This window comes from Petromyzon marinus, chromosome 38 (genome assembly GCF_048934315.1).
Source record: "Petromyzon marinus isolate PM22_M1 ecotype Great Lakes invasive population chromosome 38, UKy_Petmar_22M1.pri1.0, whole genome shotgun sequence".
Classification (NCBI taxonomy): Eukaryota; Metazoa; Chordata; class Hyperoartia; order Petromyzontiformes; family Petromyzontidae; genus Petromyzon; species Petromyzon marinus.
Genome location: NC_133704.1, coordinates 8382735 through 8521120, shown reverse-complemented (window position 1 = coordinate 8521120; position 138386 = coordinate 8382735). Strand labels below are relative to the sequence as shown.

At 48.5% G+C, this 138386-nt stretch overlaps 4 protein-coding genes and 1 long non-coding RNA gene across 6 annotated transcripts; 2 read left to right on the top strand and 3 right to left on the bottom strand.

Annotated features, from left to right (window-relative positions):
* Positions 1-31759: 31759 nt before the first annotated feature.
* On the bottom strand, positions 31760-63847 carry LOC116950165 (lysophospholipase D GDPD1-like). Its single transcript, XM_032967709.2, has 10 exons — positions 63705-63847; positions 57433-57475; positions 52351-52486; positions 47635-47680; positions 42786-42907; positions 41819-41908; positions 40744-40877; positions 36041-36100; positions 35643-35694; positions 31760-34395 (listed from the first exon to the last, which is right to left on the bottom strand). The coding sequence occupies exons 1-10, from the start codon at positions 63838-63840 to the stop codon at positions 34264-34266; spliced, it is 951 nt and encodes a 316-aa protein (XP_032823600.1). The 5' UTR covers positions 63841-63847; the 3' UTR covers positions 31760-34263.
* Positions 63848-76567: 12720 nt separating this feature from the next.
* On the top strand, positions 76568-88178 carry LOC116950166 (C5a anaphylatoxin chemotactic receptor 1-like). The gene is made up of 2 exons (XM_032967710.2): positions 76568-76971; positions 80570-88178. Exon 2 carries the CDS (start codon positions 80579-80581, stop codon positions 81704-81706), a length of 1128 nt encoding a protein of 375 aa, XP_032823601.2. The 5' UTR covers positions 76568-76971; positions 80570-80578; the 3' UTR covers positions 81707-88178.
* Positions 85428-93776, bottom strand: LOC142930378 (uncharacterized). The gene is made up of 2 exons (XR_012946340.1): positions 89593-93776; positions 85428-87217 (listed from the first exon to the last, which is right to left on the bottom strand). It is a non-coding gene; the product is annotated as an uncharacterized LOC142930378 (long non-coding RNA).
* A 5543-nt stretch (positions 93777-99319) lies between these two features.
* Positions 99320-117704, top strand: VMP1 (vacuole membrane protein 1). Its single transcript, XM_032967712.2, has 12 exons — positions 99320-99597; positions 103949-104087; positions 105209-105350; positions 106038-106128; positions 107034-107144; positions 107561-107728; positions 108816-108950; positions 110587-110667; positions 110837-110953; positions 112178-112239; positions 112827-112929; positions 113701-117704. Exons 2-12 carry the CDS (start codon positions 104003-104005, stop codon positions 113842-113844), a joined length of 1239 nt encoding a protein of 412 aa, XP_032823603.2. The 5' UTR covers positions 99320-99597; positions 103949-104002; the 3' UTR covers positions 113845-117704.
* Positions 117705-122775: 5071 nt separating this feature from the next.
* On the bottom strand, positions 122776-137970 carry LOC116950168 (14-3-3 protein epsilon-like). 2 transcript variants are annotated; one of them, XM_032967713.2, is made up of 6 exons: positions 137738-137970; positions 129293-129492; positions 128706-128812; positions 127998-128204; positions 126152-126288; positions 122776-124961 (listed from the first exon to the last, which is right to left on the bottom strand). In XM_032967713.2, exons 1-6 carry the CDS (start codon positions 137799-137801, stop codon positions 124900-124902), a joined length of 777 nt encoding a protein of 258 aa, XP_032823604.1. In that variant the 5' UTR covers positions 137802-137970; the 3' UTR covers positions 122776-124899. The 2 variants fall into 2 exon arrangements, with proteins under 2 accessions (XP_032823604.1, XP_075928737.1); XM_076072622.1 differs by having other exon boundaries at positions 124919-125582.
* Between the last annotated feature and the right edge of the window lie 416 nt (positions 137971-138386).

Here is a 138386-nt window from a genome sequence, read left to right as displayed (position 1 = left end):
GGGGAAACCAACCGCAGATCGGAGGGGATAACCCTGAAAAAATCCCGTGGCCAGGTTGACGTGCGGAGGCATTTGTGTGAATGTATCTTTTTTACTGCCCTTGTAGTGCACTTATACTGTATTTGACGCAACGCTTACAAGTCAACAGGGGGAAGTTGACGGTTGACGCACTCCTTCTGTAGGGAATTGGGTTTTCTTGAAGTCACTAAATGTGGGTTTTTTTAGAGTTGCAGTTTTTTTTCAGTTTTCCGGCCTTCCAGTTTCAAACGCACTTAAAACTCAATTGAAGTTTAGTTTAACACGTAGCTCTTTCGCGACCAATATCATCCGTAGTACAGGTTTTTTTGGGGGGTTGTATTGCGTAAATATATAAATGTATCGTAAAACCCGCCACACCCGCCACACTCGCCACATCCAATTAGTAACGGTTGTCACGTAAACAAAACGTGCCAATTCGTTACAAGTACAGCACACCGGTGTGTTGGAGCGCAAAGCCACAACATTTACAATCTGAGTACGACGTTTCGCCAGTAATTACAACTAGCTTGATCAGCCGACGGCCAGATTTATGGATAAATACTCCTGTTTCATTCGTTAAATAGAGGGGTAGATGTGATGACATCACTTGTGAGCCCTTCTTGAGCGAGGTGCCAGGTGCACTTTGAGGCCACGCGAAGTGTCGAAGGCTGGCTGACAGGACGTCACGGGACAGACCCAGGTGACTGAGATGACTGATACCAGCTTTACCCCCTGCTGTGCCAACTTGCTGGATTTTATCCACCCGGCGCTCCACTCGTTGTTGTGAGTGTCACTCCTTTGCCCTCCGACTGCCTCCAACTGCCCAGTTAGCGTCCTTTACGAGCCTCCTCCAGAGAAGCCAATCTTGACACCGCTGGTACCAGTCTTTGGCAAGTCCACTCATTTCCATATCCTCCCACACCAGTACAATTCTTCTCCAGCCCATGTCGTGCCCGTTTAGCCCCCTCTATGCGGGCCATACAGAAGCTGCTTGGGCATGCGGTGGCTGGACATGCGGGCTATATGACCCAGCCAACGCAGCCATGCCTGCCGGAGGAGCTCACTGATGGGAATGTGTCCAGATCTTTCAAGGATTTGTGAGCTCCTCACACAATCCAGCCTGGTTAAACCCAGGATGGATCGTAGGCATGCCAACCTGAATGTTTTTTAACCAGCGCAGATGTTCCATTAGAGGGGTCCACGTTTCACAAGCATAGAGAAGGGAAGGCATGACTGTGGCCGAGAAGACCCGAAGTTTCGTGCGAAGCGACATACCAGGTAGCTTCCACACAGCGTTATGCAGCCGATGCAAATATGCCGCCCGACTGTTTCGGTGTGAGACCTCTGCTGTCAAACCGGAGCTGGTCACTCACACACACATAAGTACACATGCGCACGCAAAAACATGTTTTTGTTAACACTGAGTTTAACATGTTTCATTGTAATTAGTGTAGTGTTGTAAGGACGAGCAGACTTCTTATGGAGGCACACTCTGTTTATTGTATTATTTCCTTATACAATGCTTAACACACACAGAGAGATATTCGGTCCCCTCACCCGATACCCTAGGGAGGTACAGCCTCCGGACTTGGCGGGACTCACACGTCTACCGCTATCCTAGTCCTCCGGCTAGGACCTAGGGGAGGCTATCTGACCCACCGCTGGCCCGGTGGGTCCTGACCACTGGGTATGCCGAGCCTTAGCCCTTAGAAGGGCTGAAAGGCTGGTCCAGGGTCCTAGCTAGGCTTCAGCCCAGTCTTCTGTCTTCGTGCAGGGAGAGAACTCCCCGAGGTCCGTTGGGTCACCCGTCTTATACCTCTTCGTGGCCAGGTAGAACCAATCATACATTCCCACGTGGAACCGTCTGATTGGTTCGCACCAAACCCTGGCCACGATCCGTTTCACCTCGACTGACCCCAACCGTTGTACCCAGGGGTAATGCTGCACCGCCCTGGTGGCAACGCGGGTTACGCAACAGCGCGTAGTTAACACCTCTACATTAGTATACTTGTTTAATTGATTGAGCAATTTGCTTTGTCTTCTTGGTTCTTTCGGTAAAGTTATGTAGAAGGGAAATAATACAATAATAAAAATAAAACATAATAAAATAAAATAATTACGACGTTTCGGCCACAACACAAGCAGCCGTCTTCAGGTGAAGAAACAGAACTGTCGGGAAGACCGTTCCAATGAACACTGCCAAGTTTGGCAGCGTCTTTTAAGCTGGGTGGGAGGAGCAGAGCGCCTTGACAAAGGAGTTTACATATCAACAGAAGAATGTGATGTATAGTGACTTATTGCTAGTAGGTCAGCTGATTGGATAGTATATTGAGTTTATTGATAATATTGATGTAGTTTATATATATTTTTTATCAGTTTACTATATGGAATTCATTATATAGTGTAGTGTATACCCAGTTACTTAATGTTAATAGCTCAACTTATTGGAGAATATATTGAGTACATTGATTATATTGATGTAGTTTTTATTTAGTTCTTTCACGTCGGTTTATTGTATGATAGGTGGATAGTTACAGTTCTTTAGCATCAATATACTAAATGCCTCTGTTGATATGTAAACTCTGACTTTAACATAGCCACTTCCGTGACCAGTTACATGCTAAATCCTCACATTAACATCATGCTAATCTCCCAGTTACATGCTAATTTCTCACTTTAACATCCTGCTAATCTCTTAGTACCTTTCAGTGTAATGTTTAATATAATTTCCCAGTTACATGCTAATTTCTGACTTTAACATCCTGCTAATCTATCACATTAACTTAGCTACTTCAATGCTAATTTCGTCTGTTGATATGTAAACTCCTTTGTCAAGGCGCTCTGCTCCTCCCACCCCGCTTAAAAGACGCTGCCAAGCTTAGCAGTGTTCATTGGAGCGGTCTTCCCGACAGTTCTGTTTCTTCACCTGAAGACGGCTGCTTGTGTTGTGGTCGAAACCTCGTGATAATTTGATTGTTTTATTTTTATTATTTTATTATTTCCCTTCTACGTGACTTTACCGAAAGAACCAAGAAGATGAATCCATGCAGTCACGAAAGCTTTAAATCAAAATTTAATCTGCTTTGTACTCGTTAGTTATTTCGGTAAAGTCACGTAGGTAGAAAAATAAAATAAAATAAAAAAGCAATTTATCACCACGTTTCGATCGCAACACAAGCGATCGAAACGTCGTGATATATTGTTTATTTTATTTTTCTAGCTACACTGTACGTGACTTTACCGAAATAACCAAAGAGTAACGATTCCTACAGCCACGAAAGCTTCAAATCAAAATCTGTTTTGTGTGTATAGTGTTCTTTTTTGTTTGGGTGTGGTTTTCATCGAAGCCCTCTTGGGTTTCCCACCTTACCTTGGGGTTCATTATTTGCACTTTTTTGTCTTTCACTTGTCTCTTTTGTGCGAATAATACAAATCGAAAAGTCAGCGGAGGAGGCGTTGGTTCATGTGCACGTCACACATACGCACTACCCCACAATGCCCTGCGAGTCGAGTCGGCGGGGTGTGTGAAATGTGGGATGAATTATTGAATGCCTGCACTACGTGGGGATGGATGAATGAATGCCTGCACTACGTGGGGATGGATGAATGAATGCTTGTACTACGTGGGCATGGATGAATGAATGCCTGCACTACGTGGGGATGGCTGAATGAATGCCTGCACTACGTGGGGATGGATTAATGAATGTCTGCACTACGTGGGTATGAATGAATGAATGCCTGCACTACGTGGGGATGGATGAATGAATGCCTGCACTACGTGGGGATGGATGAATGAATTCATGCACTGCACGGAGATGGATGAATGAATGCCTGCACTACGTGGGGATGGATGAATGAATTCCTGCACTGCACAGAGATGGATGAATGAATGCCTGCACTACGTGAGGATGGATGAATGAATTCCTGCACTGCACGGAGATCGATGAATGAATTCCTGCACTGCACGGAGATGGATGAATGAATTCCTGCACTGCACGGAGATGGATGAATGAATTCCTGCACTGCATTGGGATGGATGAATGAATTCCTGCACTGCATGGGGATGGATGAATGAATTCCTGCACTGCACGGAGATGGATGAATGAATTCCTGCACTGCACAGGGATGGATTAACGAATGAATTCCTGCACGGGGATGAATGAATGAATGCCTGCACAGAGTGCCCCATTGATAAAACGGATCCCCGAAGCATGATGAAAGTCGCGCTGCTCGGCCAGCGTGAGAACCCGGCTCACGTCCGTGCGTCTCGGATTTAGTGCCGCGCCAATGCCTCATCATCATTTATACTGGTGGAATGCGATGAGCTGTAAAGCAATATTTTCACGGATGTCCAGTAAGGGGGGGCGGGTAAGAACGTTACAACAACAAAAAAAAACAATGCAAAAAACACGACAGTAGTAAACAGTATAAGAACGTATATTCTTTGGATCTTTCGGTAAAGCCACGTAGATAGAAAAATATAAAAAATCACGACTTTTCGATCGCAACACAAGCAATCGTCATTAGGTGAAAAAATATACGGTATATTTTTCCTGCGTCAGCAGCTTCTATCTACGTGGCTTTACCGACAGACCCAAAGAATATGAATTCCTGCAGTCACGAAAGCTTTAAGTCAAGTATTAGAAATGTAAACAAATCACCCAGATACAAATAAAATAAAAGTAAACCATGCTTACTAGGCAAAGCCCACTGAGGTGTTAACTTATTTTTCAGAAGGAACCTGGCCACAAATGATAGGTCTTCAAAGTGGTTTATCATGTGGACATTTACAGCAGCAAAATCATCTCAGTCATCTCAAAGCGTGTTTATAAATGTGGAGGGAAAAAAAATCGGAGTACCCGGATTAAAAAAAAAACAATCCACGCGACCGCGGGGAGAGAGAGAGAGACATTCAAACTCCAAATATACAGCAGCAGGCGTCAGGGTCGGGATCGAAACCCCCGCAACCCTTCATAGCTGGTGCGGAGGATAACATCTCAGAGCCACCGAGTTGAACTGAAGGCTCGAGGTCAATCTGCATCAATGCGGATTGGTCACTAGAGGGCGCTCTCTGTCTCGCTGACCCCTTCGATGGCAGGGACATTGAATCAGAAATAGCTCGGGCTCTGTAGGAACTACAGCCAAGAACCCTTGGAGCATAAACAATGACTAGCCCCAGCCGCGTACCCAATGCACCAAGCCACCAGTGCGCCCAGCCGCGTACTCACCTATCAACTCACAGACACACCCAGCCTCATCACCAGATTCCAACCCATCCACATTAGACACGTGCAGTACCCATTTTCAACTCCACCATACTCACCAAACTCCATATGCACTTACTGACAAAAGACAAAGATCCCCCGTGTAGCCTTAACAGACTGTTGGGGCAAGTGCCGTTAGCGAGTAGCGCCTATGAAGGCCGGCACGCACACGAGGGGGTGGGTGGCCAGCACCACGCCCGGCGCCTTTGTTTCCCCAGTGGCGATGTTTACACTCCGCACCAGATAATAATTTGAGGCTGAGTCGACCTAGGGGAGGCCCATGACGGGTTCAACCTTTCTTGCTGTAGTTTTCACACCTGATGATGATTGCTTGTGCTGCAGTCGAAACGTCGTGCGAATTGTATTGTTGAATATTTTTATTATTTAATTGTTTCCCTTTTACGTGGTGACTTTACCGAAAGAACCAAGAATATGAATTTCTGCAGTCACAAAAGCTTTAAATAAAAATTTAAGTAGAACGCGTTGTCTATATTTATTGAAAGTTGCGCATTTTGATGTGACGTCACATTTCTCAACCCCCCCCCCCTCGTCACACATCGTCACAAATGTCTGACCCCCCCCCCGCCCCTAGGTGCGTGACGTCATTTATGTACGGCCCCGAACACACATGGGGCAGGTTTCTTAAATGTCCTTGCGTCCGTCCATCGAGCCAGCCGGGACAAATGGATACCTCCACAGGCTGTCGACCGGTAGGTTTGGCGCGGTAGGGTAAAGAGTGGGGTAGCGCCCACCTCTTCCCACGCGTCTGGCCAACGTGAAAGAGTGGAAACCAAACACCTCCTCGAGAACCTCCCAAAGGTCGGAGGCACCTTCATCCAGCAGTGGAGCGAGCAAAGCCGTTGCAGGGCTGTGCCTCTATCTACCCACGAGGGGGGGCTTGATGGGGCTTACCGTAGGTGGCGTACGCCGGTAGCAACAGAGCTCACCCACACCGAGACGACACTCACCACAGCTCACCAACACCGATACTAAATTCACCACAGCTCACCAACGTCAGTTCCCGCTTCTGTGTGGAGTCTGGGCGAGGCTAACACCACAATAAAATAATTTAAAGATATGTTTATTGATTTAAATTGTATTTCTCAATGCGTTTTTTTGTTGCTTCAATCAACTTGATTTGAAGCTTTCGTGACTGCAGGAATATCGCTATATACCTTCGTGACTTTACCGAAATAACCAAAGAGTATTCAATCAACTTGTCGGCCCGAACGCGCGACTCTTGTTGGAACTTTGTTGTGAGTCAGCGATGGTCCTACGTGAGTCCGTGGCTCTCTGCGTGAGGCTCGAATCGGTCGAGAGCGGCACGATCTTTTTCATCGGCCGCGTAACGCTGTGTGGACGCTACCCGGTCTGTCGCTCAGCTGCCGGGTCTTCTCGGCCACGGTCATGCCGTCTCCTCTCTCTGCTTGCGAAACGTGGAGCCTTTTAAACGAACGCATGCGCTGCCTACGATCCATCATGGGTTTCGCCAGACCGGATTGTGTGAGGAACACACCTATCCTTGAAAGGCATAGACACGTGTCCCATCTGTGAGCTACACCGGCAGGTTAGGTGAGGTTGCTTTGGCTGTGTGATGTAACCCGCATGCCCAGCCAACGCATATCCAAGTAGCTTTTGTTTGGCCGGATAGAGGGGGCTAAACGGGCGCGGCACGGGGGTAGAGAGATGGAGTGATGTGGTACAGACGGATGTGGAGCTGATCGGACAAGCAGATGACCGGTACCAGCTGTGTCAAGATCGGACTCTGTGGAGGCGTCTCGTGAAGGACGCTACGGGGCATTTAAAGGCAGCCACCCTCCAACAACAACGGAGGGCGGAGAAGTGGAGAAGCGGAGCGCCGGGCAGATAAAACGCAGCGAGCTGGCACCGTAAGGAGAGCACAGCTGGTGTGCCAGTCACCTCAAGTCAACCCATAGCACATGGGTCTGTCCTGTGACCTCGTGTTGGCGAGCCTTCGACACTTCACGTAGCGTCAAAGTGCACCTAGCCTGGCACGAGCGCCGTGGTGGAGTCCCCTCCACTTAGTGTCGAATGGCAGGCTGTTGTCTCTATGCAAGTGTGTGGGTCTCCTTTGTGAGTGTATCGGGGGTCTCCATGCGCGTCTGTGCAGGTCTGTGTCTCTTTGTGTCGTTCTGCGTATCTCTTGGTAACTCTGCGCGTCTCCGCGTAATTCGTTGGTGCTTGTGGACCTCTGTGCAATTCTGTGGATCTTTGTTCAAGTCTCTGGGTCGCTTTGTAAATCTATTTTTTCTATATATACAGTACAAATAAAACACGTTCGCACGGGTTTTATATTTTTCACGACGCACATTTTTGCTGTTATATTACAACCCTAGGATGGAATGCGCATTATAAATTAGATTTATTATAATAAAACGCAGGCTCCCGTTGGTGGCTCGACTTCACAGCTAGTTCCGTTTCTAGTCGTAAGGGATTTGCTTGTGAACGGTGATTTGCTTGTGAACGGGGATTTGCATTCATAGCGGATTTAAATGCCTCAGCATCTCCAAAGCGCCTTACATCACAGCTCGGCTAATCCATGAACCCTGTGGCAGTCCAGCCTAGGGGACCCCGAGTGTCATCCGTGGCTACGTCGCATCGACCTGGCACCTGGAACATGACTGCAAATATATACGGCGCACCGGCAGGGGGACGGAATTGCCGTTTAGTTAAAAAATATATATAGAAAATAACATCGACGGATATGATCAAGTCGTTTTCGAATAATTCCGCAGGATTTTTTGAACGTGGCTGTGAAGCAGACATCGCGTGCGCTTCGCGAACGCACCCTGCAATATTAACCAGGTCGGCACGTTGGTTTCGAGCCGAAAACATCTGGCGACAAGCGACAAACGCCTTTAAGGAGCTGCAATAAAGTCTGAGGGCTGTGGGTGGGTATGACCGCAAGCAATGCACCCGTGGGGCGATTGAGAAACACCACACAGCAACACACGAGCGGTTGAACGAGAGCGTTGAATAATTAACAAAAACAGGTCCCTGCAGGGTGGGCTGGTAGGAACATTGGAATTTTGCGCAATTTTATTACACCCAACAGCACGAGATTTCACTTCGTTAAAGTATTGAAAGGGGACGGACGGACGGACACATTAATCTATTGCAGGCTGGTACACTCAGTTTACAACTTCGTTCCTACCAGTAAAAATTGCCACTAACATCAACGTTATTACGCGTCGTTTGTCACCTGTCAAAGTACGCTCAGCACACGTTTGCGTAAAACAAACGCAGCGCGAATTGCAAAATGAAAGGTAAACAATTCGAGGAATATACATCGCCGTCCCTAGCTGACGCTTGCAAGCCGCTAAGATTGCGTGTGCGAGCACGGAATCAGCTCACGGCTCAGCGAGCGCGGGTTGCCACCACTGGAGCTACGACGACAACACAAAATCTGGGACAGAGCATGGGCAGACAAAATATCTCGCAACAACAGACGGTCGAGCTACTTGCTAATGCACTGCCTCGAGTGGTGTATTATTTGCTGTTATTGTCACCACGCGACTGACAAATTGCCGGGGACTTCTCATGTCCTGCCGAAGACTCGCTCATTTGCCGGAGTTGAGCCGCCGAAATAAGGGGACGACCCAGCCGGGGTTGGAAACCGGGACAGGTGGCAACGTGGACCGCTGCACGTGCAACGGTCACGATCAAAAACGAAGCGTGCCTGGTCACCTGCCGGTGCGTCGCGAGTCGCGGGCAGGGCCTCAATCTACATCGTGCAATGGGGGGGGGGGGGGGGGGGTGGGGGGCGGTGTCGCTCAGAGGGGCCCTGGACTCTCCGCCAGCAACTGGTAGTGCCCTCGGGGCGGGCCGCGCGATCGGTGGCCCCCAACCCCCAAACTCCAAAGGAAAATCGAGGCTGAGTTTTTTTTTGGTAAACTGGAAAACCCTTTGCTCCCATATTTTCCGTTTAATGTTTTTTTAAGCGTATTCTTAAAAAAAAAAAGCAGAGGCAGAGTTATTCGGTTTGGCTGTCCGTCCGACCAATAAATGATCAGAAATGTTGAGAAATGAATTATAATTCATATGCCCTCTGTATGCGCCCCGGGAATTGAAATAATGACATCTTCGTTATATTATTTGTCGTTTAAAAAAAAAAATTGTATTGTTTCCCCTTGAATGTGTCGCCCCGTTTAACTCAGGCTGTCGACACAGGGCATCGACAGCCTTGTGCTGTCCCACGCCGAGCGCAGGCTGAGATCTTAAAATCATCGAGGGACGGCGGTGGCAGCTGCGGAGACAACAGAGCCGGGCGCTTCCTGGGGTGGAGGGGAGGCGGCACCACGACTCGGCAAGTTCCGCACTGGCGTGAGTCACGGGCGAAGCGTGCGGGCGCTGAACAACTCGGCGCCCTCCACCACGTGGCACGCGGGAGTTCTGTAAATGAAGCCTCGTGTTGACCAGCAGGGTGCTTACAACATCACGACATCACATCACGCACGCGCGCGCACACGCACGCACGCGTGCGCTAGACAAAGACCCAACGCCGTAGAGCCTGAACAGACCTCTTTTGGGGCATGCAGTGGCGTCGTGAACGACATCGTCGGCTCAATTCGCGGAAGCCATGTGTCACTGCTCTGATTAAATTAAAATTTAAACGTGGAACGTAAATGAAAGCATTTTCATCATCGTTAGACCTCCTTTGCCGGTACCAAAACGTAATAATAGGGTTTTTCCCCTTTTTCTGGCAACAAAACTGAAACCTTTTTTTACGAGGATTCATGTCTGCATTAACCACAATACTTGCAGTCAAAATGCAAACAAAAAACATACTATGATAATATATGCATTGTCCTTGAAACTTATTGGTCCACACCGAGGGACGGCTTTCTTTTGAGCCTCGACCCAATTGGTGCTCGACCAGATGATGCCAAAAGGTCGAGGCTCAAGAGAAAGCCGTCCCTTGATGTGGACCAATCAGTTTCAAGGACAATGCATATATTATCATAGTATGTTTTTTGTTTGCATTTTGACTGCAGGTATTGTGGTTAATGCAGACATGAATCCTCGTAAAAAGGTTTCAGTTTTGTTGCCAGAAAAAAATGGGAAAAACCCTATTATTGAAAGCATTTTCGTGAACATTTCTTTAAACCACGTTTTAACTTGCGCGTTTTGTTCTTTTCACACTGTTGGTAGAAACACATCTCACGGTGATTGTCAAGGGGGCCACAACTCGTAGATTTGGCCACCGGAGACATGGGGGCCAGGCTCCCACTGCCCCCACACTCGTTACGATACTGGGGGAAAGCGCTCTTAGAGACCACCTATGAAGGCAAACGCAGCACACGATGGGGTGGGTGGCCAGCACCACGCCCGGCTGCCTTTGTGTACGCACTGCATCAGGTTTTTCATTTGAAGCTGAGCCGACCTAGTGGAGGCCCAGAACCGTTGCAGATAATCGTCACTGGCGTTGGCCGCGAGGGGAAATCGAACTCGGCTCTCCGCGTTCGTAGCGCAGCGCGCTAACCCCTACGCTACCGCTGCTCACACACGATCGCGCACATAACAAAAAACAAAGATCCCCCGTACAGCCTGTAACAGGCTGTTGGGGGAAAGTGCTGTTGGCGAGTAGCACCTATGGAGGCCAGCACGGCACACGAGGGGGTGGCCCACGTGCACATGGCCACTGAGATTTACAAAGGACACGCAGCACGTGCCTCACGCTCACGTGCTGCGGTTTCTAAACCCGGGGTCTGCGCACATCCTCCACGCTCCACCACGCTCAGGAATTCTTCTATGTCGAGCGCAGCGGCCACGACGAACCATCCATCGTTATCCTCCAGCTCCCTCCATGCCACACCAAGATTCATCCTCCTCTTACTCCATCCGCGATTCCATCCACCTACCACGGTTCATCCAGCTCTCTAACTACCCATGGTCTCTCACGCTCCCTCGACCACAATCCATCCATCCTCACCCCACCACTATCCCCCTTCTCACTCCACCAGCCTCTTCCATCCACCGCGGTTATTCATCATCATTCCACCCACAGTCCATCCTCCTCCTCCATCCACCAACATCCATTAACTAACATCATCCCACCTGTACCACAGTGCTACACCCCCATCTCCATCACGATCGTCCATCCACCTCCTCACTCCACCACGTCCATCATCCTCCCTTTTCATTCCACCACGACCCTCCTCCTCCTCCCTGCTCCCTCCTCCTCACTCCACCACGTCCATCATCCTCCCTCGTACTAAGCCACTGCCTCTAAGTGCGGATCTCTGTGCTCAAACGAGCAAACTAGGTTCGGCTCTCGTACGTTCTTTGTGGAAATCCACATTTCTATGGCAGGGGGGAAGGGGGGGGTGGTGACCACTGCCAGAGGAACAAGCTCCGTAACCTTCCCACAAGTTGGTACTCTTTTGATTTAAAGCTTTCGTGACTGCAGTAATTCATATTCTTAGTTTTTTCGGTAAAGTCACGTTGAAGAGAAACAACAAAATAACAAAATATATATATATTTTGTTGTTTCTCTTCAACGTGACTTTACCGAAAAAACTAAGAATAAGTTGGTACTCGTTTCGAGGATCGCCGCCTTATTGTGGTGGAGAGGTTCGCGTATTCCAGTGATCCCGAGAGCGAAGCCGTCAGGGGGCCTCGTGCTCCCGGGAGGGTCACCCATGGCGTCAAAGGTCAAAGGGGGAGGTTCCGGACTAAAAGCGATCCAATAAGTCCTCAACGGCAGAGCAGGCAGGGGCCGTGGGTCTCGACGGCTGTGAAGGCGGACGAAGGCCGCAGCGGGAAAAGTGGCTCCGGTTGTCACGGCTCGCCATGCCACTGGGCCCAGCCACTAATCCATCAAGATCGTGCGGATCCCACCCGGATCCTGCTCGCACACCGCGGTCCCCGGGTAAATCAACTCCACACGCACGGTTTTCGTCAGGTTATGAAAAGTCCTGCAGCGATGGACGATTGGCAAAGGGGGCAGGGCTGTGAACCTGGACGCCCCCGGTCAAGACTCTGCATGCAGGCGGTGGATGTGTGATGGTCGTTGGACACCAGCACGGGGACAGGAGGTGTCTTTCGCCAGGAACATCCGCGGCTGAGCAGTCCTCTTTAGGATTCCCTCTGCTCACTCTCAAATGGGGGAAGGGGCTATAAAAGGTGACCTCAACAGAGGCTCTCCCACATTTCCTGGCTGACAACCCGCACCCAGCAGGGTCACCATTCTTGTGGTCGAACAACAGCAAAACGGACGAAAAGAAACGAAAATAAAGATAAATTTTTCCACCTGGAATGTAAGAACACTCATGGGCAACATCAAGAGTGATCGCCCCGACCGAAGAACGGCCATCGTGTCCAGAGAGTTAGCGAGGCACAACATTGACATCGCTGATCTCAGTGGACACGGCTTCCCGGAGAGGGGCAACTGAGGGAAGCAAGAGGGTATTAAACTTTCTTCTGGAAGGGGAAGCTGGACAGTGGACCTCGGATCCACGGAGTCGACTTCTCAGTCAAAAATAAGATTGCCGATGCGCTACCGGAATTCCCCACAGGCATCAACGATAGGCTGATGGCCCTCCGCCTCAGCCAAAACCAACGCGCAACCGTAATTAGCGCCTGTGTCCCGACCCTCGACACGGATAATGGCATCAAAGAGCAGGTTCTACTCCGGTCTCGATGACGCCCTCACCGCCATCCCGAGGAGCGACAGGGTCACACTCCTGGGCGACTTCAATGCCCGGGCTGGACGTGACCACAGCGTCTGGAGCGGAACCATTGGCAAGGACGGGGTGGGAAAAATCAACACCAACGGCCTCCTCCTCCTGACCAAGTGCGCCCATCACGGCCTGGTCACAACAGACGCAGTCTTTCGCCAGAAAGGCCAACAAAAAAACTGACGCAAGCACCCCAGGTCCAAGCACTGGCACCTCCTGGACTCCGTCATCGTCCGTGGCAGTGATCTGAGAGACATTCTCTTTACAATGGCAATGAAGGGATCCGATGACTGCTGGACCGACCACCGTCTCGTGCGCTCCACGATGGTTATTCACCTGGCGCTGAGACGCTGGAAGACCGGCCAGAGAAAGTTGAATCTATCAGCACTAAAGGCCCCGGCAAAGCAACGGGAGCTTCAAGCACCAACTCCACACCGCATTGGAAAATCTTCCGCCACCAGAGGCCACCACCATCCACGCACAATGGGACCAGCTCAAAACCACTGTACCGCACTCTTGTGCCTAGACCATCGGCTATGAACCACGAAGACAAGGGGACTGGTTTGACGCGAATGACAAACAGATTCCGCGACCTTCATGAGCGCAAGCGTGCTGCCTTCCTTGCCTGCCAAAACCACAAGAGGACACGGCGCAGGACCGCAGCGTACTAACAACTGAAGGCCGAAAGACAACGGCAGATCCGCGCCATGAAGAACAGCTGATAGAGGGATATGCCGACCAGCACGACATGTGGAACTTATTCCAGGCAACAAGGACAATCTTTGGACCTCGGTCTTCAGGTCAACACCTCATGAGGTCACATGATGGATCCCAGTTCCTGATGGACGACAATGCCATTCGTCAACGCTGGGAAGAGCATTTTGCACAGCTCCTGAACAGGGAATCCACCGTGGCGGATTGAAACCCTCGAAGTTATGCGGCAACACCCCATAGACCACCGCGTCGGCGAGCCACCGCTTATCGGTGAGCTGAGGCGCGCCATCAAGAAGATGAAGTCCAACAGAGCGTGTGGTCTGGATGGCATCCCAGATGAGGTCTTCCAAGTTGGCAGCCATCCTGCTCACTTCAAGGTTCCACAAAGCCGATCCTCCGGAACAGGCATAGAGAAGACCTCCCCGACGACCTCAAGGATGCGACCGTAGTAACAATCTTCAAGAAGGGGGACAAGTCTTGCTGTGGAAACTACAGGGGGACCTCCCTCTTGTCCATAGCAAAGAAAGATCCTGGCCCGCATCCTGCTCATTCGCATCAGTCCTGCTGCCAAGAAGGTCCTGCCAGAAACACAGTGCGGATTCCGACCATCCTGGCGCACTGCAGATACGGTCTTCGCTGCCCGACAGATTCAAGGACAGTGTCGAGAGCAGCCTCAATAACTCTTCTTGGCATTCATCGATCTAACCAAGGCATTTGACTCCCTCAACCGGGAAGCCCTTTGGATTATCCTCCACCGTCTTGGAAGTTTTGTCACGATTGTGCGGCTCCTGCACGATGACACGACTCACACCGTGCCGAGGTTGGGGGATCTGTAACGGATGCCTTTCAGATCCGAATGGGTGTCAGTCAGGGTTGTGTGATCGCCCCCCACGCCCCTACCTTATTCACCATCTATATGGCCACAGTCACTCTCCTTGTCGACGGTCGCCTTCCGTCTCGCGTCAGCATCCGGTACCGTCTAGACGGGAACCTCTTCAACCTCAGACGTATTCGGGCAAAGAAGAAGCTGACCACACAGAATATCCACGACCTGCAGTTTGCGGATGACTGCCGCGTGGTGGCTCACTCTGCGCGGGACGTCCAGGTGACCCTCGACGCATTCAGCTCCGCATGTAGGAGATTTGGCTTAACCTTGAATATCCCCAAAACCAAGGTCTTCCACCAACTGCCGTCCAACCAGCCAAACATCCCCCCCTGATTATCTATGTCGATGGAGAGGCACTTTAACACGTGGAGTATTTCCCTCTCCTCGGTAGTCATCTCTCCAAAACGGCCAACGCCGACGGGGGAATCCAACACAGAGTCCGGTGCACCAGCGCCGCCTTCTACAAACTGCGCCAGCGCCGTCTTCAATAAAAAACGACCTACGCAGGACAGCAAAGCTCCTAGTTTACCAGGCCGTTGTCATCCCAAGGCTCCTCTACAGCAGCGAAACGTGGACAACCTCTTCAGGCGCCACGTCGCTGCGCTCGAGGGCTTCCGTCAGCGCTGCGTCCGCCAAGTCCAGGGGATCGAGCGGGAAGATGGCTGCACCAACGCGAAGTGTCCACCTACAAGCCGACACCACCGGCATTGAAGCGACGCTTCTAAAAAAAACCCAACTCCGGTGGACCGGCCGCTGCATCCGCTTGCCTGAGAATCGCCTTCCCCACCAGAGCCTTTTCTCCCAGCTCTCCAATGGTCAGCGGACGAGGGGAGGACAAAGGAAGCGGTTCCCGACGACGCCCACGACGACTCCTTTCAAGGACTGCAAGGGGGTGCTGGGTTTGGCAATCTGGTTGTAAATGTTGTGGGAAGTGTCCGTAATGCTCCCGAGCAGCTGTGGAGCAGCTGTTCTACTCATGTTCCGTTTATTTGATTACTCATGCACCGTTTAGTAAGCGTGTTATTTTTATAACAAATGAATCATACATACTTTATTCCGCGCTGTCAATGCAATGCTGGATGATGAAGATCACAGCATGCCGTGCCAGTGGGAGATGGGGGGAGGGATGTTTGACCATACTTCACTATGGTGGTTAGTGCGTGTTCGCGCTGGGGGAGATAGGGCCAGGAAAATGTTTGAATATCAGTCGCCACTGATCTTATTCGCACCGTACGTAGGCAACCGTGTGGAGAAAAGACACCTAAAACTTAAACGCAAAAAGCGGTTCTAAAAAGATACAAAAAAACGGGCCCACGTGTGATGTGGAGTGATAGATTCGTTGATGGTCACATAATTAATCCACTCATTTGTGTAGTTTGTGTGTGTTTTTTTTTGTGGAGAGCGGTAGTGTAGCGGTTAGCGCACTGCGCCACGAACACAGCGTCTCCGAGTTCGATTCCCGCTCACGGTCAACACCAGTGACGCTTATCTGAATCGGTCCTGGGCCTCACCTAGGTCGACTCAGTCTCAAATTTTTATCAGGTACAGAGTGTAAACATCGCCACTGGGGCGACAAAGGCGGCCTGGACGTGGTGCTGGCCACCCACCCCCTCGTGTGCTGTGCCGGCCTTCATAGGTGCTACTCGCTAACAGCACTTGCCCCAACAGTCTGTTAAAGCTATATGGGGGATCTTTGTCTTTTGTCAGTCGGTGCATATGGAGTTTGGTGAGTGGGGGGAGTTGTAATATGGGTACTGCACGTGTCTGATGTGGATGGGTTGGAATCTGGGGGTGTGGCTGGGTGTGTCTGTGAGCTGATAGGCGAGTATGTGGCTGGGCGTACTGGTGGCTTGGTGCATTGGGATACTCGCTAACAACCGTCTGTTCATGCTATACGAGGGATCTTTGCCTTTTTTTTACACCTTTCTACACCAAGATTATTCCCGGCGCGCTATTGGCATCGCGAGAGGAATAATCCATTCGGAAATGATCTCACCCGAGCCGTTTGCACTGGGACATTTTCGCGGATGCTCAAATCTGAACCGGGGGGCGGGCGGGGGCGGGCGGGGTCGGAAAAAAACGCAACAAGAAGAGACAACTTCTTGTTTCTCGAAATCGGTGAAAGCAACTCGATAGTTCCAAGAGCCCGCAATGCGCGTGAGTGAACACAGGACGCTGGGTTCCCTTTGAATAAATAACTGCCCCGAAGCCAGTCGTTTTTAAAGCGCCGCATGGGGCTTCAGAGACTCACGTAGCCGACCCGGCTCTAAAAGAAAACTTTTCAAGTGGCCGTTAAAAAATATAATTATAAATAAAAAAAATTCCCTTACTCCGCGCTTCTACGACGCGATTGGTGTTTGTGTGTCGCCTGAAAACCAAACCAATAATTTGAATTTCCAAAACTGGAATTGAGACACTTTAAGTGAACAAAAAATGAAGTCAACATAGAGCAGCTACTCAAGTGTGTAGCGGCGATATTATGGGCTCAGCCTGTTCACCAATGACTGTACAAAAGCAGCATAATAAACTGTTAACTTTTTATATTCTTAGCTCTTTCGGTAAAATCACGTTGAAGGGAAACAATAAAGTAATAAAATATATAAAACAATAAAAAAATTCTCACGACGTTTCGACCATAACACAAACGGTCGTCATCAGGTGTGAAAACCAACGGCAAGAAACATTTGAAAGAACCTGCGGTTCGCATTTATTTATTTTAAAACGGTGGTCGTGTTTATTTATTTATTTTAAACGTTAGCATCACGGGCAGCGATTTGGCAGTTTGTTTGGAAGGACGAGTCCATCTATGTTCTGAAAAGAGGAGGGGGGAGACGAAAAATTAAAGTATGCTGTCTGAAAGCCACCGTAAGCGTGAACAATCAATTAAGACCTGAAATGGTTTATCAAATCCTTCCAATGATTGCTAAGCCAGAATCCATCTTCTCGGTTGAAATTGTCTCTGTGCTTGTATATGTGGATAGCCTCATGAACGAATCTCTCACGGTAGCCAGATGGCTTACAAAGAACCTCTGTCTTGGAGAAGTCAATGTCATGTGAGCCTACTGAATTATAACAATAATCTGCCACCGCCGAGGTGTTGGTCCTACCGTGTTTAAGGTCTGCTTTGTGTTCACGAATGCGGTCCGAGACATGTCGTTTGGTTTCTCCAATGTAACTACTACCACAGAGGCAACTTAGTTTGTAGACACCAGGGTACTGTATGTCCGGAATCACATCTTTTACAGACGGAACCAGATCACGGATTTTATGTAATGTGTTTTTATTGTTTAATATATATTTTATTATTTTATTGTTTCCCTTCAACGTGACTTTACCGAAAGAGCTAAGAATATGACTTACTGCAGTCACGAAAGCTTTAAATCAAAATGTTAACTTTTTTTTTTTACCAGGTAGGGCCCACTGAGCTATGTAGCTCTTTTTCAGAAATGACCCGGCCACAAATGATAGCGCAACGAAGTGGCTTAACGCAAAATATTGATGTGCCTGTTGTGCACACAGCCACTGTTGGACCGTGCCGAGTCCACCAGCTGGCTCCGCTTGGAAACCCGGTTTAATTGCGGGCGGCTGAACCCCATGCAGACTCGAAATTAGAATGTCAGCCGTAGGAGGGGTTTTATTCGTGTTAGATCGCGTGAATATAAATGTGTCGTTAAATCCGCCACCACCCGACACAGCCAATTAGTTAAGGGTTGTCACTTAAACGAAACGTGTCAATTCTTGACTAGTACAGCACACCGTTGTGTTTACCCCACACAGATCTGGCTGCCGCCTGATGATGCTGGTTGTAATTATTGGCGAAACGTCGTACTCAGATTGTAAACGTTGTGGGTTTACTCTACAACACACTGGTGTGCTGTACTAGTAACGAATTGGCATGTTCTGTTTACGTGACACATCTTACTAATTGTCTGTGTCGGATGGTGGCGAGATTAACGACACATTTACGCGATCTAACCCCCAAAAAAACCCCTCTATTATGGACACTATTGGCCGTGAAAGCCCTCTCTACCGCGTGTTAAAATAATGCCATCCGTGGCGGCTGGCTCAGCGCTCCGTCTTCTGAGCCACGTGGGCCACCTCCAAGCGATGATCCAATCTCGGTTATCTGTGTTTCGCATTCCAGTGAGTAGCCCGGTGAGAGGGCCTGCAAACACGGAAACTGGCACCGCGGTGGTCGCCAAGGTTAGACCGGGTCGCCAAACACGGGCCCCATTACCCGACCCACGGTCCTCACACGGACGTGATCTTCCAGGAAGCTGCTGCGCCCGAAACCGCATCCGTGCAAGCCATGGGCAGTCGATGCGGACACCTGATGCGCAAATGGAGAATTTAAAAAAAACTTTTGATTTAAAGCTTTCGTGACTGCAGTAATTCATATTCTTAGCTCTTTTGGTAAAGTCACGTTGAAGGGAAACAATAAAATAATAAAATATATATAAAACAATAAAAAATTCTCACGACGTTTCGACCATAATACAAACGGTCATCATCAGGTGTGTCGGTTGACATTAATTTATTTATTATTAAACGATGCATTTATTTATAAAAGGAAGTTTATTTATAAAGAAATAAATGCGTCGTTTGGAAATAAATAAATAACTGTGCGCAAACCGGCACACCTGATGGCGGCCGTTTGTGTTATGGTCGAAACGTCGTGAGAACTTTTTTATTGTTTTATATATATTTTATTATTTTATTGTTTCCCTTCAACGTGACTTTACCGAAAGAGCTAAGGATATTAAAAAAACTCTCCAGTCCTCTGCCACTGTGGTCACCCAGAACAGACCGTAACAGTGGACAGCGACGCAACGCAATGCCCCGATTCCACAAACACGAATGAGGCATCACGGCAATACGCTCCGCTGCTCTCGATGCGGCTCTCTCTGGCTCGGCCACCTGAATGTGAAATTGTAGTTGTCTCTGTCCGCGTCTACATCATAAACCATGTGCAAGAAGACGAAGAAGGCCGCTCACGCAGCCCAACTCAAATCATTTGGCGGCAGCTGTTTGCAAGCACGGCACGTTGAACTTCTTCCGCGCCGTGCGTAGCCAACGGTGCTAGTCGGAGCTGACATTCACCGGTTCGGCCGCGTGTATATTGACTGGCTCTGGCTTCAATCCCTGGATTGTGGTGGCCACGGTGACGTGATGGGTGCACGGGAGCGACGAGACGGGGGGGGGGGGGGGGGGAGACGGCTTGAGAGACGACATCAGAACAGCCGCGACATGCCCTCGCCCAGGACAAATAATAACAACAACAATAATTAATTATTGACATGTATTTGTAAGGCGCCTTCCACTCATGTCTCAAGCCGCGTTAGTTGTCGACTTTACTCGTCGGCCCAATGGAGAAAATGTAAAAATAATTTAAAAATAATTTAGAAAATATATAAACTCTGGCTCGAACTCGCTCCAGCCGGTCCGAACTTGAGCTTTCTTTGTTCCACTGCACGTCCCTACTTCCTCTCAGTCAACAAAACAGCACCTGTGTGTTTCTTTCTCTTGCACTTTAACAGCACCACCATCATCACCATCATCATCATCACCACCACCATCACCACCATCACCACCATCACCATCACCACCATCACCACCATCACCACCACCATCATCATCACCATCACCACCACCATCATAATCACTACCACCATCACCACCATCACCACCACCACCACCATCACCACCACCATCACCAACATCACCACCACCATCATCATCGCCACCACCACCATCATCACCATCATCACCACCATCATCATCACCACCACCACCATCATCACCACCACCACCACCACCATCATCACCACCACCACCACCATCATCATCATCACCACCATCATCATCACTACCACCATCATCATCACCACCACCGCCACCACCACCATCACCACCACCACCACCATCATCACCACCACCATCATCATCACTACCACCATCATCACCACCACCACCATCATCACCACCACCACCAACCACCGCCACTGTCTTCTTTATCCATGCCGCGTCTCCGCCCACACAGCACACCCCCAAGGTGCCACCGACGCCCATTCTCCCAGAACGTCCTTCATCGAGATTCCATCTCCCCACACTCGCACACCCGCACACGTGCGCGCGCGTCATCCTTTTTCTCGATCGTTCTCAGTGGGACGTCTCTCCTCCTGGAACCGGCACAAGAACCTTATCGGCCTTCTGTCTCTCCACGCACCCAACCTCGCCCCCCTCCCCCCCCCCCCCCGTTTGTCACGGGGCGCCCACATCTCAAGCTCTTTGAGAATATTGGTACATATACGGGGTGCTTCAAAACAATACTCTTTGGTTCTTTCGGTAAAGTCACGTAGAACCAAAGAGTATGGATTCCTGCAGCCACGAAAGCTTCAAATCAAGACTTCAAAACAATGTTAACGTTTCTGAGAATTGGCAACAACAACCACGTGACACGTGCTGCTGTCTCCGGGCTCTGGAGATCACCTGGAGAAGATTCCAGGCCACGTGTTGACATCGATGGCGAACGAGTGGGAGATTTTTCGACTTTTTGTAAGCTATTAGCAATCACATTTGTTATCATGTTCTTTGTCCATTAAAAACGATAGTCCCATATAAGCGTTAACAATTTTTGAAGCACCCTGTATATAAAGAACACGATCGAATCTTTTGTTTCGCATAGCCGATGATGTAGACGCAGAGGAATAATTTTACTGGTAGGAACGAAGTTGTAAACTGAGTGTACCAGCCTGCAATAGATAAACTGAGTGTACCAGCCTGCAATAGTGTGTCCGTCCGTCCGTCCCCTTTCAATACTTTAACGAAGTGGAATCTCGTGCTGTTGGGTGTAAAAAAAAATCAGCAATAGACAGCGCAGAGACTTGATATGTCTTATTGCACCCAACATTTGGAAGTCACATTATCTCATTTGCGAACTTCGCTTTTGGGGATGTGGCAAATGCACACACAGCCCACAGCCGAACACCATTTGCGAGGCGAAGTTCGAAGGCACCGTGACGTTACTTTGCCAATGTTCCTACCAGCCCACCCTGCAGGGACCTGTTAATTTCACATTCGGGTGGGTCAACCGCGTCAGTAGTGTATCATCGCTGTGATGTCTACTTACGTATTTGTGGATCGGGGCATTGCGTCGTTGCACGTTGTACGGTCTTGTTCTGGATGGCCACAGCCGCACACCGCGGGAGAGTCCAACATTGTCCATTTGCCCATCAGGGTATCCGCATCTGCCACAGTATGAGCAGTAGATGCGCTTTAGGGTGGACCATGAGCTTCGTGGAAGATCAAACCCCAGGGGATCTTCTGCGTTGGGTCTTTCACCATGTGAAAGACCCAATCGAGTAAGCCTGCATTTAAATACGCGAATATCACGATCGTTGTTTGGTTAAAAGACAACGTTACACATGTGACTATCACTGCTGTGCATCTTCAAGCCTAGATCATCGGCTAGCCTTAACAGACTGCAGGGGGCAAGTGCTGTTAGCGAATAGCACCTATGAAGGCCGGCACGGCACACGAAGGGGCTGGGTGGCCAGCACCGCGCCCGGCCGCCTTTGTCTCCCTAGTCGCGATGTTTACACATCGCACCAGGCTACTCATTTGAGGCTGAGTCGACCTAGGAGAGACCCAGGACCGGGTCTAATATCCGCCACTGTTTATTGGTCGTGAGCGCGAGTCGAACTTGGTTTCGCCGTGTTTTCGTAACCATTGCGCAAGCGCTTCCCACCATCTCACAGACACAACAGCCTTCGCCATTCGCCACCTAGGGGCGGTGATATCACCACGGCGCTTGTGCCAGGCTAGGTGCACGTTAAGGCCACGTGAAGTGTCGAACGCCCGCTGGCAGGAGGTCACGGGGCAGACCCAGCAGGTGCCACGGGTCGACTCACTGAGATGACTGGCTGATGCACCACCTGTGCCCCCTACTGTGCCAACCTGCTGTGCTTTAGCCACCCGGCGCTCCGCTCGTTGTTGCGAGCATCGCTCCTCCGCCCTCCGTTGTTTTTGCTGGAGGGCGACTGCCCAGTAGCCTCCTTCACGAGCCTCCTCCACAGAGGCCGATCTTGACACCGCTGGTACCAGTGATCGGCAAGTCCACTCAGCTCCACGTCATCCTGTACCATATCACTCCATCTCTTCTTCAGCCCGTGCCGCGCCCGTTATTTTCCGTCGATCCGGCCGAACAAAACTGTTAAGGCATGCGGTGGCTGGGCATGCGTGCTACATGACCCAGCCAACGCAGCCTTGCCTGCTGGAGGAGCTCACCGATGGGGCTTTGTCCAGATCTTTCAAGGATTTGTGAGCTCCTCACACAATCCAGCCTGGCTAAACCCACGACCGCAGCCGGGCATCGATCAGCCTTCCATTGTATCTGTACCCGATGGAGATTCCTCTGGTACAGCCATGGAAGGTTTCTCGAACTACGTGGTCGAAAACTATGTTAAATAACCTGGGAGCCAGAATACATCCCTGTCGCACCCCAAGGTGAAGAGGGAATGGCTCCGACTCCCGGCCACGCAGCTTTACCCGGGCCTGCCCACCATCATGAAGGTCCTTAATGCTCGTGAGCAGTCAGGGACTCCTAACTTACGAAGGAAAACACAGAGCCCAGGCCTATTGATGGTATAATAGGCTTTGATCAGGTCAATTAAGCAGAGATTTAGGTACTGCTTAAATTCCCTACATTTCTGCTGTAGCAAATAGACAAAAAATATGGCATCTGTGCAGAACCGCCATGGCCTGAAACCGCATTGGGTCTCTGCAAGCCTCTCCTCAGCGTGCCTGGCAAGGCGATGTTGAATAAATATAATCCTTGCCAGGACCTTTCCCGACACACTGAGGAGGGAGATGCCCCCCTAGTTGTTACAGTCTGTGCATTCCCCCTTCTCAAAGAGGGGGACCACCAGGGCATCCTTCCAATCCTGCAGAACCCCTCAGCATTTCCCTTGGGATATCATCTCTGCCCGGCACTTTTCCTGGTCTCAGATTCTGGATCGCCTTCCGTACTTCCTCAACAGATGGTACTTGAGCCAGCCACTGGCTCAAGTGACACACACAGACACACACACACTCGTACAAACTCCCACTCGCACGCATGGACTAGGACGGAGGTCATCATTGGCACAAAGCCAGAGCAACTTAGTTACCCTGGGGCCGCTATATCATCCACCCACGTCTCTGGGCTTCGTGTACGAGGCAAAATTGTGACCGTAATTATCCAGCCAGAGGCAACGCCCAGCTCTCTACCCCCCCCCCACCCCCCCCCCCCCCCCCACTGGATTCACGAGGGCTTGATGGGAAGAATTCAGTGGAACATCTGACCCAGCCGCTGGCAGATCCAGAGCGGAAGCATGAAGCGCACACAGCCAACACCACGGATACATTTCTGTTTGCGTTCCGTGGTCGACACATTTTCCGGACAAATTATGTTATATATATTTTTTATGGATGTTGAATTCGCTCGCAACGTTTGGTTCTGACCACGAGTTTGAAATCGTCAAATTGTTCCAAAGAATTCCACTGTGGTCGGGCTCCTCTCCAATGTGTTTATTTTTCTTCTGCTTGTGCCTCGTTGTCGTTTGGCACCATGTCCGACGTTTCGCTCCACGTGCTGGGAGCTTCTTCACCGTGCCCAACAAGCGTCCGATGAGCCGTGCGCATGTACGCACAACAAAGAGAGGCGTTCAGGGCAAAGTGCTGTTGGCGAGCCGCATCTATGAACTGCCTGCACTACACACGAGGGAGTGGGTGGCCAACACCACGCCCGGCCGCCTTTTTATTATCGATGTTTACACCCTGCAGCAGGTCTCCATTTCAGACGGAGTCAACCTAGGGGATGCCCACGACCGGTTAAAATAATAGTCACCGGTGTTGGTGGCCGTGAGCCCGGAAACGAACTCCGGTTTCGCTGGGTTCGTAGCGCAGCGCGCAAACAGCTCCACTACCATGAGCCACGCACGCACGCGGCTATAAATCACGCACACACGTAAACACGCGTGCCAACTTGGCAGCAGCAGCAAGCAGCTTCGCTTGCACTTAACGACTGTTTCTACAAGCGCAGACTGCCGCAGGACAGAGTTTCCCTCCCCCACCCCTCCCCAACCTCTTACGAAGTCTTGCAAAACAGAGGGCCTGCAGATCGATAGAGAGAGAGAGAGAACAGAACGTGCAGCACGCGGAGTTATTCCGCCTCGGGAGATGCACGGACGCGGTGGCCTGGAGGCTCCGGTTCGCAGCAAACTCCACCCGCGGCTTCTCCGCACCGAGGGGCTTGCGAGCAGCGGGCGGTTTGCCTGGCGGATAACGGGGGAGGCACTTCACGCGTATGGAACGTGCGTTGAACTTCTTTCGCGCCGTACGTAGTCCCAACCGTGCTAATCGGAGGCGCGGGAGGGGGGGGGTCACCAAATATAAGCACACACAAAGCCGTTCTAAAGAAATGAGGTTTCAATCTAGGTGATTTAAAAGTGCGTAGCGCCAAAGGCGTCCTAATATTGGAAGGAAGAGGGTTCCAGACGGCCGCAGAGGTGCATTTAAACATAATTGCTCGCCACTGATGTTAGCCGGAGGCAAGAATTGAACTCGGCATCCACATGCCCGGCTGCCTTTGTCTCTCCAATGGCGATCTTTAAACATTTTTTGGGTTAGATAACGTAAATATTGTGTCGTTAAACCCACCACCATTCGACACAGCCAATTAGTAAGGTTTGTCACGTAAAAAGAACGTGCCAATTCGTTACTAGTACAGCTGGAGAGTTAATCCACAACATTTACGATCCAGATTTACCCCACACAAATCTGGCTGACACGTAGAAGGGACTTTACCGAAAGAACCAAGAATACGAATCCCTGCAGTCACGAAAGCTTTAAAGCAAGACACATTGTATATTTACGCGATCTAACCCAACACAACAAAAAAAACCTGTATTATGGATGATATTTGTTTGCGAATGCCTACTACGTGCTAAATCAACCTCATACATGGTGCATGCCATTGGTACGTGTGAGCCCACTAAAGGCCCGCTACATTCATTCCAATGTTTAAAACAAAAAATGCCATGTCTCCCCAAATGTTGTTTTCATATACAACCCACCAAAGGTCTCCGTGGCATTGGTCAACACGAGACACACTTCCGACCGGTTTCGACACTCACGTCTCCCGTGCAGCTGCAGTGTGATGGCACGCATGGAGCAATTCCGGCGAACTCCCAGAAGTTTATGGGCAAAGATCCCTTCCTTGAATAAAATTGAACCCATAAATCTCTACAATTCGCAATAAATCACACGGGTGGTGATGGTGGGGAACTGCTCTAAATAGTCTATGTTTTCTTGTTCTTGTTTTTGTTTTTTTGTTTGTTGCGGTTGCACAAGATTCAAGAGCCAAATGGCTCACAGGGCTATACCAAATAAATGAAAAAAATGAAACAGTACGGAACAGGGTACTGAGAAGTACTGTTCAACTGCAGCTGCCATCGCTGTTATCACCGCTAAAACACGCGGTTGACTGGGTAGGGAAGTAAGTGAACAGTGGATGCGCCTGACCCACGGCGCACAGTCATTGTGCGTGCTTCTGCGAACGCAATCACAGCAACTTCCCCCACCCAGCTCTTCCTCCTCCGCCGTTGTTTTTTAAAAAACACAGGGAAAAAAAACCTCCCACTCACAGAAGAGCAGTGGGGATATCGAAGCGCATCAGCGCCATTCATTCGCGATCGGGCCCACGACGTTGCGGCAAACCGCTGTAGTCTGCGCGCCCCGTCGACGTGGGAACACGGCAAAAACAAAACAACAACAACAAAGATATAGAAATAGGTTTCACCCTTTTAACTGGCACAAAAACTGACACCTTTATTCAAGGCATCATGTTTGCAATAACCACAACACAAGCAGTCAAAATGCAAACAAAAAGACAACTCTGATAATAATATGCACTGTCCTTGAATTTGATTGGTCCACACCCGAGACGGCTTTTCTTAGAGCCTAGTCTCCACTGGTGTTGGACCAGAAGACGACAAAAGGCGTACAACTCAAAAACAGCGCACCATCAGAGTATTGAGGGCTCGGGGTGAGCATTTACATTATGAGACCTCCTTTGCCAGTAACAAGATATCGAAATAGGTTTTACCCTTTTAACAGATCCCCCTCGTCGTAGGCGGGCGGGCAGAGACCTCGACATTGGCATCTCGGCTCCTTCTTCTCAGGCACTGCGCTTCTTTAACCTTGACCGCAGCCTTGCGAGACCCTCCCTTTGATCGTTCTCGAGCGTTAAAAAAAACAACCGGTCTCATGTTTAATAAACACGCGTGGGGTTTGAGTAAACAAAGTAAGTTTTCCTCGCGTGCCCGTGCGTCACATTTGCGTTATCCGACGATTTAGCTTCTTAAACAACCTGTCTCGCACCCCCAGGTGAAGAAGCGCTGCTCTCTCGGGCACGGCGAGTCAATTCTTCCGCGAAAATCGCTCTGCGTAGACATTCTTTGGGGGTAACGCCTCGGTCAGATGATTTCCAAATGGACTATTCCTCTCGTCATGCACAAGAGCGCGCCGGGAATAACCTTGGTTTATAAAGACGTCAAAACACACGAAAAAAGACAAAGATCCCCCCCATATAGTCTTAACAGACTGTTGGGGCAAGTGCTGTTAACGAGCACCTATTAAGTCCGGTACGGCACACGAGGGGGTGGGTGCCTTTGTCTCCCCAGTGGCGATGTTTACGCACCGCACCAGGTACTAATTTGAGGCTGAGCCGACCTAGGGGAGGCCCAAGACCAGTTCAGATAATCGTCACTGTTGTTGGCTGTGAGCGGGAATAGAACTTGGGTCCTCGGGTTCATAGCGCAGCGCGCTAACCGCTACACTACCGCTCCCCACACACATATACAGTGAGGGAAAAAAGTATTTGATCCTCTGCTGATTTTGTACGTTTGCCCACTGACAAAGAAATGATCAGTCTATAATTTTAATGGTAGGTTTATTTGAACAGTGAGAGACAGAATAACAACAACAAAATCCAGAAAAAACGCATGTCAAAAATGTTATAAATTGATTGCATTTTAATGAGGGAAATAAGTATTTGACCCCTCTGCAAAACATGACTTAGTACTTAGTGGCAAACCCCTTGTTGGCAATCACAGAGGTCAGACGTTTCTTGTAGTTGGCCACCAGGTTTGCACACATCTCAGGAGGGATTTTGTCCCACTCCTCTTTGCAGATCTTCTCCAAGTCATTAAGGTTTCGAGGCTGACGTTTGGTAACTCGAACCTTCAGCTCCCTCCACAGATTTGCGATGGGATTAAGGTCTGGAGACTGGCTAGGCCACTCCAGGACCTTAATGTGCTTCTTCTTGATCCACTCCTTTGTTGCCTTGGCCGTGTGTTTTGGGTCATTGTCATGCTGGAATACCCATCCACGACCCATTTTCAATGCCCTGGCTGAGGGAAGGAGGTTCTCACCCAAGATTTGACGGTACATGGCCCCGTCCATCGTCCCTTTGATGCGGTGAAGTTGTCCTGTCCCCTTAGCAGAAAAACACCCCCAAAGCATGTTTCCACCTCCATGTTTGACGGTGGGGATGGTGTTCTTGGGGTCATAGGCAGCATTCCTCCTCCTCCAAACACGGCGAGTTGAGTTGATGCCAAAGAGCTCCATTTTGGTCTCATCTGACCACAACACTTTCACCCAGTTGTCCTCTGAATCATTCAGATGTTCATTGGCAAACTTCAGACGGGCATGTATATGTGCTTTCTTGAGCAGGGGGACCTTGCAGGCGCTGCAGGATTTCAGTCCTTCACGGCATAGTGTGTTACTAATTGTTTTCTTGGTGACTATGGTCCCAGCTGCCTTGAGATCATTGACAAGATCCTCCCGTGTAGTTCTCGGGCTGATTCCTCACCGTTCTCATGATCATTGCAATTCCACGAGGTGAGATCTTGCATGGAGCCCCAGGCCGAGGGAGATTGACAGTTCTTTTGTGTTTCTTCTATTTGCGAATAATCGCACCAACTGTTGTCACCTTCTCACCAAGCTGCTTGGCAATGGTCTTGTAGCCCATTCCAGCCTTGTGTAGGTCTATAATCTTGTCCCTGACATCCTTGGAGAGCTCTTTGGTCTTGGCCATGGTGGAGAGTTTGGAATCTGATTGATTGCTTCTGTAGACAGGTGTCTTTTATACAGGTAACAAGCTGAGATTAAGAGCACTCACTTTAAGAGTGTGCTCCTAATCTCAGCTCGTTACCTGTATAAAAGACACCTGGGAGCCAGAAATCTTTCTGATTGAGAGGGGGTCAAATACTTATTTCCCTCATTAAAATGCAAATCAATTTATAACATTTTTGACATGCGTTTTTCTGGATTTTGTTGTTGTTATTCTGTCTCTCACTGTTCAAATAAACCTACCATTAAAATTATAGACTGATCATTTCTTTGTCAGTGGGCAAACGTACAAATCAGCAGGGGATCAAATACTTTTTTCCCTCACTGTACACACACAAACCACACATTTGAGTGGAGGAATTCTGTGACCATCACCGAATCGATGACTCTTCGTATAACTTCGAATCACGCGTGTGCCCATTTTAAAATCTAGATCTACCTTGAATTGCCTCGTGTTCAAGTTGGTTGTTCTTCGTCCCCACCTCAGATTAGCGCTGCTGGCTACGTACGGTGTGAAAGAAGTTCAACGTGCCGTCCAGGTTTTTTGGTTTGTGCCCGATGCCGACAGCTTCGGGGAGTAGCGCGGCGGGTACCGCCCCGTCGAGAACGCAGTGGGGTCCACTGTGTGATTCGGCTGGTCACAGTCCCTGCACGGTGTGGGGCAGGGGGGGGGGGGGTCATCTCTAATGTCCCACGTGTGGATAGAGGTGCGTGCAGTAGCAGCAGCGGCGGCGGCGGCGAACGGTCGCTTTTTCTGTCACGGTTTATGGAGGAGCCACCACCACCACCGTTTTCTTGGCAGGACAAATCCATGCGGAGCAGTGGGTGGGTGTGCCCTCGACGAGGCTTGGAATTCGGAACGTCGGCACGACTCCACGGTGTGACTTACGCGGCGTGGGGAGGAAACTCCATCCAGTGTTGTATTGATTAACACTGGATGAATCATTGTCACCGTTTACATATGAACGCTCCCCTGGTGCAGTACCGTGCTCGTTTCTTTAGAAATGCTTTTTGTGTTTAGTTTGTTGTCCTTACCCGGCACCTCCGATTGGCACGGTTGGCCACGTACGGTGCGAAATAAGTTCTACATACATACACATATTGTACATAGATACAACGGAATAATAAGACTAATGATGCAGACGTTTGACAAGGCGTTGGAACGAGCCGCTTTATTCTAGCGCAACCAGCCTCTGAGCTGTACAAAAGGACATTTAGAAAGGACAGAAGCCCCAACGATTGCTTTGTGTTAAACGAGTGAGAAGAAGCCCGTCACGTTTTCAACGATGATAATTTCAGCGATGGGCTCAATGTCACCAAGTATTTAATATAATGAAAAGCGTAAATACAGGCTGTTAAAATTTCCAAACACCAAAACAGACACACATTTACAAGGCATCATTGTTCTACACTAGGGACACGTACTCGTGCTAAAATTTAAATTTGCAAACATATGCTCTAATAATAATAATAGTTTCCTTTAAGGGCTCTTGCCCTCCACATTTAGAATCAACGTGCGCTTAGAGTATTTGGCTGCTGTAAAATAATGTTCACGTGATAAGCCACTTCTCGTTAAGTTATCGCGTGTGGCCAGGTCGCTTCTAAAAAAACAGTTATATAGCTGTGGGCCTTATCTGGTCAAATAAAAAAATTGAGTTCAGTTTTATTTGTGGGTATCTCTGCTCCTGCACATATCTGTCTGCTGTGTGATGTTGAAATGCGGATGCCATAAGGAGCGATGCTATTATAATTAGTTGATCAGATTAAAAAAACAGCACCGGGCCCAAAAAACTCAATAATCGTATCAAAAGGTCACATTTTTATGGAATTCTGACCCTGTTCACACAAACTACACATCACAAACTTTCAGACGACTCATCATTGACTTAACACGGGTGGGGAGGTCTAAGATTAATTACCTGGACAAACATACGAAAACACACATTAGCCACGTATATAATTGACAAAGCACACCTTATGCAACGCACAGCTCTGATATAGGCAGCACACGCTTACATTACACTGGTTGGGGGGGGGGGGCAAAGGTAAACTTCTGATACAAGACCACGACGCCAGATATAAGCACACATGGCCTAGCTCAGAAGGGGTGTGCTTATATCCAGGTTCTGCTGTACAGTATTGCGATGATCCGCTGTAGTGTCCTGTTACACGGTAAATTCATTACTGTGGTACTGATCACGTCACGAAAATGTTTTTTTTAAAGTGACTAGCCGACGAGAGAGGTCAAACTGACGCCACACTCTATTGAGCCATCAGGGAGGCGCTCATCCCTCGTTCACAGCTCCGAGCCAGTGGTGTCAATTCCACATTCCTATGGTGGGGACGAGTATAAATCCATAGGATGATCACTGTTGAACTCCACCCCCACAGAGTGGTAAGGAATTGTAATCGACCCCGGCGTTACGATGGGCCGAGTAAATCTGCCAGCATGAACTGAACGTGCGACCTTCTGACTTGAGCCACCTGGCCGGGTGAACGGATTCTGAGGTCACTACCGAGACAGAAGCAACTGGGGAAAAGAATAATGGGTGACAATAAGGCGGAGGGGGGGTGCTTTGGCCAACAGTGGGAAGTTACAGGCATAGAGCAGCAGGAGCAGCACATAGCCTCTTGGTTCTGTACAAAATAAAGGTCCCCAAATAATAAACACACCCCTCTCATGTACTGACACCACCTCACGTGTACTGAAACCACCTCACGTGTACTGACACCACCTCATGTGTACTGACACCACCTCACGTGTACTGACACCACCTCACGTGTACCGACACCACGTCTCGTGTACTGACACCACCTCACGTGTACTGACACCACCTCACGTGTACTGACACCACCTCACGTGTACTGTTAACACCTCACGTGTACTGACAACACCTCACGTGTACTGACAACACCTCACGTGTACTGACAACACCTCACGTGTACTGACAACACCTCACGTGTACTGACAACACCTCACGTGTACTGACACCACTTCACGTGTATTGACAACACCTCTGGTTTACTGACACCACCTCTGGTTTACTGACACCACGTCTGGTTTACTGACACCACGTCTGGTTTACTGACAACACCTCACGTGTACTGACAACACCGCTCGTGTACTGACACCACCTCTTAAGCGCGAGTTCCACTGCAACCATACCAATGTGGGATGCTATGAGCATGAATGTCGCAATATAAAATTAAAGTATAATGAAATTAACCCTGCAACACGGCGACACATTCCAAAGACAATTAGAGCAATACGTTATTCATTTTTTAATTAAACCACAAACGTAAAACACAAACGCGCGTTTGTAAACTATCTTGAAGTTATCATAAGTATGGTTACCAACCGCCCGAACGAAGGTTAAGGGGACATGTTGCATGTCCAAAACGTTTACGTGTTTCTGCGCTATAAAACACCAACATTTCGTTACTATGCGATCTGTGCAAGCTATTGAGTGAGCGCCGCGCACGTGTATATTCGTAATGACATCTCTATTGTGCAAAATAGTTCACTTAAAGGAATTCTGAGCAAATCTACGCGATGTGAAATGTACTGTTATTTTGTTGTTGTTGTTGTTGTTCAAGCAAACAGGCGAGCAACGTAAATCCTTCAGCTGGTTAGAAACAAAAAAATGTCACCCAAAATCCTTCTGGGGGTAAATAAAAAAAACATTAAAAACATGTTTTGTAAAAAAAAGTCAGTTTTCATTTTCGCTCAAAAACCTCGCAGCAGGTAAACGCGTTGCATCGAATCGCGGGCGAGCAGACACTCAACTGCCCCTCACTCAAGCATCTCATGAAACACGGCAGATACAATTCTAGATGTCTTATACTTCGTCACATCCAAATACATTACTTTGACAAGTGGCATTATACCCGTCCCACATGCACCGCACATTTCACAACCGCCATTCCATTCCGTGAAGCAGAATTGCAACATTGGGGCTGTTGAATAGTACGAATAAAATTCGTTAAAAAATACTTTCGTTGGTTGTTTTTGTGTTGCGTGGTTTTCTCCACCCCCCTCCCCCCCTTCCTGTAATGCGACAGTTTTGATGCAAACAAGGAATCATGCCTGCATTAACCATTGTGTTTAATGCAGGCATGATTCCTTGTAAAAGGTTTCAGTTTGGTGTTTTACCATCTTAACACCTGTTTTGTTGCCAGAAAAAAGGGGAAAACCTATTCTTATATTTTGGTACTGGCAAAGGAGGTCCCATGACAATACAAACAAGACAGGTGAAAACGAGGCAGGAAAGGTCAATCGGAAGCAACAACCGACTCATAACAACTCATCAGGTTTTGATTAAGGACTCGTTAAATGCCCAGCGCCACCCACGGTTACAAAAAAAAGGCGGTTCGGACCCACGGCCGAGACAAACGCAGTGCTAACGAGCTGGACGCACGAATAAATAACGAGCGTGAAGCAACACACGGTGCAAACGTCACGACGGACGGCCGCGACGGGAGAGCAGCATGGGCCACCGGAACACCAGCGGTCACGGACGCTCGGGCACCTGGGCTTAGTTTCACCTGGGTCTTGCTTAGTTTCACCTGGGTCTACAGGCTCTCTGACGTGTTCTCCGGGTTGTTCCGCGTTTTATATTCTTAGCTCTTTCGGTAAAGTCACGTTGAAACGTCGTGAGAATTTTTTATTGTTTTATATATATTTTATTATTTTATTGTTTCCCTTCAACGTGACTTTACCGAAAGAGCTAAGAATATGAATTACTGCAGTCACGAAAGCTTTAAATCAAAATTTGTTCCGCGTTTTGTTCGGCGCACTGTGCGCTGTCCGACGTTCCGTTCCGCGTGGAACGCAATGTTGGACATCGTGCAGAACGACGCGCGGATCGATCCGGAAAACGCATCGGAGGGATATCAGCTGGGTCTGTTTGGGTCGGCGAGCCGGAAGGTATTTCTACATCCCAGCACGCCACATCCAAAACACCTCTTGCTATGGCTGTGGTTACTATGAGTCACGTTGCCACCACCTCCACCGGTCTACCAGCGACACAAAAAATATCGAGTGAGAAATTAAGCTCTGCGTGAGACTGTGGGCCTCTGAGGAAGCACACAAGGGGGTCTCTTATACGTGTGTTTATGGGTCTCAATGAGTCTGTGTGTCTCTATGTCGGTCTACGGCAAGCCTACAATATCTCTCCGTGAGGCCAGAGACCCGGGAAAAAATATTTCTGCACCCGGCACACCACATTGACCATTACGACGACTCACTGCGGCCGTGGCTCCTGGCAGTCACGTGTCACCCACTCCAATCTTAACCAAGCAACCGAGAACATTATTCAGTGAACAGGAACAACAACAAGAACATGAATTAAGCCCTACTATGTAATAACCACCCCCCACCCCCCTGCCACCTACCCCCTCCCCCTTTTGACACCGGTCAACCTGTGGAGCTGGGGGTCCAACCGGGTGTTGCGGGAAGGCGGGGGGGGCAGGGAGGGCGCGAGGCTGCCCCCCCCTCGCCCCCACTTAATCACTTGCAGTACTCGGGATGCTGCTCCAGGAAGTGCTTGAGTTTGGTGGGGAAGTCCGTCATGACCCCCGTGGCGCCCAGGCGGAATGCTCGCTCAATGTCCTCGTCGTCGTTGAGGACCCAGAGGTACACCTAGCGGGGCGGTAGCGGGAGTTACGTACGCGTGAAAAGTACGTACGTTGAACTTCTTTCGCGCCGTACATTGCCAACCGCGCTAATCGGAGGTGCGGGGGGAAGGACAACAAACTACACACAAAAAGCAGCTTTAAGGAAATGAGTTTTCAACCTAGATTTGAAAGTGCGTAGCTCCAGTGGCTTCCTAATGATGGAAGGGAAGAGCGTTCCAGACGGCCGCGGGAGCGCATCTAAAAGTGCTGCGGATGGGATGACCGTCTTTGTTCGATGGCTGGCCAAAAAGCCGCTGCTGCGAGGATGACCGGAGTTCACGTGGCAGTTTATGCTCCTCGGCGAGATCGGCAAGTTATTGCGGTTCGTTTGTAGCCAGCTCTTTGTGTGTATTCAGTGCCACGTTACGATGTATTCGTTCGGCAACCGGTAGCCAATGCAGCTTCAGCGAGCACTGGATGGACATGGTCGGACCTTGGAGTACCCGTCACGACACATGCCAAAGAAATTTGCACACGCCGACGCTTAAAGAAAAAAAAAGTTAAAAACGTGGTTTCCCCAACGACCGACGGCAGCGCCAGGTTTGCTGTGGCACCGTGACGCTGCTGTAACGCTTCGCGGCAACGGAAGCATCGCAGAAGCGATCAGCGGCCATCGTGTCACCCGCTCCGTGAAACATCGCCGTGTTGCGGTCATCGCCGTTCGTTTCATGTCTCGAAAAAACGTTTCGTTTTCTGACGGTGCTCGTCAAATAATGACGATCGAATTAACAAATAAAACTGGTTTCATCATCACCGCCACGTTTGTTTTAGCCGAGAGAGCCTCACCGAGTCTCATGATTCTTTAACAGGAGGCCCCTGCCAGGTTTTCGCAGGCAGGGTTGGGCACGATTGCTGTGTATAATCCCATTCGAGTGATTTCCGGGCGACTTTTCCAATCTGGAACCATGACGCCGGCACGCAACAGCCTACTCTTGAGAATTACGTCACGCGATCTTTAACGTCCACTGCGAAGCAGGCAGCGCACTATTACCCAGGGGAGGCCGCTGGATTCGAACCACGAACCTCTGCAACGACAAGTGGCGCTTGTCGTTCCACGGGGGGGGGGGGGGGGGCAGGGGGGCCTTAATCCAGCAGTGGCAACAAAACGTGGGGGGGGGAGGGCTTTGCAGCACAGCTAGAAACACCTGCGGAGCAGTTAAAGCGATTCTCGCGTTGGGCTGTGGGCTTCCTGCAAGCGATCGCTGACCTCACCTGTATACCCCTGCGCTCCAGGTGTTTGAACAGAGTCTTGCTCATCAGTATCCTGCAACGGAAAAGCAAGCACACGAGCGACCGAGCGAGCGGGCGGTGAGAGCGAGCAGTGAGAGACGAGTCGCCACCAGGCCTCTCGTGCGCGCCGCCAACCAACCCCTTAATGTCTCCCGCCAACACGATTGCATCTCCCCACGCGTCTTCCGTGGCCGAGCGAGCGCGTAACACGGGAATATTTTCACGTGCCGCCCGTCGGCGGGTTGGGCTGGACGGCACGACGTTGCTCCGCGTTTGTCGGCGAAGGCTGGAGACGTGGCGGTTCATGCCGATGGGCCGGGGGTCGCTGGCCGTGCGGTGTAAAGGTTGCGGGCGAGCACGTGCCCGGTGACAAGACTCACCGGTCCGCGAGCCTCAGCACCCAGCGGTAGAGTTTGGACGTCGACTTTTCGTCGGCAATTCTGCGGCACAGCAACAGGGGGCGGGGGACGGCACGCTCATCGTCATCAAAGCGCGGTCGATAATTACGTGGGCAGATTACATATAGCATACATATAGATACAAAACGGTATTTGCCCCGTTATTCTCCGGTTTTCTCCTCCCCGTTTAGAATCAACAACGCGCGTTTAGAGTATTCGGCTGCTGTAAATTTCCACATGGCAAGCCAACTTCGTTGAGCTATCACTTGCGGCCCAGGTCGCTTCTGAAAAGGAGCTACGAAGCTCAGTGGGGGCCCTTACCTGGTAAAATAAAAAAGCAATGGTTTAGGTTAGTTAAACACCTGCTAGAGGAGAGTAGCTCTCTCCCGAGCTCCAGCTGAGTGGAGGCTCTTCGGTCAGCCGGGGCGTGGGCACGAGATCGCGGGGCGGCACCTTTAGCTTTATTCACGATATAGTGAATAAAAAATGTAATCTTTTATTCCGTCCTGGAAGAATTCGATGAGCTCTGGAGCTCTTTTTCACAGATGTCCAGTAGGGGCATGGGGTCAGCGATTTGCATTAACAAACAATACAAAAAGACGGTGTGAGTGCCATACAGAGGAGAGGTAAAGAGTGTCGCAATACATAAATATACAGTTCTGCCGATTTGTCAACACCAAATGCATGCTTGGGACAAGGCAGCAAAATAACAACAACAGTCCTAGACCACACTAACCACACAGTCCTATACCACACCAAGACAACAACACAGACCCAGACCACACCAAGACAACAACAACACAGACCCAGACCACACCAAGACAACAACAACAACAACAAAGACCCAGACCACACCAAGACAACAACAACACAGACCCAGACCACACCAAGACAACAACAACACAGACCCAGATCACACCAAGACAACAACAACACAGACCCAGACCACACCAAGACAACAACAACACAGACCCAGACCACACCAAGACAACAACACAGACCCAGACCACACCAAGACAATAACAACACAGACCCAGACCACACCAAGACAACAACAACACAGACTCAGACCACACCAAAAAGAACAACACAGACCCAGACCACACCAAGACAACAACAACACAGACCCAGACCACACCAAGACAACAACAACACAGACCCAGATCACACCAAGACAATAACAACACAGACCCAGACCACACCAAGACAATAACAATCACACAGTCCTACAGTGAGGGAAAAAAGTATTTGATCCCCTGCTGATTTTGTACGTTTGCACACTGACAAAGAAATGGTCAGTCTATAATTTTAATGGTAGGTTTATTTGAACAGTGAGAGACAGAATAACAACAAAAAATCCAGAAAAACGCATGCAAAAATTGTATCAATTGATTTGCATTTTAATGAGGGAAATAAGTATTTGACCCCCTCTCAATCAGAAAGATTTCTGGCTCCCAGGTGTCTTTTATACAGGTAACGAGCTGAGATTAGGAGCACACTCTTAAAGGGAGTACTCCTAATCTCAGCTTGTTACCTGTATGAAAGACACCTGTCCACAGAAGCAATCAATCAATCAGATTCCAAACTCTTCACCATGGCCAAGACCAAAGAGCTCTCCAAGGATGTCAGGGACAAGATTGTAGACCTACACAAGGCTGGAATGGGCTACAGTGAGGGAAAAAAGTATTTGATCCCCTGCTGATTTTGTACGTTTGCCCACTGACAAAGAAATGATCAGTCTATAATTTTAATGGTAGGTTTATTTGAACAGTGAGAGACAGAATAACGACAAAAAAATCCAGAAAAACGCATGTCAAAATTGTTATAAATTGATTTGCATTTTAATGAGGGAAATAAGTATTTGACCCCCTCTCAATCAGAAAGATTTCTGGCTCCCAGGTGTCTTTTATACAGGTAACGAGCTGAGATTAGGAGCACACTCTTAAAGGGAGTCCTCCTAATCTCAGCTTGTTACCTGTATAAAAGACACCTGCTCACAGAAGCAATCAATCAATCAGATTCCAAACTCTCCACCATGGCCAAGACCAAAGAGCTCTCCAAGGATGTCAGGGACAAGATTGTAAACCTACACAAGGCTGGAATGGGCCACAAGACCATTGCCATGCAGCTTGGTGAGAAGGTGACGACAGTTGGTGCGATTATTCGCAAATGGAAGAAACACAAAAGAACTGTCCATCTCCCTCGGCCTGGGGCTCCATGCAAGATCTCACCTCGTGGAGTTGCAATGATCATGAGAACGGTGAGGAATCAGCCCAGAACTACACGGGAGGATCTTGTCAATGATCTCAAGGCAGCTGGGACCATAGTCACCAAGAAAACAATTGGTAACACACTACGCCGTGAAGGACTGAAATCCTGCAGCGCCCGTAAGGTCCCCCCTGCTCAAGAAAGCACATATACATGCCCATCTGAAGTTTGCCAATGAACATCTGAATGATTCAGAGGACAACTGGGTGAAAGTGTTGTGGTCAGATGAAACCAAAATGGAGCTCTTTGGCATCAACTCAACTCGTCGTGTTTGGAGGAGGAGGAATGCTGCCTATGCCCCAAGAACACCATCCCCACCCTCAAACATGGGAGGTGGAAACATTATGCTTTGGGGGTGTTTTTCTGCTTAGGGGACCTGACAACTTCACCGCATCAAAAGGACGATGGACGGGGCCATGTACCGTCAAATCTTGGGTGAGAACCTCCTTCCCTCAGCCAGGGCATTGAAAATGGGTCGTGGATGGGTATTCCAGCATGACAATGACCCTAAACACACGGCCAAGGCAACAAAGGAGTGGCTCAAGAAGAAGCACATTAAGGTCCTGGAGTGGCCTAGCCAGTCTCCAGACCTTAATCCCATAGAAAATCTGTGGAGGGAGCTGAAGGTTCGAGTTACCAAACGTCAGCCTCGAAACCTTAATGATTTGGAGAAGATCTGCAAAGAGGAATGGGACAAAATCCCTCCTGAAATGTGTGCAACCTAGTGGCCAACTACAAGAAACGTCTGACCTCTGTGATTGCCAACAAGGGTTTTGCCACCAAGTACTAAGTCATGTTTTGCAGAGGGGTCAAATACTTATTTCCCTCATTAAATTGCGAATCAATTTATAACATTTTTGAAATGCGTTTTTCTGTATTTTGTTGTTGTTATTCTGTCTCTCACTGTTCAAATAAACCTACCATTAAAATTATATAGACTGATAATTTATTTGTCAGTGGGCAAACGTACAAAATCAGCAGGGGATCAAATACTCTTTTCCCTCACTGTATACCACACCAAGACAACAACAACAACAACACAGACCCATACCACACCAAGACAACAACAACAACCACCGTGCCTCGATTACAAAATCTTCCTGCTGGACGACTGCATGCGACTGCTGCCGCCACTGCGCCCTTTCCCATGGCAGCGGCAACTCGTGACGCAACGCCGGGCGAGCTGCAGCGACAGCGCCGCTTGCGTAATGCTCCACGACTCCGCGCCACGCACGCGGTGGCAACTCGCGCTTACCGACAATTATATAACGCAAAGTGGAGAGTTGCATAACCCCCTGCAGACGTGACCACATCTTCAGATGCCGTTTGCCGTTGGCAGGGTGGCGGCAGAAGCGGCGATTTGAGGAACGGGGCAATTTACTGGGCATTGGTGAAAAAGAGCTTTGTGGCTCATCGGATTCTTAACAGTCTAAATAAAGATTCTGATTCCGATCCGTTTCACGGGAGAGAAACAGGCAGTCACTCACAGAAATAGGAAAATACGGCACAAGCAGATCCCCACGTGCTTACAGAGTAAAGTTACCTCGACTCAAATGGAGGCCCATGCAACACGGATCACTTAACCTCCCCGTAAGGCAGCAATCTCAAGACGCTGCGCAGAAACCGTGGGTGTATTTATTAACATAGGCATAAGGAAGGGGAGAGATCTCTACGCGAGTCTAAGAGTCTCCGTACGAGCCCGCGGGTATATATGCGAGTCCTGTGGCTCAATACAAACTGGATTCACGTAGGTAAGTCAATGCGATTCCATTCCAAGAAAAATACCAAGGCTTGATTGACAATGCCAGAGGCTTTGTTTTAAGTCGGTGAATAGAGGGAGCCGTCATGTAGGTGCGGTGTCTGAGACCAATAAACAAACAACACTGGATCACTCTGAGCTCAAAGGGTATTCCATTTGCCTTATTCTCAACGTGCCTTTTCATCAGACATCACCGGGCTAGTACTGCTGCGATGCTCGCGAGCCGAATGGATCTCCCCTTCTCTGTCTCCACGGTGGACGAGCTATGTCGCCGATTCGGAAGTCAGATTTTTTAAGTGCGGAACAACATGGCACATTGCCGACCCCCGTTCGCGACCTCGCCGACCCCCGCTCGCGACCTCGCCGACCCCCGCTCGCGACCTCGTCAACCCCCGTTCGCGACCTCGCCGACCCCCGCTCGCGACCTCGCCGACCCCCGCTCGCGACCTCGCCGACCCCCGTTCACCTCGCCGACCCCCGCTCGCGACCTCGCCGACCCCCGCTCGCGACCTCGCCGACCCCTGTTCACCTCGCCGACCCCCGCTCGCGACCTCGCCGACCCCCGCTCGCGACCTCGCCGACCCCCGCTCGCGACCTCGCCGACCCCCGCTCGCGACCTCGCCGACCCCCGCTCGCGACGCGCAATTTCCCGTCGCACCTGAGCACCATGGAGGGCATGGGGATCTCCAGGAAGCCCTCGGACAGCGGCACAAAGGGCAGCAGCCCCGTGTAGAAGAGCAGCAGCAGCACGACCACGCGCTTCATGCTGAAGAGGATGCCCACGTCCGGGTTCTGCGGCAGCGACAACCACAACGACGCGATTAACGCTGACTGGAGGCGCCCAATCTCGTGGAATCTCGGAAGCTTAGCAGGGGCGAGCCTGCTCAGCGATCGGATTGGAGACAGCCGGGGAATGTGGGAATGCGATGACGATGGCGGCGATACAACCAAATAGCGGCAGCTACATCGCGACGTCTCGCAATGGCAATTCCACTGGCTGTCATTCCCTTCACTTTTCAGCTTTTGTTCTCTCTGCTTTGTCAGTGTCCATATGACGAATCAGAATGAGCTATGCTGCGTAGATGTGACCCAAATGAAGAAAATAGTCAAGCTGTGGCCAAGAGGCAGCCGAAGGGACCTCAAGGAATAGTTCTGCGCGATCAACTTCCAGATGCCGTTTGTGACACTGATGAGCAATAACTAGGTGGTAAATGTGGGCATTTTTTTTTTTATGTGGCCAGGTGGATGAGAACCAGAACGTTGATCCAGAAGGGCTGAGCTCCTGCGTTCGAATGTGGCCACACACCCACGGTTAATCCGGCTACTCGAGTGTGGCGAGTTAATGGTTCTCAGGCCAGCCACGACTGACTGCGCAGAAAAGAAAACGCAATCAAATTTGGTTCTGTGTTGAATTTTGGCCAATTTGCAGCTCCGAGAATAACAAAAAATGCGGGATTGAGTGCCATGCCACTTTCGTATTGGACAGCGAGCGTAAAAGCAGCGCCCCCTACTATAAGGACCAGAGGTCACTTGGAGGGAGAACTCAAGCAGTAGCTCCGTGATATCCACATCCAAGGGCTGTGCCCGAGTTGTACTACACCGCGAGACACCTGGATGGATACTTTGTCGTGACGCCAATCGTGCGATCGGGATGAAACCGGCGAACACAACCGCGCACGGGACAACGGGCAGCATGGCCGCCGGGGGTCGCAGGGTCAGAGGGCAGGCCGCACCGCTTTGTGGCACTTCCTGATGACGACGTCGCTCGCGTTGCCCCACACGGTGAGGGACTCGCGACTGTGCGTCCTGATCAGCTCCGACACCTGCCAAGAAATGAAACCGTCGCGTTAATTTTAAACGTGTATTATTATTCTTCATTTGTGGGGGGGGGGGTTTGTCTATGACCATAGTGACAGTTGTTATGGGCTAGAAACGGCAGGGCTATGCGGTTGAATAGCAGACAGAAAGAATAATTGACCATTGTCCTGTACTTCTACGTTCGCCGAAACTATGCTTCCGCGCATTCAATGAACCGCAATGAGCAATGGTCAGAAAGCCATACTAGGGCCATACATTTTATACGCCCTGCAAAAAGCGTTTATTGCATATCATTGTACAACTATAATAAATAATCTATGCCTCCAGTTTCCTGGCTGGATGCTGGCCGAGTTCCTCTCCACCACCCCAACAATAAGGCGCTACCTCGCCGTTGCCACCGAAAATAGCTGGGCAACTGGCTACACGGGATTTTCTGTGTAACAAATACAAGAATTAATCCATTGCTTCACCTGGCGCGCCGGGAGGTTGAACTGGCGACCTCTGGATTGTAGGTCCAGTGGACGAACCAAATGCACCTTGGCGCGCATCCTCGCGTCGCATGAAGCTTTGCTTATAAAGCCATCGACTGTTAATGAGCAAACGGGGCTTCATTTCAGCCGGGTCTGTCTGGGTTGCCGACCGGGAAAATATTCCCACACCTGGAACACCCACAACATCCAGTACACTTCTTGCCATGGCTGTGGCTACTAGTTGCCTGTCAGCTCCTGCTGCCGCAAGATCGAACCGGCGACCTCTGGGCTGCAAGGGCAGTCGGTGTGTTGACCACGAGACAGCCGTGGAAAGCATCCTCCCCCCCGCCCGCCCGTGTGATTGCGAGCGGCTTGAGCGACGGCCGGAGTGGTGGAGGGGGGTTCTGCTCACCTTGTCTATGAGTTTGTCGTCATCCACTTTAATGTCCACGTTGATGACGGTGTCGGGAAAGGCCTCAAACACCTCCCGAAGGCGCGGGATGCGCGTGTCTCCTGTCCCCACGCAGCAGCACTCTGCCGGCACACAGCGAGAACACACACACGCGCGCACACACACGCGGGCACACACACGCAAGCGCACACACACGCGCGCACACACAAGCGCGCACAGACGCGCAAGCGCACACACGCAAGCGCACACACACACGCGCAAGCGCACACACACGCGGGCACACACGCGAGATTAAATTAATGAATCGCAATGAAGATGCCGACCAAGGTAGTCGAGTAAGATTATTGGAGACGATTCAGTGCGCACTACCTGCCACAACACATAGTTTATAATCACGGTCACGGAGAAAAGCGTAAGAAAAATGCAAACGAATAATAATGTACTTATTTTATGATGATGATAAGAGAGGGATGCAATGATCGACGTCATATGATTTGCATTAGAGACAAAATGAGGAACACGTGGATTATGTTTGAATGTGGAACTTCTTTCGAGCAGTATGTAGCCAACCGCGCGAATCAGAGGGAAGATTTTGTGCAGCAGGGGCTGGGTGGATCGTTACATCGCAAGGTCGCAAGAGACTGCGGTGGGTTGGGCCGGCCATGGCTTACAATGATGGCTAGAGTCAGGGAGTTGACCAGAGGGTGGGTGAGGGGTGGGACATTAGCCCTCACCAGCCCTGATGAACCCGACGTGGAATAGTGAACAAAGCTTTTGGGTAGAGGAGTGACATCGGGTGTGCTGAGCGGAGGGTCGGCGGGGGGGGGGAGGAGGGTCGGTGTGAAACGTAGGGATTAGAGGAGGGCGTGGGTATGTGCGTTGAACATCGTATGTAGCCAACCATGCTAATCAGAGGTACAAAAGTGGACGGGGATGTGACTGGCGTGATGAGTGGGAGGGCGATGGGGGGGTGATTGGAGAGCTCTGCGAGGGTCGCAGGGAGGGAGGGGGGGTAACAATCGAGCCCTGCAGCGTTTTGACGAATTCCCGCAACTCGACCTCCGGGGGTTCCATCTAGATATGAATTTTGTCCTTCGTGTCGTTTGCACGGCTTCGTTGGCACCGCGCGTCCCACGAGCACCGGAATCAAACCGCAATCAAACGGGGCAGAGTTAAATCAAAACTGGGGAGATGTTTCAGGTCCCCTAGGTGTCCTTCCTTCGGTGGGTAATCAAGGCGGCGAACCAAGGGTGGTGAAATCTGAGGTGCCCCCCTGGACCGCCTTGAATGCATTTTTTTTTTTATCCGAGGTGGCAAAATTAGGAGGAGAAAAATACTTCCCAATGTATAATTATAATTTACAGACCTTTTATCTACCCACTGCTGTATGAAGGCCTCCGCCGGCTGCCCGTCACCTCTCACCACCCCGCAAAGTCATCCTTCCACCCAAGCCCTTTCGCACAAAACGACTGAGCCCCCCCCACTCCATCCCCCACCCCCCCACACACCCTCCCCACCAGCACCCCCCATCGCTCCAGCTCCTCGGCGGAGACCCTCACGGACGCGTCCCTTTGCTACAAATTCAGTACGTGTGTTGTGCAAGTCGTCTCGTCGGTTTTCTCCCGAGTGCGGCAAAATCATCTGAGCGGCTCCTGCCGCTCTCTGCTGAAGCTTCCCCTCCGCATGACAGACGCGCTATTGCATGTCGGCCAGGGTGAGCACGCCCGCTACGATGACAGCACGACAGCCGACACCTGTAATGCCGGCACTTTATTTGTAATGTCCCCTGACAAGCTCGAGTGCGGGAAGCCAGACGGGTCGTTGCATCATCGCGATACCATGAGAGACGGTGACGATCTGGTGAAGGACTTCATCCAGCAGTGGATGGATCGTTGTTGACGGTGATGAAGGTGGTGATGATGGCGATTCACTAAGAGGTATGTGGGTTGTGGTGATGTATTTGGTTAGCGCACTGCGCTACGAACCCGGAAACCTGACTTTTATTCCTGGCCACGGCTAAATATCAGTGGCGAATGACACCTGTATCTGAATCAGTCTGGCTGCTCTCCACCGATTTTCACCATCCCATGGTGACCAGCATGGTGAAGTATTATCAAACTACCCCAACATGGCATTGACAATGGGCAGTGCAGAACATGTCTTTTTTACGATAGTAATTCAATACGAAACGACCAAAACAGCAGCTGCCGGCATGATTCACACGCGTTGACGGTTCTCCTCCGCTGGCCCCACAGTCTGGAACTCGCTGACCCCCCCCCACCAACCCCCAGTGATCCATGCTGTCGACTCCCTGCCCCCTGTTCAAGTCCAGGCCCAAGACCTTTCCCAATTAACCTCTGCTTACAGCTGCCTGCCCCACACTCTCTCTCTCGCTGTCTATACCAGGGGGTCGGCAACCAAAATAACAAGAGGAGCCATTTTTTGTGTTCGAATTCAGTATAAAAAAAACTGGGCAGATACTTCAAGAGCCGCCAATGCACGTGAATACGAGACGGTGGTCCTTAATAAACAGCCCCTAAAGAGCAGTATGCGGCTCCGGAGCTGCATGTTACCGACCTTCTGGACTATACCATAAACGAACCCCCACCGTTATCCATGCACCGTCTCGAGACGCGGTCGCACGCTATATATATAAAGGACTATAAATACATGTAAATACGAACTGCGTTGCATCGTTGAGCGCTAACGAACAGCGCGGGAGCCGGCCGCTCTCTTTCCAAGGTCGCGCAGTATAAACGGCTGCACGAGCCGAAAATAAGCAGGCGGCCTGTGCGTTCGCGCAAGTCCAATAACGACAACGACGATCTCGGTCTCCGCGTAAGGGTCATCGTGGCTGTGCCGCACCGCTGAGCTGTGTGGCTCTTTTTCAGAAGCGACCTGGCCACATAATGGAAGCTCACCGAAGTGGCTCGTCATCATCGCGTGGGAAATTTATCGCGGCAGCCAAAAACTCTAAAACCGCACGCCGATTCTAAACGCGGGGGAAAAAAGCGGAGGACCAGGAAAAAAATCCGCGCGACTGTGGGGAGGCATATCAGGCGAGGGGAATGACATCTCGTCACCGTGGACCGTTCGCAGGGGGGGGGTTTGCTATCACGGTGCTGCCCTTCGGTTCTCTTCGTGCGGTGGCGGCTTCCTCCCGAGTTCACGCGGAGCGAAACGTCGGACGTCACGTAGGGCAACACGAGAGACAGCAACGGCGATTCCAACGAATCACGTCTGTTTAAGTTCCTCCGCCGCTGAACTCTGCGTGGCACCGAGGGGCTGTGTCGATTTCCGGAAAGATGAATGAAACGCGCGCAAGCACAAGTGCGTAATTGTGGATTGCTGTTTTTAAATAGCTCTGTGCCAATCGACCGCTGAAGGAAAGGCCTCTCCCTTACTGGTTGCCGGTCCTGGGGATTGTTTACCACACTCCGTCCACGGTTATCAGTTTGGGATGGTGGCGAAGGAGGGGAAGTCCAGGACCGGTTTCGATATCAACCGATGTTAGCCACGGCTGGGAATCGAACTCAGGTTGACAGGTTCGTAGCACGGTTCGCTAACCACTGCACCACCCCAGGAACCCCCCCATCCCTCACTTAACACACCAATACACAAAAGACAAAAGTGCCCTGTATGGCCAACCATAACTGTTGGGGGTGAGCACCGTTAGCGCAGAACTCAGGCGGCCGAGTCCATAGCGCGGTGCGCCAATAGCAGCGCCACCGCTCCACGCCAACGTGAACGTTGTCACCGTTTAAATGAACCAACTCCCCCACAGCCCCGCCCCCCACGATGGCGAGATGTTAATTCCCTCGCCTGGTATACAGGAGGTTATGGGTTCGATCCTGACCCTGACGCCTGCTGTATATTTGGAGTTTGCATGTTCTCTCCGCGGTCGCGTGGATTTTTCTCCGGGTCTGCCGGTTTTGCCCTCCACATTTAGAATCAACATCGCGCGTTTATAGTCTTTGACTACCGCTATAAAAATTTCCACGCTTCTGAAAAAGAGCTATACAGCTCAGTGGGCCTTACCTGGTAAAAAAAAAAAAAAATCATATCTTATCGTTTAGCTTTTAATGACCTCGGCGATTTCACCGCACCGCTCTCCCACCAGAGTCTGGTTACCGAGCGCGGCCGGCACGCAGCGCCACAGAAAAAGGAGACACTGCGTTTTCAATAATTCATTCTGCACAGCCAGGACGAGGCGGGCCACAGTTTGTTATTGTTGCTGTAAGAGTTGGGGGGTGGGGGGACGGGGGACGGGGGGGCGCAGGTGAAACCGCTGGGGAAAAAAAAGACGCCGCTCGCGTCCGTTCACGCAACGGGGCACAAACGACGACGGGGTGGTACAGCGGTGAGTCTCTCCCCCCTCCCCTCACCCCCGCTGCCTTCAACTTATTATTAAAATCTCATGAAATGAGAGACGACGATGTAATCGAGGTGAAACAAATGCAGGCACACATGGACAATGAAGTGAGATCGCAAGAATAAGGAGAGATTCATTTGATTGTTTTCACGTTGATTAGTTTCACACTTCAATTAGACTTAGAATGTCTGGGGAGCCCCTTCAGCTGCGTAATGGCTCCTAAGCTTTTGCTTGGACCAAGCGTCACCACCGAGCCACTGCGCTACTCGCGAGTGGCTGTGTCTGCCAGGCACGTTTTTTTTTGTGTGTGTTTAGTTTGATGTCCTTCACCCACACCTCCTATTAGCACGGTTGGCTACTTACAGTGCGAAAGAATTTCAACATGCATACAAGTGCCTCCTTGCTCGAGTCGAGCAGCAACTCAGAAAAAAATGTATGAATTAAGCCCAGTCTGCAGCCAAGATGCCGGCTTCTTACTTGGTTGGAAGGTGACGTCAAGGCTGGAGTGGTAGCAAGGCAGGTCCTAATCATACGGAGAGGCGAGAAGAGACACAGGGAGATGATGAGAGGGGCAAAACATGCAAATGTGAACCAGTGTGAACAACACGTATTCACGGGCACGCGTGTGACCACGCACGCAAACACGGGCGTGTGCACACAATCAACACAGTCATTCGCGACCGCACACAATCCTAAAATAACAATCCTAAAATTGCACCCCTATGTTGGTCCGTTCCAAAAAAAGTTTATTACGCCGTCTTAATTGAGCAATTACACAACGCCGCGCGAGAGACCGTTCATATAAGTGCGTCACGTAAAACGCAGGTCTCAATTCACAGCTTTATTTATTTAGAGTTGCTACTGCAACATGGGCATGGCCTAATCAAGCGCGAGTCCCGTGCAAAAGATCGTCACAGCCTCCCCATGGACCTTGCTGCTCCCTAGCATCCTCCCCCGCGCCGCTACTGCGCCTAGCACAGTGGGATGAGAGTTCAACCTCAGACTCATATTCGGTTCACTCCTCTGCGCCTCCGTAATTCTCGCCAAGTCTGGAGCAATAAAGGTTAAGGGCGCAGCCCTGGAATTGCTTGCTCACGTCACTGCTGGCAGAAGGGCCTCCACGACAGAGGGAAGTCTACCCCCTCCACTAGAGGGAAGAATCTCCCGAGAGGGTTCTTCCACGCTGGCCAGGTGTCTTGGAAGGGCTGGGAATACCCACACTCTACCCCACCATGTACCACAGTTAGATTGAAAAACTGTGGTGCATCCATTCATGCCGCTGAGTAGACATGGCAAGGGGGGGTGGGAGGATTCAGGAATCTCTCTCTCACTATTGTCCAGTTTGCCAACCATCGTAGTGCCAATAATAATGAGTAGTAAGAGTGGGCAGCTCAGCAACTTACATTGTTGTACTATGCTATGCTCACGTATATCCTCCCCATCTTCACCGACTCGCACTGTCCAGCATGCTGAAGTATGTTCGGATAACCTCCACGACTGGGACTGGCTCAGTGAGATCCTCATCCAGCAGTGATTTGATTTTCATTTTTAAATGAGCTGTATACATACGGACGTATGTATGTGTAGTGACATAGAATCGGTCACGTAGCAGCATAGCGCTGGCTGCTGGCAGGGAAGGGGATCTGCAGCTTACAGCAGCCCTGACTAAAAGCAGGTCATGTAATAGACCACAGAAGGATCTAGCGAGGAAAGGTTACGGACGGGGCACATCGAGAACCCGCTAGTAGATTCCAGCAGGGGGCGTGGCCGGGGGCGGAGCCAGGCCACGCTCATAGTTTAAGAGGGACCCCGGGAGGGGACCTCGGGGCTGTCGAGTGGAGTGGGGGGGTCACCGTCGTGCTGCTGCCGGAGTCTTCACCATCTCGGCGCCGTCAGTCAGGCAGTCTACCAGCTGTCCTGACTGGGAACCGTAGTTACCAATGGTTAACTGTTAAGGCCGTTTTAATAAACAGTGCCTCCTACTTTTCGATTTAAAGCTTTCGTGACTGCAGGGATTCATGTTCTTGGTTCTTTCGGTAAAGTCACGTAGAAGGGAAATAATGAAAATAAAACATAATATAATACTCTTAGTGTATCTGAATCCGTCACTACATATATATTTTGAACTTCTTTCGTATCGTACGTAGCCAACCGTGCTCATCGGAGGAGCGGAGAGGGTAAGGACAGCAATCTAAACACAGAAAGCAGTTGTAAAGAAACGAGTTTTCATTCTAGAACGGCAGCGACTTGGGGAAACCTTTCATCTAGCAGCGGATGGCCCATGACATACGATAATGAACGATTCGTTAAAGTCAGTAATTCGAGCTTTGAGAAACACCTGAATTGGCGATATAAACTATTTTACGAGATTCACCACGGCCTCCCCCCAACTCTCCCCCCAACTCTACCCCCCCCCCTCCCCGCCTCTCCCTCCTCATCACCTCCAAGCGCCCACACAGGTATGTGTCTGAAAAACCACCCAATCTAGATGTAAAAAGTGCATAAAATACATAAAAATCCACCGCACGGACAACGCCCTCCCCCCACGCCTTTCAGTCACGGGAGACTTCTCGGCCATACTTCACCAAGCCGGCCAATCCGGATCGGCTAACGAGTGTTGATGGGTGAGGCACAGGTTCGGATATCATGCGCCGCTGCTGCTTTCCAGGGTTAGGTACATTTTATTGCGGCCCCCGGGTAAAGTTCATTGGGTAACAAATACTCATGCTCGATGGGGGAACTGGTTAAAGAAACCTGGTTACAGCACACAAAAAAAACCCATAAATCAAAACAAGCCAAGTTCCGAATGGCAGGGTCCGTGCATCAACAATGCACGACCAGAACAAACAAACTATCAAATTACGAGGCTAAAATAAACCATTGCATATACTACAACAACAAAGCAGGGCGGTCAACGACACGCACATTGGAAAGGAAATCTGAGATCTGTTAGCCATGGCTGGATTCATAGCGCGGTAAGCGAACCGCAGCACCACCGCTCCACCAACGGATGTGGACTGAGATTTCATCACCAGTAATTTCCCAACTTGTGATAAACTGAAAAACCACAAGGTGAAGAAATGTCCATTGCTGTTGATTTGCGACATACAACGGATCCTTGCTTTTCATCATCACGACGCGGAACTAATCTCCCGGAAAATGACCGGACAGAATCACTTCCTACCTCTCTTGAACCGTGCGGCGGAACTTCTGCGCGCCTACACTCGCCCCCAATTCTGTTGCCCCGACAGAACCGCAACCCCCTTGCTATCCCCTTGCGCTGCTGTGCTACGCGCCGAAATTCATTACGAGCCAACCACCCCGAACGAACCTGCTCTCCGTCAGAATTTCGGATGCTAAGCAGCTCCGAGCAGCTCTGTGCGGCAGCTTGTACGGAAATTCCTCGCGTTGTCGGATGACGCGTTTTCGCAAAATAACACGGTTCTCTTCTACCCGGGAACGCTTCACGCGCAACGTGGAACGCGCGCCGTTATAACGCGGCTTTCTGAGCGGTCGACGACGAACTACTTTCTTGAGCCACGTGACTGAGTGGTACAGCGATACAGTACGTGGAATTATACAGTAATGTGGCGGCGTACCCTCATCTCAGTCTCTTTGTCCCACCATGGGATGGCTGCTGGCTGATTTCATAGTGCAAATGTGGTTCCATTTTATGTTTATGCCCTGTAATATATGCATATATACAGTAACGTATTTTCCCACATATAACCAGCAGACGCATATACCCGCAAAAATAGCGTTTTGTGTAAAATAGATTTCAGATAGCCCGCACCTCCAAATACCCCGCAGGGTCTTGTTTTGTTTGTAAAAAGTGGTATACCCCGCGGGTTATATGCGGGAAAATACGGTAATTGCTCGCTTGACGTGGCACATTTCAGGAACGCATCATCTGCCGAGATGAACGAGGGGTCCTTGTACTGTACTCCCGTGCCCCCTCGTGTCTATGCACCTCGCCTTCACCAAATGACGATTACCAGCGGCGGTGAAGTATGGTCAAATTAACAGCCCCCACGACCCCGCATGATGACGATGATGATACAGTACACGTTTGGTGCCGTACACGTCGCTGCCGGTGTCGTCGCAGACGCGACCGTGTGTTTGGTTGGAAGTCAAACCTCCACTCGCTTACAAAGCAATGGGTCAGCAATGCCGTAGCCTCAGCGTCAGGTCACGGCCAGGGCTCTAGGACCACGGGCCGGCCGGCCGGCCGGCCACCCGCTTGCTCCGAACAAAGACGGTCACTGTGTCGCGCGCTTCCAGATGCGCTTCTGCAGCCGTCTGGAACGCTCTTCTTTCCAATATTAGGAAGCCACTGGAGATATGCATTTTATCACCTAAATTGAAAACTTATTTCTTTAGAACTACTTTTGTATTCAGTTTGTTGTCCTTCCCCCGCACCTCCAATTAGCATGATTGGCTACGTACGGTGAGAAAGAAGTTCAACATACATCAACTTTTGGCTGGCCATCGAACAAAGACGATCACCGTATCGCACGCTTTCAGATACACTTCTGTGGCCGTCTGGAACGCTCTTCCTTCCGATATTAGGAAACCACTGGAGCTTTGCATCTTTAAATCGAAATTGAAAACTAATTTCTTTAGAACTGCTTTTCGTATTTAAGTTTGTTGTCCTTCCCCCGCACCTCAGATTAGCATGGTTGGCTACGTACGGTGCTAAAGAATCTCTAGATACACAAATACATCGACGCTGCGAACACAGGTTGGCCCTGAATTAAGGGACACCCCAAATGTTTGTTTTGTTTCGGAGAGCAAGACCAGATCGGGTACAAAGACAGCAGAACAACAATGTTTGATGTTTTCAAAAGACTTGGCAGAAACAACGGGGTTTGTCGATTTAATACGTAGGCTTTCGTGACCAATATTATTAATAATAAAGGTTTTTGGGTTAGATCGCGTTCTTTATAAATGTGTCGCAACCCTCCACCACCCGACACGGCCAAACAGTAAAAAATGTGTCACATTTACAAAGGACAAATAGTTCACTACTTTAGCCCACCGCGCTCTGACAGGGGGGCCCTCCTTCCCTTCATCTGCCCTGATCCCACCCTCACCCCCTCCCGCCACCTACACCAAAGAACACGACGAAGCAACGCGCAGATGAAAAACGCAACAAACAACTTGTAAGGTCTATGAAATGCAGGCGGTGCTCACGGCGTAACGGAGGTCGGAGATTTTGGCGTCCAAACCGCAGAGACGCTTGAGGCGCTGGTCGTGGACGACCACCACCTCGTCGTCCCGGGTCAGGTGACAGTCGAGCTCCAGCATGTCCGTGCCCAGCGCCACCGCGCTGACACGCAAAAGGGCACACGCAGGCAAAGACAAAGATTCCCCGTATAGCATTAGCAGACTGTTGGGGCAAGTGCTGTTTGCGAGTAAGCGCCTATGAAGGCTGGCACGGTACGCACAGCCGTACACACGTGGCATGCATTAGCGCGCACACAAACAAAACCGTACACGTGTCTCACGCACGTGACATGCAGGTGGCACGCAATCACACACACAACCGTACACGTGGCATGTACGCGACATGCATGTGACACGCGATTGCGTGTCATATGCATGGATTAATTAACACTATTTCTGGGTAAGCTGTTCCACAACATTGGTGCCAAACAAACACACACACAATCGCGCACGGACATACACACAAAAGCATATGTGGCACGCAATCGCACATTTGCTACTGCAAAAAAGCATACACATGGCACACAAAATTGCATACACAATCGCATACTCAGAAAAGCACACTCACAATTACACATAGGTGGCATGCAATCACACACACGGCATTAAATTGCACTCGGGCACACACGTGGCACGCGTGTGAATTTCTCAATTGGCGCAATTGCATACGCTCATGCACACACAACATGAACGCACATGCAGCGAGCGCCTACGAAGGCCAGCACAGCACATGAGGGGGTAGGTGGACAACACCATGCCCGGCCGCCTTTGTCTCCCTAGTGACAATATTTACACATTGCACCGGGTACTCATTTGAGGCCGAGTTGACCTAGGGGAGGCCCAGGACCGGTTCAGATAATCGTCACTGGTGTTGGCCGTGAGCGGAATTGAACTCGGGTCGCCAAGTTTGTAGCGCAGCACGCTAACCGCTAGACTACTGTTCCTCATATGCAGCGCGCAACAACCACACACACAGCACGCACACACACACACAGTAAGCACACAGCACGCAACATGCACACGGCATGAATGCAGCAGACAGCACGCGCAAAGAACGTGTGCAGCACACGCAGCACGCACACACAGCAAGAAAACAGACGTCACAGATATGTGTGGCACATGAGCACAACTACAGATGAGACATCTAAGATGCAATCTCCAGATCTAAAGTCAATAATAGAGCTGAGACAGCTGCGTGTATTATTAGGGCAATAGGTTCACAGGGAGCAAGAGTAGGCAGCATGCCACATACACACCATAGCTGTAAGAATATTTGGGTTTTTACCCATTAACCAAAACTAGTCACGTGACTACCACCCCCACGTTAATTGGGGGATTTTATGTTTCAATTAAATCTTGAGCAGAGGGCTGGCTTTCTCCGAGAACAGAGATGCTCTGTACGCCAGTTGGTCTATCACGCAGCTAACTGGCCAACCAGAAAGCTCTCCCCTTTTGCCTAATCTTGTCTTACCCGGTAACCTAACCTCCAATGCAATGACCAACACGGAGGGGACCGAGGGTTTCGCCTGAGCGCCCGTGCCTCCTCGGATTGAATGACGAGACTGCCGCTCGATCACGGTGGCCAGATCACACCAACGTCCCACCAGTCCCACCCACGTCCCACCAGTGACACCCACGTCCCACCAGTGACACCCACGTCCCACCAGTCCCACCCACGTCCCACCAGTCCCACCCACGTCCCACCAGTCCCACCCACGTCCCACCAGTCCCACCCACGTCCCACCAGTCCCACCCACGTCCCACCAGTCCCACCCACGTCCCACCAGTCCCACCCACGTCCCACCAGTGCCACCCACGTCCCACCAGTGCCACCCACGTCCCACCAGTGATACCCACGTCCCACCAGTCCCACCCACGTCCCACCAGTGACACCCACGTCCCACCAGTGACACCCACGTCCCACCAGTCCCACCAGTGCCACCCACGTCTCAGCAGAGCCACCCACGTCTCAGCAGAGCCACCCACGTCTCACCAGTGACACCCACGTCCCACCAGTCCCACCCACGTCCCACCAGTCCCACCCACGTCCCACCAGTCCCACCCACGTCCCACCAGTCCCACCCACGTCCCACCAGTCCCACCAGTCCCACCCACGTCCCACCAGTGACACCCACGTCCCACCAGTGACACCCACGTCCCACCAGTGCCACCCACGTCCCACCAGTGACACCCACGTCCCACCAGTCCCACCCACGTCCCACCAGTGACACCCACGTCCCACCAGTGACACCCACGTCCCACCAGTGACACCCACGTCCCACCAGTCCCACCCACGTCCCAACAGTGACACCTGCGTCCCACCAGTGCCACCCACGTCCCATCAGTGTCACCCACGTCTCAGCAGAGCCACCCACGTCTCACCCACGTCCCACCAGTGCCACCCACGTCTCACCAGTGTCACCCACGTCCCACCCACGTCCCACCAGTGCCACCCACATCTCACCAGTGTCACCCACGTCTCACCAGTGTCACCCACGTCTCACCAGTGTCACCCACGTCTCACCAGTGTCACCCACGTCCCACCCACATCTCACCAGTGTCACCCACGTCTCACCAGTGTCACCCACGTCTCACCAGTGTCACCCACGTCCCACCCACGTCCCACCAGTGCCACCCACATCTCACCAGTGCCACCCACATCTCACCGGAGCCACCCACATCCCACCAGTGTAATCCACAGCGCCACCCACGTCCCACCAGTAACACCCACACAAGAGTTGGTCCGGTGCCATGTTGGCATATCATAAAGATGAACAGTTGCTAAAGTGCATAATTAACCTAACTGCAGGCTACATTTTTGTTTAATGCTAACCAGTTGATTTAGAAAACTGTACACACCCAATTTATTGCCAGAAACCAGATTACATGACACCTCATCAGCAGTAGAGCCAGGTGACGCATGGTGTATCTTAGTACTACTTGCCGCTTGCGCGCATTCCAAAGTCTAGTACCACCACTAATCTCGCTACGGATGCCCTGTGAGGTCGTGCAGACTTAGCTACAGTGAGGGAAAAAAGTATTTGATCCCCTGCTGATTTTGTACGTTTGCCCACTGACAAAGATATGATCAGTTTATAATTTTAATGGTAGGTTTATTTGAACAGTGAGAGACAGAATAACAACAACAAAATCCAGAAAAACGCATGTCAAAAATGTTAAAAATAGATTTGCATTTTAATGAGGGAAATAAGTATTTGACCCCTCTGCAAAACATGACTTAGTACTTGGTGGCAAAACCCTCGTTGGCAATCACAGAGGTCAGATGTTTCTTGTAGTTGGCCACCAGGTTTGCACACATCTCAGGAGGGTTTTTGTCCCACTCCTCTTTGCAGATCTTCTCCAAGTCATTAAGGTTTCGAGGCTGACGTTTGGCAACTCGAACCTTCAGCTCCCTCCACAGATTTTCTATGGGATTAAGGTCTGGAGACTGGCTAGGCCACTCCAGGACCTTAATGTGCTTCTTCTTGAGCCACTGCTTTGTTGCCTTGGCCGTGTGTTTTGGGTCATTGTCATGCTGGAATACCCATCCACGACCCATTTTCAATGCCCTGGCTGAGGGAAGGAGGTTCTCACCCAAGATTTGACGGTACATGGCCCCGTCCATCGTCCCTTTGATGCGGTGAAGTTTTCCTGTCCCCTTAGCAGAAAAACACCCCAAAAGCATAATGTTTCCACCTCCATGTTTGACGGTGGGGATGGTGTTCTTGGGGTCATAGGCAGCATTCCTCCTCCTCCAAACACGGCGAGTTGAGTTGATGCCAAAGAGCTCCATTTTGATCATTGACAAGATCCTGCCGTGTAGTTCTGGGCTGATTCCTCACCGTTCTCATGATCATTGCAACTCCACGAGGTGAGATCTTGCATGGAGCCCCAGGCCGAGGGAGATTGACAGTTCTTTTGTGTTTCTTCCATTTGCGAATAATCACACCAACTGTTGTCACCTTCTCACCAAGCTGCTTGGCAATGGTCTTGTAGCCCATTCCAGCCTTGTATAGGTCTACAATCTTGTCCCTGACATCCTTGGAGAGCTCTTTGGTCTTGGCCATGGTGGAGAGTTTGGAATCTGATTGATTATTTCTGTGGACAGGTGTATTTTATACAGGTAACAAGCTGAGATTAGGAGCACTCCCTTTAAGAGTGTGCTCCTAATCTCAGCTCGTTACCTGTATAAAAGACACCTGGGAGCCAGAAATCTTTCTGATTGAGAGGGGGTCAAATACTTATTTCCCTCATTAAAATGCAAATCAATTGATACAATTTTTGACAAGCGTTTTTCTGGATTTTTGTTGTTGTTATTCTGTCTCTCACTGCTCAAATAAACCTACCATTAAAATTATAGAATGATCATTTCTTTGTCAGTGGGCAAACGTACAAAATCAGCAGGGGATCAAATACTTTTTTCCCTCACTGTAAGTTACTGCAATAATAATAATAATACCTCTCGGTGCTTTACAGCTTCGTTCGGTGTGAGTTGGAAGAGGTTTTGGGTGGGTGGGGGAGGTGAGGGAGGGGTATAAGACCATTTCAGACATTACTCGCCACCGATGTTAGTCGTGGCGTTGCCGGGTTCAGAGGTTGCTAGGCCAGACAGTGCGTGGAGGGTAGTGAGATGGGAAGATATAGAAAGGAGAGTGCATGGAGAGGTAGGAGAGTATATGGAGGGGAGTAGAGTGAGATGAGAGGGAAGAGGAGTTGACTTTGGGATTCGTAGCAAAAACATTGTGTTAACGAGAGATCTTGAAGACCAATAAAAGTGTTGTGGCTGTGCGTGCGTGTGTGGGGAGCGGTGGTGGAGCGGTCAGCGCGCTGCGCTACGAACCCAGCGACCCAAGTACGATTCCCGCTCGTGGCCAACACCAGTGACATTTATCTAAATCGGTCCAGGGCCTCCGCTAGGTCGACTTATCCTAAAAGATTTTCGGTATCGCCTGAACAGGCTGTACGGGGGCTCTTTGTCTTCATCTGTGTACAATGACGCTGCGTCTTAGCCTCCCCAAGCAAAATCGTTGAGGAATAAGAAATACTCACTGCTTGAACGCTGTCATGGTGTTTTCTAAATTCTCTCCGGCTCCTAAAGGAGAAGAAAACAAACGTAATTTTAATAACATTTTCTAAATAAACACAGCACACACCAAAATAGCACCGTCACCATTCATAACAAGATCCTGCGCTTTATTTTAAATGTGTAAAAACCGTTATAATGTACAGCAACTTTATCGATCCACTGCTAGACGATGTCCTCCCTGTGTCTTTCCATCATCATCATCGGTCAATCCACTGCTGGATAAGGACCTCCCAAACAAGCAAGGCACCGTCTCTCACAGTCCTGCGATGTAACGATCCACCGTGCAATCTGCACAGCAGCCGATTTCATCGCTCCATCTTTGTAAAGGGACATCCTCGCCTCAGGTGCCACTCCCTCCCCTTGGCTATCACTCTGTTGGCCTCTTCCATCATGGGGGTTGCTTGACCATACTTTACCAATACTGTACTGGCAAGTGCCGGATCGAAAAGGGAATTGGGCTCAGGAAAATCCCCATTGCTCGCTCTCTTGTATTAATAGTATTCCAACTATTTTTTGTATTTTACCAGGTAAGGCCCAGAGCTATATAGCTCTTTTTTTAGAATGGACCTGGCCACAAATGATAGCTCAACGAAGTGGCTTATCACGTGGAAAGTGATCGCAGCCAAATACTCTAAACGCATGTTGATTCTAAATAAATGTGGTGGGAAAAACCGGAGGACCCGGAGAAAAATCCACACGATCACGAGGAGGACATGCAAACTCCAAATATACAGCAGGCATCAGGGTCGGGATCGAACCCACAACCTCCTGCAAGCCAGGCGAGGTAGTTAACATCTTACCACCACAAACATGCGGACGCAAACGTAAATCTGCATCAACATTCGGCAGAAACCATTCATATTTTTTGGACACATCGGCTGTGTCAAATGTTTCTGTATCACACGTATTTGATGCATTCACCATTTGATCCGACCACATTTGGATCTCAAATTCAGAAGCTGTTCCTCATACCCGTGCGAATTAATATTCCACTTTGGGAAAGAACAGTGTTCTTTTTGTTATTCATAACGAAGCGTGCTTTTGTGGCGTTGGCGAGGCACACTGTAGCAAATCCCATTAATCAAATAAATCTCCGCAGGACTGCGAGGAATGCCACTGGATTTGGGGAGGCCGATATCCAGCAGTGGATAGACCAGGGCCAATTATATATGACTCGTTCATATTGTAGGCCGACGTCAATGATGGTGACGAAGATGATTATACAGAATGTGAATTATCTCTCTCGGGTCGTGTGACGTTTGTCCAACGTTCCATTCCACGTGCCGTGCTGGTAGCGGGAAGAGGTAGTTGGGCGGGGGGGGGGGAGAAAATTATTTATTCTATCAGTTCCCGAGGAAGAAGCTGCCAGCAGCACGTGGAGCGAAACGTCGGACATCGTGCCGAACAACAACAACAACGCGCGGAAGCACGACCCAAAAATATAACGGAGAGGATACAACAACGATGATGATGATGATGGTGGCGATGCTGAAATCCAACACGAGACTTTCGGCACGAGGGCCACACTCGCAACGATCTCTTGCCAGCACTCGTGGGGAACATTCGCGGAGCGTGTGCGTGAAGCTCCGATTTCAACCGACATTTGCACGTCAGCCGCACGCGGTGATAAGAGCGGGACCGCCGAAAGGTCACGTTACCCTTCGTGACTCCATTAAGGTGCGATAGAGGAATTACTCCAAAAGACAAATATCCCCACGTAACAACCTTAACAGACTTCTTGGGGAAAGTGCTGTGAGCGATTGATTACACTTGCATCGCTTTACACACACACACACACGCGCGCGCACACGGAGTGTCGTTTAGCTGGTGCTGTGTCTTCTAGTTACCACAGAGATCAACCCCCTCTCAACGCGATAAAACTTTTGGAGGCAAAATTTTCCCACCATCAAAGGAGTCCTGTTCGGAGCAGTGGGAATCAATCTACTCTCGCTCTCGTTAATATTACTCACTGGGGAACACTACAGAACAAGAGGTAAATTAACAGGGTGAAATCACAAGATAAGAAACAACACGCTGGTCTACATCATTAGACCTCCTTTGCCAGTACCAAAATATAAAAAAAGAATAACCCTATTATATTTTGGTACTGACAAAGGAGGTCTAATGGTGTAGATACTTACCCCGAGCCCTCATTACTTTGATAGTGCATTGTCTTTGAGCTGTACGCCTTTTGGCGTCCTCTGGTCTCGCACCAATTGAGACGAGGCTCAAAAGAAAGCCATCTCTGGTGTGGACCAATCAGTTTTAAGGACAATGCATATATTATCAGTGTGTTTTTGCTTGCATTTTGATCACAAGTATTGTGGTTAATGCACACATGATTCCTTGTTAAAAGGTTTAAGTTTTGTTGCCGGAAAAAAAGGGGAAAACCCCCTATTATAACACGTTGGTCGTAATCCAGATTCCACCAAAGACAAAATAATCCAGCCATTGGAGCGTTACTTATTCGGCAACGTATACAAAATTATTTGTCCAGAAAGTCTCGTCAGATCGTGTGTGTTCTGTTGGATCATCTGGGTGTCCTCTTCCACCGTGGCAAGATGTTAGCTACCTCCCCTAGTATGCAGGAGATCGTGGGTTCGATCTCGACCCCGACGCCCGTATATATTTGGAGCTTGCGTGTTCTTCCCGTGGACGTGTGGATTTTTCTCCGGGTCCTCTGGTTTTCCCCTCAACACTCAGAAACATGGGCTGAGAGTATTTGGGCGCTGTAGATTTCCACGTGATAAGCCACTTCGTTGAGCTGTCATTTGTGGCCAGGTCGGATCTGAAAAATAGCTCTTTAGCTCAGTGGGCCTTACCTGGTGAAATAAAAGAATAGTTTAGTTTTAAATTTATTCAAATTCCACAATTTATCAGGCGGCTGGAGTGGAACGTATTGCAATCGTGGGAGGAGACACGATTAGCTGCCAAATAATCTAAATGCATGTTGATTCTAAATGCGGAGGGAAATACCGGAGGTCCCGGAGAAGAAAAATCAGCGCGACCACGGGGGGAGCGAGTGAGAGAGACACCGAAAACTCCAAATATACAGCAGGCGTCCGGGGTTGGGAATCGAACGTACGACCTCCTGCACACCAGGCGAGGTAGTTAAAATCTCCTAGCCACCGTGATGATGATGAGAGAGACACCGAAAACTCAAAATATACAGCAGGCCTTAGGGTCGAGATTGAACCCACGACCTCCTGCACACCAGGCGAGGTAGTTAACATCTCCTAGCCACCGTGATGATGATGAGAGAAACACGCAAACTCCAAATATGCAGCAGGCCTTAACTGTTGGGATTGAACCCACGACCTCCTGCACACCAGGCGAGGTAGTTAACATCTCCTAGCCACTGTGATGATGATGAGAGAGAGAGAAACACGCAAACACCAAATATGCAGCAGGCCTTAAGGGTTGGGATTGAACCCACGACCTCCTGCACACCAGGCGAGGTAGTTAATATCTCCCAGCCACCGTGATGATGATGAGAGAGAGAGAAACACGCAAACTCCAAAAATGCAGCAGGCCTTAGGGTCGGGATTGAACCCACGACCTCCTGCACACCGGGCGAGGTAGTTAACATCTCCTAGCCACCGTGATGATGATGAGAGAGAGAGAGAAACACGCAAACTCCAAATATGCAGCAGGCCATAGGGTCGGGATTGAACCCACGACCTCCTGCACACCAGGCGAGGTAGTTAACATCTCCTAGCCACTGTGATGATGATGATGAGAGAGAGACACGCAAACTGCAAATATGCAGCAGGCCTTAAGGGTCGGGATTGAACCCACGACCTCCTGCACACCAGGCGAGGTAGTTAACATCTCCTAGCCACCGTGATGATGATGAGAGAAACACGCAAACTCCAAATGTGCAGCAGGCCTTAAAGGGTTGGAATTGAACCCACGACCTCCTGCACACCAGGCGAGGTAGTTAACATCTCCTAGCCACCGTGTGCGCTAGGAGGCGAAAGGTGACACTTCAACAACGATCGTGTTCCATCACAATCAGTGCCGTAGAAGCGTATCAACTTTGGTGGGAATCGGAGCGTCGCACGCCGGCAATGTTTGTTCCTCGTCAGATATATTCCGAAGCGATTTGCTTCAATGGTCAAATAAACAAAAGAGACTCCGCAATGATTCTGAAACGGCACAAGCGGCGAGCAAGAATCGCACGGCAAAGCCGTGTCCCGCTGGGCACACACACAACGGCGAATTGCATACAGTACGGTACAGTATTAGAATCTCACCACCCCCGTGGGAGATGAGAGAGAGATGTGAGCGAGAGAGATGGCGTGAGAGAGATGGAGTGAGAGAGATGTGAGCGAGAGAGATGGCGTGAGAGAGATGGAGTGAGAGAGATGGAGTGAGAGAGGTGTAGTGAGAGAGATGAGAGAGAGATGGAGTAAGAGAGATGAGAGAGATGGAGTGAGAGGGAGATGTAGTGAGGAAGATGTAGTGAGGAAGTATCTCACCGCCCCTGTGTGAGATGTGTCTGCAGGTGAAGCGAGGGAGATGTAGTGAGGGAGATGTAGTGAGGAAGAATCTCACCGCCCCTGTGTGAGATGTGTCTGCAGGTGAAGCGAGGGAGATGTAGTGAGGGAGATGTAGTGAGGAAGAATCTCACCGCCCCTGTGTGAGATGTGTCTGCAGGTGAAGCGAGGGAGATGTAGTGAGGGAGATGTAGTGAGGAAGAATCTCACCGCCCCTGTGTGAGATGTGTCTGCAGGTGAAGCGAGGGAGATGTAGTGAGGGAGATGTAGTGAGGAAGAATCTCACCGCCCCTGTGTGAGATGTGTCTGCAGGTGAAGCGAGGGAGATGTAGTGATGAAGTATCTCACCGCCCCTGTGTGAGATGTGTCTGCAGGTGAAGCGAGGGAGATGTAGTGAGGAAGATGTAGTGAGGAAGTATCTCACCGCCCCTGTGTGAGATGTGTCTGCAGGTGAAGCGAGGTCGATGTAGTGAGGAAGATGTAGTGAGGAAGAATCTCACCGCCCCTGTGTGAGATGTGTCTGCAGGTGAAGCGAGGTCGATGTAGTGAGGAAGATGTAGTGAGGAAGTATCTCACCGCCCCTGTGTGAGATGTGTCTGCAGGTGAAGCGAGGTCGATGTAGTGAGGAAGATGTAGTGAGGAAGAATCTCACCGCCCCTGTGTGAGATGTGTCTGCAGGTGAAGCGAGGTCGATGTAGTGAGGAAGATGTAGTGAGGAAGAATCTCACCGCCCCTGTGTGAGATGTGTCTGCAGGTGAAGCGATGGAGATGTAGTGAGGGAGATGTAGTGAGGGAGATGTAGTGAGGAAGAATCTCACCGCCCCTGTGTGAGATGTGTCTGCAGGTGAAGCGAGGGAGATGTAGTGAGGAAGATGTAGTGAGGAAGAATCTCACCGCCCCTGTGTGAGATGTGTCTGCAGGTGAAGCGAGGGAGATGTAGTGAGGAAGATGTAGTGAGGAAGAATCTCACCGCCCCTGTGTGAGATGTGTCTGCAGGTGAAGCGAAGGAGATGTAGTGAGGGAGATGTGGCGAGGAAGAATCTCACCGCCCCTGTGTGAGATGTGTCTGCAGGTGAAGCGAGGGAGATGTAGTGAGGGAGATGTAGTGAGGGAGATGTAGTGAGGGAGATGTAGTGAGGAAGTATCTCACCGCCCCTGTGTGAGATGTGTCTGCAGGTGAAGCGAGGGAGATGTAGTGAGGGAGATGTAGTGAGGGAGATGTAGTGAGGGAGATGTAGTGAGGAAGTATCTCACCGCCCCTGTGTGAGATGTGTCTGCAGGTGAAGCGAGGGCGATGTAGTGAGGGAGATGTAGTGAGGGAGATGTAGTGAGGAAGTATCTCACCGCCCCTGTGTGAGATGTCTGCAGGTGAAGCGAGGGAGATGTAGTGAGGGAGATGTAGCGAGGAAGAATCTCACCGCCCCTGTGTGAGATGTGTCTGCAGGTGAAGCGAGGGAGATGTAGTGAGGGAGATGTAGTGAGGGAGATGTAGTGAGGAAGAATCTCACCGCCCCTGTGTGAGATGTGTCTGCAGGTGAAGCGAGGGAGATGTAGTGAGGGAGATGTAGTGAGGAAGAATCTCACCGCCCCTGTGTGAGATGTGTCTGCAGGTGAAGCGAGGGAGATGTAGTGAGGGAGATGTAGTGAGGAAGAATCTCACCGCCCCTGTGTGAGATGTGTCTGCAGGTGAAGCGAGGGAGATGTAGTGAGGGAGATGTAGTGAGGAAGAATCTCACCGCCCCTGTGTGAGATGTGTCTGCAGGTGAAGCGAGGTCTCTTCCTCTGGTGCAGCAGCCCCGGCACCCGCAGCAGCAGCGCGGACGTGAGGACGTAGCCGCCCAGCGCCGACAGCACCATCACCGCGGTCGACATCGCTACAGCTGCTACAGCTACAGCTGTGTTTGGTGGTGTTTGGGTGGTGGTGTCGTCTTGATTGGCCGAAGCTGGGAGTGAATGTAGGAGTGGTGTTGTTACTGTGGCTATGTGAAGTGGTGGTGGGGTTGTTACTGTGGCTATGTGAGGTGGTGGTGGGGTTACTGTGGCTATGTGAAGAGGTGGTGGGGTTGTTACTGTGGCTATGTGAAGTGGTGGTGGTGGAGGATGAGGTAGAGGTGGTAGACGCAGGAGCCGGCTCCTCGTGTTTACAGGAGGATGTCACCACCGGCCGCTTCCGCGTTTGGATTCGCGTCACTGCTCACGTCACGCAGCAACTCGTTCACTTATTTCATTCGTTCGTTCGTTCATTTATCTACGCGCTTAATTATTCGAGCGTTCATTCGGTAATTTAATATTTTTTTTGTTATTTTTGTTAAGTAATTCTACTGGTCGCCGAATCGTTCATCAATGAAGTCATTCATTTTGTTATCGCCTTCATTATTACATCATTCTTTCAGTCGTTCGCGAGGAAAGCCTTCGGCCGCTCATTGCGTTGTCCGATTCATTCATTTAGCACTCGCCCGGGATCGCCAAATCGGCTGTAGAGTAATTATGAATGAATAATAATTATGAATGAATAATAATTTTGAATGAATAATAATTATAATTGTCAATATGAATGAATAATATTTATAATTATTGTGAATGAATAATTATAATAATTATATATTCTTGGTTCTTTCGGTAAAGTCACGTAGAAGGGAAACAATACAATAATAAAAATATAAAACTAAAATTCTCACGATGTGAAAATGTTATTGTTTTATATTTTTATTATTTAATTGTTTCCCTTCTACGTGACTTTACCGAAAGAACCAAGAATATTAATCCCTCCAGTCACGAAAGCTTTAAATAAAAAAAATATAATAATTATAATAATTATGAATGAATTATTATTCATTCGTCACCACGTGCGGCCTCTGTGTGTGCCTCGCTCACGCACTGCGGTGCAGCTGCTCCATCATTGTTGTGATGGAGGGATGGGGAGAGTTGGGGGTGGTTATTTTATTTTAAAATTATTCATTCAGCACCAGCATGCGGTAGTGCGGAGAGGTGTTCGTGCATCTTGTGGTAGTGCAGACGTGGAAGTGCATTTTTGTGATAGTGTTGAAATGATAGTGCATGTTGTGGTAGTGCATAGTGGGGTAGTGTAGAACTGGTAGTGCATGTTGTGGTAGTATAGGAATGGTAGTGCATAGTGGAGTAGTGTAGAACTGGTAGTGCATCTTGTGGTAGTATAGGAATGGTAGTGCATAGTGGGGTAGTGTAGAACTGGTAGTGCATCTTGTGATAGTATAGGAATGGTAGTGCATAGTGGGGTAGTGTAGAACTGGTAGTGCATCTTGTGGTAGTATAGGAATGGTAGTGCATAGTGGGGTAGTGTAGAACTGGTAGTGCATCTTGTGGTAGTATAGGAATGGTAGTGCATAGTGGGGTAGTGTAGAACTGGTAGTGCATCTTGTGGTAGTATAGGAATGGTAGTGCATAGTGGGGTAGTGTAGAACTGGTAGTGCATCTTGTGGTAGTATAGGAATGGTAGTGCATAGTGGGGTAGTGTAGAACTGGTAGTGCATCTTGTAGTAGTATAGGAATGGTAGTGCATAGTGGAGTAGTGTAGAACTGGTAGTGCATCTTGTGGTAGTATAGGAATGGTAGTGCATAGCGGGGTAGTGTAGAACTGGTAGTGCATCTTGTAGTATAGGAATGGTAGTGCATAGTGGAGTAGTGTAGAACTGGTAGTGCATCTTGTGGTAGTATAGGAATGGTGGTGCATAGTGGGGTAGTGTAGAACTGGTAGTCCATCTTGTGGTAGTATAGGAATGGTAGTGCATAGTGGGGTAGTGTAGAACTGGTAGTGCATCTTGTGGTAGTATAGGAATGGTAGTGCATGTTGTGGCTAGTGCAGAAATGGTAGTGGTGTATGTTGTGGTAGTGCAGTAACGGTAGTACATGTTGTGGTAGTACAGGAATTGTAGTGCATGTTGTGGTAGTACAGGCATTGTAGTGCATGTTGTGTTAGTACAGGAATGGTAGTGCATATTGTGGTAGTGTAGGAATGGTAGTGCATCTTGTGGTAGTTCAAAGGTAAGTGCGGGAAGGACATTGCAGTGTGGGTAATAAACAGTGAATTTTGGGTAGTGCAGTGTTGGTAGTAACACAGAGGCTGGTGCATGGTAGTTCAGGGCGGGTACCGCATCGAGGGTAGGGCAGTGTTGGTACTGCAGAGAGGGTAGTGCACGTTGTGGTAGTGCAGGGATGGTAGTCCCACGTGGGTAATGGTAGGTCAGGTAGTGTACAGTCGTGGGGAGTGCTCAGTGGGAGCCGATGAGAGTGCAGGGAGGGTAGTGCAGGGAGGGTAGTGCTTGTTGTGGTAGTGCAGGGAGGGTAGTGCTTGTTGCGGTGTGCAGAGAGGGTAGTGCAAGTTGTGGTAGTGCAGGGAGGGTAGTGTTTGTTGTGGTAGTGCAAGGTGTGGTAGTGCAGGGAGGATAGTGCTTGTTGTGGTAGTGCAGGGAGGGTAGTGCTTGTTGTGGTAGTGCAGGGAGGATAGTCCCACGTGGGTAATGGTAGGTCAGGTAGTGTACAGTCGTGGGTAGTGCTCAGTGGGCAGTGAGAGTACACGGAGGGTAGTGCACGTTTTGGTAGTGCAGGGATGGTAGTCCCACGTGGGTAATGGTAGGTCATGTAGTGTACAGTCGTGGGGAGAGCTCAATGGGAGCCGATGAGAGTGCACGGAGGGTAGTGCACGTAGTGGTAGTGCAGGGATGGTAGTCCCACGTGGGTAATGGTAGGTCAGGTAGAGTGCAGCCGTGGGGAGAGCTCAATGGGAGCCGATGAGAGTGCACGGAGGGTAGTGCACGTAGTGGTAGTGCAGGGATGGTAGTCCCACGTGGGTAATGGTAGGTCAGGTAGAGTACAGCCGTGGGGAGAGCTCAATGGGAGCCGATGAGAGTGCACGGAGGGTAGTGCACGTTGTGGTAGTGCAGGGATGGTAGTCCCACGTGGGTAATGGTAGGTCAGGTAGAGTGCAGCCGTGGGCAGAGCTCAATGGGAGCCGATGAGAGTGCACGGAGAGGTAGTGCACGTAGTGGTAGTGCAGGGATGGTAGTCCCACGTGGGTAATGGTAGGTCAAGTAGAGTGCAGTCGTGGGGAGAGCTCAATGGGAGCCGATGAGAGTGCACGGAGAGGTAGTGCACGTTGTGGTAGTGCAGGGATGGTAGTCCCACGTGGGTAATGGTAGGTCAGGTAGAGTACAGCCGTGGGGAGAGCTCAATGGGAGCCGATGAGAGTGCACGGAGAGGTAGTGCACGTTGTGGTAGTGCAGGGATGGTAGTCCCACGTGGGTAATGGTAGGTCAGGTAGAGTACAGCCGTGGGGAGAGCTCAATGGGAGCCGATGAGAGTGCACGGAGAGGTAGTGCAAGCACGCACCGCATCTGTTTCAAGGCACACCAAGGTGCACAGTAGTAGTACATCCCAGTTTTCAAACACGCACACATAGAGCTGGCAGCCACCCCTCCCAACAGCCCTAACCCAACTTTTGTACGAACATGTTGAAGCAATATCCTGCTCTGGGCTTTTCTGTTGCGACGAATGGGCGTGCACGTGAAGACGTTGCGCTTTTCAGTGTTGCGTTTGGCCTCTGAAGAATTGTAATTGGCGATAGCCAACGGTACCTTGGGTTCGATGCCATTAGAAGGACCAGTGCCGGATTATCCTAGTAGCAAAAGTAGCTACATATGTAGTAGCTACGGGCCCCCGCACTTTCAATGGCCCCACGCTAAATGCTTTCAAGCTATCAATTCCGGTTCAGTGATACTGCACTTGCTCTATTACTATAGTACTATACCGCCTTCAACTTGTACGAACGACCGGGTGTTTAAGGTTAGCGATTTGTCGTATTATCTGGCTGTATAGCAAATGACAAAAATACGATGACATTACTATGCAAGTAAAAAAATGTGTTTTAATATTTGTGTTGTGTTTTTTTTTTATATCTAGGGCCTCTTTATAACATGTGCTACAGGCCCCGCACTATCTTAATCCGGCACTGGGTAGGACTCGTAATGCGTGGGCGCTACAAAAGGGTTTCTGTGTACAGTTGGATTTAAGCAACCCTGAATGATCCCGGGAAATTATCAATGTCGTCGCTTTTCTCAAGACAAAGTCCTTAGGGGCAAAGCAACTTGACTGCGAAAACACTATGTGACACAATTTTGGTTCCTGGATAGTAAGTGTTATTTCGTAATTGCTTATGCCTAAAAAGTCTAGAAAATGGCTATTATGCCCCACAAACTTTGCTTTTGTGACCAGGACATTGATATTTTGACATTTACCTATTTTCAATGAGAAAAGGATCGAATTTGTGTATTTTCGTTCCCGTAACGTCAGAAAAAAACATATGAATAAAATTTTACATGTATTTATACTAAAGTAATACATGACTTTAAAAGATTTAGAAGTGAGTAGTTTTTCGAGATTTACGATTATACTGTAAATCACTTTCACGAATAGGCCCCCAAATGTAGTCTCCCATCATGTTCTCGTTATACTGTCCTTGGTAGCGGCGTTCAAAGTCCAGTATATCCTGGTGGAAGCGCTCGCCTTGCTCCTCCGAGTATGCTCCCATGTTCTCCTTGAATTTATCAAGATGAGCATCAAGGATATGGACTTTGAGGGACATCCTACAGCCCATTGTGCCGTAGTTCTTCACCAGAGTTTCAACCAGCTCCACATAGTTTTCGACCTTGTGATTGCCCAGGAAGCCACAAACCACTGCGACAAAGCTGTTCCAAGCCGCTTTCTCCTTACTCGTGAGCTTCTTGGGAAATTCATTGCACTCCAGGATCTTCTTTATCTGTGGTCCGACGAAGACCCCGGCTTTGACCTTTGCCTCAGACAGCTTAGAGAAGAAGTCTTGAAGGTACTTGAAGGCTGCCGACTCCTTATCTACAGCTCTGTAATTGTTTCATAAGGTCCAATTTGATGTGCAGTAGTGGCATCAGCACCCTCCGGGGGTCCATCAGTGGCTCCCACTTGACGTTGTCCCTCCCCACAGAGAACTCAGTCCACTGTGGCCAGTCCCGCCTGTGGTAGTGCGCCTAGGTGTCCCTGATGTCCCAAAGGCAAAGATAGCAGGGAAACTTGGTAAAACCGCCTTGGAGACTTATCAGGAATTCCACCATTTTGAAGTCTCCGATGACCTCCCAGCCATGCTCATCATACTTCAAGGCGTCCGGCAAGGTCTTTATGCTGTAGTAATTATCTTTGAGGTGCACCGAGTGAGCCAGGGGAAGAGACGGGTACTTATTACCATGATGGAGCAGCACGGCTTTGAGGCTCCTGGATGAGCTGTCAATGAAGAGGCGCCACTCATTCTGGTTACAGGCGATTCCGATTGCCTCGAACAGACTGGTCACATTGTGGCAGAAGCAGAGCCCATCTTGATGGGTGAAGAAGCTGCAAAAAGTTTGGTAACACTTCCTCTGATCTGTGAATTTCACACTTTTATCCAACAAGTTCCACTGCTTCTGCCTAGACATCAAAAGCTCGGCATTGGACTTGGTGAGACCAATATCTCTGATCAAGTCGTTGAGGTGTTTTTGGTTGGGGTAGTTGGGTTTCTCTCCTCAGCTCCACCTCTGAAATTGTCATCTGGATCTACAACGTCTCTGACTTGCTGCTCTCTTCTAAATACGGCTGCTCTCTCTCCGGAGGAGTGGGTACGGGGAGCTCATGGCAGTGTGGCACCGGGGCGATGGATGTAGGAAGGTCCGGATTCGTGATAGCAGGTGCATTCTTGCCAGTCCGACGCTTGGAAGGGTCCACCATGCAGAAGCAGCAGCTGCTTGAGTGGTCAGTGGGTTCCCACCAAATTCTTGGGATAGCGAACTTCATGGCTCTCTTTTCCCCTCTGTACCATCCTATAAAAATATATTTATTTCACCCATGACTAATGTGTAAGAGATTCTCGCAACATTTTTCATATATGGTATATGTTTTAAATAACATTGAAAATTGATCAACATTTTAAAATGTAAAACTTTTACAATTTTAAACATGTTAACAAATTTTATAACATAAAATTCTGAGCAATAATTGTCCATCTTACCTTCCAGAGTTTTTGTTGCATTTCTCGCAGGTGAAATTAGGTGCCCAGGGTTTGTCTTGATCCCCAACAGGCATGCCGAAATATGCCTTGTAGGCATCACACGTCTTAGCAGATGCTTCCACAGAGTACTTTTTCGCTCTTGTCTTGATAAATCGGCTGCAAAAATAGCAAAATGCGTCTGCCGGATGCTTGCAGCCTCTTGATGCCATCTAAAAAAAAATGCAGATATGTATCCACTTAGGCAGCTGGAACTAAACTGAACTGGAGGGCTTAAGGCCCCTGTATTTATACTACTATTTATATTACTGGAAAGTTCTAGAATGTTCTAGAAGTCACTCTAAGTTTACTCAGCACTGAATCTATCTGGAATGTTCTGGAAAATAGGTACATTTCAAAATATCACTGTCCTGGTCACAAAAGCAAACTTTGTGGGGAATAATAGCCATTTTCTGTACTTTTGAGGCATAAGCAATTAGGAAATAACACTACCCAGGAACAAAAAGTTTATAAAAAAAATTGTTACACAGTCAAATAAATATATCGACCGAGCGGCCTTTCTCCGTGGCTCCACTGGCAGCCATCTGTAATTCTCCCTCACTGCAGCCACGCAGCAGCAGCATCCAAGCACCATCATATCTACCTTAAAGCAGCAGCTCAAAGGTCACCTGTCCAAGCTCTCACCTGTCTAGGCTCTCACTTGTCCAAGTTCTCACTTGTCCACGTTCTTATCGGTCCAGACGCTCACCTGTCCAGACTCTCACCTGTCCAGACTCTCACCTGTCCAAACTCTCACCTGTCTAGGCTCTGACTTGTCCAAGTTCTCACTTGTTCACGTTCTTATCTGTCCAGACTCTCACCTGTCCAGGCTTTCACTTGTCAAAGTTCTCATGTCTAGGCTCTCACCTGTCCAGACTCTCACCTGTCCAAACTCTCACCTGTCCAGGCTCTCACTTGTCCAAGTTTTTATCTGTCCAAGCTCTCACTTGTCCAGGCTCTCACCTGTCCAGGCTCTCAGCTGCCTAAGCTGTCACCTGTTCAGAATCTCACCTGTCCGAGCACTCACCTGTTCAGACTCACACTGCTTCTTAAAGTATTTTCCCAGGCGGATTGATGCTATAACAGGTGGAGGAACAATTGGGTGAACGCCATAATCACGAATAAGCAGCTCACCGAGGATCTCAAAGACGAAGACTCCCCGTATCGCCTTTAATATAGACTGTTGAGGCAAGTACTACCAATGATCCCACCTCCACCACCACCACCCAGCCAGCAGAAAGTTCACTGCCCGCCCCCAACCAGTGGGCTGTCTGACATCTAATCCGACCTGGCCACGCCAGGTGCAGTCGCCACGAGCGGGAGGAGGAAAGAAAATCACCAAAATGCAACCGCGACGCCCCATAACTACCAGTGGAACACATCGTGAGGTCATGACGACTGCGAGTCTATGAAGCTTTGCGAGTCTGTGGGCCTATGTGAGCCTATGAGTCTACGTGTGATTGTGTGGGTTTCCGTGCGAGTCTATATGTTTCTGTGTGAGCCGATGGGTCTCTCTGTGAGTCTATAGGTCTGTGTGAGGTCTTAGGAGTCTCTGTGTGAGTCTAAGGGTCTCTCTGTGAGTCTATGGGTCTCTGTGTGAGTCTAAGGGTCTCTCTGTGAGTCTATGGGTCTCTGTGTGAGTCTATGGGTCTGTGTGAGAGCCTAATAGTCTCTGTGTCAGTCTAAAGGTCTGTGTGAGCCTATGAGTCTACGTGTGATTGTGTGGGTTTCCGTGCAAGTTTATAGGTCTCTGTGTGAGTCTATGGGGCTCTGTGTGAGTCTATGGGTCTGTGTGTGAGTCTATGTGTCTCTGTGCGAGTCTATGGGTCTGTGTGAGAGCCTAAAAGTCACTGTGTGAGTTTAGGAGTCTGTGAATCTACGGGTCTCTGTGAACCTATGAGTCTCTGCGTGAGCCTACGTGTCTCTGTGTGAACCTATGGGTCTCTTTGTGAGTCTACGGGTCTCTGTGTGAACCTATGGGTCTCTGCGTAGTCTAGGAGTCTGTGAGTCTACGGGTCTCTGTGTGAACCTATGGGTCTCTTTGTGAGTCTACGGGTCTCTGTGTGAACCTATGGGTCTCTGCGTGAGTCTAGGAGTCTGTGAGTCTACGGGTCTCTGTGTGAACCTATGGGTCTCTTTGTGAGTCTACGGGTCTCTGTGTGAACCTATGGGTCTCTGCGTGAGTCTAGGAGTCTGTGAGTCTACGGGTCTCTGTGTGAACCTATGGGTCTCTTTGTGAGTCTACGGGTCTCTGTGTGAACCTATGGGTCTCTGCGTGAGTCTAGGAGTCTGTGAGTCTACGGGTCTCTGTGTGAACCTATGGATCTCTGTTATAGCTGGTACTCAATTCATAGAAAAAGACAAAGAAAAAAACGCGTTGTCCTGGAGCGACTGCCATGGATGAAGGAAAGGAAAGGAGTGGCAGAAATGAGTCTCATCAATAACGGCGATGCGACGACCAACGGAGGAGCAGGAGGAGACGCGGAATCGTTTGTCCGGTGCCATTCCGTTGCGCACGATCGGCCCAAACAAGGCGCACGGTGAAACGCAGCCCGGGCGTAAATACGGCCCCGACGCTGCGAGACCTTTCGACTGCGAATGACACGTGCTGAACAACAATAATGCGATTTACAATCGTTATCGTCGCAATAACGACGATAACGCGTGACGTGGCGACGCGCGCCGGCGAGCAAGCGCGTTGGAGGTAAGGGTTGGCGGATCACGCAGAGACAGCGGTGTAGCTCACATGGAGTGTGCAGGCGGTGCAACTGCACGGGGGGGGGGAATGTGTCTATTCGTTTGTGTTTCTCCCTTGTGATGGGACGTTGTAGGATGAACGTTGAGATTTATAATGGCACGGGGTGACCAATAAGGTTTGAATTGGTCTGCAATAAGGTAGGGCACTGATAAGGTATGGAACCCGTATGTGCGGACCTTTTCAGCATGATCTCGTATCTGCGGTGAGTTTTCTTCAGCCATTCCAGTTTCCTCCCACAAATAAAAGACTTCTTGGGAAAAAAATAAATACCAACGCAGGAACCCCTCCCGACAATCCATCATGGGACTGCAAAGTAATGCTTGCTAGACGACGATTTAAGTAGTTTATCTACTTCACCAAGATCGGTTCGATTACTTGGACTCATTGGACGATTACACGCAAGTATGGGTGGGGGAGGAGTAAAGTCTCACGTCTGTTCCCCAAGTGTGCCGCTGAACGGGAGGTAATGGGCGGGCTTTGGTGACTCAATTGGTATAGGGGGCGTGGCTCTGTAGGAGGGAGCGGGGGGGGGGTCGCGGGGGGGGGTGCATGCAAAATACAGGGACTCCTCGACTTGCGAACGAGTTCGGTCCCAGAGGTCTGCTCGTAAGCCGATTTGTTCGTAAGTCCAACTTTACTCCTGCCGATTCCAAACACGCTGTACGGCGTGTACACTGAACACGGTGAATGGCTTTAAAAGTCGTATAATCTCCTGTAGACGTAGATGCCACTGGTTCTTCACGTTCTGCAGATGTAGATCCCATCTCCGCCATCTATTGCGCGCCGGTTGAACTTACGACTCTCGGTCAGAACAGGCAACTTAACATACGGACGGGTTTGTTCGAATCTCCGAAAGTTCGTAAGTCGAATGTTCGCAAGTAGAGGCGTCCCTGTGATCCGCTCTGTGGTTCTCCCCCCCCCCACCCTCCGTTGGCCCCTCCATTGGAAGCGCAACCACCGCCGACTCCACCACCGCAGTCAACTCGCGCCAGTGGCGGTAATGATGACTTAGTTGGTTTTAATGAATTGACGTGTGTACGTGTGATGGGAGAGAGGGGAGGGGGGCGGAGTAATTTGACCATACTTCGCCAAGCTGGTTAATGCGGGTTGCCCAAGTCGGGATAAAGCATTCCAATGTACGTGGAAGCGTGGAACTAAAAGGGCAACGAATAAAGGGGCGTCTTGAGGCACAGGGCAAGTTTCTTTAAGGGGGCGTTCATAAATGACGTCACTCGATTTTGGACGATTTTTGACCCCCCCTTCGTTACACGGTGTCACATAAAGTCAGACCCCCCCCTCAAATATGACGTCACAAAGCTCTGCCCCCCCCCCGAAAATATAAAACATGTTTCAAATCGCTTTAAACTGTTGTCATTGTAGTGCGTAATTAATGTGGCGCTGCACTCTGATGTTGTAGGAGAAACATGTATTTAAAAGTCTATTTAATTAAGTAGAACGTGCTGTCTATATTTATTTAAAGTTGATGTGACGTCACATTTCTAACCCCCTCTCGTCACGCATCGTCACAAATGTCTGACCCCCCACCCCCTCCTCCACTAGGTGCGTGACGTCATTTATGGACGGCCCCGAATCTCCTCCGCCTCTTTGGTCAACCCAGCAGTACGGGGCAGTAGATTGACAAGCACGCGCGTGTGGCGGGGGTAGATCGTGGGCACCCTTCAATCCTTGCGAGACCGTCTGTTCAGCGTGGCAGTGTACTGGAGGAGGCCGAAGTGCCGTCCGACAGTCGAGATGAGCTCTCGTTTAAGATCTCCTTCCAGTGGAGGCCCTTTCGCCAGCAGGGGGCGTAAGCGAACATTTTGCGGTGCTGCGCCTTTACCTTTAAAAAAAACACATGTTTCAGGAAGGCGAAGGGGGGAGGCAGGGAGAGAGGAGAAGTGTCGATACAAACGGATCAAGGGCGCTAGAGCAGTGTTCACTAAATTTTAAGAGGGGAGGGGGGCAGGGGGGTGGGGGGCACTTTCGCCGATAAGACATCATCAATGTCAGAGTCGTCACGCCACCTGCACGACAAAGCTATGCAATCCTCGATGCAAGGGTGTTGTGGTTGGACCGGCTTTGCAAGCTGTGCAAGCATACACATTTTTTTTGGGAAAGTGCAAACCTACTCATTTGAAACCATTGGGGGTTTGACAGCAGCACGATGATGATGGTGATGGGGGAGGGGGGTTTCACATGTTGTGCATCATCGGGGGGCCGCACGAAAGGCCACCAGCGGCTCTCGAGGCACGTGCTGGAACAAAATGAACACATGTCAAGTTACCCGTGCAAAGGAAATGCTTCAGTAATAGTTTTTTTTTTAAACGCGACATATTTATTCGATGTATTTGATTATTTTGGAGCAAGGGGTGTGCGTGGGAGAATACAGTGCACGGAGATCCTATCACCCCCCACCCCACCACCACCCCGTCTCGTGTACCCGTGGTGTGTGCACCCTGCATCAGCTTGTCACTCCACTGCTGGATGAGGGCCTCCCTCCGCCTCGTCGCGTTGATCGTGTTGCCGTGCTCAGCATACTTCACCACGCTGGTCGGCGTGGTGTTGGGTTGGTGAAGGCTCGGGGGAGGGGGGGAGGGGGAGTTGAGCAGAAACGGCGAGAAGCGTAGAAGTACGGCACAACAAACCCTAGCGTGCGACCCACGCACGTATCCAGCCAGGCTCCATGCCTGCTTAGGATCACGTCAGAGATCTAACGGGACCTGCCGTGATACGAGTGGACTAGTCCCTTGGCGTCACGTCTCATAAGAATGGGAGAAGAGATTTCAAATGAATTACCCAGTGAACATGGAACGTTGGACCAACGTTGCAATATTTAATGGGTATCAGTCGTGGTCAATCCCCTGCTGGATGAAGGTATTGACCAATCCACTACCTCCGCTCATGATACTGCGGTTTGGCAAACAATTGATCTAGTGGCACCCGCATGTGAACTTAATTAATCTCTCCACCTCCTCGGCTCGCGTCCTCCCCAGACGCATCCGATTGCTTGGCTGCCACTCTGCTGTTGTTATTAGTATTAGTATCTGCCATTCATCCCTTCCAGCGACTTTGTCCTGCCCAAACCAACTTGGTTTTCTCGACACATCGAATGGTGCCATTAAACCTGCGCGTGATTCTCAGATTTTTTAAAAATATAGATATTTCATACCTGTCAACCCCTTATCAGTGCCCTACCTTATTACAGACCAATTCAAACCTTACTGGTCACCCCGTTCCCTTATAAATCTCAACGTTCGTCCTACAAAGTCCCATCACAAGGTAGAAGCACAAATAAATATACTAATATAAATGTTTTTTTTTCCCGTATTGAAACGGCTGTACGCCGTATGGACCTGGAAACAAGATGTCCCTGCACAAGAATACGGGATGTAAACCGTGATGGGTTGACAGCTTTGTCATTTGGTGATGCTGCTGTGTTGGCAGCGAACGGTACACATGCACAATGAACAAAAACATTAACTCAATACATTCCTCAATAAACACTGTGGCATTGGAATAAAAAAAAATATATATGATAGGCGACGTTTCGGGCAATGACCCATCACCATAGCAGCACGTAAAATAGTTTTATTTAAAACTTTCTATATTTGCTAAGAAGCCATTGCCTGAAACGGCGCCTATTATTAAACATATTTTTTTAAGACCCCAGTGTTTCTGGAGAATGTGTTTAGATATATAATGAACGTGTTCCTCGGTCGCTTGATGCAAGTCCAAGGAGCCAGGCGTGCAAACCCCCCCCCACATCACCATCGCAGAAGCCATTGGCCTCAAGTCTCACGTTGGTCCCTCCCTTCTCTCCATTGCGTCACAACACCACCACCAACCACTTACTACTGACCGCTTTATATATCAAAAAACAAACTGCGACTCGCCAACGCAAGGCAGGACTCCCCTCTAGGTCCCATCGCGGCTGTGAAAGCCACCGCTCCTATCTTGTACTCGCGTCGCGGAATATTCACAAGAGTTCTTGTGGGTTTTTTTAGGGGGGCGAGGGAGGGTGGGTGGTGGTGGTGGGGGGGTGCTTTTTCTTGAGCGTGCGTTTAACTCGTGAATTCTTGCACGAGTTCACGCGAGGACGACGTGGACTAATTCACGCCCAGCTTGTGTGACGAGCACAGCGAAGTGAAGCAAGGCACCCGAGCAGGTAAATATGCGTTTGCGTGCGATTCATCATCAGCATCATGATAATCGGCAGCAGTCAGGGTCAATCCACTGCTGGATGAAGGCTTCCCCCAAGCCTATACGCAATCTCTCCAGATCCTGCGTGTTCATAATCCGCATAGCACCCTATCCGGCTACCACCTACTACGCACGAGATGATTGCTTTAATCGCTCCATATCTTCGGTGGACGTAGCTCTGTCTTGAACGCGTGCCTCTACCTTGGCAACACAATCTGTCAGTATCATTATTATTATTGCCCATCTATCATCATTCCTTCCGAGTGTCGTATCCTCATCCATTATTATTGCGATGCGTTATTAGTAATACGTACTACAAATCATAATCATGCACAGCTCATTTATGAATCCAGTGCTGGGTGTAGTGTTCTCACACGCCTTGTCGGTTGTCTGACCATACTTCACTGCGCTGGTCATAGCCACGTAAATGTGGTTTAAGCTGGAGGACCCGATGAGCCATGAAACTCTCTTTCACGGGTGTGTCCAGCCTTAAACCTGGGATAATAAATCGTGGACATTTACAGAGGGATGTTACATAGGTGGACAGATTAAACGCTCGTACGTAAACTCTAGCAGTATGCGTTGGTACGAGGGGAGGGAACACCAAGGGTCGGTTGATATCACCACCCCGCCACTGATGTTATCCGTGGTCGGGAATCCAATTAGGGACGCCAGTTTCATAGCGCAGTGTGCAAACCACAGCGCCACCGCTCCCAACGTATTCGATTGCTCTCGAGGAGAGAGAGAGAGGACGACTCAGAGGGTCGAGGAGGAACCACATAGGAGTGGAGAAACTAAAAACTAAACAATTTTATTTTACGAGGTAAGGCCCACTGAGCTATATAGCTCTTTTTTTTAGAATGGAACTGGCCACAAATGATAACTCAGCGAAGTGGCTTATCGTGTGGAAATGTATAGCAGCCAAATACTTGAAAACGCGCGTTGATTATAAATGTGGAGGGAAAACCCGGAGGGCCCGGAGAGAGAAATATGCAGCGGGCGTCAGGGTCGGGGTCGAACCCACGGCCTCCTGTACACCAGGCGAGGTAGTTATCGTCTCGTGGTGGAGAGATGTTAACTAGGCAGTAGTCAGGTGGCAGAGCCGACGCCACCAACATCCTTCAGCCACTGAATGAGCGTTGACATGAGTAAGAGGTTGACTAAGCTTAATCGACGTTTCAACCGGGTGGCCTATTTCATGAACTTACGTTAACAGCGAGAGCGCCTTATATTTATTGCAGCGGGATGGTGGATGCGAGTGGCACACAATAATAATGCCATTTGTATTTCACATGGCCTCTAAATGCTCCCCATATCAAGACGCTGCACCGAACCAGTGGACTTGTACAGGGTGCTTCAAAGGAATGTTAACACTTATACGGGAGTTAAAGCTTTCGTGACTGCAGGGATTCATATTCTTGGTTCTTTCGGTGAAGTCACGTAGAAGGGAAACAATAAAATAATAAAAAAATATATAAAACAATAAAAAATATAAAGTTCAACACGTTTCGAATTTCAGTTTCGACTTGCAGTTGAAACGTCGCAATTATCACACCTGATGATGATTGCTTGTGTTGCAGTCGAAATGTCGTGAGAATTTTGTTGTTTAATATTTTATTATTATTTTATTGTTTCCTTTCTACGTGACTTTACCGAAAGAACCAATAATACTTATACGGGACTATAGTTTTAATCGAAATAGAACAGATAATAATGTAATGCACTGTAACATGATAACAAATATGATGTTAATAGCTTCAAAAAGTCAGAGTCTCCCACTTGTTCGCCATCATTGTCAACACATGGCCTGGGATCTTCTTCACGTGGTCTCCAGAGCCCGGAGGCGCGTTTTCTTGTGGTATTGTTGCAAATTCTCGGAAGTGTTAACAATTTTTTGAAGTACCCTCTATTTTATAGAAAGCGGCAGTCAGCCACGGGCAAATGAATTTGCTATTGAGCCTGGAATTGGACCTGGATAGGGAGTCGACAGCACGGATGGCGGATGGGGGGGTGTCAGAACTATTAGGGGAGCAGAAGAGAATACGCGACCTACCTAGCACTGTGCCAATGTTGACTGGGGGCTCTGAAGGAGAGCCTTGGTTACTGGAACGCAGAGTGTGCGGAGGGGAGCTGAGTGAGATGAGGGGAGAGCGTGGATGGGAGTAGAGTGGGATGAGAGGGGAGAGCGTGGAGGGGAGTGGACTGATATGAGAGGGGAGAGCGTGAAGGGGAGCTGAGTGAGATGAGAGGGGAGAGTTCACGGAGCATCTTGAAGGCGGTGAGTTGTGTAATATTAAAATCGGCCCGGGATTGCATTGGCAGAGTTGCCAAGTAGATTACAAAGCGGGTGTGTGTGTCACCGCTGGCTTGAGATCACACGTGGAAGTGCGTGACTCGTTCTGGACTGCGCCTTTGCCCCCCCCCCCCCCCACACAGCAGTGCTGTGGCAGGGATGGGCAACCCAAAAAAAACATAAGTAAATTTTTGTTCGAATTCGGTAAACAAAAACACCCCAAACACACACACACAAAAGGCTCGGTACATATTTCAAGAGGCCGCACTGCACTGTGTGGTGAACACGAATCGGCGGTTCCTTCATAAAATAACTTGTCACGAAGCCCACGGTCCCTTAAAGAGCCGCAGGCTTACTCATCAGCAGCGCTGTGAATAGCACAGGCGGCCCGGGGTTGGTGAATCACCAGCTGATGACCACGGTGGAGACAATCGTGTGTTTGTGCACTGCATTACTTTCACGCGCACAATAAATTGCACGTACTCGGTGTGTTCCTGCACTCGGTGTGTTCAAGTACTCAGTGTGTTCCTGCACTCGGTGTGTTCAAGTACTCAGTGTGTCCATTGTACTCGGTGTGTTCAAGTACTCAGTGTGTCCATGTACTCGGTGTGTTCAAGTACTCAGTGTGTCCATTGTACTCGGTGTGTTCAAGTGCTTAGTGTGTCCATTGTACTCAGTGTGTCCATGTACTCAGTGTGTCCATTGTACTCGGTGTGTTCAAGTACTCAGTGTGTCCATTGTACTCAGTGTGTTCAAGTGCTTAGTGTGTCCATTGTACTAAGTGTGTTCAAGTACTCAGTGTGTTCATTGTACTCAGTGTGTTCAAGTACTTAGTGTGTTCATTGTACTCGGTGTGTTCAAGTACTCAGTGTGTCCATTGTACTCGGTGTGTTCAAGTGCTTAGTGTGTCCATTGTACTAAGTGTGTTCAAGTACTCAGTGTGTTCATTGTACTCAGTGTGTTCAAGTACTCAGTGTGTCCATTGTACTCAGTGTGTCCATTGTACTCAGTGTGTCCATTGTACTCGGTGTGTTCAAGTACTCAGTGTGTTCATTGTACTCGGTGTGTTCAAGTACTTAGTGTGTCCATTGTACTCAGTGTGTTCATGTGCTCAGTGTGTCAATTGTACTCGGTGTGTTCTATCATTCGTGGCAAGGTCGCCTCTGAAAAATAACTAAATAGCTCAGTGGGCCTTACCTGATTAAAAATGAATATTTTTTGTTCGTTTTATAATAAAAGTTATTTTTTTTGTCATTCGTCCCCATTCCAGCGTCAGGCAATGGAACCGAGCGCCACGACGCTTGCGGGCCCATTCGGCATCCAGGCTGACAACTGCACGGACCCGAGCTTCAACAACTGCACCGCGCTGCATAATCACACGGACCACGAGGATGACGACCACATCGGGACGGCCGGAAACAAGGCCATGACGGTGATCAACATCTTGCTGTACAGCGTCGTGTTCGTCTGCGGCACCCTGGGGAACGGGGCCGTCGTGTGGGTCGCGGGGTTCCGCATGAAGCGTTCCCCCGTCACCGTCTATTTTCTTTCGCTCGCCGCCGTGGACTTCACCTTCGTGGCCACTCTGCCCCTCTTGATAATGCTGCTCGTCCACCAGCACTGGCCCTTCGACCACACCGCCTGCAAGGTCCTGCCCTCCTTCATCATCTTCAACATGTACGCCAGCGTGTACCTGCTCTCGGCCATCAGCCTCGACCGCTATTTCGCGGTGGTGCAGCCCATTTTGGCGCTCCGGATCCGCTCGACCCGCGTGGCGTGGGTGGTGTGCGTCGTCTCTCTCTGCGCCGCCGTGCTCAGCACTCTGCCCAGCTTCCTGTACCGCGAGATCATCGAAGACGAGATCGGCCTGACGTGGTGCATGGTGAATTACGGAGAAGAAGAAGACGTGATCTTGGTGGCCGTGGGGGTCTTCACCCTTCTGGCTGGATTCCTGCTGCCACTGGTCGCAATCTGCTTCTGCTACATGTGCGTCGTGCACAAGATGCGCTCCATGTCGCGCGTGCATACATCACGGAGGGCGCGCTCCGTGCGCCTCATCGCCGCCGTGGTGGTGGCCTTCTTCGTCTGCTGGTTTCCCTACCACATATTGGTCATCGTGAAACTTGTGCCGCTCGAAAACGAAGAGGCGTCCCACCACTTAATGGAAATCATGAACTTTTTACAGCCCCTCGCGGTGGGAATAGCCATCACCAACAGCTGCGTCAACCCATTCCTCTACGTGTTTGTGGGACGCGAATTCCGCAAGACCTTGCTCAGGTCTTCGCCAATCCTGCGGCAGCTCGAAGCGGCCCTCGGCGAAGACGCGTCCGGTGGCTCTGCCTTGTCTCAGCAGGGCACCAAGAGCAGCTCGGATTCAGGGCAGACGTCTCAGATGCATCAGGTGTGAGGTTCCCCCCCCCTGCTCTGCCCCTCCATGCTAGCCGCACAATCCCTCCCAATCCTCTCATAACCGCCTCCGCCCCCGTGGTGCCTCCCACACGCTGCCGTGAATTTATTGGGCCAGATTCACGTGCTGCCCAATGTTGTTTTGAGTGAAAAAAAACGTTGGTAATTGGATTAATTCGCGGCACACCGTTGCAGCGTAATACACCGGTCCTCATAAAACAGTCTGATGTTGTCGCTGTTGCCCTTGGGTGAACTGCAGATTCTCCATCAGAAGTTCTGTTAGGTTCAGAAGCTGCTTTCCCATTCGAACGTGTGACATGAGTCATAATCTTTTGATGCTACCGTCTGCTAAGAAATCATTTCAGAACTGAATCGAGGAATTGTCCGACCAAATCTAGGGCATGTGTCAAATCTGGCTTTGGATCACGGAGGCAATCGTCATCAGGCTGGGTGCTACACAGCAACAGACTGTGAATTTTCGTGTTCATTCATCTTCCGACTGCTTTGACATCACGAGGAACTGATTTTGGCGCACCCCGCAAGATTTTCTGCTTTTTTTTATACCGCGCACCAGTATGTTCAAATAGCCGGTGGATAACGACCAGTACCTTGAGGGCCCCACGCACTCAGTGCACACAAAGGGCTTGCCACAAATGAACCACAATACCTTGCTGATCTCGGCAAGCAGCATAAAACCATCACGCAAACTTCGGTCATCCTCGCAGCAGCTTTTGGCTAACCATCAAACAAAGACGGCCACTGCATCGCGTGCTTTCAGGCGCGCTTCCGCGGCCGTCTGGAACGCCCTTCCCTTCCGATATTTAGGAAGCCGCTGCAGATATGCACTTTTAAATCTAGATTGAAAACGAATTTCTTTAGAACTGCTTTTTGTGTTTAGCTTGTTGTCCTTCCCCCGCACCTCCGATTGGCCACGGTTGGCTACGTACGGTGCGAAAGAAGTTTAACATAGATGCATACGGATGTGCCAGTGTAAATGAGTCGTAAGTTTTCTTCTTCTGCTCTTGATGCCTCAATGCGATGCTGCCTCCAAGTCTGTATGTTCTGCGCCCCTTCTTCTCCGATCTGTTTCTACTTCTTATTTGGCACTCGATCTTTTAGGTTGCTTTCCCAGCTGATGCCGTGGTCTGCCACATCAGTCTTGAGCATTCTATTCATTTTTCCAGAACCTTCGCAGAAGCCTGTTGCCACACCTTCTTTTTCACACGTGCATAGTGCATCTTTTGTTTATTTTTCCTTCAGGTTTCTTGTTTATAAAACTTGACTCCCATTTATTCACTGCCAATGTTATGGCTTTGCAATATACAGACATTAGGTTCTACCTAATTTCGACCAAAAAAGGGAATTAAATCGTTCGTTTTCATATACATTGTACGATGAAGTTTACATGCATATGTTGTTTCAATTCATAATCTACGTCGATTTAGCATTGGTCAAAAGTGAGTGGTGAATGAGGAATGCCTTTGGTACTCATGCGCAATATTTTTGTCCCTTCCTATTTTACCACAAGGTGGCAGAGGTGTCACGTGGTAAACGATGCAGCACTTACATAACTGCACATAAGAAGAGCAGCGAGCTGTCGTTTGCCGTCTTCCTAAGGGTATAGAAGCAATTTAAAACATATTTAAGAATGTGGCTGCAATATGACAACTATTTGAATCATGGTATTCTTTACAATCAGGAGATGAGCACGTTAATCAATGATGATGTTAATCAATGATGATGTTAATCAATGATAATTGCAGAAGTGGCATGCCACCTCTTAATGCTTCAAATTTATTTTGAATTACAGGCGTAGCACATATCAGTAGTCATGAATTACTGAATTAACTCTTGCCACAATTAACTTTACAACTGCTGTGTGCTTACATTGGTACTTATTACTGAGTCGGTGAACAAACATAACTTAATTTTTTTTTATTTTTCTCATATTGTATCTTGATTATGCTATCAGAATCGCATCATACATATATGCATTTATCCGGATCTTCCGCATCGCAGTTTAACCCTTTGTGTGAGAGAATGGCCCACAGAAGTGAATATCACAGAACTCCCTTTGAGGTATAAAGTGAACTCTAGTCCACACAATGCAGTACAGAGCAGCACTTTCCCACCTGCTTTGTATATGCCAGAAATGTTCACGTGCATGGCAGTCAACCCGATAAGTTAATTATCAGAGCTGGGATTTTGACGAAACATTTGCAGTACCAAATGTATTGTGCAGTAATTGGTGGCCGAGAGGAGTCCATGAGCTCACAACACATCAGAATCCGGTTTAATCACAGACGGCTTTCTGGATGCGAACCTCAAACTGGCAGCGGTGTCGGCTCAGCGCTCTGACCTCTGAGCCACTTGGCCGTGTCTATCATCACATACTTTGCTTGGAATTGGCATAATGTAATAACACAGAGCAGACAACTAGAGTAACAGCCCCAGCCTTAGTGATTGTGTAGCCTTAAGCAAAATGTATGAAATGGCTTGTAACAAATTGCACGATTAAGGAAAAATTTATTTTAAATGTATTTGTTACCCTCTTAATTCCTACCCTAGGCTTTTCACCAAATTCACCTCTCCGCTCATTAATGAGGCTATGTGTGCTAACCTTATATGTGTATGTAGGTTGAACCTCTTTCGTACAATACGTAGCCAACCGTGCTAATCGTACCTTTACGCTCATTACACTTTTAAGACATTACATTTTCGTGGGTTTCCACAAACAAGGATGGCTAGATTCACACGATGGCGAACGTGTATAGAGTACACGTCCAATGCGATGGGAACTGAGCCCTGAGGTATAGATAGGATGGATGTGTAAAAAGATATACGAACGTCAAAATAAATTTACCATGCCACCACCTTGTACAAATGCTGCACTGGGTGTTGGGGGAAGTTTATTAGTCAGTACTGGATATGTGAAAATCAGAACTGGGAAATTGTACTGCACACACGATTTTTGGCCCCATAGTTTGAAAGTTACGATGGTCAATAATTTTTGCCGTGCGAAGTGCACATTGCTCGCTGCGTGTAATATTTGCGGCATGCGACTCTTAATGGTTTTACAAGAAAGGGGCACGTGATACGTTTACTGAAACTAGCTCCGTGGAGGACTCCACGAGCCGTAAACCCACACAGAATGCCTTCCTTGCTTGCCAGCCTCTTTGACTGATGTAAAAATGAGGCCGCTGCAAACACTGCACGCATTTGATGGTTTGGTAACCACATAAATCTCTGTGGGGGGGGGGGGGGGGTGTTGCGGGAACTGGCTTTGGGGGAGAAACACCGGTGTAGAGGATTCCAGCAATCTCTATCCGCCAATGGGCGAAGCCGTCCCCATGCCATGTCGGACATGGTTGTTTTTCTTTCGCCATATTTCACCACGCTTCTCAGTGCAGGTTGGTGAAAGTGGTGGGGCATGGAGGGAGGGCAATATCGGTTCTGATTTCACTGGCCACTAATGTTGGCCGTAGCTGGGAATCAAACCTTACGCCCGCGGGTTGAAAATCGCGTGGCGCAATTGAGGCGGGAAAAAATTATGGTCAAATGGGCGTGGCGTTTGCAAAGCCAAGGTTGAGAAATACCATCGCATAATGGCCCAATTCGCATGTTGTTGACTAACGTTCCCTTCCAACAGTTTATTTTTACTTTCCAAAAACGGACCGATGTGTTTACCACCAACTATCAGAAAAGCAAACGAGGCGATGGAATGCATTTCAGTTTTATTTTTTTGAAGATGCGACTCTGCACGGCTGATAATATAAAAAAATGGTAAAGGCACAGCCATGCAATTAGTTGCTCACGCCACTGTTGATAGAAGGCAAGAATGTATGTTATTATATATGTGTATACAGTACATATAATTTACAGTCAGACATTTCAATCCTTTTGTCAATCCACTGATGGATGAATGCCTACCCCAGAAAAAAATTCTAAATTTGAAAACGAATTTCCTGCCTAAAATAGTACAAAATGTACAAACACATAGGGTGGACTTTTTTTTTACAATAATGTCTAATAGTGTTTTGTATTACATTGCTCTGTTTTTTTTCTTTTTTACCTTTTCTTGTTTCATTGTATGTAATGACAGAGATTAGGGATTAATAAAGTACAACCATAACCACAATCATATAAACAGACATCTATTTGATAGCAATATATTGGGGGGGACATTTTGAGCATGTTTAAATATTGGGGCCGTAATTATAATATATATTAAGGGGGTGGGGGACACACATTCTCCGCCCCCCCCCCCCATATATTATAATTACGGCCTTGGTGGGATGGCGGCAAGACCAGTTCAAGCTCAGTTAGCCATGGCCAGGAATCAAAATTCAGGCCACCAGGTTCACAGCGCAGTGCACTACTGCTCCACGACTCCAACCCCAAAGTCCATACTATCAACTCTTTCACGGTTTTTAAATAAACCGCATGTATTTGTACACATGGATATTTTTTAGCGGTCATAACAAAGACAAAGATCCCCCGTATAACCTTAACAGACTGTTGGGGCAAGTGCTATTAGCGAGCACCTATGAAGGCCGGCACAGCACACGAGGGGGTGGGTGGCCAGAACCACGCCCGGTTCAGATAATCGTCACTGGTGTTGGCCATGAGCGGGAATCGAGAGTGTTTCTCAACTCACCATCGCTACACACACACACATTCTACAATATATTTCACCATGTGAAAGACAATGTGTTTGAATTTCACAAGTCTGATACAACAGAATCGTTTTCAATCACATCCTGTCATGAGTAACATAGGCACTGTCAGCTGGGCTGGGCATATGGCTTAAATTCCGGAAATTTCAAGGTTCCCACGAAAAATAACTTTAAATGTGTTTTTTTTTTAATCAAGAGGAAGCTACAGCGCATGAAATGTCTTGCTGGAACAATAATCCGTTTGTCTTCTTCTGCTCCCCTGCGTTGAAACCCAACTACAGCTTGATATGATGCTGCTGTGTAGGAGACAACCAGACATCGATGATGATGATGAGGCTTGCATGGCTGACCCTCAAAGCAATTTGAGATGTAAAACTGAAAAACTTTCACTGGCGAGATGTTAACTCCCACACCTGGTATACAGGACGTCGTGGGTTCAATCCCAACCCTGACGCCTATTGTATATTTGGAGTGTGCATGTTCTCCCCGTGATCGCATGGATTTGTCTCCAGGTCCTCCGGTTTTCCCCTCCACATTTAAAATCAACATCACGCGTTTAGAATATTTGGCCACTATACTTTTCCACATGATAAACCACTTCGTCGAGATATAATGTGGCCAGGTCACGTCTGAAAGAGCAATATAGCTCAGTAGGCATCGCCTGATAAACTAAAAAAAAAATTGTACAAAAATAGTTTCTTTGTTTAAATTAACAATAGTAATTATTTACAGCACTTTGTCAATCCACAGCTGGATTAAGTTACCTTCAGGGAATGTGAGTGGGGTATGTACGTATGTATGTTGAACTTTTTTCGCACCATACGTAGCCAACCGTGCTATTCAGAGGTGCGGCGGGGGGAGGGGGGAACAAGAAACACAACACAAAAAGCAGTTCTAAAGAACTTCGTTTTACATTTAAGCGGGTGCTGTTAGCTTTAGCCAGGAATCGAACATTTGTCGTTGGTTCATACGGTGGTGTCTTGGCACTCTGCTACCACTCCACACCTTCCTACTTATCCGAATTTTGTTTAACTTACCACCTCGGGGTGTTTTTGGTGGCACAGTTTCGGGGAACTGATTATAATTACCAGACTTGGCTGTGAATCCGGCCCCAAGTTTGATTCCCGGCCACGGCTAACATCAGAGGCAAGTGGTATCGCAACAGGTCACGGACACGTGCCCCCTTCAAGAACCCGCACTGACCAGCGTGGTGAAGTATGGTCACATTACCCCTCACTACCCACGCAGTGACGTGATGGAGCGAGGTCCTGATCCAGCAGTGGGTTTACAAAGGGCTGCAAACACATTTTAGAAATCGCAATGATCATATATACTAAACGTTTCACACAACACAAAATAAACAATATAAGTGAACGCCTCACGTGTCTATTTAATATGAAGGTTCGATCCTAAGCGATGACACTGAAGCCACCACACCTCGCCATCATCGCTTCCTTCCTTGAATCTGCCAGATCCAGCGAGTGTCCCACACTCACATCGTACCCAACGTGTCACATCATCATCCATGATCTATCAACTGCTGAATGAAGGCCTCCCGACATCGTGGGCCAAGTCCACAATGCATATATTGCTCTGTGCACATGAGCTGATGTCCTCGCATCATTCTCCACGGTGGTTGTCATACTCTTTAAGCTATTTCCAGATCGATCATATATGTATGCTTTCGGTAAATTTAGACTACAGTACCCGATAATGGACCTTATTTTTGTTGTTGTAAATTCATATGTTTGCGTTTTGTATGTTTTGTGCGCTAATAAAACGTTTTTATACGACATACTCCGAAGTGTTTGCTGTGCGTGTTTAATCCACATTGGAATGTTGTGCAATGTTTCTCCTGATTGGAGAACCGATTGGAACGGAAGAAAACAATGGGACAGCAGCAATGTGACAATACAAATGGAACAATAGGAGACAGCACAAACAAGACAACACAATTGGAGACCTGACAATACACGTGAGAATACAGCACAGGTAGTAATGTATTCTCATGAGACAGAACGAGACATTATGTGGCACATTAGGAAAGGACCACTCTTTTAATTATTTCCTTGTGCAGCAAGGGAATAAAGTGTGGTTCTGTGAAAGTCCTCATGTGCTGTGCAGTGCATCAATGCACGTGTGTACAGCAGCATGTGACGACTGAGTTGGGCCTGTAGGTGGCTGGCAGGGTTATTGAATAATCGCACTTGTACACCAGCCACACGGTTAATGGCGACTCGGTTCAAGAATTGCTGCGTGTGACACACGTGCTGTTGCATTCTACAGATTAACCACAATAATATAAATGTGTTTGCCCTCGATTTGGAGCACCTGCCCAACGTCCTTCATTTCGAGTGTGCAACAATTACAATCGAGATACAGTAACACAAGCGAGACCGGGCAGTCTCTCTCGAGCGTATGCCAAGTATGTGCAAATTACACGTCCAATCTCGATTTGAAGCTTTCGTGACTGCAGGAATCCATCCATACATACTCTTTGGTTCTTTCGGTAAAGTCACGTCGGTATAAAATAAAATAAATCACGACGTGGTTCAGCAGTTCCACTGCTGGATTATATATATATTTTTATCTGCCTGAGGACGACCGCTTGTGTGTTGCGATCGGAACGTCGTGATTTATTTTATTTTGTACACACGTCCAAGTTTAAGTCTGTGAGCCACGCGATAGCTTCAGAAATAGCGCCACTGATACTGCTCAGCACGGCCGGAGTGCGGACGTAGCACAACCATAACCACAATCATAAAAACAGAAATCTATTTCATGGCAATATATTGGGGGGGGGGGGGGGGTACATTTTTAGCCTCGACATACAGGAACACACAACACAAAAAATAAAAAGCGTGTGGTGGAGAATATTGTAACACGGTGCTCGCTGTCGTACAGCGCCCTCTAGTGAGGTCACGTTTAACGGGCAGTAAGTAGCGGGGGGCCTCTCTCGTGGGCCACACAATGCAAGGGAGTCGCTCACACGTATTCTTTTGCCACGACGATAACCTTATCCATCATCAAGCAACACCTCAACGACATCACCTCGCCGCCACCGGACTCAACTCCTCTAGCCACCATCTGATCGCGCCCTCACCACCAATCCGGAATCTCGCCGCACGGAAACGGCAGAACGCCGTCGTGCAAAACCAGTGGGACAACGCGGAGACATCCAGAACGTACACACAATCGGTCGAGAACCCACCCCAAACATCATCGCACCTCCTCCATAAATGTGTAAGGGATCGGCGAGCCACCCTCACCACGCAAACACGACATCTCCGCTCTCACGATAACACGCACCAATCACACGGGCGGGGACGCGCTGGACGGGGGTCAGGGGTTAAAGGGCAGTGAGGTCACTCGGACCAGGCGTGTCCCGACGTGGGTGTGTATTGGGAGCGAGGGTGGCTATGGAGGGTGTTAAAAGGGGCTGTGGGGTTGGTTTTGGAACGAGTGTTGCTGTGCGTTGGAGAAATAAAGAAGTGTCTCCTTGGTTCTTTCGGTAAAGTCAAGTAGAATGGAAACAAAGTAATTAAAATAAAATAAAATTCTCACGACGTTTCGGCCACCACACAAGTAGCCTTCTTCAGGTGAAGGAACAGAACTGTCGGGACGACAGCGCTTCAATGAACGCTGCTAAGATTCGTAGCGTCTTTTAAGCTGGGTGAGAGAAGTGAAGCGCCTTGAAAAAGGAGTTTACATATCAAACAGGAGAATTTAGCATTGAAATAGCTGAGGGATTAGCTTGTGACTGGTCACAGAAATAGCTATGTTAAAGTCAAAGTTTACATATCAACAGAGGCATTTAGTATATGGACGCTAAAGGGCTGCAACTACCCAACTATCATACAGTAAACCGATGTGAAAAAAACTAAGTCTAATTTACATCAATATAATAAATGTACTCAATATATTCTTGAATAAGCTGAGCTGTTAACACAAAGCAACTGGGTATACACTACACTATATAATGAATACCATATAGTAAACCAATAAAAAACTAAAATATAAACTACCTCAATGTTATCAATAAACTCTATATACTCTCCAATCAGCTGAGCCACCAACAATAAGTCGTTATATATCACAATGCCATATGGCAAAAAATGGGTGGCGGTTTCTTCCCCTCAACACCAGCACCACGGACAGCAACGAGCCCCGTTCAGACGGACGAGTCCATCCATGCTCGGAACGGAGGAGAGGGGAGAGAAACAGCCACGATGTGCTGTTATACTCCATGTTATAAACCATACCATTAACCGTGGTGTGAGAGGTATTAAGAGGCAATGCCAGCGAAAGAGCTGCGGTCTGAAGGTAACCGTAAAATACAATTAATTAAGATCCGAAATGGTTTAAAACATCTTTCCAATGGTTACTAAGCCAGAATCCATCTTCTCGGTTGAAATTGTCTCTGTGCTTGTATATGTGGATGGCCTCATGGTAGCCGGTTGGCTTGCAAAGAACCTCCGTCTTGGAGAAGTCAATGTCATGTGAGCCCACTGAATTATAACAGTGATCTGCCACGGCAAAGGAGTTCGTCCTACCGTGTTTCAAGTCTGCTTTATGTTCGCGGATGCGGTCCGAGATATGTCATTTGGTTTCTCCAATGTAGCTGCTACCACAGAGGCACTTTAGTTTGTAAACGCCCGGGTACTGTATGTCTGGAACAGCATCTTTTACAGATGTAACCAGATCACGGATTTTATGTACTGTGTTGAATCGGACCTGGACCTTGTGTTTATTCAGGATTTTGGAGATCTTTTTAGTGACCCCTGCAATGTAGGGTAAGGTGATGGTTTTGAGTGGCTCCTCAAGAGGATCCTTCTTTATGACTGGAGTGATGGCTTTGCGGATTGTGTAGTCGGAGTAACCATTAGCCCTGAGAGCCTGGTGTACGTGCTTGAGTTCACTGGCAATGTGTTCCTGGTCGGAAATGCATTGGGCTCTATGGTATAGAGTCTGGGATGGATGGTGGTGGGAATCCGGTTTCAAGTAAGCATCTATATGGGTAGCTTTCCTGTAGACAGAGTGGCTCATTGAGCCATCAGGTCTCCTTTTAATTAAGACATCCATGGTAAATCTGATGACTGGGTGTATGGAATTGATGTGGTCGAGGAATTGGTCTAGAGCAGGCTGGCCATGTGGCCAGATGACAAAAGTGTCATCCACGTACCTCTTCCATAAGGTCGGGCATAGACTGGCAGTCTGGATGGCGTCAGTTTCAAATTTTTCCATGAATACGTTGGCTACAACCGGAGACAGGGGGGAGCCCATTGAGGTGCCCTCAGTCTGTTTGTAGAAAGTTCCATTCCAGGTGAAATATGTGTTGGTTAAGCAATGTTTCACCAGGGGGGGTACATCAGTATGCAGTCCTTGATGAACCAAGTCTTCAATGATTGCGATGGTGTCAGGTACCGGAACTTTGGTGAATAAGGAAACCACATAAAAACTGACAAGCAGGTCGTCTGGGGACAGGGAAATACCCTTGATTGTCGATACCAGGTGAGTAGAGTTTAGTACCGCAGAGGTGTTTTTTCCAGTGAAAGGTCGCAGGATATCAGAAAGAAAACGAGCCAGTTTGTAGGTGGGGGAGTTGATAGTGGAGACGATGGGACGAAGGGTGTATCTTCTTTGTGTATCTTTGGAAGGCCGTATAATCTTGGTGGTCTGGCCGCAGAAGGTTATCAACGAGAACTGTTTGGTTTGATCAATTAATGCTGTTGAATCAGAAATGATTTTGTTGGTTTTAGTAACCAGGCTGTTGGTGGGGTCTCGTTTAATTTTTGTATAGCTGCCATCGTTGAGAAGTTCCTGAATTTTGTTGTTATATTCTATTTTGTCCATGATGACAGTGGCATTGCCCTTGTCGGCTGAGAGGATGACAATGTCATCTCTCTTTTTTAATTGAGCTAATTCAAAGCGCTCATCTTTGCTGATGTTGCTAGGTGGCATCTTAGCGTTTTTGAGGGTTGCAGCGATTTCAGATCTTGCTACGTCTGCAGCAATGTGACCCAGGCCCTTGAGTGCAACGTCGACATGGGCTGGTATGTGTCTCGGTGTGACTGCAATGTTTAGACCTTTAGCTAAAACGGATTTCAGGTCGTCAGAAATAGAACTGTTACTGCGATTAATTACGACTTTGTTAACGTCTAGCTTTTTGGTCTGTGGGTCCGATTTCTTGTTGGAAAGGCGGTTGAATTTGGAAATCAAATTGTCCTTACATTTGGTCGACATAGTGGATGCTGAAGAGGCAGTCATATTGTCTACATGTTTCCAATCTCATGTAGACATTGTCGTCGTCAATGATAAGTGTGATTTGTAGAGTATCTTGTCTAACTGATCTAGTTCGGTGCGTGTAAGTCTGATTTTTTCTGAGATAAGAGCCAAGCTAGTTCTAGCTAGAATTCGTTTTGCATTAAAAGAGGTTACAACAGCAGAGGTTAGTGTAAATGCGGTTGGTATTACCTTAGAGTCGCGGCATCTCTTCAGAAAGGTGAGAGACTCGATTAGTTGAGCCTTCTTATTCCGGAGTTTGTTGAAGGATCTTAAGGTTATGTGGAATCCCTCCCCGTAGAGGCGGTTAAATTTAGATTTAAAGCTTTCGTGACTGCAGGGATTCATCTTCTTGGTTCTTTCGGTAAAGTCACGTAGAATGGAAACAAAGTAATAAAAATAAAACATAATAAAATAAAATACAATTCTCACGACGTTTCGGCCACAACACAAGTAGTCACGAAAGCTTTAAATCGAAATAAAGAAGTGCTTTAACCATTCTCCGACTACCTTTTCAAATGTAACATAAGAGGAAGGCAGCAATTTGATCGTGGCCATGCAATCCAAACCATGGGCCATATAATAAACCACCGTCGTCTGCGCCCCATCATACATAGAGACCCATAGAGATACATAGAGATACAACACTACAGACAGGCCACAGCAGCGCAATTATGGCCACGAGTTGCATAACATTTTGTGGTCTGCGTTCCATCAACGCACGAGGGATATAGCAAAACTACACGACGTTTCTCCTGAAGGCCTCTCATCGTGGCGACCACATCTCGACATCGGCGTTTTAGCTCTTGAATACACCGCTGCCACCAACGCTCCAGACTCCAGAAATCGTGGGCGACACCAGTCTTCTTTTGCAAATCCGCTGCTGGAGGTTGGCCATACTTGACGAGTGCGGAATGGTCAGAGATCGACAACCAAAATAACAAGATCATTTTTTGTTCGAATTCGGTACAACAACAACAACATTCCTCCTATGTCGAGCCGAAATGCAATGCGAATAAGGTCACGAAGAAAGTGGCCGTCCATAAATGACGTCACGCACCTAGGAGGGGAGGGGGGGTGGCGTCAGACATTTGTGACGATGTGTGACGAGGGGGGGGGGGTTGGGAAATGTGACGTCACATCAAAATGCGCAACTTTGAATAAATATAGAATTGTTATAACAACACTCATTGTTATAACAACACTCCTACAACATCAGAGTGCAGCGCCACATTAAATACGCGCAACAATGACAATAGTTTAAAGCGATTTGAAGCATGTTTTATTTTCAAAATGGAAATATGGTTGGGGGGGGGGGCAGAGCTTTGTGACGTCATATTTGAGGGGGGGGGGTCTGACTTTTTGTGACGTCGTGTGACGGGGGGGGGGTCAAAAATCGTCCAAAATCGCGTGACGTCATTTATGGACGGCCCCAAAGTCCTCGAAAGAGCCGCAAGCGGCTACGAAACTGCAGATTGCTGCCCCCCGTGACCGAATGGTGCAGGCTGGAGCCTAAGGCAGGTTCAGATGTCACTTGGTCACTGACATTAGCTGTGGGCAGGATGAGAACTCAGGCCACTGGCATAACAACGTGGACGTGAGAATGAATAAGGGGCCGACCATAAAATGACGTCACGCGATTTTGGACGATTTTTGACCCCCCCCCCCTCGTCACACGGCGTCACAAAAAGTCAACCCCCCCCCTCAAATATGACGTCACAAAGCTCTGCCCCCCCCCACCCCCCCCCCCCAAAAAATAAAACATGCTTCAAATCGCTTTAAACTACTATTATCATTGTAGTGCGTACCTAACGTGGCGCTGATGTTGTAGGAGAAAACATTTATTAAAAAAGTCTATTTAATTAAGCAGAACGTGTTGTCTATATTTAAAGTTGCGCATTTTGATTTGACGTCACATCTCTCAAACCACCCCCTCCCCCCCTCTCGTCACGCATCGTTACAAATGTCTGACCCCCCCCCCCCCCCCTAGGTGCGTGACGTCATTTATGGACGGCCCCTAACGTCGTGTCGATTTGTTCGTCTTTTTCGGGAACGCGTGGCTTGCCCAATCCTTCGGTGAGAAATATTATGCAATGTTTTGGTCCTTGAATCATCGACAATGCCCGTGGCCCTGTAAGCCAGTGGTGGGGAACCTTTTTTTTCTGCCAAGGGCCATTTGGATATTTATATAACATCATTCGCGGGCCATACAAAAAAATTATCAACTTAAAAATTTGCCTGTTATATTTGGTCAAACATTTCATTAACTCACCCCTAATGTCATGGGCCGGAACTGCTTCTCTTTGGCGAGGCGTGTGATGATGTTAGCTGGTATTGATGATGTTAGCTGGTATTGATGATGTTAGCTGGTATTGATGATGTTAGCTGGTATTGATGATGTTAGTTGGTATTGATGATGTTAGCTGGTATTGATGATGTTAGCTGGTATTGCTGATGTTAGCTGGTATTGCTGATGTTAGCTGGTATTGAAGATGTTAGCTGGTATTGCTGATGTTAGCTGGTATTGATGATGTTAGCTGGTATTGATGATGTTAGCTGGTATTGATGATGTTAGCTGGTATTGAAGATGTTAGCTGGTATTGCTGATGTTAGCTGGTATTGATGATGTTAGCTGGTATTGATGATGTTAGCTGGTATTGATGATGTTAGCTGGTATTGCTGATGTTAGCTGGTATTGATGATGTTAGCTGGTATTGCTGATGTTAGCTGGTATTGATGAGGTTAGCTGGTATACCTGATGTTAGCTTGTATTGCTGATGTTAGCTGATATTGATGATGTTAGCTGGTATTAATAATGTTAGCTGGTATTGATAATGTTAGCTGGTATTGACGATGTTAGCTGGTATTGATTATGTTAGCTGGTATTGCTGATGTTAGCTGGTATTGATTATGTTAGCTGGTATTGATGATGTTAGCTGGTATTGATGATGTTAGCTGGTATTAATGATGTTAGCTGATATTGATGATGTTAGCTGGTATTGATGATGTTAGCTGGTATTGACGATGTTGTTACTACTCGCAACTGCTTTTCCAGGTTTGCTCCTAGATTTATTGAATTTCGAGTCCCGCCTGCGGTTGTCTTGGCAGGCCCAGAGACCCAAATTATTTCTCGGGCCTGACGTTCCCCACCCGTGATTATTGTAAGCTATGCTCCGGCAAGTAATCCATCGACAGTCATTTAGAGAAATAACCGAACGAACAGGCGGACAGTGGTTTCTAAAAAGAGGAACAACTTCTCGTCTGGCATTGAATCGCGCGCGAAAGAATTTCATATTTTACCAATCCGATTTGACAAGTTGTTTTCTCTATTTGACTCGTGTTTTGAAAGAACCTGACAGTGTCCAAAGGAGACGCAATACAATGGGCTATACATTACAGGAAAGACAGAGCACTGATGATAAACGCAACTGGAAAACACGAAATGACACGGGGCATAAACAATACGTTTGAGATGAGTATACATTACAAGATGGAAGCGAGACCGACAATTAAAGAGCCAACACGAGACGGACGATACAATGTCCCAACTTAAGTCAATTCGTATTGAGATGAGATAAGAATAATAATTGACACTTTTAAAGCGCCTTACACCAGGAGGTCACAAAGCACTTGTAGAAAGCACACAAACAATCCCCAAAACAAAGGATTCAAGGTAGAAAAGTGAGGGAAAAGCGCTCTGAGCGTAGAGGAAGCTTTTATATATACAAAAAAATATATCTACTAGTTCATAAAGCCTGTCTTCGCCAGGAAAAAATTTCAGTAAATGTAATAATTAACATTATTTTTTGTACAATTTATATCGACGATCAGACACTAACAACTACCGTACTAAAAAAAATGAATTTTTCCTAAAAAAACCCCACAAATTGTTGACTTGATTAAACTTGTTATATTTAACGACGTACCCATCGAAATCCGCTCAATTTAAAGATTCCGTTCTTTTTTTATTAGAAAGAACAAAAAATAATGAACTTAATACTCTGTGAATTAATCAGATTTGAACATCATAAAATGTGTATTTTCTTCGTTCAAACCCGCTTGAATCAGGAATATCTTTTAAAAAACAATGAAATATAGAATGGTTCTCGCTTTAATTTTATTTGCTGTTTAACACTCTATCAAACGAAAAAACCCGCAATCTTAAGTTTGAGCGGTTTCTGAATGACACGCACAAACATGTTTATGGGGCAATTAAAATCGAGATTTGCGGGCCTTAAAATTAAAAATTATCAGATTTGTGTCCTGTTGTTTGTGTGCTAATAGCTATCAATGTACCACATTTCAGCTTTCTACCTTGTCGGGAAATACCCTGTAGGTTTGTGACACGTACATACAGATTAAGGTCTTTGTATAGAAGATATCAGATGCTGCTGCATTGGCAATAATGCACAAGCATACTGAACAAAACTCAACACGTTCGTCAGCAATAACACAATGGCCTTCAAATGTATATTTTAATAATAGGCGACGTTTCGGGAAATGGCCCTTCATTGGGCCCCTCCTCCACCGCACATTAAAGACTGCCAGTACACTCACCCAGCTTAATAACCATTGCGACAGTCTACATTATAGACTGCCAGTACACTCACTCAGCTTAATAACCAGGCTACAGTCTACATTATAGACTGCCAGTACACTCACCCAGCTTAATAACTAGGCTACAGTCTACATTATAGACTGCCAGTACACTCACTCAGGTTAATAACCAGGCTACAGTCTACATTATAGACTGTCAGTACACTCACCCAGCTTAATAACCAGGCTACAGTCTACATTATAGACTGCCAGTACACTCACCCAGCTTAATAACCAGGCTACAGTCTACATTATAGGCTGCCAGTACACTCACCCAACTTAATAACTAGGCTACAGTCTACATTATAGACTGTCAGTACACTCACCCAGCTTAATAACCATTGCGACAGTCTACATTATAGACTGCCAGTACACTCACTCAGCTTAATAACCAGGCTACAGTCTACATTATAGACTGCCAGTACATTCACTCAGCTTAATAACCATTGCTACAGTCTACATTATAGACTGCCAGTACACTCACTCAGTTTAATAACCATTACTACAGTCTACATTATAGACTGTCAGTACACTCACCAAACTTAATAACCAGGCTACAGTCTACATTATAGACTGTCAGTACATTCACTCAGCTTAATAACCATTGGACAGTCTACATTATAGACTGTCAGTACACTCACCAAACTTAATAACCAGGCTACAGTCTACATTATAGACTGTCAGTACATTCACCCAGCTTAATAACCATTGCGACAGTCTACATTATAGACTGTCAGTACACTCACTCTGCTTGATATCCAGGCTACAGTCTACATTATAGACTGCCAGTACACTCACCCAGCTTAATAACCAGGCTACAGTCTACATTATAGACTGTCAGTACACTCACCCAGCTTAATAACCAGGCTACAGTCTACATTCTAGACTGTCAGTACACTAACTCAGGTTAATAACCAGGCAACAGTCTACATTATAGACTGCCAGTACACTCACCAAACTTAATAACTAGGCTACAGTCTACATTATAGACTGCCAGTACACTCACTCCGATTTAGAACCAGGCAACAGTCTACATTAGTGTTTTATTATTGTTTTCATTTTCTTATTTTTATTTACTTTATTTTTTATTGTTTCTTTCTACGTGACTTTACCGAAAGAACCAAAGAACATGAATTCTTGGAGTCACGAAAGTTTTAAGTAAAAATTTCTGATCATTGGTTACGTCACGTCCGCTCACACCACCCGCACTCCCCACTAACCCCGCCCCCCCCACTAACCCCGCCCCCTCGTCTGCCTCCAGACATTTCCCGCCAGGTCCGGCGCCTCTCGTCGTTACGTCACGTCAGCTCACCCCATAACCCCTCCCCCCACTCCACACAACCCCTCCCCCCACAACCCCTCCGCTCCCCACAACCCCTCCTCCCACTCCCCACAACCCCTCCTCCCACTCCCCACAACCCCTCCCCCCACTCCCCACAACCCCTCCTCCCACTCCCCACAACCCCTCCCTCCCCACAACCCCTCCCTCCGCTCCCCACAACCCCTCCCTCCCCACAACCCCTCCCTCCGCTCCCCACAACCCCTCCCTCCCCACAACCCCTCCTCCCACTCCCCACAACCCCTCCCTCCCCACAACCCCTCCTCCCACTCCCCACAACCCCTCCCTCCCCACAACCCCTCCTCCCACTCCCCACAACCCCTTCCCCCCACTCCCCACAACCCCTCCCTCCCCACAACCCCTCCCTCCCCACGACCCCTCCCTCCCCACGACCCCTCCCTCCCCACAACCCCTCCCTCCCCACGACCCCTCCCTCCCCACAACCCCTCCCTCCCCACGACCCCTCCCTCCCCACGACCCCTCCCTCCCCACGACCCCTCCCTCCCGACGACCTCTCCCTCCCCACAACCCCTCCCTCCCTCCCCACCGCACCCCTCGTCTGCCTCCAGGTATTTCCCGCCAGATTCGACGGCTCTAATTGTTACGTCACGTCCGCTCACCCCACACACCCTCCCTCCCTCCCCCTCACAACCCCTCCCCCACACACCCCTTCGTCTGCCCACCCCCCCCAAAAAATTTCCCGCCACGTCCGGCGGCTCACCTCGTCGTCCCTCTTCACGTCACGTCCGGTTAGGTTTCTCGCTCGCGCCAGCTTCGTTTCCGGTCACGCCACGTCCGGCAAACCGGCGGCGGGGGTGGGGGGTGGAAGCGGAGCCGGGAGACTCCGAGCCGAGTGGTGGCCGTAGAAGCCTCCTCGCTTCTTCCTTTAAACTACCCCCTCACCTCCTCATCGCTCTTGTCTCCTTTGGCATCTTCCTCGTACAGCAGACGAGAGAGAAAGAGGAGCGAGGAGGAGAGGGAGAGAGAGAGAGCAACCGAGTGAGTATAAGACGAGTCTGTCTCTCAATAACCCCGTCGGTGTATCCGCTGCGGTGGGCACGCTGTGACTTGATGTGATGATGTTACCGTCTCTACGGATTGTAAGACGCGCTTGTTCTCACCGTGTTTTAAAGTTTACACGGGGGGAGGTGGGGGAGGTGTGTTTTATAATTCGTTGGGTGTATGCGTGTGTGTGTGCGACTCCACTGTTGCAACTATTGTCACCGGTGCATTTTACTTGCCGGAGCGTTTTATAATTGCAGGGATACGGCACACGACTTTCTGTGTAAATGAATGTATGAGACGGGGAAGACTTAACTCGTGAATTAGAAAAAAATATATATCCGTATATGAAGGTTAAGTTTATTAATTCAAACGCATGAGGAAAGTCGGCTTGAACGTCACAGGCTATATGCTTATATTCTTGGTTCTTTCGGTAAAGTCACGTAGAAGGGAAATAATAAAAATAAAACATAATAAAATAAAATTCTCACGACGTTTCGGCCACAACACAAGTAGCCTTCCTCAGGTGAAGAAACAGAACTGTCGGGAAGACAGTGCTCCAGTGAACACTGCCAAGCTTGGCAGCGTCTTTTAAGCTGGGTGGGAGGAGCAGAGCGCCTTGACAAAGGAGTTTACATATCAACAGAAGAATTTAGCATTGAAGTAGCTGTGTTAATGTGAGAGATTAGCAGGATATTAAGGTCAGAAATTAGCATGTAACTGGGAGATTAGCATGATGTTAGTGTGAGAGATTAGCATGTAACTGGTCACGGAAGTAGCTCTGTTAAAGTCAGAGTTTACATATCAACAGAGGCATTTAGTATATTGACGCTAAATAACTGCAACTACCCAACTATCATACAATAAACCGATGTGAAATAACTAAATATAAACTACATCAATATAATCAATGTACTCAATATATTCTCCAATAAGCTGAGCTATTAACATAAAGTAACTGGGTATACACTACACTATATAATGAATACCATCTAGTAAACTGATAAAAAAAACCTAAAATATAAATTACATCAATATTGTCAATAAACTCAATATACTCTCCAATCAGCTGAGCTACTAACAATAAGCCATTATACATTACAATTATGTGCCTAATAATTATTAATTATGAATAATTATTAATTATGAATAATTATTAGGCATAGCCTGTGTTGTTCAAGCTATGCCTAATAGCCGGTCGTCAGGAATTGACACCGCGACAGCCAAGGGGGATGGCGCGCATCCAATTGGAGACGTCGACGGTGGATATGGAGCGGTGACATCCACGTTGATTTTGGGATGGCGACGGTGTATATGGAGCGGTGACATCCACGTTGATTTTGGGATGGCGACGGTGGATATGGAGCGGTGACATCCACGTTGATTTTGGGATGGCGATGGCTTCTGGGACGACCCATTCAGCAGTGGATTGATCTTGACCGTTCTTCTAAACGAAGTGTCAAACCTCGTGTCAGACACCCCCCCCCCCCTACTGGACGTCTGTGAAAAGGAGCTTTAAAACTCATCGGATGACTCAGGTACAAATGAATATTCTGAATTTGCTTAATTGGAATCCAAAGGAATACACTTGTGAGATTTACCTGGTGGGGGATTCTGGGAGGTCATCAAGGCTGTTGTTCTAACAGTGCATTTGGTTTATTCACAAGGGCAAGTGATTGCTCCGAGATAGTGGTTTCCCGAAATCTTTTCAGTAAAATTATCAGGAGAGCCCAACTGAGTTTGAAGACTTGTCTTTCAGGAGGGTCTTCCACTCGAATGTTTAACCGGTTCAACTTATTGAGTGTGAAAAATAAACACATACGAGGAGATAATGCTCTAGGATCTGCACAAATAGATTCAACAATCCATTGATCTACTTCCAGATTCTGGTCTCTTCACGGCCCAAATCTACACCTGATATTCCCAGTTAGTCTCCCATCCTAAGCAATAGCCAGGCTCAACCCTCTTTAGTTTCTGACATTTAACAAGGTCAGGCCCATTTAGGGTGATTTACCTGCAGCTCGGCTGGTTGAGCCCTGGGCTCTTTAGTTCATCTACAATCAAGAGTTCAACCAGCTTAGTTGGTCTCTCTGGGCTAGTGGAGCCCCAGATAGACTGATGCTGACATTCGCTGGTGGTGACTCCAAGCTTTTTCTTAACGCTTGTGTCAGACTTGGGTTAATTTTCGTAATTGCAAACGCAACAGCATTGTGAGATGAAATAAAAATGAGACCGTGATTGCAACACATTATGAATAACACAATTACCATTGTAATTGACCCCAGTTCTGGCCGAAGGACCCTGGAAGCTGCTGTTTTCTCCTCAATTCCATCCCACAGTTGACTCCAATCAAGGAGGAGACCAGTTTCCTGGGGTGAACCAGACTTGGTTGCTGCGATGAGATGAGACGGGGGAAGGCTTGAATCGGCGAAGATATAATGCGGATATGGTTGTGGTAGAGCTCTTGTCTCGAGTGCCAAGGAGGCTGAGGAACACGGCTGGAGGGGTCACATCTGCGCTTTTTAAGTGGTGATGCTGCTTCGATGACATATCTCCTTGTCATCATTGCTGTACCGACTATTGATCTGGGGAAATTGAAACAGGTTCACTAAAATCATTACTTTTCGAACACATAGGACCTCTGTAACCGTGGTTGTATAGTTAGTTATTACGGGGTTTTTTTTAATTTGTGAGATTTGGGCTGTGGTATAGAAAAGGGATGTCGCAGGATCTTCTAACATCGTCTTCACAACAGAACGCACACTTTTGTAACTTGCTGTGGGTGGTTATTGGCTGGCACAACGAATTGAACCCATGTCAACTCGCTCAAGAAGCAAGCACTGTTTCGTTGACAGGAAGACAAAGTGATTGAAAGTAAACCCATTGTAATGCTTTCTATGAAGGTGACAAACTCCTCAAACCAAAAAGTGCATCCAGGTTGCAAATCCGAAGGTGAGATCATGTTCAGGCGTTATGGGAGAACCAATCAATTGATTGTCTTTTGCTGTCTATAAATCACCTTCCGCATATTATTATACTTAAAATTATTTTAAAAGGTCATACAAATTTTGGGCAGATTAGGTCTCCCAAACATAGGAAACTGTGCTATAGCACCATTGTACAATAATGTTTCAATAAGGGCGTTGTACCGTAATTATACGAGTGGGATAGTTGGGAGTGTTAGGGAGCCTCCACTTTGGGATGTTGTGAAACTTATGGGTGTTTCTGGTCAGCTGATCGGCAAGTGAGAGTTAATCTGGGAACGGAACTGTCATGTGAGGTGGGGAGCTCCTGTTACTCTGGACTCTTAATTTGCTAGAAGAGCGAACACTGTGCCAACTTTAGGGGTAGAGCTTTTTCTGGAATGGTGGCCTCCTTATATCCCGAGGGAGTTATGTGCGACCACCACACTTCCGTCCACTCGGCATGTCTTGGCAAGTGGCGGAACTGACCAGTTTCACTTTGCGTGTCGAAGGGCCGATCCTGGTATGCGTAGGCCGGTTATATAACAAGTTGAGTGAAAAGGCTTTGTGCTGTTGAGCTTGATGGATGTTTTCTTTTAAACGAGTTCTACCTCTTTTCAAAAAGTCGCAAACTTATCGACACACTGCTAACATACAGTGTTACTGTCATAAGACACTCATTTACCCAATCCACTGTTGGGCAGTTGCTCGGTGAATGTTAATGTATTTCTGTGTAGATCCATTCACGTATAGTCTGGACCAAATCAGCTAGAATGTGCCTGCTTCCATTAGATATTGGGAGCTAAGCAGGTTTGAGCCTGGATAGTGCTTTGATGGGGACCATCGTGCACAGCACGTTATGGGCTGCTATCACTTTATGTGATGGGCAGTTTAACACATCATATATTCTACTCTATGCTCCCTGTTTTCACACACCCGCACTGACAAGTGTAATAATGTATCGTGAAAATAACCCCCATAACTTGCACGGTATGGGAAACCCTCATGCATCAGAGCATCAACCCTCACTGTAAGCACGCTTGTATAAACTGCACATGGTTTTTGTAAGAGCTCATGCAGCCGTGATTGTGAAACATTAATTAACACACGGAGGACTGTTATATTTTAGGTGTGGATAACAAATGTGCTTGCAAAGTGAAATCCTCCACACGCACACCACACACGCTGCGTGACCGGTGACAGCACTGCACTTTGGTTTGTTGGGTTAGCATCGTGAACCTCACCACCCCATTGCGGACTTTGTGCCTACACACGCAGCCCTGCCAGAATCTGTGGTTTGGCGCTAAAGCAAGTTGCGCGGCCAAATTACGAGTGGGCATTTTGTTTTAAATAGCTACATCCTTCGTGTGCCGTGTCTGCCGCAGGGAAGAGGCTCTTGAGCTCGGGTTGTCCCAGCTCACCCTCGAGAGATTGCAGAGATGGCATCGGGTGGAGGTGCCGGTGAGACCCAGAGGAGAAGGACGCTCTCTGGAACGTCGCAATCACGTAACGGCTTTTCCGCAGGTGCTCCTCGCTCCATCACTCGCTCACATGGGTCACGTCCTCCGTGTGCTTACCTTTCATCTTTACACTCTGGGCATCACTCCTCTGCCCTCTGTTGTCATTGGAGGGCGACTGCCTCCGACTGCCCAGTAGCATCCTTCGCAAACCTCCTCCACAGAGGCCGATCTACGCAACGCTGGTGCCAGTCACCGGTCTTCCGGTTTTCCCCTCCACATTTAGAAACATGTGTCTAGATTATTTTTATGCTGTGGATTTTCACGTGATAAGTCACTTCGTTGAGCTCTCTTCTGTGGCCAGGTCGCTTCTGAAATAGAAGCTAAAGTTTTTATTTAATGCTTTCGTGACTGCAGTGATTCATATTCTTGGTTCTTTTGGTAAAGTCACGTTGAAGGGAAACAATAAAATTAAAAATATATATAAAACAATAAAATTCTCACGACGTTTCGACTGCAACACAAGCAGTCATCATCAGGTGTGAAAACCAACGGCAAGAACATTTGAAAGAAGTGGCGGTTTGTATTTATTTTTAAACGTTTATTTAAAAATAACTAAATAAACACATACCGCCACTTCTTTCAAATGTTCTTGCCGTTGGTTTTCACACCTGATGATGACTGCTTGTGTTGCAGTCGAAACGTCGTGAGAATTTTATTGTTTTATATATATTTTTAATTTTATTGTTTCCCTTCAACGTGACTTTACCGAAAGAACCAAGAATATAGAAGCTAAAGTTTCAGTGGACCTTGCCTAACAAGAAAAAACTAGTTTAGTTTTATTTGGGTGCATATCTTAAAGTTATTTGTTTACCTTGCCTGTAATTTGCACTCCTGTCGTGTTTTTGCATAATTTGTTGTAACTTTCTGACCTGCCCCTATTGGACATCTTTGAAAAGGAGCTTTATTTCTCATCAGATTCCTCCAGTAAAAAAAATTAATATTCTGATTCTGATGTCCAAAATGCCATCATCTCGCACTCATCAGAAACCCAGCAGGGAGCCCACAATTAGTTGTTGGCAACCCAGCAGAGATTTATTTTGGGATCAATTAACCCCCCCTCCCCCTCCATCGGGTTAAAACACTCACGCTGACTTGGAGCATCTTGGGCGGTGTCTGCGTGCGCAGTGGCCGAGCAGCGCGCCGTGCAGGAGCAGCGCGCGCGCGATCGCAAGGAGCGGGACGGGCTGGTGCTGTGGAGGCGGCCGTTCACAACCATTAAATACTTCGTGCTCGAGTGCGGTCTGGAGACGTGCAAGTGGGCCAGTCGGTGAGCACCACCACCCCCACTGACGTGTGATCTCTTTTCCCCTGCGATCTTGCCTCTTGTTTGGAGGTGGTCGTGGTGGCGGCGATGAGTGGTTGCAGCTCAGGATGTAACGATCCGTGGCCTTAAACATCATCCCGATGCTTACAATGATTTGCACTTATAATAAACTTCGATTCGCTACATCGTTCATATTAATCATTATTTAAATAACAAAAAACTCGCACATTATTTGTATCCCTTTGTCAATCCACTGCTGGATGTAGGTCTCCCCATGTAATTTTGGTAATTGGGGATGTTGCGGGAGGGGGTGACCAGGACCAGTTTAAATATCACTCTCCATTGACGTTCACCGCACTTTCGGCCCGGCAAGCCAAGTTCAAATCCCGCTCATGCCCAATAGCAGTGGCAAATATATGTGCTGATCCTGGGCCTCGCCTCGGTCGACTCACCCTTAAATGCGTACCTAGTGCAATATGCAAAGATTACTGTCTTCCACCACCACCCCCTTAAACCATCCCAACATGGTGGGTATGTGGATGTAAATGTGTGCTGCTGGCCACCCATCCTCTCTTGTGCCGTGCTGGCCTTCATAGGTGCTCGCTAACGGAACTTTCCCAAATAATCTGTTACAAGCTATGCGGGTGTGTGGGGGGGCGTCTTTGTCTTTGTGTGTGCGTGGTGTGGCAGGCTGTGGGCACGGAGAGGTGTTGTAACGCTCTTCCTGTTGATGCTCGCTGCTCTTACTGCTGCTTACTATGCCGAGGGGGAGCACCAGGAGGTGAGGCTTCCCCGCATCCACCGGAGCATCTCAAAGGGCATTGATGTTCTCTCTGGCAATTGTATGACAATCGTCTCCAGAAATCTTCACCCATCAGCAGTTGCTCTACTGTCAATAGGCGCTGTTGATTTTACCAAACCTGGGTAAATCTCATCGCGCATCCCCCTAGTGGGCAACGGAGGTGGTTGCCTTCCAATGAGATGACAAACCGATGGCACAACACTACCAGACGGAGGCTCTGTGCTCTGTAGACCAATCATTGTTCATCCAAAAAACTGCTTTAATTGGCTATACTAGGCGTCGGCAACCTGCAGCTCCGGAACCGCATGTGGCTCATAAAAGGGACTGCTTAGAGACGTTATTTATTAAGAACCGCCTCGCATTCACATACGTTGCGGCTCTTGAGATATTTAGTTAAATGGTTATTTTTGTTATTTTGGTTGCCGAACCCTGGGCTACAAAACTCCATACCAAGTTGGCGTAGTGGCTCATTTTAAATGCATTGACGGCAATAATTGCCGTAAAACATGTTTAGTGGCATCTCGGCCTTAACAAATGACATGCAATCATAATAAGTTGTGGAACGGTCCATGCGTGAGGATCACCTTGTGCCAGGTTTGTGGATGGATTTTGAAAACCCTCGAGTATTTTCTAACTGTGCAATGCAGTTTCTTAGTAATTGTTGTCAGCCAACAGTCTCTTTTCTGTATTAACAGCTATCACTGTTTTCTAGCTGCTGTTGCTTTTACAAACGTATGCCTGTGTTGTGGTGCGTTACTGTTTTGCGTACTATGTTGTGTTAAGCGTTTGCATACTATACCGTGTTAAGCGCCAAGCGGATGCGTGCGCCGTGTGGTATGAAGAGTGCTCACTCATGTGCCGTGTTATGTGGGACGTGCTCGCAGTTCGTACGGAGCACAGAGAAGAAGATCCTGTGGTGTGCCTACTGGGTCGGCCTGGGCATCTTATCGTCGGTCGGGCTGGGCACGGGGCTGCACACCTTCCTGCTGTACCTGGTGAGGGGTCCCCAGCGATGTCCCGTCACCATCTCCATATCCACTTGCCTAAATCGTGTCCTCGCAGTTCTTACAGGCGCCTGAGAATTACGGCCAACTCTCTCTCATCTCTCTCTCTCTCTCTGCTTTATCTCACTTTGATCTCAATGATTTGTATCCCTTGTTTACAGCTCCGCTTTTCTCTGCCGCTTGTTTCCTTCTCTCTTTCATCTGCCTATAATCTCGATCTCTCTGTCTCGGCTGGCCGTATCTCTCGCAAGGCAACTGCCAGGAGCATTCGCCAGGCCAAACATGGCTTGCCGGCTGCCATTTGCAAGATGCCGCTGAACCCTTCTCGCTGGCGTCTAACCTGGTTGTTGAGTTTTTATTCACGCGATCCGCTCCCCGCCCCCGCCTCTGCACCCCACCCCCGCCAGGGCCCCCACATCGCGTCGGTGACGCTGTCGGCGTACGAGTGCGACTCGGTGGACTTCCCCACGCCTCCGTACCCCGACGAGATCATTTGCCCAGAGAGCGAAGGACTCAACGTGCCCATCTCCATCTGGACCATCATGTCCAAAGTCAGGCTGGAGGCCTGCATGTGGGTATGGTTCGCACCAACAGCCCGAAAGCCATCATCGAAACAACTTAACATCACGCCTCATCTCAACCATTTCATGCGCCCTGCTGCAGTTGCCACCAAATGGGACCCCGAGTGGCAGCTGTCTCTGTGCGGCACAAGGTGAACGCAGCACCTGCCTTGAAAATACGTATTAGGGGGGCCATATTGCTTTGTGGTTTTTCCCAATGAATTAATTTTGCAAGTTTCGAATTTGGATAATTGAATCCACCAGCACACACATGGTATGCCCTATGACGAATGACGTCGTTAATAAACCCGAAGTATTAACCAGGACGGTCTCCGGGCTCGAACTGCAAACCTCATTGATTACATTGATTTTATTTTGTGTATAAATCATGGCTGCTGATGATGATGAAATGTGTTAAAATAATGGGATACCGTTGCCTGTGACCATAGCGCGTGTGGAGCAATCCGCCGAGCAAAACTGACTGCACCGCCGTTGTTGCACCAAGAAGTTTTATTTTTTCTCTCTTTGCGGCCGCACCTCGCACGCTATGGCTCCTCACAGCGTGCGCACGCGCTAACCCACGCGCTAACCCACGCGCTAACCCACGTGCTAACCCACGCGCTAACCCACGTGCTAACCCACGTGCTAACCCACGTGCTAACCCACGTGCTAACCCACGCGCTAACCCACGCGCTAACCCACGCGCTAACCCACGCGCTAACCCACGTGCTAACCCACGTGCTAACCCACGTGCTAACCCACGCGCTAACCCACGCGCTAACCCACGTGCTAACCCACGCGCTAACCCACGCGCTAACCCACGCGCTAACCCACGCGCTAACCCACGTGCTAACCCACGCGCTAACCCACGCGCTAACCCACGCGCTAACCCACGCGCTAACCCACGCGCTAACCCACGCGCTAACCCACGCGCTAACCCACGCGCTAACCCACGCGCTAACCCACGCGCTAACCCACGCGCTAACCCACGTGCTAACCCACGTGCTAACCCACGCGCTAACCCACGTGCTAACCCACGTGCTAACCCACGCGCTAACCCACGTGCTAACCCACGCGCGCCTGCGGCCGTGCATGGCTACAGGGCGCTGGCACGGCTATCGGGGAGTTGCCGCCGTACTTCATGGCGCGGGCGGCGCGGTTGTCTGGGTGCGAGCCGGACGACGAAGAGTACCAGGAGTTTGAGGAGATCCTGGAGCACGCGCGGGACTCGCAGCAGGTACGCACACGCGTGCACATGCACACGCGCGCGTGCACACGCACACGCAACGAGAACAAGAACAACAACAATTGTTGTTTGGCGGTGATGTCATCACGAGGCTTGTGCCAGACTAGACGCACCTTGAGGCCACGTGAAGTTTCGAAGGCTCGCCAGTAGAGGTCACGGGACAGACGCAGGTTCCTTTGGTAAACTGACTAATAGCCGCCTGACGCTCCGCCCGTTCTCGTGAGTGCTGCTCCTCTGCCCTCCGTAGTTATTGGAGGGCGACTGCCTCCAACTGCACGGTAGTGTCCTTCACGAACATCCTCCACATTGGCCGATCTAGACAATGCAGGTACCAGTTATCGGTACGTCCAATCAGCTCCGCATCATCCTTCTGTACCACATCAGTCCATCTCTTCTCTAGCGTGTACCACGCATATGCCCATACACGCACGAATAACTTGCATGCACAAAGGGCAAAGATCTCCCTCGATAGCTTGAACACACTGTTGGGGAAAATGCTGTGAGCGAGTACCTAATGAAAGCTGGCAACAGTGCACATTGGGTAGGTGTGTCTAGCAGCTTATCTGGCCGTGTTTGTCTCCCCAAGTGGTGATATTTACACACTGCCCACCACGTACTCGTTTAAGGCTGAATTAACCTAGGGGAGATTCCGGACCGGTTCAGATACCTGTCGCTGATATTGGCTGTGAGCGGGAATCGAACTCAGGTGACCAAATTCGTAGCGTAGGGCGCTAACCATGACACTATCGCTTCCAGCACATGCACGTCTACACACACACAGAAGACGGTTGAGATATGTGTTGTCGTTGGTTTGAGCCGTAGCAGGCAATCAAACTTGGGTGGCAAAAAAATAATTGAGCAGTGCACTCACTGTTATGATACTGCCTCAGGGAATCATTATTATGACTACGACATCACGAATGTATGCACCCACACATACATACCGGGTCACCTTTGAACAATGGCTTCTTAGCTCAATGGGCCTATCCAAAACTAAACCGACTGATGGACACAGATGATCCATGGCAAGTGGATACTTAACACCCACGTTGGTGCTCGCTAACGGCACTTGCTCGCTGGGATTAGACAACGTAGAGCAGGTTTAGAATACGTCATTCTAATTGTTCAGAAAAGTAAGTGGGGCTTGGGCAGGACACGTCGCGAGAAGGGAAGATGGCCGGTGGTCAAGAATAAGACCGGAGCGGCGGCCAATTGGTAGGCAAGGGACGCGGTGGCGAGATGTTAATTACTTCACATCCCGACCTTGACGCCTGTAATATTTGGAGTTTGCATGTTCTCCCCGTGGTCGCGTGGATTTTTCTCCGAGTCCTCTGGTTTTTCCCTCTACATTTAAAAACATGCGTTTAGACTATTTGACCGCAATAAATGATCAGCCACTTCGTTGAGCTATCATTTAAGGCCAGGTCACTTCTGAAAAAGAGCTGTATCGGTCAGTGGGCCTTACCTGGTGAAAAAAAATTGCTTGCTAGACAACGCCTACTGCAACGAAATGCAGGAGCTAAGTTGATTGACAATGACTCGGGGGAGACCTTCATCCAGCAGTGAATCGATCATATCTGATGATGATCATCTTTGTCTTGTATGCATGTCCGTGTGCTGTGTGCAGGACCTGGGCACGAGAGCCAAACTGGCCATGCAGCACCTGGTGCAGCGTGTCGGATTCTTTGGCATCCTGGCATGCGCCTCGGTACGGTCCCGCCCAGCTCCTCCGACCCGTGCCCTCGCCACAGTCTCACAATGTACCCAGCACCTCACTCACGAGAGAGACGGTTACATCGGTAATTTGTGCATAAGTCACATTACTCCGGTGATTTGTAATTAGAATGTTTGTTTTTCCCTGGCTCTGCCCCGTGCAGATTCCCAACCCGCTGTTCGACCTGGCTGGCATCACGTGCGGCCACTTCCTGGTCCCCTTCTGGACGTTCTTTGGAGCAACGCTCATCGGCAAGGCCATCATCAAGATGCACATACAGGTGAGGTGTTCGTGTGGGGCTCGGGGTCCGGGCACTGAGTCGGCACAGCTGAGATCCTGGGATCGAATCCAGACAGCCCACCCGTGATTTAAAAAACTGGGTTCTCAATTGTAGTGAGTTGATGGTCTCAGCCCGCTCACCAATGACTGTCTGATAAATCTCGTGTCATCCCCCATGACTTTGTGTTGACAGATGGCTTACAACTTTTACGATCTTCAACATCTGCCATGGAGAGTCTCGTCTAACTGCTCGTATTGTTCGAACGGCTGCAAAAAAAATACTCGTAGGAAATATTTTATAACCTAATTTGGCTCTGCGACTAACACCTGACGTACGCACGACTCCAGCTGTGCTATCGGAGTCAACGTCATGGGACAAAGTAACTGTTCTGATCTCGCACGGAAGCAGTGCAACCGTTTGTGTTTGAGAGTGGCCCACAGAAGCGGGCGTTGGAGAGATATCTCCGAAATCTCTTCAAGTGCACTCTGGTCCACACAGCAGAGGGGGGGGGGGGGGGTGGGGATGTAGCCCTTTCTCAGCCGCTATTCTAAGCAAAGCAATGTTTGTCATTTGATGAATAAACCTATGTTTGAATTTCCCGGAGCTGCGATGTAGGCAAATTAAGTGCCAAACCGAATTTAACGTCCAGTACGGCACACCGGTGTGTTGAAGCTAGTTGTAATTACTGGCGAAACGCCGTACTCAGATTGTAAATGTTGTGGCTTTGCTCTCCAACACACCGGTGTGCTGTACTAGTGACGAATTGGCATGTTCTGTTTGCTGGTTTATCCAGGATGTTTCTGTTGCGCGTAGTCGCTTTAAGATGTTCTCTGTTCATATTTTGTTTGTTGCGGTTGCACCCGACTCAAGAGCCGCATGGCTCACAGGGCTATACCTAATAAATTAAACTAGAAACGTGACAACCCTTACTAGTTGGCTGTGTCGGGTGGTGGCAGGTTTTAACGACACATTTATATATTTACGCGATCTAACCCAAAAAAGCTCTATCATGGATGTGTTAAACCGAATTTAACGTGACGGTGTTTTGTGTACAGTCATCGGTTGGCAATTGTGAGATCATAAACTCCCTACACTTGAGAACTCCGTTCATTCGCAGGCGGTTGGCTGGATTCGAACCCAGGTGGACAGTGGCGTTGGGATCTGCCGGTTTCCTCGCGGATGTTTAACCGACGCTCCTTGTCTTTTCTTCCGTGCGTTTTACAGAAACTCTTTGTGATCATCTGCTTCAGCAAGCACATAGTGGAGCAGATCGTGGGTCTGATCGGGTAGGTCCTCCTGGGGTTTTCTTGATACACCTATTTTCCACTGTACAACCGAGCCACAGCCGTGCCATGCTGTGCCAGACTGCCATGGCTCAAGAGGCGCCGGGTTGTTGTTTCTTTTCCCACTGCAGAAGCCGCTGAGCCATGCCCACTGACGTCCCGAACCCCAGTAGAAAATCGGCCAAATCGACCACACTTCGTCCAGTACACCTCTCACTATGGCTGTGGCTACCAGTCACATGCCACCACCAACTCCAGTTGACATGTGACCCAAATAATATTCTGTGGAAAAATGAAACCATGGTATGAAGCGTACACCCGAATCTTGGAAGAACAGTTCCAGTGTTCATATTCTTGGTTCTTTCGGTAACGTGTTGCAAGTGTTGCAGTCGAAACGTCGTGAGAATTTTATTGTTTGTTTATTTTTATTATTTTATTGTTTCCCTTCTACGTGACTTTACCGAAAGAACCAAGAATATGAATCCCCGCAGTCACGAAAGCTTTAAATCAAAATTCAGTTCCAGTGTTGTTGTTTTTTTTTCTGAGTGCGCTCTCCCCTGCCCTTGTTCTCTCTCCCCCTTCCGTCGCAGCTCCGTCCCGTCGGTGGGGCCGATGCTGCAGAAGCCGTTCCGCGATTACCTCGAAGCCCAGCGACTCAAGCTGCACCACAAGCCCGGCACCGCCTCCTCCACGGTAACGCAACGCCAAAGATCCCCCTGTTTTAGCCGTACAAAACTTTCAGGGGACAAATGCTGTTAGCGAGCACCTGCTCAGGCTGGCGTGGCAGACTGGGTGGTGGTGCGGCCGGCTGGCCAGCACCATCCTCGGCTGGCTTTGACATTCAATTTTTTTAAATGTATCTCGGGAAGTTTCCAGAACTGACCTGGATGCTACTTTGCCACCGATATTATCCATGGCTGGGAATTAGACCCAGGTCGCCGGGGTGATAGTGCACTGTCCTAGCAACTGCAAAGTAAAAAAGATAAATATCCCCCGCGGATAGTCTTATAGACTTGGGGCACGTGCTTTTAGCGATCACCTAAGGCTAAAACTGTGCAAAAACAGTGTCCTACTGAGGAACGAAATATATAATGGGCAACGTTTTGGACAGGGGCCCTCCTCTGAAGAAGGGCCATTGCCTGAAATGTCGTCTGCTGTATATTTTCTGCTCTTTCGGGCAGTGTTCTTGAGAGATGTGTTGTGTTTTTATTGCTTGTGCTCCACTGCCAAAGCAGTAGCGCAACAAAATGTTGTTCACTTGTGTTTGCGTTGAGGTCGTTGCATGGCGAACCGGAGTGCTATACCTAGTGCGCCGGCTTCCGCGGTTGTGCTGCCATGCACGCTGAGCGAAACGTCGGACATCGTTGCCAAACGACACAACGCGCCACAGCCAGAAAACCGCATCGGAGAGCTGTGCGTTTACCCCCCCCCGCCCCCTTGCTCTTGTTGGGTGTCACGTCACAGGGCGATAGCTGGCTGTCATGGGTCTTCGAGAAGGTGATCATCGTGATGGTGTGCTACTTCGTGCTGTCCATCGTGAACTCGATGGCGCAGAGCTACGCCAAGCGTGTGCAGCAGCGTCACGCCCTGGAGCAAAAGGAAAAATGATCGCCCATCCCTCTGCCCAACGCTCTCTCCTGTCAAAACCCGCTGTCCCGCCGGCCCGCTACTCCTGCCGACCCGCAATCGAGAGCGTCTCTCCGAACGACTCGTCCCGCTCATCGTCCACGCCCCGGCCACACGCAGCTCCCTGTAACAAACATCGCGATGGAACGGTTTAGTGGTAAGTGAGGCAGGGGGGAAGGCTGGTCCCCCGGTGGCCACGGTGGGAGAGTAAAGGAATTTAGTAAAAAGTAAAGAAACCTGAACACTGCCATTAATGATGACGTGGAACATTTATGTAAAGAAGCAGCTTTTTGTAGAAAGCTGTTTTTCCAAGGCTCCGAAACAATTCCCGTGTAAATTTCAAATGTCTTTTAAACGCGACGTGTATGCCGAGTGGCTTGCCAGAAAACGCAAGGTCCGTCTAAAACTGGAAAAGGTAGATGTCGAGAAAGAAAAAACCTTGGTGATGCGGAAGTCCGACTGAAAGGGCTTACTTGCCAGGCTTTTGGCTTGAGGAGTGAATTTATGTCTCCTGACACTAGAGGCATAAACAAGCACCATGGGTCTGCACCGGATGATATTATTATTTATGGGATAGCAGCCGCGGTAATTCATGCACGAAATTAATGATGACGACAGTTACCCCGACATTCAAATCTTTTTTTCCCCCCGCGTTAAACCGTCATGTCTGCTTTCTCGACGGTGATTGTGAACGGCTGCTCCGCCGTGGTTTGTAGCCGTTCTTTATTTTGGCTAATTGAACATAGAGTGGAATATTCTTTCTTCGGCAGTTGGAACGTAGTGGGGACACGCTTAGCAACTCCAGCACAGGCATTTGAACGTAGCCTGACAAACAGTTCGCCTGTAGACTTGTTACATCATGTGGCCCTGAAACAGCTGTTCGGTCAGCTCTTGAAATACCCCAGCGCTGGACGTGACATTTGTGATGTGACATGAATGCCTGTGTCCTGGTTTAGATCTAGGGTTTCCACCTCCGAGGTACAAAAAAAAACCCAGGACACATCATGAGTAGAATATCTCACGGTACCAGAAGATGGGGGGGAATGCTTAATACATGGTCTTGAGTGGTTTATTATTAACCGACTGACAAAAAAAATCCTACTTTTAACGTCCCCATAAAAGACTCGGGAGATTCCAGGACAGCAGCTACCTCTACAAGAGGACGATCCTGGGAAAACCAGGGCAGGTGGCAATGCTGGTTGTAGAATGTTTGAAAATTCTTTAATGGATCAGCGTGTAGGCCTTCTCTGGCCTTGGGACTCGACACATTAGACCGGAGAGTCTTGTTCGTTAAATACAGTAATAATAGTCCTAATTAAATATCCATTAGCATGAGAGTTTTCATCACCCGCTAAAGAGGGCTGTGATTTATCAATGGTTAATAAAGACCTCTATTTTATAGTAAACAATAGTGATTTATCAGCCTCCTTGATTTCCGCTTGTTGATTTTTGTTTAGAAGGTATTTTCGTTGGACAAATACTTAATGTTAATCCGAGGCAATTTTTGCTTTGCATAACATTGGGTGGCATTCGTCTTGTTAAAGGTAGACATCGGTTAGGGAGTTGCAATGCTTGCCGGGCAGAAGACTGTAAACTGAACGGTATCGTTACGTGGCAGAGACCGAACTCATTAAAAAGTAGAGCCTAATCTCATAATTAAAACGCTGAGCTGTGCAGGTTACGCCTGCAGAATATTGTAACACTAATTTTGGAGACTCATATTGGGCTACTTTTCAAACTATAAAGTATAGTTTATAAAAACATAAAAATACATGTGAAGAGCTGTAAGTATTTTACATCGCGAAGGCGAAATGGCTTCCATCTGCTCTGTAAAAAAAAAGGAAAAGGTTTTTTTTTCCCCCACAACTAATTGTCGCACAACAACTCGAATAGCGCTTCTCCACTGCACAACCGAGCTGCACCAGCTGGGGCTCTGCCAAGCCAGTCTGGAGTCACCAGGTTTTCTTCTTTTTCCCAACTTGCAGAAGCCGAGCTGTGCCGGTGACGTCACACGCAGTGAACGTATCGCACAGCTGTCAACCCCTTATCAGTCCCTACCGTATTACAGACCAATTCCAGACCTTATTGGTCACCCCGTGCCCCTTATAATTCTCAACGTTCATCCTACAAATTCCCATCACAAGGGAGAAACAAACACAAATAGCCAAAAAAATGTTTTACTCAATTTCCTTATACAAGAAGACGGGTAAACCGTATGGGTTGACAGGTACGGTATCGAGACTCATGCAGATGATGTGGTGATGCAACACGATGATGCAATGAACCCGTCGTTAGTGGCGCCCTCCGGCCCTGCCTGGCCCCGAACCATATTCACACACGTCTGTTGGGACCCAGCATATCACGGTGTGGTTTTTGGCTCGGCACGGCAAATATTCAGTGGAAAGGTGCCCACACCACGAGGGCCTCCCCACCCCCCTCCCACCACACTGGCTCGGCTCCTCAGTGCTAGTGGAAAAAGGGTATCGGTGGCCAGGTTTCCTTTGCTAGGGGAGTTCAGGTTAACCCTGACAGTGGAGAAAATTAGTTCTTCATACCTACCTGTGTGGGGGGGATCCCCTCCTGGTTATTTGTCATGCTGAAAATTCAACAGATGTGAGTTGGCTGTGTGTGAATAACTACGCATACTGGTTACTCAGATCGGTGCCAAGTGGCTAAACGAGTATGTTTGCCGCCAGACTGACCCGCCTTCTGGATGTTGGATTGCAAAGCGTGTGGCGGAACAATTTGGATTGTGTTACCCGAGTACAGCAATGCGATCTGTCTCACGACTAAGGAAAGGGTAGCTCTGATGTTATTTCATTGGTTAGGCTGTATCTCTTTTAGAAGCTTCCAATGCACGTGGAGTGAAACCCCTGCAGACAGCGTGCCAAACAGCACGCGGTACAACCTAAAAACACATCGGAGAGCCACACAGTGCAGCTGCGGATATAAAATTACGCAGGAGTACTCGGCAAAGTACGGATACATACTCGTGACGGTCTGTAACGGTTTTATGCCGAAGGCACTTGCTTCAAATGTACGATCCCTAAATTAAACCATTTCAACAATGTTCTGTTTCGGCGAAACTTTGAACACCCTTTATTTCACAAAAATGAGAAATCCAATTAATGAACAGCCGAAGACTACGCTGTGAAATGCGTGCGACATGAACAGGTGACAAGCGGACACGAAGTTCTGCACATTAAGAGGCCGGCGTTAAGTGCGAGGGTTGGAACTGCGGCGCTCTATCCATTGTGCATTTATCTGCGAAATAAATTCACCGATTGTTTCTGTGTGGCGTGTTGAGATGCGCGTTGCGGTTAAATCGCTCTACGAATTCAAATGATTGATTTTGCACAGCTGTCTCGCGCGTCTGCCTGACCTCGCACGGTTAAAGCGCGGCTCACGTGACCATTTTATCGCCACACGGGAGTCTTAACGTTCTTCAAACCCAGGCGCTGGTGCCGCATGCAAGTGTGGATTGGCACTTGCTTATTACGGCAAGAACTACGTTTTCACGAGTCGTAATCTCGCGTTCGGCGAGTGGTTCACCTGGCTGCCGGAGTGCATCGCGTTGCGATACTAGGCTACAATACCTTTAACTTGCCAGCGATTATATCCCATTGCTCAACGTTCGCCCCCTTTCTTCACGACTACATCTTCAATGCGTTTGGCTCCGGACGACTGCGCCGAGTTACTCGACGCTGCGCCTCGTCGCGCGCCAAGCGCGTTCGTTGCCTTGCGAGGTCGTCATTTTTCACAAGGCAAACGTGTGTTGTATTTATTTCTGGTGGAATGCAACGTTAAAACTTGAAAATTAAAATTGGTCCTTGATCACTGTTGCCGTTGCCGTGGTGGTGTTTTGCTCCGTCTGCCTTCGTCGAGAGTGGCACTGCTGGATCAGGACTTCCGCGTGTGCCTCGTGGGTCGTGGGGGTTGGCTGACCCATACTTCAATATTCCGATCAGTGCGGGTTGCTGAAGGCGTGGAGCATGGATGTGGGAACTTAGTGCTCTACAAGAGTGTGTGTCTGCTCCATTTCCCACTACGCTCGACACCATAGCCCCTGGTCAGTAAGAGCACTAAAACATTCACAGCATCATTGCCCATTCACTCTTCCGTTTGCTCAATCCCTTTGGTGAGTGCTGGTCCGATTTCAACAGAGTACGGGTGAGCATCCCATACCATTTGTGTCTCCACGTGTAACCGGTTAATAATTTACAGCCGCTTTTGTCAGTCCACAGCTGGATGAATGCGGTTTCCGCATGCCGTGTCGGTCTTTTTTTTTACATCACCGCGCCACTCACTTGGTTAATTTTATGAAGCACGGGAAGGTGTCCAATGAATGTTTCAGAGATAACTTGGCAAATGGGATTAGTCACGGTCTTGAATTGAAACTCTGCTGGCCGGGTTCATAACCACTTCGCCTGACCGCTCCCCCCCCATGTATAACCAATTGCCAAAGACGAAACCATTAATGATGTGAACGTGATGTGAACGTTAGTCAAGCTTGCGGGTGTCGGGCAAGATTGTAAGTCTACTTAAGTGCTTAAAATAATCGAGCGGCCATGGTGTATCTACTGCTGGATAAAAGCCCACCCCCCATGGCATCTCCAACTCCCATCGTCCTGCAATGCCACAATCCGGCTAGCGCACGTGAAATCGTATTACTCCCTAGCTCCGGTGGTTGTCCTTTAAGGCAGCAGCAGTGGTTCTCAGACTTTTTTGGGGCTACTTTAACGTCGTGAGAATTTTATTGTGTTATTTTATTTTATCAATTTATTATTTTATTCTCATTCTACGTGACTTTACCGAAAGAACCAAAGAAGATACTTTACCCCTTGTTGGATTTTGTTTCAACCGAGTATAATACCCTCACCCCGATTGCCTGACCCAACACGGTGCTGAGAAAGGAATGTGTGAATTAATGAACGTCAATATTTTAACCGATTGTCCATTTTTGTGAGGTATCCTAACTGGCTCGTGACCGCAAGCGGATGAAACTAAATCCAACGGAGGACCCTCTTGCCTGCTGTCACGCAAGTTGTTCACGCTGGCTGGTTACTCTTAGGAAATCAACATTGTTTACGATCAACGTCTTTAGAGGGGTCTTTTACACCATCCAAGGGTACCGTTACGGATTCAAAGTTTATCATAGTTATTTTATATTGGCATATTTGCACACGATTATTCACCAGTGACTCATCGTGTATGGCGTAATTTCACACATTTGTAAATCCCCTTACGTAGGCCTCGGCAAGGTAAGGTAATTTACCCTTTTTACCGGGTAAAAGGGTAAAGGTGCCCACAATGCCGAGAGGTAAGGTAAAGGGTAGGGTAAAGGTAGCGCGAAGTATTTCCCGGTAAATACCTTGTTTACCATGAATACCTTGTTTACCACTCGCTAAAAGCTCCGTGTCGCAGTCCGTGGCCTCCATTTAAAATTTGAATCATCGGGCGTATTCTATATGAATAAAGCGCTCTACCTAGCATTTACCTGTTACAAACCTTTTTCATGTGTAGTAGTACCCCAGTAATTACCCTGTAATCGGGTAATTTGTATGGGGTAAGGGTAAAAGGTAGGGTAAAGGTCGGCTCGTTGCTTTTGACCTTTTACCTTACCTTGCCGAGGCCTACCCTTACGTACCCCCCCCACCCACCCCCCCCTGAGACATTGCCACGTGTACCCCCAGAGGGTCTGCGTACCCCACCCCGGTTGAGAACCCACTTGCCCCAAAGGCAAGTTATCCTGTGGTTGCCGTTGTGATCGTCGGCTTTGTGTCGGTCATCATCCCTCCTGGCGCGATGTCTTCATGCGTGCCGGGGCTCTTGATCCGCGTCTTGGAGTTGTTTCTGGGTTGCGATGCCCGTCGTGCCCGTCTCTCCGCGCGTTTTATTCGTTCGGCTCTCTCGTTTTGGGCATTCTTTGTCGGTGTCCGTGCTCACGACATCAACAAAGTTTGGTTTCTTGAGCACGTTCCGCTTGAACGCGACGCAGCGGTGAGATTGCGTCGACTTTGTGGGCTCGACAGCATGGATCGGTGTTAGGAAATGAACAAGTCACAGCAGGTAAGTGGGGTGTCTACGCTCTTTTGATTGAAACCCTTGGGGCACATTTTTGGTCTGTTGCTTTCTGTTACAGAAGTTTAGTTTTTTCAAAGCACTCCGTCGTTTTACAAGACTTTCTCCACACAGCAATCATTGATATTATACCGCCTTGCTCTGGGCTAACATTTGCAATTACCAATCTTTTTTTTTCACTGCTGTCATGCTCCTATTGTTTATACCACCTTGGGTCACATTGTTCGCAATATTCTCCAATTTATATTATTTTTCTCATGGTTTCACAGCTATGCGTGTGTATGTTATTTTTTTGCTCGGCATTTTCATCTTACGTTATCACTCCTCGGTCCTCATTAACCATTTTGCGCTTTCAGAAAATATGGAACGTTGGACCATACTTGATTTGGAGCTTTCGCGACTGCAGGAATTACTCTTTTTTGTAAAGTCACGGAGAAAGAATAAATTTGAGAGAGAGACGTTGGACCATCCCCTGTGTCAACGTCCCACGCTTGTTTGACACAAACTGTTCATTAAATCGAGGAACCTGGAATAGACGTGGGACAGGTGTTCAGCAATAACCGCCATGGGATGTTCGGAATTGAGGTTTATTCTTGTTGACAGCATCATATTAGTACAGCATGCACAAGTGTTGTTGATTTTTCGCCATTGCCATGTGGAATGACAGTATGAAATCTGCCCAGTAAATTTAACAAAAACGGGTAACATGCAAAACCCATTATACTTTTAGGGCAGTTCATATAGTACGTTACTGGATTTTTTTTGCGTTAGAATGCTTAAAACGAGTAATTTATATAATCCACGGTTATTAATGCACTCAATTACAATTGGTATCATCTGTCATGAGACACCAATTCTCAAAAGTAAAAAAAAACTCAATTAGTAACTAAAACTTAACTACTGTGTCCGATTACTCAAACACCAAAAACATTTTTCCCAGCGAAACATACTGCCTTACTAATGTGGTACCCACCGCCCTCTATTCAGAAGCGACAACACCCAGTGCGACAGATGACGATGCCGTCACAAACTACCGTGTATATACACTGAACTTTTTTCACACCATACATAGCCAACCGTGCTATTCGGAGTTGCGAGAGCACAACAAGCCAAACACAAAGCAGTTGTAAAGAAATGGGTTTTGAATGTATAATTTAAAAGTGCATAGATCCCATAGTTTCATAAAATCGGAAGAGCGTTCCAGACGGCCGCAGAAGCGCATCAAGAGACTCGACGTGTCTCGGAAGTGAAGGTTTCGATTCGAGTTCAAGTCTCACCCACAAGACTCAATGATGCCACTCCCTCACAGAATGTATTTATACTGGAGGATTCCGATCTAATCTATAAAGCTATTTTTCACATGTCCAGGAGGGGATAGGTCAGAACGTTACAATACAAAAAACCACAAGAGGAGCCCCAAGTATAGGAAAGGTAAACAAATCACATGTACAGCAGCACCTCCTCCTTGCGTCCCATGTTTTCCAACAAGAACGTCGGTCTTTCGAGTGTGGCCTGCTCCGTGTGCCGAAATCACGTCGCTGTACGATAGGTGACTAGGCATGTTCCTCGGATGGCATCCCCCCCCAGACTTGAATTCACTTCCACTGGAGATTCGCTCTGCTGACCGTCCCCACACCCCCCTCCCCTGTCCGGCGGCACATGTGAGAAGAGCGATGACTTTTTTTTTCCCCAAACCCGTTCGCGTTATTCGTCCAGTAATTCCATTGATAATTTGTACTCGATTACATGAATTAGGTAACCACGGTGGCGAGATGTTAACGGCCTCGCCTGGTATACAGGTTGTGGGTTCGCTACAGACCCTGACGCCTGTATAATTGGAGTGTGCGCGTTCTCTCTTCGTGGTCGCGTGGATGTTTCCCTCCACATTTACAGTCAGCATGCGTTGAGTATTTGGATGCTATAAATGTCCACACAATAAGCCACTTCGTTGAGCTATCATTTGTGCAAGCCAGGTCGATTCTTTAAAAAAAAAAGCTAAGCTCAGGGGGAGCCTCACCTGGTAAAATAAAAACCCCTTAGTTTTGTTTACATTGAGGAAAAAAGATAACTCGGCTCTACTCGAGCATCGCTCGTCGGAGCCCGGACCGGCTCACGAGCGCCACCTGCTGGCCACCCAACGCAACCACGCATGGAATCCACCATCAGGCAAGCGCTTCAAAGCACGATGTGCAAACACGTTTGTACGGTGGCGCAACAAGCCAACACCATGTTGCACATGGACAGCCCGTTCGTCGATCCACTGGTGGATAAGGGGGGACTCCCCCCCCCCCCCGTCACGTGCAGTGAGGTTTGTTTGACCATACTTCACCACGCTGGTCGGTGCACGTTGAAGGTGGGCAAAGGGGGAGTTGGTAGGTAGGTATAGAATGGCTTCTGCTGCAACATCTGCTACTGCTGGCTTGTTTAGTCCCCCCCATAATTTCCAGGCTCAACCCGGGCTTGGCTTTTAAGGTAGGATCAGATGCATTCTAGACTTGGTCAATGCGGCTCTAAAATTATGTTAACAGGTAAGATAAAATGACATTGGAAGAGATCATTTTAAGTATACTTAAATATGCCAGCGATTCATGTAAATGCTGATCAGTCTCCTGTGAAAATACACCCACGGCCATGACTGCAGTCATTTATATTTGAAATTAAAAACAAATCCCTCTGCCCATCGCTGCGGATCACCCTGTACGCGATCATCCTGCGGGAAAATTACGTAATGCCGAATGACACGGACGTCTCTGAACGTTGAGATGACCGGTTAAACCAAACTCAGCCGGCACGAGTGGACAAGCGTGCAAAAGAAACACCCGGACAACGAGATACTCCACGTAAGTTGGGTTTATTTAGTTTTTTGTTTTTTTAAATTCCATCACCAGTAAACAGACATCGGATCGGCTTGTGATGGCTAACCATGACGCTGTGCAGTGGCTACGCACGGGGTGTACTGCGATCGGACCCGCTCCTCCTCCTCCGGACGCCAACGCACTCAATCACAAACACGGGGGGGCGGGGGTCACCATTTGTAGCCAATAACAAAAAAAACACCCTAAACTTGTTAATTAAAAAAGTTTTACAAAGCCGCAATTAGTACACTCAAACAATTAAGCACGGGGGGGGGGGGGGGCGTGTGCAGCCTTTAATTTTTTTCTTAATGAAGTCAAGTATTTCTTTAACAAAAACAAAATTAGATTGAAATACAAGAACACCTAAGATCACACTTTTTTTCATAACGATCTACAGAAGTTACTCGTCCGCCGTAGCAGCACAGTTAAGTATGATCTAGACGACATTGTACCCAACTCCTCTGCCCATCAAACCAAGACAGCAGCCAGTACAGTTTTCGTTTTCGCAAATACATCCAGGAATCAAACGGTGAAGAAAGCGTTCTGAATAGCAAGAGCCAAAAATAGCAGTTGAGCTGTACGTCAAACATTTGCACATGTAAACACCCTCCTCTTTGAATTATAATTTATATCGTTTGATGCAGCCGGAGAGCTACGCGTTAAGACAATTTAACTTCCCCAAATTCGAGTGAGCGAGCGAGTGGTTGTCTTCCCTAGTAGGATTTCCTGGGACGTCAATACTGGACTTTGGGTCAACTCGTATTGCCCCACAATTCAGGACAATGAAGGTCCAACAGAACAAAATGTGGATGAACCAAACGTTCCTTAAAAGTCTTCTTGGTTATGTTTTTTTTAAACCAAAGCAGCTGGAACCTCAATGCAGTCAGATTCTGCTTCCTCCCCACTCTGCTTTTAGGATCTTTTTTTTCAGGTGGAGAAAATAAACAGGGCTGTCAAATTCCGTCGGCGCATCCACACATTTCTTACTGGGCACCCACAATCGTCAAAATAACAAGACCTAATTCCCAGTGGCATGTAAAAATCAAGACGTTAAAACTTCATTAATTTGTTCACTTTCACATTTTTAGCCAATAACACCCTGTGCACAACACACATCAACGTGACAAACTGGTCGGGGCCCACGGTGTTGGTTTTGATCTGAAGAAGCAAGAACTATGGTCAGTCAGCAAGAGGCCAATAGCGCCCAATAAAGTACGCAGTGCGATGCGCTGATCAAATGCTAAATGCTCGGAGCACAGTGCGCCGGTACCCGATGGATTGTTAGGATTTCCTTTTCAAACAGCACCCAACCACTGCAGTCCATTTCTCCCGAATCCGGTTTCTGCCCACGAGGGGCAGGATGCGGTGTGCTATGCACACGCACGTTTCCCCGCGGCCGATGGACTTGCTTTAATAAACTGCAAAGGCTAGCGGCAAAAGAACAATCTATAAACTGCAGTAGTTTTCCACTTTTCCAAATTACTGTAATTCCATTCTAAGCTTTAAATGCTCATTATCAAAGCAGCGTGGACAATGGAAATGCGTTTGACGAATAAGGAAACCCCAAAATCCCAAAGCTATTTTTAGTGCAATGGTGAACGGGGGGGGGGGGGGGGGACACGGGGGAAGCATGTGAACGTCAACGGGCTGATAATTTTTAAAAAATAAACCGAAAAAATAATTTTACTGGTGTTACTGTAAGCGGGCACTGCCAAACTTGTTATTTCCACCTCACATCACCTAAAGCATGCAGACGCAACACGAAAGAGCCACCTAAAGAAAGCCACCCACAGCTTAAACGCAGGACAAAAAAAGCAAAGTTTTTTTGTTTTAAAAGGTCTCTATTATCATTTATTTAATGTAGTTATGTAATCTAATCTGGGGTTGACTGAAACTGCTCCCCCCTTTTATCTGGTGAATGAAATTTTCTGACCGGCTGCCTGGCTGGGGTGTGGGGGGCAGGGCACAGGGGGCTTGGGGGGTGGGGGTCGGGGTGCAAGGAGAGCGGCCGAAGGGGAGGCTGGGGGATTGGGGTGGGAGGGTGGCCCGGCAGTGGGGGTTTGGGATGGCGGGCGGGAGTTTTGTTTGGGTGGTGCAAGGCCTAGTTCTTCTCGTCTTCGGCATCTTGCACTGGTTCCTTGCTCTCTACGGTCTCGGCCTCAGCTGAAAAGAACACATGCAACAAAAAAAAATTAAGGGCAACCGTTACGACAGCCCCATCAATTCAGCCCTCCCGGGGAAGGGGGAGGGGAGTGGAGGGGGGGGGAGCCTTTGTTACACGCCCCCAACGAGCCACATCGCATGATGCATTAGCAGTCTTCTCCCACCATGGCCTTGCGAGCGGTCCACACAAACAGCAGCAGCGGCACAGCAAATTCTCCAAACGAAGAAACGTAACGCCGCGAAATAGGCTCCTTTGGGGTCAAAAGTGTTAGCGTGCATTTCAACCATCGATACCGCATGCGTTTTTTTCTTTAATCGTTCATTGAGTGTATTTACTCTGGCTAAAACTACACTGTGCTCACGGTTTCCTGTGCTTGTTATTAAATGTCAACAGCTCAACATCTTAGTTTTGTGATTTGGGGGGGGGGTTGCAAAAACAGAATCCCTTCAAAGAGATGCAGCTTCAAAGTGAGGGCAAGACGGCTTCAAACGGGCATCCAGGTTACATGAGCACGGCAGCACAACAGGGTGAGGACACACGGTTGACGGTAAGAGGCAGCAAGGAGAGACTAGGAGCTCTTACAACAGAAGCCAGATGGGCATGATGGTTCCTTCAGAATTCTGACAACAAGACAGCACACACTGATGAGACACACTCGGAAGACAGGAGACGTGAAGGAACGTTTCAGCCTGCCAAATAAGCACCCAATGGCGGAGAACGTAACCAACGGTGCCACAAAATACAGCCTCTGGTGAGAAATGTGACAACGGCTCTCGGATGTTGTCTGGTTCTAACCACGAGCTGTTCAGCATGATATTCGACACTTCGTTCCACGTGCTGGGGGGGGTGGGGGGAGGAGGGGCTTCGTCACCAAAGCTCCCAGCATGTGGAGCGGATACGTCAGGCATCATTCTGAACAGCATGCAATAACCCGAAAACGCATCACAACTAAAACAGCACGACCGCAAAAACCTGCACAGCGGCATGAACAACAATCGTTTAGTGCATCCAACAGAAATCTGCTGTGCACAACGAGCAAACATTATAAACACTTCAACCATAAAGTACGTAAACACGCGAGGGATGTGCGTTTCTACACAAACGGCTTGTAGTACCGCAGGGCGTTACGTTGGCAGCTGTAGGCGGGTGCGGCCGGAAGTGGCCACGAAGCGCGCAACCGACAACTCACCGTCGCCTTGCATGTCGGACGTCCACAGCGTCAGGTTGTCCCTCAGCAGCTGCATGATGAGCGTCGAGTCCTTGTACGAGTCTTCGCTCAGCGTGTCCAGCTCCGCGATGGCGTCGTCAAACGCAGTCTTGGCCAACCTGCAGCATGGTGGTGCGGGCGACACCGGCAACGACAAAAAAAATCAACGGCAAGCAAGCGCCGACATCACCGCCACCCCCCCCCACCCCACGGCATTATTACCCGAGCGGGAAACGCGACGCCTCACCCACTCCTCCTCGGCGAGTGCGCAATGTTTCGGTTGAGTCCAGCGAGGCTCGGGTGTTTGTTTTCAAACGGCAATAAGGAGCTTATTTTTAAAGTCATCACTCATCAAGTGTGCACAGCCGTACCTACTGCAATCCCCTTTCTAATCTTATTGCGTTGCAGCAACGGGGGCCCCCGCAGTTACTAATGTGGTTTCCTCTCCAGCTCCTAACACACGAGGGCAAGAGCAGGCATGTTTCTAGCTTCGTCCTCACAGACCAAACCAATTTTTGTCAAAAGTGAAATTCCACTTTTTATTGCAGACGGAATATCTAAGGTGGAGAGAAGTGTGAAATCAGATTTTTTTAAATTTCTCTTTCTGGATAAATGCAATCGACGACTGGTCATTTTCTAAAAAGAATGCTTTAAATACAAATTCCAGCTGCTCCCAGCACAAAAAAGCATGCAAGATAGAATACAAAATACATAAATAAAATCGCTCTAAGGTATACGTGCACCTATACTACACAAGTCTATGGCTTTGTTAGCAAGAATGAAGTCTTTCATAGCTAAGGCCACGCATTTGATGATAACACCCGAGTGATGGCAGTGTCGTCACTCATTATTTTTATGTCATTGCAGCGACATCAGAGCAGGAGAAGAGGATTGATGTAATTTTCTGATTAAAGCTTAAAATTAATATCAGACAGCTGAGGAGACATCCTGGGTACACATCTACAAGCTGAGATTTGATATGCTGGGTTACACGTTTATTCAACACAAGATTTATCAGCTAATCCCAGGAGACAACAGTCCTTAAAATTGTAGTGCTGTCACATGTGCATATACACACACACAGAGTGCACCATGGGGATCCCAGTATGGTATCTTCATTTGCGTCACCCCACACAACGTCTAAGGTTAATTCAAGCCAATTCTGGACAAACCTTACACTGTAACTAGAGCCTAGTATTGTTTTTTTTTTACGTCTGCGCATCTCATGAAGAGTGATGCAGACAGTGCATGTCTGCATTTGCCAAACAAGAAAAAACCCCAAGGTTCCAAAGTATTTGATTGGTAGACATTGCACACAGGTGCGCACTTGTCACCATGCCAATAACAAAAAAAAATCACAAAAGCCAAAGCCCTAAACGTGTTACTGCAGCGGCCAATGAAAAATGTGTTGTTCCCCATTTGGTACAAAAAGCATAGAAGCAACCAATGTACAACAATCATTCCACGAGGAAAGGGTTATTCAACTGGTGGCCCCATAGGCCATCAAGCATCTTAAGTAGTCCTCTTGAGAGATATGGCTCTGAGGGACGGAGATAATGATTTGTGACGTGAAAGAAATAAACAATACTTAAGACACTAGGAGAGAGGCACAGATTAACGGGCACATGCCCGACGCTGCGACGTCCTGCGACTGATGGGCGAGATGTGACGTGACGTGGTGCGCCAGCAACAAACTAGTTTCATTGCGTGGCCCAACGGCAAAATACAGTTGAAGCACCCTACCACACACAAAGGGAACTTCACAGGTACGGTGACAGCGTGTGTGTGTATGTGGCAGACACGTCCCCCCCCCCCACCATGCACTCACTTGCAAGCGCGGTCGGGCGAGTTGAGGATCTCGTAGTAGAAGACGGAGAAGTTGAGCGCGAGGCCGAGGCGGATGGGGTGCGTGGGTGGCAGCTCGGTGGTAGCGATGTCACTCGCTGCCTTGTACGCCACCAGGCTGTTCTCCGCTGCCTCCTTCCGGTCATTGCCGGTGGCGAACTCTGCCAGGTACCGGTGATAGTCGCCCTTCCTGCAGTAGCATCGCGTCACCCATGACACTTATGTTTAGCGCGTAATTTATTTTGAAACCGTCGTCGCGATGGCGGATTGTAAAATAATAAAGGCAATGTTCTGTCACTGGACCAATGTTTTCCATCAAATTTTGTTTCAATTATTGAAGGCTAAAAACGGTACTTTCTTATATTTTTACGGTTATACGGTCCATTAATTTTTCCCAGTCAACGAAAGTTCACCAGACCTCCACCTTTCAAATGGGTGAAAGATCCCGTATACCGTCCCAAATTGGTTGTTTGGTGGCAGCTGCGTTTACACGCCTATGTGAAAAAAACAACCAAACCGACTGAAAGTATCAGCAATCTCACCATATATCTGTTTAAATAAATATGTCTGCTAATGAAACGCCCTTTTCACCGATGTATTAATCAGAGCTGTGGGTCATTTATTGCACAAACGCAATCTAGGTTAATTGTATTGCTACAAAGGCACGGTGTATAACAAGTGATGCCCTTACATTTTGTAGTAGAAGACCTTAGATTCGCCCGTCATGGCGGCGGGAATCAGGTGCTTGTCGAGCACCTCCAGAATGTCCATGCAGATATCTTTCAGCTCCTTCTCCACCTGGGATAAAGAGGCACCACAAATTCAGAGAAAGCCCTTCAGCAACACACACAGAAATAAACGAATTGGCCACCATTTTTGTGCAACATCATACGCTGTACTAAAATACACTTTACTATTAAAATTGAAAGATCTATAATGAGCTTTGCATGTCAAGTCCTTGAAGGGGGAAAGCCCCAGAGTCAAACATACAATTTCTACCTATAACATTTTGTTATAGGTCTAATACAAAAACAATAATCGGCTAAAGGATCCAAAGCAGTTCCTGGGAACGAGGACACCACAATAGCACCTCACTAACCTATGCAATGCAGGCAACACGATGTACCATATAATTCCAAAGCTTTTAAAAGCACCAAAAGCTCTTTTGAGAGCAATGTGGGTCACGTTCTAAAACGGCGGACACGTGATCGGCAGCCTCGTCCTGTGCACGTGAATAAAAACCACAGGCAGACGTATGTGCGCGCGCGTGCCACTCACAGTCTGCCTGTACTCGCGGATGATCTTGAGTTTTCCCTCGCTGCCCTTGCTCTCCTCCTTCTGCTCGATGGAGGAGATGATGCGCCAGGATGCGCGCCGTGCCCCGATCACGTTCTTGTAGGCAACCGACAGCAGGTTTCGCTCCTCCACCGATAGCTCCGTGTTGAGCCCGGCCACCTTCTTCATCACCTCCACCATTTCTGAACAGAGCAAAAAAAAGATGAGGAGCACAACACGGTTTCAGTGCCGTTTGTCAATTAAAAGCCAACTCACTTGCTGACAATGACGAGTCCTTCAGTCGTCACCAATTATAAAATTATCTAAAGGAAACTACAATCTTGATTTGAATCTTTCGTGACTACAGGAATCCACACTCTTCGGCTCTTTCGGTGAAGTCACGTAGGTAGAAATAAAACAAAAACAAATTTGTGACTTTACCGAAAGAACCAGGGTAAGGAAGCTATAAGGTGACAGTTTTCTGCCGTTTATTTTCCGAAAATACAACTTAGAATGCACTTGCTGCCGATAGTTCAAAACACAACAATACGAATCAGAATCTTTATTTAGATCAGGGGAATCTGGTGAGCTATGATGCCCTTTTTCAGATGGCCTCCTTCCATTTCTTTGAAGGCAAACGATAACAAGTATCACCGTAGGCAAACCACAGACTCTATCAATGTCCTAAAGGTGAGGAATACATATCTAAGTCATCACTGGGAAGCTTTGTTACACTGCAGAGGTGAGCACGAGTCATGTGCTCCCACTATTCGTAGAGAGAAATGAAAGAGCCAAACAAAGGGAGCTCTGCTCCATATACGGCTCGTGCGCAATTGGCTGAGAGCACTGCATGAGACATTTAAAAATGCGCAGTCCTCTCCTGGTAAAAGACCGCAAGTGGAGAATGACCACAGTAAATAACAGATAAGATCAATTACAATGTATCAAGTCCAGATCATAATTTCACGTTAAGATAGTGCACGAATTACTTCACAATTCGACTATTTTTCTAGTTTTAATTACCCCTTGCCATCATGTTCTATATCAACGCTTAAAACAGACATACACATTGAGAAAAAGCAATAAAATCCACAGACGCAGTTCTCTTCTCGTGAAGCACCAATAAAAATCACACTCACCCTGTGCCTGTGCACAATTCTACCCCACCCCCAACACATATGAATTGAATTCCTTAAGGTTGACATCACTCTCAAGCCAAGCTTGCTCAACGAACAAGCCCTGGCGACTTGAGTTGGCACAAATGCTATATGGCATGGAGTTCTGGTCACAATCATAATTTGCATTTTCAAAATGAGCACCACCTGCCTTTAAGCCAGTTTGCATGTCTCGTCTCATTCATTCTTAAAAATAGCGTTGGTAAACCAACCAACTTAACGCGATATCTTGCTCAATGAGCATTGAAGCGGTGCTCATCTCTTGCTCAATGGCGCTCGTGATGGAAATTCTACATTCGAGGCAGGAGGTGAGTCTCTCCAGAGGACAATCATTGCCGACTTTCCCACAAAGTGGTACTTGACCAACAGGCGACAGTTACGTCATAAGGACTTTTAAAAAAAGCTACACATTTTTAGGCCAAGCATTGAAATGCCACAAGGTCATTTCTGCCGCATGCGCACCGCATTGAGAATCTGCGCGGCTGAAATTAACCATTGCTGCAGCCAATGCCTTACACTTTCATTTTCTTCCAGAAACACATAGTAGCCGGAAAATGTGTTTTTAAACACTACAAATTGTGGGTTGTCACAAATACTAAAATCACGATCAACATTTTAGCCATTAAATTTTGAAAATGGACTCCGGTAAAATAATACTACAGTAACAGTTATCTCAAAGCACAGCTGCCCACACGCGAGAATTAATCTGTGTTGCCTTGTCACGCGCAGAACGGCTAAAGCTTGGAAAAAAAGTGACCATTATACACACGTCAGACTGTGGTAAGGGCGTAGGAGGAGGAGGAGGGGGGGGGGGTCGCTTAGCAAGCCATTTACATACGGATGAGCCTGATCTGTATGCACGTCAAGTAAACTAGACTTCTGACGGTTTTGCCAAATTATATTTTTAAAAAAAATTGCCCGCAGTTAAAGGTGAAGGGGGCAAAAACCAGTGCGCAAACTATCGGCAAACCTTTCAACGCGCCGTGCAGAATTGAAATAGAAAATGGCTCCTTCGAAAGAAACTGCAGGTGGCTTCGCAAGGAAGCCGTTAGGACCCCACTGCAATATTAAACTGTTGGCAAGAGCCGACAGTTTGGCAGCTCGCCAGATCGAGGAGACCTGGATGGGAAGGAGGGGGCGCTATGCACAGATTCAGGATGCCTCCATTAGAGCAAAGGAAAGACAACAACACCGCTCGCTACCGAGCAGCGTCATGCAACCCTCGCGCAATCAAACTGCCGAGCGGCAGGCCTAGTTGCCTTGCTGAATAATTGATTTGTGCGGCTTGCATAATTTTGACTGTTGCGGCCCACTGATCGAATGAGTCCCACGGAATGCAATAGGCGAGTGTGGCTGCAGCCTTTGTATCTGGGGGTAGAATCGATAGCTAGCTTTATTAGGCAATCGTTTCCCCTCTTTCAAAGGACGTAAACAGGCCCCACTGCAGCTGAAGGGCACGAATCAGTAATTAGGATTCATTGCCTGCACATCACGAATGTTGCTAGGTAAGCAATTTTATGCTTTCAAAAATGAGAAATGTTCAATGTATGTGTCCAATCACATGGGTCCGATTCCACAAAGCTGCTATTACAGAGCAGACTTTGCAAATTATAATTTTAATCAGATACTTCAAGTGTCTTACGTTTACAGCCCCCTTTCCAGACGTGTAAAACAATAATCCCATGGAGGGCAGGCATTGATTCTCGAATTTTTACAATCGACCTACCATCAAATGTGATCATTAGACCTGACGAGATAATAAAAAAAGGCTACGCTAAGCTTTGGAGCGAGACAGCCTGGAGCACACGATTCCTGCAGAATTCTAATCCGTCGCTCAGTGCCCGGGGCGTGGTGTGGGCCACGGCTAAGGTTGACTTGGACTGGGGCTTGACGGAAGCCTGGCACCCATTACGTGCCGATCAGTGTTCAACAGGAAACAAGATGGGCCACATCCTATGACACTGAACTGCTTCACGTAAATTACCTTACTAAAATGTTTCAATACATTTTCACAAGCACTTGCCCTACCGAGTAAATTTGCCTTATAAATGACTTGACCTGGCAATGAAAGCACGTGAACATTGATGAAGTAAACTCGACTATCTCCTGGCTGGGAAAAAAAATGGATATCCACCTAACAAGAAAATAACTCATTACCACTATTAGCCAAGAATGCCTGTGTAACGCGCGTGACGTCACTCCACATGCCCCCCCCCATGCATTAATATTCATGAGCGGGTGGATTTTTACTCGTGCAAAAGGTCGAGCGGAAATATTTTTTTTCACGAATTCGCTTTAAGTTTGGCGTTTCTTTATTGAAAGTGAATCTAATAAATAATTCTATGCAGCAACAAAGTGGATTTGGTGTCTTTATTTCTTCAGCACTTGAGACAAAAGGTAAGTAATTTATGCAACTACATTATGGTAAAATAGACATTTCTCGGTGCTTTTCCAGATATTGTATCGATTTCCAATTTATTTCAACCCCAGCGACTGAAAGCAGAATGTGATAAAGTATCAGAGCAGTGAATTTTAACAAATTGAAGGTCAGTTATATACAGTGCTACAGTGACATGAAGCGAGGTGTTTTATGACAGTTCTGTGCAAGCATCACTGCCATTAATACAGTGCTACAGTGAAATGCAGTGAAGTGTTTGATGACATACTTACGTGCAAGATTCACCGCCATTAAATTTACACAAAATACAATTATACTCTGCTCAATGTTTTCATAAATATTACAGCTTCCATCCTAGGATGGGCAAAGAAGCGAGTTAAACAGAAACATCCTCTGCCCAGTAAGCACCCTTAACACAGACATTTAAATCATCATGAACATGCAAAGTTATTCTTGCCAGTATGCTCATTAACTCTTTGAAAGCAGTCGTTTTTAGTACGATTATATACTTAAGTCACAATAATGAATGGTGCGGCGATTATGCTCTTTGTTAACAAAATGATCCAAAAATATATTACGCCAAGCGAATGCATTAATACACTGCAAAGGCCACAATTACAGCGCTCTACAAAACACTTATGGATTGGATAGACCATTGTTGGGGACCAGATGAAAATCAATGGGATCTAACCATCAGATGTTTCTACGGCATAAATTATGCATCCCTGCAACGCCGTGCTGCAGCCGTGCGGAGACAAAAAAAAAATAATATCGGTTCAAGCATTATTCGCCCAACTGGTCCACAATGCTGCAAATATATTTTTTACGAAAACAGGGCCAAACAAATCACACCAGTATTTTTGCATTTACTGCCTCAAATTATGATGAGCATTATTAGTAAATCAATCGTGAGGTAAAGCCTGCCCGGCCCAATTACGCAGGAAGCAAGCGATGCCAATTTATTAAACGGAACAATTCACACACCATGGCATGCATGAACCCCAGGGTTATGCAGAAACGTATTGCCAATGTCTTACAAAAACCACCGACAGCTTAGCTTGCCCACGACACCTTAACCAAGATTACCAAATCCTCAGGTAGTCGTTAAAGTCTAACATTGCATTACAATAACAACACAAGGCTACCTGCATTATGCCAAACAATATTTGCAATTGAGAACAAATGGGGAAAAAGCTATTTTTTACATGCCTCTGCATATGAGTGTAACGCTACACGACTAATCAGCTACGCCAGCACACTGCAAACAGCCACTCCCTGGATTACAAGTATGGCCCAGGAATGAAAGCCATCCTTACACAGCCATAAGACCCCTCCCTAGACATGACATCAGCTCCCATTCAGCTCTGAGAAAGTGCTAGCCTCTTTAAGGAAATGCTGGCCACAATTTGAATATAGTATATGCTCCATTGAGCCCTGTGACCTATAAACATTACTTTTAATTTAACTCAAGTTTGTTGAGATGAAAATACACACAGAGCAAGATACGTAAAATGAGCTCTGGAGAATGCCATAAACTTGATTTTAAGATAAGATTACACGACTTTCATTCAAATGGCCTTTATGAAGAAAAACTGTACCGTCTTTTAAAAACTGGTTCGGCACTGGAGTTAAGCTATAACTCTCGTAGTGTTAGTGAAGAAAAAACCCACAGGGCTAATGGTACATCAATTACAACACTGTAGTTAGTTTTATAAAGACGATAATTGGTGAATAGGGTCGTTAACAAATTGTCATGAGTCATCTTTGAAGAATACCACGTTAACAATCGAGAACAAACACGAGCTTGGGGACATTGCTTTGTGTGAGAAGACTGCAAATTATGCAGCAAGAGACGTGTGGGGCCTATGCAGCACTGTTAACACTTACAGCCACAAATAATACGAGTACATTATTCCTTTCTGCACTAAAAATTCAACACGGAATTGTGCAACTTTAAAATTTTAACCTCCAACCTAACAAATTACCTAAAATTAAGCATTAGTGCCATTGTGTATAATGTAAAGAAAATATAAACGTGTGAATACAAGAACGTTACAGTACTTATATTCTCCACGACACTCGGATTTTGAGTTGCCTATTATGTTTTGTGTAACTAGGGCCCATATCTTATACAGCGCCCTTGCCAAAAACTGGCAAATTCACCAGCATCGATTCAGCTTAGGAGACGCTGTCAAAACCAGTCCAGAGTTTGCTTGTACTGAGTCAATACTTTTGACTTTATGTTATGCAAATGTCGTGTTTTTTGTGGAGAAATATATATTAAGGAGACACTGTCGTCCACTTATCTATTTTTCATAACAATGTAGGAATTGCTTCAAAACTAATGTCATGTTTATTCAGAAGATTTAGAAGGGCTTACCCACCAACTTAATTTATCTGCAGTGAGCTCCTTTTTTTAACAAAGCTCTCTGGTGGCTGCATAAACCAGCTGTCGATTCAATTCAATTGTGTAATCGAGGTGGCGGGGGGGGGGGAGGGCACGGTACGGGACATCCGTGGTGCAATTTGGGCCGATGTTCCCCATGGATAACGTAACACGCTTAACTGCATATTCACCTAACCTTTTAATGTGCAGCCCCCCCGCGCCCACTTTGCCAATCACCTACTTGATGAGGGCATGCCCATAGTGTACTTGGGTCTCATGTCTATCAAGATCTGTGGGGGCTATTTGACCACCAGTCACAACGCCGCTCGGCGTGCTGGGTAAAAAGCGGAAAGCATGGACGTGACAACAACAGTACAATGGATTTGCTGCACTGCCCTCTGCTGCCCACCAAGTAACCCTGACCTTTTCATATGGCACTAAATTAACGAACGCGGCTGCCATTGCGGCCGCACCTTGAGGGCGTTATCGACGGAATCCTACTTCCGTCTCGATGGGGAGGGATTGCGAGCGACTGCTAGCGCCGTCGTGAAGAACACTTCTTCCGCCAATCGCAAATGGGGTTTCGCGTCTCGCGGGGCGCAGCAAAAAGGGCGCGGCAAAACCATGTACGGGCACTTTGGGGTTGTGGGGGTTAGGGTTGAGGTTAGGTAGTATATGGGGGGGGGGTCGAAGAGATTTCCCGCTCAAGTATTTTTTAACGCGGCAGTCATTCTCACCGCAGTGTATATGTAACCCAATGCAATTTTTTTTTCATTTCACGTGAGGAAAGAGGGCTCGTGACAGCCGGCGAAGGGTCGTGATGGGAGTCAACCATTCCCGGTGGACACCTCATCACGTCGGTGGCTTGTGGGACTTCCACACCCATACCACTCGTCCCTCTCGGGTCACTCAGAGCAAATAAAAATGAGCGACTCAACACCCCCCCCCACCACCACCACTTCTTGCAGAGATGACTCGTTCTGGGGCGGTGGCGCTCGCATGTCGGCAAGCTGAAGGCATTTCACAATAGGGCACGGAAGATTCCTACGTTGTGGGCTGCAGCCCACCAGGTAGGAATCGAGTTAGGCTTTTTTTGCCAACTCGAAAGTCACCAGTGGTAAAGTATGGTTAAATAACTGCCCCAATACCCACACGCCTTGGGGTGGCCCTCATCCAGCAGTGGACTGACAAAAAGTGGGCAGGGGACATCACAATTTAAAAAGCAATGATTGTCGCCTGGTTTGCACTTCCGTCGGATATTAACGATTCTATACAGTCGTGCGTACTATCTGCACAACAGCTCATCTCGTTTCGACTACCTATACAGTACGTACTGCATTACCGCCTTTGTCGCCTATACTGTCCCAGTCTCATGTGTACCGTTTGTACGGTGGGTTTTGTCTGTCCCGTCTATCGATCGTTTCATTAGGTTAACCTGAAAGCCAACGATAGATGCTTTCTTGCAGGAAAATATGGCCCTAACAAGCCATTGTTTCATTGATTAATCGGTTATATTCTTAATTTCAACGCAAGGGTCAACGCCTTGGTCCATTCAGACCTGAAATTCGAACAGCGCGAATCTATTACATCGATAAGACGACGAATGACCGAAAGCTGATTTATTTAAAGATGTAATTGTAGGATGTAGGTAGGTGAGCGATGCTAAAATAGGCGCAGAAACGACGGGGCCACCTTCGTGGGCTGTAATGCGATAAAGGCCCGGCAACGCCTTTGCCGCACCTTCACACATTTCCGTGACAATTAATGCATTTAACGGGACTCAATTACCACGTTGCAGTCAATTATAACGACAAATGACACATACAATGGACTATCCCGGAGGTTATCGAGAGCCACCATCAATTATTTTAAAAAAATACATATACATTTACGCCTAGAACAATTTACGAGGCTGCAATTTGTTTAGCAATTATCACCAACGATGAAAACATTACGTTAAATGTGTAGCTGCAGCATCTCTAACATTTACTTCAGCGTTCTAATTCAGCAGAGCCATAGCACATGTCTTGTGGGGGGGGGAAAGGTCATGCTGGGGGAAATTAAATCAGTTAAAAAGTACATTCGAGCGGAAAAAATACAATGGTTAAACAAGTTAATAACTCGTATCACGAAAGTTAATTCATTCGGGAAGATGAGCATTCATTTTAAATAAAATCGCGAAAAATGTGAAGGGAAAAAAACGCCCGCGGGCGCTCCCTCTAGGGCGGCCATTTTGAAGAGGCGAGTGAACGAGCGAGAATGCAAATCACTCGCGCGCTATTCTCAATTAAAACACTTTCCAAAAACCCCCTTCACGCCAAAATACTTGTTAAAAAACGTGGCAAACGAAGCCGCCGAAACAAGCACGACATTGTATCCCGCGTTTATAGCGTGTAAATCGCGTTAACGTTTGGCTTCCTCGCCCGCTAACGCAACATCGAGGCGTCTCCCCCCCCCCCTCCTCTCCTCCGCCGCCGCCGCCTCCTCACCATCATAGCGCTCCGCTTGCTCGGCCAGCTTGGCTTGATAGACCTGGTCTTCCCTCTCCTCCATCGCGTTGGCTTTCGGATGCGAGTAGGACGAGACAACGGAGAGAGAGGTGGGAGAGCGCGGGCGAGCTAAGGGTGAGGAGGCGGTGGTGGTGACGGCGGCGACAGCAGCGAGACGCGAAGAGAGCTCGGCTCTCCCTCAAGATGGCGACGCCGGGACACCCTGCCCTCCCCCTCGCCCCGCCCCTCGCACCACTAGGCCCGCCCCCCGCGCCACTATCCCCGCCCCCACCCCCTCTAGCCCCGCCCCCACCCCCTCTAACCCCGCCCCATCCCCCTCTAGCCCCGCCCCACTCCCCTCTAGCCCCGCCCCACTCCCCTCTAGTCCCGCCCCACCCCCCTCTAGCCCCGCCCACCCCCCTCTAGCCCCGCCCTACCCCCCCACACAGGTCCCCACCCCACCACTCCCCCCCCCCCACTTTCCTTACCGCCCACGCACCCCCCCACTCCTCCATCCCTCTCGCCCGTTCCGGCCTGCGAGAATTCCGATCGGCCAATCGGAGCGCCGTTTGTTTTGACGTACGGGGGCGCGTTGGCCAACCGCGCGGGAGATCGTTGGTTGCCACGGGCGACGACGGCAGGTGGGGGG

Bases quoted from the DNA above. Each gene is read 5' to 3' on its own strand.
- LOC116950165 (XM_032967709.2), bottom strand. From the start codon at position 63,840: ATGTCGACCGCGGTGATGGTGCTGTCGGCGCTGGGCGGCTACGTCCTC. The intron at 47,681-52,350 runs GTGAGCACCGCC...CCGTATGATTAG, and splicing joins TCTCCGACCTCCGTTACGCC to GACCTGCCTTGCTACCACTC. The intron at 34,396-35,642 runs GTGAGGTCAGCG...CCGCCCCGCTAG, and splicing joins TGGAGCGCAGGGGTATACAG to GTGTACCTCTGGGTCCTCAA.
- LOC116950166 (XM_032967710.2), top strand. From the start codon at position 80,579: ATGGAACCGAGCGCCACGACGCTTGCGGGCCCATTCGGCATCCAGGCT.
- VMP1 (XM_032967712.2), top strand. From the start codon at position 104,003: ATGGCATCGGGTGGAGGTGCCGGTGAGACCCAGAGGAGAAGGACGCTC. The intron at 108,951-110,586 runs GTACGCACACGC...TGCTGTGTGCAG, and splicing joins ACGCGCGGGACTCGCAGCAG to GACCTGGGCACGAGAGCCAA. The intron at 112,930-113,700 runs GTAACGCAACGC...GTCACGTCACAG, and splicing joins CCGGCACCGCCTCCTCCACG to GGCGATAGCTGGCTGTCATG.
- LOC116950168 (XM_032967713.2), bottom strand. From the start codon at position 137,801: ATGGAGGAGAGGGAAGACCAGGTCTATCAAGCCAAGCTGGCCGAGCAA. The intron at 129,493-137,737 runs GTGAGGAGGCGG...TGCTCTGTTCAG, and splicing joins GCAAGCGGAGCGCTATGATG to AAATGGTGGAGGTGATGAAG. The intron at 128,205-128,705 runs GTAAGGGCATCA...ATGCTACTGCAG, and splicing joins AAGGTCTTCTACTACAAAAT to GAAGGGCGACTATCACCGGT.